Source organism: Dermochelys coriacea, chromosome 3 (genome assembly GCF_009764565.3).
Source record: "Dermochelys coriacea isolate rDerCor1 chromosome 3, rDerCor1.pri.v4, whole genome shotgun sequence".
In the NCBI taxonomy this organism is placed as follows: domain Eukaryota; kingdom Metazoa; phylum Chordata; order Testudines; family Dermochelyidae; genus Dermochelys; species Dermochelys coriacea.
In genome coordinates this window covers 156656494-156758714 of record NC_050070.1, presented here as the reverse complement: position 1 = coordinate 156758714, position 102221 = coordinate 156656494, and the positions used below count along the sequence as shown (strand labels likewise).

Genomic DNA, 102221 nt, shown 5'->3' with positions numbered 1-102221 from the left:
GTCTTTTTAGCGGGGCCCTTCCCCTTCTTCTTCCCCTGGCCCTTCCCGCCGGCTGGGAGGACTCCCCCAAACTCTGAGGGGGTGAATAGACGTGGCAGCAGTGGAGGTCACCCCGGTGCCCGTCGCGGCTGGTGCCCCAGCGGGGGCGATGGCAGATGGTTTGGCAGCGGACGTAGAAGCTTGGGGGGGTGACAGAGGGGCAGGCGGGGGAGGGAGAGCTCGGGCTACTGGAGAGGTCTCGCCCGTCTCATCCCCCGCCATCATGAGCAAGGAGGAAAGGGGGACACCAAAAGGAGGAGGGGAGAGGGGAAGCAGGTCGACCACTCCTCCCCGCTAGGCTGCAGGCAGGGGAGGAGGGCGCCAAAAGGGGTGGGCTGGACGGGGGGCAATCAGGGGTTGGGGTCAGTCACCGACACAAGGTGTAAATTCCGGCTCCTCTTGGTGCACTACGGGGGGGGGGGGGGATTCAACAACATTTGAGGGTGCAGTGAAGAGGGTTGCAACTAAAAAGGGGAATTGCACAAGCGCATGGGAGGGGGCATGGGCACACGGAGCGAGGGGCTAAGCGGTCTGGGGGTAGAACAGGGAAACCAAGGGGCTAGCCTCAGAGGCTGGGGCGGGGCAAACAAACAAAGGCTGCAGAAGGAAATGGGCGGGGCAGGCAAACAAACTGAAGCTAGTAAGGGGGGCTGGAGCAAAAGAGGAGGCAAAGCAAGTGGCAAATGGGGCAGGTAGTAAAGGGCAAAGCTGGGGGTTAGGCAGTCTGGGGGGGGGGCACATGTGCCCATGTGCACTTGCACAAGTCTTTTTTAGCTGGCTGCTGCTTCTGGCCCAAAGGGTGGAAATAGGGCGTGGCAAGCCAAGCAAGCAGCTGAGTCCAGAGGCAGGAGCTGAGGCAGATGGTATACAGCCAGTGGGGGTGGTGGAGGGGGTAGCGGTGGTGGTAGTAGTGGTGGGGGTTGGGGGGGACACACAGATGGATCGGGGGGCAGCTCCACGCCACACCCCCTGTGTCCCTACAAACACAGTCAAAACCCCCACCACAAGAGCACAGTTTGAAAATTACTCAGGCTTAGGGCCCCCTCCACGGTGGTCTGCAAAGTCTCTAGGTGCTGCCCCATTGGCAGATGATCCTCTTCTTCTCCTCCTTGGGCTTCAGCAGCTCCAGGCAGCGGCCTCTGCAGCAGCAGGAGCTCCAGGAACTCCAGGTGGTCGTCCAGGCAGGCAGAAAGGACCCCTCTCAGGTGATGGTGGTGGTGGTATCCACAACAGCAGTGGCTGGGGTCCCCACTCCTCCTCTCTGGGGAGTGGGCTAGCAGCCCCCTCCCCACCCCAGGGCTGCAGTTGCAGCAGTAGCAGCACCCAAGAGTGGGGGGTCCAGCCGTCAAGTAGCAGAGAATGGGAGGTGTCTGGCCCAGCCAGAGGAGCAGCTGGAGCAGCAGGGAGAGCTCAGGGCCCAGCAGCAGGAAGAATAGCAGCTTCCCACCTCCCTCCAAGCTAGAAGGCTATGGGAGAGCAGTGGGAGGGAGAGAGAGAGATTCACTCCAGGCTAAACAAATCCCTGCTACCAGGGTAAGTGAAATGGAAGCTGCTCCAGGTCAATTAAGACACCTAGGGCCAATTAAGAACTTTCCAGAACACAGAGAGAATGCTATGTTGATTGGGACACCTGAAGCCAATCAGGGGCTGGCTGAAACTAGTTAAAAGCCTCCCAGTTAGTCAGGTGGGTGTGCATGTCAGGAGCTGTGGGAGGAAGTTGCGCTGTTGGAGAGGCTGAGTAGTACACACCATATCAGGCACAAGGAAGGAGGCCCTGAGGTAAGGGTGAAGTGGAGCTTGAGGAAGTGAGGGCTGCTGTGGGGGAAGTAGCCCAGGGAATTGGACATGTCATGTTTCTAAAAGGTCAGCTACCATAGCTGATACTATTAGGGTCCCTGGGCTGGAGCCCGGAGTAGAGGGTGGGCCCGGGCTCCCCCCCACCCCCACCTTTGCCCCCTGTTTAATCACTGAGACTGAGAGACAACAGAGACTGCTAGGAAGGATAACTTCTCCTCACCTCCCTCGCTGGCTTATGATGAAAATGGCTCAGACTGTGACCCTTGTCTCTAGAGAAAGAAGGGTTACGTGGAGGGTCCCAGTGAGCCTCTGAGGCTAGCGAAATCCGCCAGGAAACGCTGGACCCACAGAGGCAAGGACAGAGCTTTGTCACAACTGGGGTCAGGAGTGGGACTTTGTTCACAGCGTGCAGAAGAAAAACGAAGAAAGTGCACTGGGGTTTTGGATTTTTTTTTTGTTTTGGTTTTTGTTTGCTTTATACCACAATGGAGGAAGTGGTAAGAGCTCTGGCACAAGCCATGGCAGCCCAGCAGGAGGCCACCTGGGTTCAGGCAATGGCACAACAGGAGTCTATGTGGCTACATAGGAAACCAAATCAATTTTTGCTGAGCCAGGCGACCCAAGTTCGTGCCCTCTTGAGAGAGGTCATGGACCAGCTGAAGATCCTCACCACCCAGGCCCGGGGGTCTGACGGGACGCGAACCCTGAGGACCACTGATTGTCTGCCAAAGATGACATCAGGAGATGACGTAGAGGCATGTCTCCTCTCATTCGAAAGGACTGCTCAGCGTGAGGCGTGGCCCCAGGAGCAGTGGGACAGCATTCTCGCCCCTTTGTGTGGAGAGGCCCAGAAGGCCTACTTTGACTTGCCTGCCACGGATGCCACTGACTATACCCGTCTGAAGGCAGCGATCCTAGCATGATCGGGGTAACGGCAGCAGTAAGGGCCCAGAGGTTCTATGAGTGGAAATACCAGGAGAACAAACCGCCGAGGTCCCAGCTATTTGACCTCATACACCTCACACGGAAGTGGTTACAGCCCGAGGTGTGTAGGTCGGAGAAGATTTTGGAGACCCTGGTCATAGACCATTACATGCAGGGACTGCTGCCAGATCTCTACAAATGGGTAGGCCAGACCGATCTGTCCACGTATGACGAGATGATCACACTGGTAGAAAGATGGATGACAGCCAGGGAACTGACCCGACTACCCAAGGAAGGCCCCTTTCGAAGCAAGCACCCGACCCCAACCCTGGAAGGTTGGGCAGCCAAACCCCTGGGGAGTCCTAAGTGGAAGAAGGCGGGGGGGCCGAAAACCAGCAGGGACCCCAGAAGGAAGGGATTGGCCTGAGTGGGGGGGAACCCTGGGACTAAACCCCCTAACCCCGAGGATAGGGGAGTGATTAAAAGCAATTATAGATGTTATGCATGTGGGGAGTGGGGACACATATCAGCAGTGTCCCAGCACTGAGGAGCCTATGCCATGTAACTTGGGGGATTGGGAGGTCCCATGCTCCCTTATCCACCTCGCGGGGGTTGCATTAGCCCCACCTAATTACACCAGGCCAGTGAGGATAAATGGAGCAGAGACTACAGTGCTTGTGGACTCTGGGAGTGCTATCACCCTCATATCGGGTAAGCTGGTAAAGAATAGTCAGCTGCTACAAGCCAAATGCATAGCAATGACGTGCATGCATGGGACCATGAGCCATTACCCCACCATCCCAGTGGAGATAGAGGTTCAGGGAAACCCCATTGAGGTGACCATGGACATAGTTCTAAACTCCCATATCCTGTAGTCATTGGGAGGGACTATCCAGGGTTTGATAATTTATTCCCCCCGGAGAGGCTGGTGGGAGGTGGGGACCCTGAGGACAGTGACTCGTCACCGGGGGAATGTCAACCCCCGATGTTCGCTGAGATTTCTCAGGATCTGTTCTCAGCCCCCCAAAAGACCCGGAACACAAAAAAAGAGAGGAAGGCTGCGAAGGCCTTGGGAACCCGGATCCTGACCCAGGGCCAGAAGACCTCCCTAGTAGGCAGATGGACGCAAGCAGCCAACAGAGAAACTTCCACCACAGAAGGTGAGCCAGAAGCTGCCCTCAGCCATGATGGCGGCGAGCCATTGGAAGAAGCAGAAGCCGGCCCCTGGGAGCTTGGGCAGGTTAGTCCCTGAGAGAGACTTTTGGGCAGGACCAGGCGGAGGACCCTAGAAATGATAACGCCAGGAAAGAGGTGGCCGAGATCGATGGGATACCCATGGGTGGGAAGGTCTGGGGTCCCAGACCTTACTTTATAGTGAAGAAAGATCTCCTGTACTGCGTGGTGCAAATGCAGGAGCAAGAGATGCAACAACTTCTGGTGCCACGAAAACATCAAAAAGCCATATTGAGTCTTGCCCACGGTCACCTGTTTGGAGGACACCTAGGGGTAGAGAAAACCCAGACATGGATCCTGCGGAGGTTCGTCTGGTCAGGAGTACATGAAGATGTCCGGCGATACTGCACCTCTTGTCCGGAGTGTCAGTTACATAGCCCTCGCCCGCACTTGTGGGCTCCTTTGATACCTCTTCCAATAATAGAGGTTCCTTTCGAATGGATAGCCATGGATCTGGTAGGGCCCCTAGAGAAGACAGCTCAGGGCCACCAACATGTGCTTGTTGTACTGGACTATGGAACCTGGTACCTGGAAGCTGTTCCCCTGCTCAACACAGCTTCCAAGACCATAGCTAAGGAGCTAGTACAGATCTTTGCCCGGGTTGGGCTACCCAAGGAGATATTGACTGATCAAGGGACACCTTTCATGTCCCAGTTGATGAAAGATCTCCATTCATTGCTCCATGTACAAGCCCTATGGACCTCTGTATACCACCCACAAACAGATGGCCTTATGGAAAGGTTCAATAGGACCCTCAAGACCATGATCAGGAAAGTGGTGAGCCGGGATGGGAAAGATTGGGATACCCTATTGCCTTACCTCATGTTCGCCATCCAGGAGGTTCCGCAAGCCTCCACGGGTTTCTCTCCATTCAAACTACTATATGGGCACCACCCTCGGGGCATATTGGATATAGCCAGAGAAGCCTGGGAAGAGGAGCCAAATCCCGGAAGGAACATAGTTGAGCATGTACTGCAGATAAGAGATCAGATAGCCCGAGTTACGCCCATTGTATGGGAACACTTGGAGAGAGCACAGGAGACCCAACGAACCCATTATAACCACCAAGCAAAGCTTCTACGGTTCCAACCAGGGGATCGGTGATGGTACTGGTGCCCACAGCAGAAAGTAAACTGTTGGCCCAGTGGCAGGGACCCTACAAAATAATCGAAGCTGTGGGAGAGGTGAACTATAAGGTGCGGCAGCCAGGCTGCTGGAAATCGGAGCAAATTTACCACATCAATCTTCCAAAACCTTGGCACGATCGAGAAGCATGCTTAGTCATGCAGGAGACCCTTCCCCCAGGAGAATAACTTACACGAGCAAGTGAGGATATCATCCGACTTGACGCCGGTCCAAAAGATCGAGGCAGCAGACATGATTAATCGCAACAGAGATGTGTTCTCTACAAAACCAGGGCGGATGACTGAGACCTATCACCATATCTGCACGATCCCCGGAGCCAAGGTAACATTGAGACCCTACCGAATCCCAGCAGCCAAAAGAGAGGAAATCAAGGCTGAAGAAAAGAAAATGTTAGAATTAGGGGTTACTGAAGAATCTTACAGTCAGCGATCCAGTCCAATTGTTCTAGTGCCTAAACCTGATGGTACCATGAGATTCTGTAATGACTTTCACCAACTGAATGAAATATCCCAGTTTGATGCATACCCCATACCACACATCGATGAACTGGTTGACCGACTGGGTAGCGCCCCATTCTTGACTACACTGGATCTGACAAAAGGGTACTGGCAGATTCCTCTGACCAAAGAAGCTAAAGGAAAGACAGCATTCTCCACCCGGATGGGCTATTCCAGTACACCATCCTCCCTTTTGGGTTACATGGGGCCCCAGCCACATTCCAGCACCTCATGGATAAGCTGCTGCGCCCCCATACTAGTTATGCAGTTGCATCCCTAGATGATGTCATCATCCATACGCCAGACTGGGGAACCCACTTGGAGAAAGTTGAGGCAGTACTGCGCACCTTAAGGCAGGCTGGCCTCACTGCTGATCCCACTAAATGCGCCATAAGGCTAGCAGAGGCTAGATACCTGGGATATATTGTGGGAAGGGGCATAGTGAAGCCCCAAACAAATAAGCTAGAGGCAATTCAAAACTGGCCCCGGCTAACCCGAAAGAAGCAGGTCCATGTGTTCCTAGGCGTGGTAGGCTACTACCGACATTTTATTCCCCATTTCGCCACTAGGGCAAGTCCCCTAACAGACCTGGTGAAGGCCCAAGGTCCAGACATGGTAAAGTGGACCAATGAAGCAGAGGGGGCACCTTTGGACGGCCCTCTGTAATGACCCCGTACTCATAGCCCCAGACTTTAACAGGGAATTTATTTTACAAACAGATGCTTCCGAGGTGGGGTTGGGAGCAGTTCTGTCTCAAATGGTGGGAGAAGAGGAACACCCGATCCTCTACCTAAGCAGAAAGCTTCTCTCAAGAGAACAAAAATACGCAGTAGTTGAGAGAGAATGCCTTGCTGTCAAATGGGCTATGGAGACACTGCGTTATTACCTCTTAGGCCGGCGATTTACTCTTGTGATGGACCATGCACCCCTCCAGTGGATGCAGCGGAATAAGGAAAAGAATGCAAGGGACACCAGGTGGTTCTTATCCCTCCAACCATTCCAGTTCCGCATAAGGCACAGGGCTGGATGCCACCATGGCAACGCTGTTGGTCTGTCACGAGCATACTGCCTCGCATCCCAAGTTGCCCAAGTCTATGGTGTTGAGCAGAGGCAGGGGATATGTGACGGGGCAAGGCCAGATGGCTATAGAAAAGTAGTAGGAGATGGATATATTAGCTCCAGGCTAAACAAATTCCTGGTACCGGGTTAAGTGAAATGCAAGCTGCTCCAGGTTAATTAAGCCACCTGGGGCCAATTAAGAACTTTCCAGAAGGCAGGGAGAATGCTATGTTGATTGGGACACCTGAAGCTAATCAGGGGCTGGCTGAAACTAGTTAAAAGCCTCCTAGTCAGTCAGGTGGGTGTGCATGTCAGGAGCTGTGGGAGGAAGTTGCGCTGTTGGAGAGGCTGAGTAGTACACATCATATCAGGCACAAGGAAGGAGGCCCTGAGGTAAGGGTGAAGTGGAGCTTGAGGAAGCGAATGCTGCTGTGGGGGAAGTAGCCCAGGGAATTGGACATGTCATGTTTCTAAAAGGTCAGCTACCATAGCTAATACTATTAGGGTCCCTGGGCTGGAGCCCGGAGTAGAGGGTGGGCCCGGGCTCCCCCCCGCCCCCACCTTTGCCCCCTATTTAATCACTGAGACTGAGAGACAACAGAGATTGTGCTAGGAAGGATAACTTCTCCTCACCTCCCTCGCTGGCTTATGATGAAAATGGCTCAGTAGACTGTGACCCTTGTCTCTAGAGAAAGAAGGGTTACGTGGAGGGTCCCAGTGAGCCTCTGAGGCTGGTGAAATCCGCCAGGAAATGCGGGACCCACAGAGGCAAGGACAGAGCTTTATCACATTTCATAGTAAAATCTTTATGGGTCATCATTGCATTTAACACAGAGAATCCTTTAAATAAAGTGGAAATAACACAGACTTTTACAAAAGCATGGAGGGAATGTTAAACTTCAACCACCCACACACAATAACCCCAGCTTTCACAATGTCTGCATACCAATACACCCCCACAGGCTAACCTGTTCAGGCATGTGACTCAAAATACGAACAGTAGGCAGCCCTGACAGGATGCCCATGGGTGTTTGTGTTCTCTGTATAATGCCTTACTGGATGACTGAACCTTTGAGCAAGTCCCCTCTCCTCAGCTTCCCACCCACCGGTAAGGCTTTTCCCCTTGCTCTCAAAAATATTATGCAAAACACAACATGCTGCTATAATAGTTGGAACTTTTTTCCTGCTGCTTGCAACCTATTCCATAAACAGCACCACCTGCTTTCCAAAGGCTAAATGCACACTCAACCACCATTCTGCAACTATTCAGGTGATAGTTAAAATGTTCCTTCCTTCTGTTCAAGCAGCAGCCTGCATATGGCTTCACTAGCCCGGGCATCAGGGGATAAGCTGAGTGTCCCAGAATAACCAGACAAACCTCCACACCAGTAACGTCCACAGTGCTCATTAGAACGTAAGAGTGGCCATACTGGGTCAGATGTCCCAGAGGGAATGAACAGGTAATCATCAAGTGATCCATCCCGTTTCCCATTCCCAGCTTCTGGCAAACAGAGGCTAGGGACACCATCCCTGCCCATCCTGGCTAATAGTCATTGATTAATCTATCCTCCATGAACTTATCTAATTCTTTTTTGAACCCTGTTATAGTCTTGGCCTTCACAACATCCTCTGGCAAAGAGTTCCACAGACCGACTGCGCGTTGTGTGAAAAAATACTTCCTTTTGTTTCAGAGTAGCAGCCGTGTTAGTCTGTATTCGCAAAAAGAAAAGGAGTACTTGTGGCACCTTAGAGACTAACAAATTTATTAGAGCATAAGCTTTCGTGAGCTACAGCAGTAGCTCACGAAAGCTTATGCTCTAATAAATTTGTTAGTCTCTAAGGTGCCACAAGTACTCCTTTTCTTTTTCCTTTTGTTTGTTTCAAACCTAATGCCTATTAATTGAATTTGGTGAACTCTAGTTCTTGCATTATGAGAAGGAGTAAATAACACTTCCTTATTTACTTTCTCCACACCAGTCATGATTTTATAGACCTTTATCATATCCCTCCTTAGTCATCTCTTTTCCAAGCTGAAAAGTCCCAGTTTTATTACCCTCTCCTCATACAGAAGCCATTCTATACCCCTAATCATTTTTGTTGCCCTTTTCTGAATCTTTTCCAATTCCAATATATCTTTTTTGAGATGGGGCAACCACATCTGCACTCAGTATTCAAGGTGTGGGCATATCATGGATTTATATAGAAGCAATATGATATTTTCTGTCTTATTATCTATCCCTTTCTTAATGATTCCCAACATTCTGTTCACTTTTTTGACTGCCACTGCACATTTGGTGGATTTTTTTTTTCAGAGAACTATCCACAATGACTCCAAGATCTCTTTCTTGAGTGGCAACAGCTAGTTTAGACTCCATCATTTTATATGTATAGTTGGAATTTTGTTTTCCAATGTGCATTTCTTTGCATTTATCAACATTGAATTTCATCTGCCATTTTGTTGTCCAGTCACTCAGTTTTGTGAGCTCCTTTTGTAGGTCTTCGCAGTCTGCTTGGGACTTAACTATCTCTTTGTATCATCTGCAAATTTTTCCATCTCACTGTTTACCTCTTTTTCCAGGTCATTTATGAATATGTTGAATAGGACTGGTCCCAGTACAGACCCCCAGGGGCAAACAGTCCTTTCTTAATTCATTTAAATAGCACTGAGTTCCGAACAATCGTAGCATCATGGACCCTCCCAAACCATCCTGCATTTATGTCTGTTAGCCTGCTGCAGTGATCCATCAGTCCTTGGAGCACCATGGAGAGATAACCCTTTCTGTTTATAAGTTCTGCACCCTGGTGAAAGGCTTGAGGGAGGGAAGAGCAAATGAAGGCACATGAGTTCCATCAACTGCCCCATATAGTCTGGTAACCCCATGTATACAAAGCCATCAATAGCCTCCTGGGCATTATCCAGCTTCATCACCCCATTAGACAGCACCTTATCAAAGGCATAGCAGACCTGCATGAGAGTTGCCCCAGCAGTTGATCTCCCCATGCTGAATTGGTTGGCTAAAGAATGGAAACATTCTGGGTTGTCCAGCTTCCAGATGGCAATGGCGACCTGTTTCTCCATGGGTATGGGGCATGCACATTGGTCTGCTATTGCTGAATCTCCAGGGGGTCACTTCTCCACAGATCTCCAAAAAGGTAGCCCTTCCCAACATGAAGTTCTTTCACACTGCTGGTCATCCCCACTCTGCAGGATGATCTTCTCCCACAAACCCATGCTGGTTTCCTGGGCCCAGAAATAGCACTGCACGCTCTGCTAGTGAGCCAGGAACCCATCTTCTTGTTCCAACAACTCAGTGGCCTCCTGTTCTTCTGCCTCATCGTGCTGCCACTGCTTCAGAGTAACCTCCTGCTGCTGGAGGAGCTGCTGCTATAGAATATTCTCCTGCTCCCGCATCATCTGTTTGTTGATGCAACAGTCAAATGCCAGTGCAGAAGTCATTGGTTTCAAATGTACTAATACAGCCGAAGATGCCTGTGAGTATTCACGCTTGTCACCATAGCATTGTGAAGCATTGTTGGGTCAATGCTGGCCAACAGCAACTTGAAAATGGTGTGACCCACCCAGAAAAAGTATGGGGCAGACAGCAGAATCATGGGATTTTAAAAAAAATATTTAACTGGCTTCCCACAATTCACAGTGAAAACAGTCCCAAGATGGACACTGCTCGGCAACAAAGCAAAGGACCATTGGATACCCCAGGAGAATGTTATGCTCTCAGATTTTAGAAAACTGCTATTGTGTGTCCACACAAGGTGAATTGAAAATGGAAATTGTTGGTATGACTTGTGTGATATGAGTTACCTGATGTGCATCAAAAAGATTTGTATTAAAACCCCCATATAGATACACCCTAACAAAAGAGATCCCATAGATGCTGAATTTAAGTTCCACATGGAAGGTGCTGTGTCCATAGCCCTTTGGCATATCGAGGGAAGGAAAATGGATGAGAGCTACTCACGAGTCTGTCCTGTGGTATCTGCAGCCACAGAAAGGGTTCATAATAAGATGAACAAACAGTGTTAGGAGATCAAAAGTAATCTCAAATCTGTCCACCTAGCTCTACCACTTGTACAGCCTCCATCGACCTCAGTCCAACCCGACAGAAAAACCAAACTGAACATCCCTTGGCTGTTTAAGGAGTTCCGCTACATTTACATTCCCTGATCCAGATTCCATTGATGGATGAACACTGCTTCCCCCTCATGGTGGACAATGTGGACAAGTTCCACCAAATATTTGAATGTTATCAGGTAGTCCCTGAGCTGCATTTTCACAGGCAGAAGGGGGAGCAGTTAGGAAACAGGTCTGCTCTGGGTCAGAGGCACTGTGTGAGGGGTCTTTTCCAGTTGTAAAGGAGAACAGACCATCTTCTCCACACCCACTTCCATGGCTGTAACCTGACACCTGCTCAGCTACTGCTGTACTATATTGTTTGTATTTGCATTTGTATTGTTTGCATCCTATACACATACACAAAAGGCACATTTGGCAGCAGAACCATTCTCTGCTGCAGCAGCCACCTCCTGGCACTCCAACAGGCACCTTTTGTTCACAAGAACCTCTGCTGAATTGGGAGCCCTAGGGCTTTCCCCATAGCAACTTCTGCCATGCATTGGACAGGCGCCTGGGTGATCAACATGCTGCTGCAACTGAGTCCATGAGGAACGGGAGCATGCATAACATCTGCATTAATTAGAGCCCAGTGGACACATTCAGAGCCGGTTAGCTTATGCAGACATCCCTTCCCCCTCCCCCCAGTTATATAATAAAGAGTAACAGAATTATATTATTAATTCAGCTCCGTAGGTGTGAATGGGCTTTGCAGACATTAGGAAAGAGCTCACAATCTCTGTAATAAGGAGGAGCAGAGGTCCAAAGCAGCCTCCAGTGCTAAAACAGAATAAGAGTGAGAAAAAATATTGATGGAAATAATAATAAAAGGAAAACTGATTAAAGAAACCTTATATTATTTTTAAAATATTTCCACTATTATCATCCTAGTGATCACTTCTATGCAATGAGAGGGAATTTGGCAGTGATTGGAGAGAGTGAGCAAAAGGCTGCTGGGTCACAACTCTGTCCACGTCTACCCTGTGCTCTGCTCCCCAGCTTAGCCCTGCCCTGAAGGTTTACAGCTGAATTCCACCATCTATTTATTCCCTCTCTGAACCCTGCCCTCAAGAACAAACCAAAATAATCCAACAATTTGTAAAACTGGCTTTCAGTAATCCTAAAGCAGGGCTTAAATTCAGTCAGAGCTGTCCAGAGTGGCACTCTGGTAAATATTTTAAAACCTATGGGGCAGAAACCCCAAACCCCAGCACCTCCTTTGGGGCTGAAGAACTTTACAAACATTATCATGAAGCACTTCACAAACATCATAATTAGCACTCACCATACCTGCATGAGACATCACACACTGTATGCATTTTACGGATGGGGAAACTGAGGCATGGAGCAGTTAAGAGATCTGCCTTAGGTCACAAAGCAAGTTAGTTTTAATAGAGCCTAGGCATCCTGCACCCTATTCCTCCTCGTCCAACCACTAGACAACACTCCCTCCCTGTGGAATGTCCACAAACTGACAGACTGGGAGGGTGAGAAGCTGCAGAGATGCTAACATGCTATGATTAAGGTAAAACAGATTTTATAGATACTGCTCTTATTTAAAAGAGTACTGGGATAAAAGGCCCAGAGTCTGCACTATCACTATTCTATGCTACAAAGATTGGGACAATTGTAGGAGCATCTCATTCAGTATCCTCAGTGGAGCTGATTGATATTGTCCATCAGGAAAATTTCAATTTCAGAAAATTGTCATCTTCTGCACACAGTGTTGGCTTATTTGAATTTTTTGATGAAAAATACTGAAATGATTCATTGTGATAAGGTCAAAATATTCAATTTGGATTTTTATGTTTAATAAAAATTTATTATAATTATATAATATTGTATTATAGTTGAAATGTTTCAATAAGGTTGAAATGAAATGTCATTTTGATTTTTTTCCTAAACAAAATCTCAGTTCATTCTGCAGGAAGTTTCAGTTTTTCATTCTGATTTAGAATGAAAAAGATCCAAAATTGTGTAATTTCCTGTAGAATGGGAATTCTGGGTTCTGACCAGCTTTAACCCTGAATGGTGAACAATGTAAAAGACTGATTTGGCCACATCAAGCAATAGTGCCTAGCACCTGTGATACTGAGGGCTGGTTTAGCAGCTGCAAAGAACATGGTGGCATGCACCTAATTTGTCTCATAAAGCTACACCATTTTTCTCGCTGCCAAAATAAGGGTCTGATCCTGAGAAAGGCTGAGGGCCCCTAATGCCCTCTGAAGCCAATGGGCGCTGCAGGCCCAAGGCACTCTGCAAGATCAGGCACTGAAGGCACATAAGCCTATTTCCTTGTGCTTCTCTCCTCTTCATGCAGCAGATGAACAGAAAATGGCGCTTGTTTGAGTTCCTGAAGTTAATGAGCTTTGCCTGATCTTATAGGGCAGCCATGGGACACATTTTAAAATGCTCCTTTGGGCTGTAATAGGCTTTCGGGCCATAATTTGGACACCATGGTGTAAAGGGGAAGGGAAGTTAAGTAGGAATACAGCTTTGAGCTGTGTATGTGTTTCAAATGGCAACCATGTGAGCATCCATCACACCCAGGGAGAGGTCACTCACCACTAAACAGACCAGATGCAATAGTGAGGCAGCGAGATGAGAGTGAATTCCAGGATAGATGTGAGCCTCGCTGAACGTGGCCATCCATCACAGACTTAGTGGTACAGTGCACTTTATCTACCTGCTCAGTGCTTTGCTACCTAATCCACTTACATGCATGAAAATCACATGGTCTTGAGCAAACCTCATTTGGTTGCCTGGGCTGCTAATCCAGTTAATTGCATATTAGCTAATTGTATACTTCAGCTCTCTGCCAACTGCATGGATATCCAAATGCTGCTACTCATGGTTTATTCACTCTGGATAACAGAATAGTTATATTCCACATGAGATTTTGTGTTTATCTGGTTTGGGGAACACAGGAATGCTGGTTAGCATAAGTGTGAAATATCAGTGGGTCTCAAAGTAACTGGTTTTCACTTGAAAACCATCCTAGTGGGGGTGATTTTAATGGACGTATAGAACAAATCCCAGGACATCTTATACAAGGGTCTGAGGTCTGATCACAGTTGGAACATGTGGCCGTCTAGAAGCAAAAGCAGAGGAGACCTTCATAAGTGGAGGAACATTGGCATGTCCAGAGCCAGGGCCGGCTCTACATTTTTTGCAGTCCCAAGCAGCCAAAAAAAAAAAAAACCTGCCAAATATGCCGCCGCTGGAGAGAGGGACCATTGGAGAGGAGCTGCAGCCCAATTGCAGCCATGGCTGCTGCCGGAGTGCTGCCCCAAGAACAGCCGGAGTGCCGCCCCTTCAGCAGCACTGCCCCAGACACCAGCTTGCTTAGCTGGTGCCCAGAGCCGGCCCTATCCAGAGCCTTGCCAGTGCTTGTATACACAGCACAGATCCAATAGGCCAACACCTCATGCGGAAGGGAGGAACAGTAGTCTCTCACACACACACTCTCTCTCACTTCCCTCTGGTAGCCACAGCTCATTCTGAGGACTATGGAGGCCAAAGTCCTTTAGCCCAAGCTTGGCTCTGTTTCCCAAGATTTGGTTCCAAATAATTTCTAAAACAGAATTTAGTTCTTTTGGTTTTCATTTGATGCATATGAATGTTCATTCCCCTAAATGCCAAGCTTTGGTTGATTGCATACTCTTCTGACAGGCAGATTCAGGGGTGGTGCCATAGCTACAAACACAGTACTAACCAAGGCACTGCCTATGTGCATAGGCCTATTTAGCCTGGTTATGGAACACTGTTATAGTGCAATGTACCCTACAAATTGTAATTGTCTTGTACCCAGCTCCCCTGCCTAGGCAGCTCTGTAGTGTAGATGGGCCCTTGGAGACTTTCCTTTGAGGCAGCTGGGCAAGCTGCTGTCCAGCAATACAAGTGCTGAATACAGAAGAACTTGCTCAGAGTGAAGTCAGTTATTTTCCCATAGAACTGCGCTGAAGCCCAGGTGAGAGTCACCAGTGAGCATTAACAATATGAATTACAGTCCTGGGGCTTTAAAATCCCATCTCTCCTACACAAAGTGAGGTTTTGTTGTTTTGCAAGAGCCCATGTTCTTCAGTTGCATTTACCCTTCAGAGCAGGAAATCCTCATGTAGGACTCTGGAGGTGCTCCAGAAATATATTAATGCTTTGAAGAGGCCATGTAGATTAACAACAATTGCATCATAAGTAGCTGGCAAGGAAAAGGCAGTATGCAATGGGAATGGCTCATTCAACAGTGTGCTATTTTACTAAACTATCTGTCTGGTGTGGCTTAGATAGATTAGGTTTGCTTCAGAAAAAAGGCAAAGGATAAACAGGTAGGGGCTGCTGTCTACCCTGGCTAATTTATCTAGTCCATTTTAACTTCACCTATTCTGGGATGAATCAACATAACCATGTATGAAATCTACCCCCTTTAAAGAACAAGTCCATCTAATCAGGTAGAAATGTGTTGTAAAGTTCAAGTTAAACTCAAATGTTAAAAGGCAAAAAAAAAAAAAATTAAAAAACAAAAAACCACACCCATATACAAGAGGACAAATGGTCTTATAATGATGGGACTAAACTGAGATGCAAGAAAGCTGGGTTCTGTTTCCAGCTCTTCCAGTGACTTTTTATATAACCTTGGGAATGTCACTGAGGCTCTCTGTGCCTCAGTTTCCCATCTGTAAAATAGTATAATAATATATACTTCCTTTCTCTCCAACCTGCTGCTCCTGCACCCAGCTATCCCCAATAAATCTGTGGCTCAGCCAGAAGTTGAAGTCAGAAGTTCAGTTTGTATTTGTAAATGATTGTTCTATAAGCTTTGCTCTTTATAACTCTTAATATTGTTATCTCCCACAAATACTAAGAGGTACCTTTGCAGCAACGCCAGCAAAACAAAAACATTGGAGTTCACGGATCAGATTATTTGGGAGTGATGATGAGCTAAGAAGAATTAGAAAAATATTCAAAATTCAACTAGAGGTGAATTTTCAACACCCCATGGATGAAATCCCAGACCCATTCAAGTCAACAGGAGTTTTGCCATTGACTTCAATAGAGCCAGGATTTAACCACATAACTTTAAAAGCTTTGTCTAGTAGTTACCAAACTTCCCTGACAAGATCTAGCAAACTTTCAGGAAAATCAGTTTTGTCTGAGTCAAGTCAGGGATCATAATGGAGAAGCTGCTGTTCTGTAGCACTGAGTGTTTTTCAGCACACCCCTGACTACGTCCATCCGCAGTCAAATCAAGTAGATCCAGGCCAGTCAGTGAGACATGGTTGAGGTTAGCATAGGTCCGCAATTTTATGTCTAGGAGCAATAGCTAGTTCATCCAAACAAAGAACAGAATTTTTATCTAGGAATCCCAAAAAGTATGACAACAAGCTAACTATGGCAGCACTGGCTCTCACAATAGCTCATGCACAGCCTCAGATATTAGAGCCAGAGGAGGAAATATTGGCCAAGACATCATGATCAGACTCAGTGCTCTGCATGGGCACTGAAATCAATGGCAAAGCTTCCACTACCATCAATGGTGGATGATGGTGGCCTTTACCATTTTGTCTGAAAGACAGTGAACAAAATTAATCCCTGATGCAGTTCCATTGACAGTGAAGTGACAACAGGGAGGAATTTAGCCCTAGAGGTTTTAGAAAACTTATTGTCAAAACTTTTTTGATGACAAAGGGTCTTTCAATCAAAATGAAAACATTTTCTATCAACATTTTCATTTTGGAGTAAGTTTTAAATTTTTTCTATAAAAACAGAAATTGAAAACCAAACAATATTTGGTAAACATAATTCAAGATTGGGTTTTTGAAAAGTTGCACTGCAAATTTAATTTTGTAAAGAAAAGCTGTTTTTGAAAACGAAACATTTTTCAGTTTCAGATTCAGATCAGAAAATAAAAATATTTGCAGGAGATATAGAAAAAAAATCCCCACTAAAAATAATTGCCATTTTCCAACAGTGTCTCTAACACTGCAGTTATAAGTGCTCGTAGTCAAGGCTAAGATTTTGTCACAAATGTCATGGAAGTCACTGAATCCACTTCAGCCCTGGGACAATGGGGCTGGAGCTGTCAGCCAGTGGGCCCCCCCTGCAACTCCTAGCTGTTGCTGGAGGCAGGAGCCCCTCCGTAGCCCCCAGCTGGCACTGCGGGCAGCAGGGGGATCTCCACAGCTCTGAGCCACTGCCAGGGGTGGTGGAGCGGGGCGGGGGGGACCCTGCAGCTCCCAACTGCCAGGGCAGACCTCACAGCTCCAAGCTGCTGCTGGCAGATGGGGGGACCCCGTGCTTTCAGTCACCATGGGTGGGGGGAAGCCTGGAGCCCCAGTAGTGGTGGGTGCTGGATCCTCCTCCTTCCCCATTTTGTCATAGTTATTTTTAATAAAAGTCAGAGACAGGTCAGAGGCAGGGGCTTCGGTGAATTTTTGGTTATTGCCCGTGACCTGTCGGTGACTTTTACTAAAGATAACCGTGAATAAATCTTAGCCTTACTTATAGTTTTAAAACATACCCTGAGACCTTGACTATACAGTAGAGATGAAGGGCATGGCAAATTAATTTTTTTTAAATAAAGCTCTTTTTGCCTATTGGAATATAAAAAAGCTCTAAAAGAAACCCCTAGCACTTTTAGCAGGTTTTACCCTACAAGTCTTACATAAGTGTCTGCAATCCATGTTTGCACAGCATCCAACAGGTAAGCCCTGCTTATAGTACATTTCAATCCATCCTAGGTTCAGTCAAGCTAGCAGAAATGAAATCAGTATTACTTCCTGAACCAATCTATCCTTACCACTGCCAACAGAACCACAAAAGGATCCATTGATATGCCAAAACCTGGCCATATGGCAACTGCTTCTGTTCCAGATTCCAACAACATGGCCCTCTCCTAGTGACAGAGAGCCATAGCAAATTAGTTCACACAGGATCAGTGTTATTGCTTAGCGCTCGCTTTGTTCAGGGATGCAGTCGCACCTTCCAATCTTTGATCACACAAAACCTAATCTGCTACAAAGTCAGCACGGAAATAAGTACCTCTAATTAAGGCATTTCTAATGCACCGTCCCCATAGTATTTAGGCACCACCATAGCACATAGTGAATTGCTGTGATTCAAGTGCACTCTGCGTGAAGAAACAGTTTATTACAGCTCCTACCTCCTGAAAGGATCTCTTTATAAATGGTTGAAACCACAGTTCAATAAAGCCCAGTAGTAAATAAAACCTTTTCAAGTTCAGCTTGACAAACAGTTCCAGGCCATCTGGCAAAATGCATGAACCACAAAGAAAATAACTTTGCTGCAACTATCACAAGGGAAACCTACCTTTATCCTTATTTACATGGTTCCATTAACACTTGGAGAAGGTTTTCACAGGGCTTGGTTATAGCTTTTACTGTAGCATAGTAATGATTCCAGGTTTCTGCGGTCCCTTAGCCATCGATCACCCCCTCTGCAGTCATTGCCCAGGTGTTAAACTGTCACAGCTCGCTAAGAAATTAGACCTGATGGCACCTAAGGAGATTCATAAATCCATTAGGCAAATGTGATCTGATTGGTTCCTTTTTTTAGGCATTTGGCAAACAGAAGGCAAACAGATCTGCGGGACCAGGGGAGACCAGGCAACCTGCCAATGTACTTGCTTAAAAGGGTAGAAAGAAAGTACCAGTTCCCTAAGGCTGAGCCAAAAGAATTTACAACCCATTCATTGTTTCAATACAGTAAAGCCAGAAGCTGCCTTTGCCATATGGAAAAATTATGTTTTTTCCACATGTTACGTTTCACAAGGTGTAGAAGGTTTATACTATAAAGGGAAAGTGTCATCATTAACAGGCCCAAAATCTGACCTCCTTCTGGCAATTTGCTTCTAGCACTTCTGCTTTGGGCTGTGGCTTCACAAATGAAGCAAGGGCAAGCTGGGTCAATACTTGGCTGGGAATCCTCCAAGGAAAAAACAGAGTACTGCAGAAAGCAGTGCTGGTGATTCAGTAGGCAGCACTCTTCTGGGAGTCAACACTTAATCAATAAGCCCAGCAGAATGTTGAGGGGCCTGTGGTGTTGAAAGTGTCTCCTTTTAGGTGAGAAAGTAGAACTAAGGTACTAACTTGCTGTGACTATTAAAGAGCCCATGGCCTTTCCCCAAATATAAAGATGTTAGCCCCAGAATCTGGTCAAACAGAAATGTGTTTATTTACATTCTGCTGGCCTACATACCCCCAACAGTTTCCACTGGACGCACTATTGTATTATCCTTCGTTTTCTGTTCCTGTGCTGAACAGTTGTGATATGTTGCTGGATAATGATATACAACTGCCATGTTCCCCCTAAAAAGTGGCCACATTTATGTGGAATGTGCAGCAATTTTCCATATAGCACAGATCATTTGTGAAGCTCTGTCTTCAAAATGACAAGCTTTTATATATAAATCATAACTATTTTGTATTTTTTTATTTATATTTTGTACAAAACTCATTTCTTTATGTTAGGGCTTTGGTTTTGTTTAAATGCTCAAAATAACCCCCCATCAATGCCAATCACACAGTTCCACGAAACCCAACAACAAACCAGTGTGCACACCCCTTAGCTGACATTTAACTTTCCAATACAAAATAAGTGTGCACAGTTTAATACATGAGCAATCTCACCACAAATAATAAATGTGCCTAGTTCTCACACGACACGAGATCAATATTGTATCCTTATTGGATTGGGGAAACTGAGTCAGAGGGAAGGGAGTGACTTTCCCCAAGATCACCCAGCAAAGCAGTGGCAGACACAGGAATAAAACCCAGGTCCTCCTGCATGCTAATCCAGTGCTTTAGCCACTAGCCCACACTGCCTCACAAACAACCCTAATTAAACCTAGTTGACACTGCCCATCTCTCATAAGCAACTCTACAACGATAAACCAGTATACAAGACCTTATACTTACTAACAACCAAACCATAACAAGCCAGCAGAGCCGGTTGAACAGTAGCAAGAGAGGTCAATTTATATTTTGTGAATAAACAGGGTTAGCTCACTTTGATGTCATTGCTGGAGAAGGGCTGTGTTCTGTCATTCCTTGTTTGCAAGTATTTGGATAACCATTGGTATGTTCATGAAAATGCTGGCAAAGCCTAAAGTTTCAAGAAGTTTAGCACAAAATAGAGGATGAAAGCCCATGCTGTTACACAGGCGTGGTAGCTGGGCCAAGTAATCCATCATCTGTGCGCTGTATTTATTTTTCCTTAATGTTGTTCTTCTTGTAACCTCTCTCTGGCCAGTGTGGGGAGCTTTCTTTCTTGGCATGGTGGGTGGTCAAAGCTTAGAGTTTGGTAATGGTGCCACCCTATACCAGTCGCTATGGGAAGGGTTTTCACTTGTGCCCATTTTGGTACGGCATGGAGTCAGATGATTTTGTGGCAGGCCTTCACCCCAGTGTGCCTGTGTACTATTTCATCAAACGCCGTCACAAAGCACCGCAGCAGTAACCACGCTAACACAATAACAAAGTGGTGTGTGCTAGTGACCAGGAAATGATAGAAGCAGTATAGCCACATAGGTAGGTAGCATTTCGGGGCTCATTTCCATGTGCTGCGTTGCACTGACCCATGTTGCTGTGTTAACATGATCCCCATGTCTGTGACAGAGCTGCCCCCTGGCTGCAGGCACCCACCACCTCTTTGTCCCTCCCCCCCTTTCCCTCCCCCATAGCTGTTACTCCCACCTCCTCTGATCAACTGTCACATTCCAACTGCCACAGAACCGTTGTGTGCCAACATTCCATGTGGTTCCATAGGGCCCAGCTGGCGATGTTCTGAACAGAGAGAGCTCTCAGCCATGCTCCCCGCTATTTCTGTTGTGATGAAGTGAGCTGTAGCTCACGAAAGCTTATGCTCTAATAAATTTGTTAGTCTCTAAGGTGCCACAAGTACTCCTTTTCTTTTTGCGAATACAGACTAACACGGCTGCTACTCTGAAAACTGGAAGAGTTGTGTTGGTTTGTTCAGGTGGTGAATGAAGGGCATGCGCTACAGTGAATGGCTCTGTGCGTTTTGGGGTTGTTTGTGCTGGCTGTGTTGTGTGGGTGCTTTTGAAGAACTGTGGCAAACGGGCTAAGTAATCCACTACTCTCCCTCATTTAACCACTGTAATTGTTGCACACAACTTAGCTGTAGAGTAAGGGTGGCAATTGGTTGAGTTACCTCTGATGTCACTATAACCTAGAACCCTTTGCATGGCTCAGATATATGCCTTACTGTAATTATACACCACATGGGTATAATTCATAAAGTCAAACTATCTGGGAACTTACAAACTGGAGAGTAACAGACTGTGAATCCCAGTGATAATTCAACCTGGTAATATTCTTAACAAAAAGAGCTCTTAATCATGCTCATAGCAGTTTCTGTCACTTCAAACTGACTGTACAGACAGTCTAGGCTTCAGGGTTACACAGTGTGACAATACTGGAATCTTATTCTATAGATAATTACTTGCTCAAAAAATTCTACCCACAAGTATGATATTTAATTGTTTGTTATTCTTCCATGCAGAAGTTTCAGTCAGTCGGGAAGCAGAAACATCATTCATGGGACCAATCATACACCATGAATAACAAACAACAGGCAGTTGTAGTGAACCGGAGAATAATCCACAGGCTGAAAATCATTTATCTGAAATATCAGGTGCCTATTTGTGAATAATCACAAACCAATTCCAACTTTAGTGAATGGATTGGACAGCAAAATGAGCTACATTTGTCAGATAACTTATTCACAAATAAGCCAATCAACTCCCCAAACCAGCAGGTACTCCACAGCATCCAAGAGGAGCCCCGAAAGGGTAGTGAAATGTTCACATGCTAGTCAGTTCATACAAGAGGGTGTAATTAAACTGAATTATCATTCTTTGTTGCTTTGATTGGCTTTCATACAATACAAGAGTTGCACGGAGACTAAATGGATGCTGAATGGGGTGGCACCATCAGATCACTTGTATTTTTCCTTCTTTGGGATTTGGCTTCAGAGGCAGTTTGATCAGTATAGAACCCTTGGAGAAACCTAACTCACACTTTGTGTCCTTCTCTCAGATGTTCATGAAACTTCCAGATTTTTGCTTGGAACCCAGTCATTCAATACATGCGTTTACATTTTCATATACAATCTCCTTCTACCTCTCCTTGAGCTGAGCCCAGCAGCTAGCTCTGTTCTCACACCTGGCCATTTCTTCATTTTTATAAGCTTTGTAATTAAAAGCTTATATAGTTGATTTTTTAAAAGCCTGCCCTTTGGATGACCCAACCGAGAATAAGGTAAAGGGGCAGCATCTGGTCAGGATTTGGGTTTGTTTGTTTGTTTCCTTTAAGCATCTGACAGTCCAAGCAGGAGTTCTAAAAAGCATAAAAAGACTTGAACCAAGGCATCAACTGGACACCAAATTTCGTGGGGATTTCTCCCCCCATGTATACGTACATGATTTTCCTAGGACTGGGCAAGTGGGCTTGGATGAAAAGAACAGAATCTTCTCCTCTTGTGCCCCCACCCCACACACACCAAAAAAGTCTCAAACCTGAACCTTTTAGAGGTTTGGAAAATACCTTGGTTAACTAGAAAAAAAGGCACACCTCTGCCCTTCTTGATTTCCACAAAATACCACAAAAAGGCCAATACCTGCTATTTTCAGTTTTGTACCTGAGGCAGATGGAATAGAACTGGAGAGAGAAGGTGCAGCATATGCTTCAGAACAGTAGAGACACCTTCCATGAGGAAAAGGAGCAAAGGACTGTGGTAAAAGCTGTTAAAATGTGTGAGTTAGCATAAATGAAGAATCTAGTGTCAGACTTCTTACTGACCACAGTCAAATTCAGCATTCAGAACCACCATAACTGGGAGATACAACCTGTTGTATTTCATGTACAAAGGGTGAAACATATACTCTCTTATCTAAAATCATTATTTTAGAAAGCCAACAAGCAAAACTACTGTCATCTTGAGGAGAGATAGCACAGTGTGATGGGCTCCTTGCAGAGAACAAAAGAGCCACTGTCTGTGCAGACAGAGTTCTTCAAACTATAAAGATACAGTACTCAGAGAACAAAGGCATCAGAGCCTCCAGCTACTATACAACAAAACTAGACCCACTCCTAGTGGGGTGCCTTAATCACATGACTAATTTTCCTCTAGCCAGTTTCTATGGTGAAAACAAGCCCTTGTTTGACTCTCAAAAATTATAATAGCTAATACTCCTTTAATAATTATTCCTTTGAGGATGAGGACGGATAGGTCAGATATAGTGATCACTTTGAAAAAGACAAAAACACTATCACCGGGGGGTGAACACTTTTCACGTTTTCCTGAGAGAGTTCATTCCAGAGCATAGTGATTGTCTGGTTTCACCCACAGTTGTTGTTAAGGTATCTGGTGCAAGGGATGAGATACATGTTGTGATAGGCATGTGTAGGACCCATGGATCTTGAAAGGTGTGTTGTGGGGGCAGGGGGTTGTTGATCATTGTAGCAGTGGAGATATGCCTGAAGGCTTTGCATATGTTGTTCTGGCAAGGTCTGGTGCTGCTTTGAGTTGGTGTGTCCTGGTCTGTGGGGAGCTTGCTTCTGGTGATGAGCTCAGAGGGGTTGGGGGGTTGTTTGAAGGCCAGAAGAGGGGGGTCAGGAAAGACTTTTCAGGATTGGGGTTCCCATCAAGTATGGGTTCTAGTTTGATGATACCCTGTCGGGGTATCAGTGTGGGGTAGTAGGTGACAACTAGGGGTGTGTGGCCAGAGCAATCACTCTATATCTGACCTCATCCTCAAAGGAAACCTGCACAAAACTTCCAAAAGACGAGCTGGGAGCTTAAATTCATTATTCTGCTACACACTAAAAATCAGAGTCTTCAAAAAGACACTGGATTTATGGCTTAGTACAACAATCTGAACCCCACTAACCCCCTCTTTTTGTCCTACGACTACAGAGGTGTTAATGGGCCACTTCACCTGGTTCCTTAGAATATGTGCTAACTACTTCTGCTAAACTATTTGATCTTGTATTTAACTGTGATACCCTGTGTACCTTTCCCATACCTAAAGAAGAGTTCTGTGTAGGTCAAAAGCTCGTCTCTCTCACTAACAGAAGTTGGTCCAATAAAAGGTATTACCTCACCCACTTTTGTCTCCCTAATATCCTGGGACCGACATGGCTACAACAACACTGCCTACAATAGTTAATACTAACAGGTCTTGGAAGGGATTTTAAACTTCATGCTTCAGGGCTTAAGCCAGTCTCAGAGGTCAGGATGAGATGTAATATGGGAGCAGATTATCCCATATCTGCCTACTGCAGTGTTCTTACACTTTCCTCTGAAGTATCTGGTGCTGGCCACTGTCAGAAATGAGATACTGGACTAAATGGACCTCAGGTCTGATCCGGATTGGCAATTCCTATGATCCTAATTCAGCACACCTAATGCCTGGTCTTTGTGGGACAGATCCATCACCTACCCAATTAAGTGCAACTTTAGCTGCACTTCATTCCTTTGAAGAATTTTTATCTAAAAGTCAACTTGCTGATTTCACATTCACTCATGGCCTTGTAAACAATAAGGTGTTTAATTCCTTCAGGCTTCATAAACAATACTGACATGTAATAGCAGTGACTCCAAGATCAGATAAACACCCCAAATACAGAGATGGATAGATATACATTCCAGCCTGTGCTGCAATCAGTAATACACAGCATGTTACAACAAGCTCAACAGTATATTACCAGGAATTAGACAGGGGTGTTTCAGTGTGGTCAACAAATCACTACGGGCCCAGAGTGTAAAACACCAGGTGTCAGGCAGAGACTATTCAAGGACTAATTGGAAGGGAAGGAGTGAGAGGGGAACCACAAATACTGGAGTATTATAAATGACAATATGCTATGGACTTACAATTGAATATTTTTTGTCCGGAGGATTGGATGGCTCAGGGGGTTAATGGTAGGATGCAGAGCCTTCCTTCTCCAGATTGCTAAATCCCAGGACAGTAGTGAAGAAAAGTCATCATCATCTGATGGCTGTTCAGTGGCCTGCATGAAAAGAGTTTTTAGCCTCAGTCAAACTGCTGGTGAACCAGTATCCCTATCATAAAATCACCAGCATCACTGGGTCTCTTGTTGTCAGGCAAATTAAGCTCAGATGGGCCATGGAGTCTGAATTCTCCTCTTGCTCCTAGCAGTTGTTCCTCCCAGTCACAGATCGTGCATCTGAGCAGGGACACATGGATGAATCTTTCACTGCCTTCCCTGTTCTGCAGCTCTTCAGTGGATAGAGGACTTCAGACTCCAAAATTGTCAAACCTGACACCTTTCACTAGCATTTATGGTCACTTACAAAAGTCAAAGGAGGAGATACCTTCTGTTCTACATCTATCCCTGTCACTTTGGATCTGGTAACCAGCTTTATGGCATATCTCTTGCCACTGTAGCATGGATTCAGTTGCTGCTGGGAGTGAGATCTTCCAAGTGTTCCTTTTAATACTGGAAATGGGGGCACTATGGAAGCATTACACCACAGGAAGCAGGAAACTAGTCTGAAATAAATTTAGCCTGTAAACTACTTTTACATTTAGAGATGGGGCTGAGCTGCCGAGTTCAGATCTGGAAAGGAAAGGTTACTAACTTGTACAGTAACTGGAGTTCTGGGATGTTTTATCCCTATGGGGGCTCCACTCCAGGTGTGCACACACACCACTGTCTTCAATTAGAGACTTTTGATAGTGTCTCCAGTCCATGCTGGCACGTTACACATTGTCCAATACTAGAGCATACAGAGAAGTGCGGACCCACTGTGAAATCCAGCCATTAGTGGAATTTCTTCTATTTTTGCAAAGTAGTCTTTCTTGTGGACTGTTTCATACTATTCAGCAGTATGTTCAGTACCTTGGATAAGCAGTCCATCACTAAACTTGAGAGCCATCCAGGAGTCAGACTTTGAGGTTTAGCTGGGAAAGATTGGGATGCTGGAGTTTCCCCAGTTCCTGTGTCAGAGGATCCAGAGTTAGAGGCAGGTGAAGAGCTGGCTTCAGGGACAGGCAAATCAGGTCTGGGAACCATATCTTCCTCAGTCAAGGATGAGGATTATTTTGACTCTCTCATTTTACTCTACTCAGGAACTTGAAAAATTACGTTGTCAGTGTAGAGCAGCGCTCATGGTTGAGGGGTGGTCAGAGCATCTCCCAGTGAATCAGCCATCAAATACTCTCAAACAAAATTTGTAGCATTTCATGTTAGATGGGGTTGTGAAAAGGTCTATGCCAGGGAAGCCCCAGCTACCCTAAGCTGAAGAGTAACTTTTGTGTCCAAGGTAGTACAACTGTTTGAGCTTCTTCTCATGTGGCATAGACGTGGAGTGATGTTGTCTGTGTTTCTTGTTTACTTCATCCACCATGTGAGAATTCGGTGGGGGATGGGAGAAAACTTAGGAGGGACACAGTATTTTGTGTCAGCCCTTTTGTAGGTGGGAGGAATAATGGCTGGTGTTTGCCATGGTGTCTTGGCTGGTGTCAATAGGGCTTCATTTATCAGTAAGGCAACCCTGCCTTGAGAAGAAGTATGGAGGATACCCACCAAGCTGTGTTGTATTTCATCTACTTCTTCCAAGGGATTTGTAAGGACTCAGCTATCCTCTTCATAGGATGTGGGAGAGGGCATCACAACCTTACCCAGGGAGGAAAAGGACTTATTGGAAGTTGACATCTCTTCCTCAATTCCCAGATGATGTTCCTCCAGAGGGTCGTAGTGGTGGGGCTGGCAGGATATTGGTGTGTTGGAAGATGCCCCTTCATGCAGATCTTCTTACTAGAAGGTGCTCAGTAAAACTGGCATCTATACAGGCTCCAAGGATTCCAGAGGGCCCTTGTTCTTGTCAAGGCTGTTGGTGGATTCATCTCCAACTGGTTCCTGGAAGCTCCTCCTCCACATAGATTTCAGGGGAGGGAGGTCTAAACAGGAGGGTGAAGAAACCTTGGATGGAGACCTCAGAATCTGAGGATGTCTCCCCCTGTTTCTAGTGGGGGGGCCTAGCGGTGAAAGTTCCCTCCATATGGAATGTGCTTAGATTATAAACTCTTCAGGGCAGGGAGTAGATCTTCCTGTCTGGCTATACTGTGTCTGGCACAATGGAGCCCCACTCCTGACTGGAGCCTCTGAGCGCTATGGCGATTCAAATATGAAATTCTCCCAGCAGGAAGCATAAATGTTTGTCTGGTACAGAGGTTCATGGGCACAGCAGTCTTTCCCTCATGGCTACTCAGTGTTAAAGACACCCTTCTTCTGGTCAGCGAACTTGCAGTCCTGCAAAGTGAGGCATCTTCATTCTTAATTAAAAGAGAAGGCAGAGCTAGGACTGCACACAGGAAGTTATCGGTGATTGCCCATTCATTACATAAGTAACAATCAAGACACCGTTTGCTAAGAGTACACAATATGTTTGGTCCATTAAAAAGCAACAGCCTCTGCCCTGAGGAGTTTACAATCAGAGAGACAACTGTCCCCTCTGTTTCTTACCAAGTACAAAAACACAGGGATGTCTTCCCCATCCTTGGGCAGGATAATTGTAGTGTCCACTTCGTGCAATGAACCAGAGCTGTCCTGGGGATTTACTGACTGGCAGCTGCCATATCTAAACACCAACACAATCTCCAGGTGCAAAGCCATAAAGGTGAATAAAACTCTAGGAGTCAGGATTAAGCACTGGCTGAAAGGACTAATGAATTACCCCAAGGGCATGGAGTTCCCCAAAGGCCAGACAGGTAAAGAAAATGTTACAAGTGGGCACTCCACTTGGGACAGTAACGGAAATCCCAGCATGGGTGAAATTGCTGGGAGCTATCTGTACTGTAATCTACAAAGGGAGAAGAGCAAGACTCCAGGAAATCTGCTAGGAACTTCTGCTATTGCCAAACTAGTTGCCATGAGATATGCTCCTCTAGGGTGATGGGTGGCAGCACAAGACGCTTAGCTAGACAGTTATAATTCCTTAGACTGCCCAGAAGTGGGCCAGGTGACTCTCAGTGCAGATCCCAAGATCCCTGACCTAAGAATGTACAATCGACATTTCACACCTGCCATAAACCAAGGAGCAACCAAAACAACAGAGAGGTGTCAGGGCAAAAAAAAGAGGAGAAGGGTCCTACGGTCACACTCTGAAGAAAGAAGTGGGAGGGGCAGCATGCTTCTCCAGGCTTCAGGGGGCTGCTGCTGCCATCACAGGGCCACTGAGCCAATTGTTAGCTTCACTCTGTGGTCTCTAACTGGGGGGAGGAGGAGGAAGTCACAGGGTAACTAGAGCAGAATATGGCCCATACTCTATGCACTTGGTAGTGGGAAAGAAAAAAAAAGAGTAGGTGAGGGGCCAGAGTCAGAACTTTAATTGCTGCCGAGGGGAACCAGCCTGCCCTGCACAGAGCATGTCACCAGAATCCTACTAGGGCTGGTATAGATGAACTAGGGTGCATGAGGAAGTCCTAGCAAATAAATAATCATGCTCACAGGCAGCTGTCCCTACACCAAAGTGAAATAAGGTGCTGTTTGACAAGAGCTTGAAATTATGGGCAGGTAGCTGCAGCTGCTTAAGACTTCTCATCAGCTCCAGCAATATTTACAGTCCTGCTGAAAGGAAGGGAAGAACAGGGCTACGTGTGGGGAGCACGTCCTCTGCGGCATTCAGCAGAGCTGGAGCTAAGCTATTTCTCATCTCTGCTTTCCCCACCATCCAAGGGAATTTGTCTCATACAGCTTACATCTCCCCTTCACTCTGCCAGCCAGCTCTGCTCTCAGGCATTGAGCTGCAATGGTTCCCAACAAAACCACAGAGCTAACCTCCACTCAGCACCAACTCTGGAAATCTGGATTTAGATCTGAATTTCATGGATATGACACTTGGAACTGAGCAGAATCCAAATCTCTTCCCCCCTTCCCAATATATTAGCTCTTAAGTTACTACTTTGTAAAGCACCTTAGAGTACAAAGTGCTGCTAAAAGCTAGCTTCTAGTCTGTGCCATTTATCTGCCGCCCCAAGCCAGCAGCTTGGCTCCTGGCACTGAAGCCATAAACAAAGCAAGGACTGACAAAGGAAGTGACGCCAAGAGAAATGAGAGCATCCTTAAGAGAGGCTAATCTGGCAACAGAGAGTCAAGCTAATTGGGGAAGTTAATGGAAGGAAGATTTGTACAGGTGGATCTACTCTAATCTAACCCTTCAATGGGTATAATGTGACAACACTTGGAACCCAAGTCAATGAGCCCTATTTCTGATAAGTGCATCTCTCATCAACTGTAATTAGGGCTCTAATCTTAAATCCTTGAGAGAAAAAAAACCTTAGCCTCAAAGTTAAATGAGTTCACTGCCTAATCTGCCATTTCCCCCTCTTTACTATGTCACTCGCTCATGATTGTTTCTGTCTCTGGGCAGATCCTCAGCTTTTGTGAATCAGCACCCCTCCAGTGACTCCATTGCCTTCAATGAGTACGGCTGATTTCCAGCAGCCATTGATCATGCAAATCAATTGGATTTCATTTTTTTTTTCTGCCTCTGTTTCCTCTCTCTGCTACTTGCAGTGGAATTAAGATCAGCCATGGAAGTCACAGGAGCACCCTACAGCAGGAGTGTCAAACTCATTTGAAGGGCAGGCTGAATTCCATATTTAATTAGTAGACCAGGGTATAAGCTCTGTGATACACACTCCTCCCAGTGCACAGCAGAATGCTCACTGATGGCAGTGGTAGACTTGTGCAGAGATTGGGGGATGGGGAAATATTGCATTTATGTAATAACTAGATGTAGTTATTTGTCCCATGCTTTACTGATACTTTCACTCATTGAGAAAACACGCCCTTTTTTAGGTCCACTGCTGTTCCTGCCCCTTGTTTGTTTCTTCCTCATCCTCCTTTCACTGTTTCGTTCCCCCAGCCCTATTTAACATCTGTTCTTTCCTCTGCATTGCCTTCACTGCAGCAACTCCCAGTTCCCAAGAGCTTCACCCCCCTGCTAAAACACACTTACCTAGTTCATTGCTGTTTGTGTCATCACTGGGCTTTAGAGATGACACTCCGCATCCCCTCCAAGGCTGATTGAAGTCCACTCCCTGAGTCTCTGTTTCAGGCTTTCTGCAGACTCAGGCAAAACTTGGTTCATGTGTGGAAAGTGCTCTCTGCAGCCAGGAAGAGGAGTTTGTTTTAAAATGAAAACAGCAAGATTCTGCTCAGTCTGGATATGTCCTGTGGACCACAAATATGATTTATGGTCTGGATCCAGCTACCTGTCCATACATTTGTCACCCCTGCCCTGCCCCACTGCACCTACTCTTGTGGGAAGTTGATTAGCTTCCTCCAGGGCTCCAGACTGCGCGTAAATATCCACAAACTGCTTTCATTTTTGAACATCTTTGTTATGTTCCCTTTTTTGTTTTTCTAACATTCAGGCTTCTGAGAAGATAGCAACATCCTCCCCCCAGAGGAGAAAGATTTATGTTGCACGAGAGTGGAAGCCAAAGCCCCACTGGAAGGGGTTCAACTGTGCAGAGCACCCTGAAATTGTGGGGGCAGATCCTCAGCTTGTGTAACTGACATGGAGGTATGGCAATTTACATCACCTAAGGATCTTTGAAAGCCTGAGGACTGCGGAGCTTGGCTCAAAATCTACAGAATAGACTTTGATGGTTATTTTGGCACTTTTCCTTCCAGCCCCTGGTGGAACCAGAAAACAAAGAGCCCGTGAGGAGAGAGCTGAAAACATCAACTGAACTTCCAACTTAAAAACTGGTTCAATTCCACTTTTGGGTGGCAGAGGGAAACCAGATGCCAATTCCTGCTGCTGAAGAACAATTTCTGAATGTCGGTCTCTTCTCCTTAAGCTGTAGGGTGGGAAGAAGTCATCATAGGTCATCAGCATTTGGACTTTATACTACTTACCTTTTGGCTTCTGGGTGCATGTGGAGGGAAACAGCTCTGCTAGGCTTTGTTCAGATCTCACTGCCAGTCAGACTTTTTTTGCTGGGCAAGAATTACATAGGGGGTCCCAGGGCCCACTCCAAACATGTGTGGAACCCCTGCTCTGCCCCTTCTCCACAGTCCCTCCTCAGCCCCAAGACATAGATTATCCAGCCACTTTACCACGCCATCTTCCAGCTCTCACTGTGTCACCCCACTCCTGGGGTCCCTTCCACTCTGAAGCAAAAAGGTGAAAGGGAAGATGGACACTGTCTGCTAAGACATGCCAGGATCTTCATTTCCTGCTCCCTACAGGTGAGGCAGCAGCACCAAGGACCTTCTGTTCCCTGTGGGAGTGGGCTGCTGGGCCACCACTGCTAGTGCTGATGGTATATCCAAGTCTTGCTGCAAAGCCTTGCACACACTGTATTGCAGTGGTTCTCAACCTGTTTATCATTGGGGCCTGCATATGCAGTCCACCATGTGTTATGTGGGCTGCAGGTTGAGAACCACTGTGCCCCCTCCTCAAAACCACCCACAGTCCCCTATGCCTAACACCCCCACCCAAAGCAGGGCCAGGAGCAGAGCCCTGGGCATGGGCCGGGCAGCCGGGACCCAGACCCACTGCGGGGGCTGGACCGTGGGACCCCGCCAGACAGGGTCGGGCAGCAGCCTGCAGTCGGACCATGGAACCCCACTGCATGGGGCCGGGCAGCAGCCGGCAGCCAGATCTGGACCCCGAGCACTGCAGCGTGGGGATGGGAAACCGGGAGCACCAGGCCAGAAGCAGAGTGCCCAGCATGGGCCGGCAGCCAGGACCTGAGAAGCGGGCCCCACCTAAATCCTGGGGGTGCTGCAGCACTCTGGCAAACCCCTAGTTCCCAGTGCCCCCCACCCCCTCATTGCACAGAGCCCTCCCACCCCCAAACCTAACCACAGACCCACTCTCCCGCCCCCTGCTGGCAAGAGCGCTGGGGCAGGCTGTAAGACGTTGTCTCCCCCACAGCCAGCCCCAACCCCCTGCCAGACCAGAGGGGCAAAATTTTGAATTTATTTTTTTAACATACAGCTGTGCTGCAGGTTGAGTGCTGCTGCTGTATTAGCAACATCCAGCTCCCTAGCTGTGGTCCAGTGAATGGGGTGTCTGGACTGAAAGTTGCAGGCCTGGGTTCTATTCCTAGCTCAGCCACTGGCTCACCATTCATCCCAAGACAAAGCACAACCTGTCTGTGCCTCAGTTTCTCCAGTTGTAAGATGGAAATAACAGTGCTTGTGCATCTTAGTAAAGTAGGTAGATGAAGTGCTACTATTGCCTCCCTTTTGAAATGGTGATACCATGACAGAAACATTACTTATTCCAGGACCAGTTCTGCACAGTGAGAAAGATTCGAAGGGTCACTCAAGTGACAGAAGAGGAGTCCGGGAGCAGGATTATACACCTTAATAATGGCTTCTAGCTGGCTCCCTCCCTCTAAGCACCTTCTCTCACCAGCTCCCGAGGAGTCACTTTAAATAACAACACCCAGCTCTTATGCAGCACTTTACATCAGTAGATCTCAAAGCTCTTGGAGATCAGTATATAGTTATCCTCATGATACAGATGGGAAACCGAGGCACAGAAACATGAAGTGACTTGCCCAAAGTCACCCAGAAGGCCAGTAGCAGAGGTGGGTTCCGAAAGGGAGGAATTTTCAAGCCAGAACCAGTGAGCAGGGATTAACCCCATGCCCATGGCAATTTATCAGCCCACAAACACATTCAGATAAAAACTAAGAATAAGCTGGCACTGGAGGTAGTCATGGTTCTGCCAGAGACCCATCCATGAAGAATGGGTTAGAGATGATGAGATCAGCCCTGCCATTACACAAGAGAATGGTATAAATCAGCCCCCTTTGTTAGCAGGGCAATCTCCCAGCATTAAGAAAAACCTAGGAGCCACCTAGTCCTTTCCATAAACATCAAGGCTCTTAATTGCATAGAAGTGCAAGCAGTGCAGTTTTCCTGATCTTTTTTGTTTCAATGAATCACTTATCAAGGCTGGCCTCCTATTTCTGTAGCAAAATCCCCCTAAAAAAGCCACAAGAATTTGGCACAAAAACCTGTTCTTCCTCCTGACTGTGTTTGCTCATGAGCACATAGCACCTGGAGGAAAAGCCAGCTGATGGACTTGAACAGCTCTTGCCTGTCATTTTCATTTATGTTCTCTAGAACAGGGGTTCTCAACCCTTTTTCTTTATGAGGCTCCCCCCAACATGCTATAAAACCTCCATGGCCCACCTGTGTCACAATAACTGGTTTTCTGCATATAAAAGTCGGGACCAGCATTAGCGAGCAGGAAGCAGGGCAATTGCCTGGAGCCCCTGTGAAGCTACATTGCTCAGGCATCAGCTTCACCCCCGGGTGGTGGGGCTCAAAGCCCCAGGCTTCAGCCCCATTCGGTGGAGCTTCGGCTTTCTGCCCTTGATCCGAGCGAGTCTATCACCCTAGTGGCCCCCCTGAAACCTGCTCGTGACCCCCTAGGGGGCCCCAAACCACTGGTTGAGAACCACTGCTGTAGAAGAAAGTATCAGGATGCAGAATCTATGTTCCAATCCATAAGGACAGTTTGACCAAGCAGACAAGTGGACACAACCAGGTCGGAATGAACAGATCTGTGTGAGCAAAATCACCACCCCAGCACTCAGGGTTGAGCATCAGCTGTGCTATGGAACCCCCATTTCCACAGAAAACTCCTTCCAGAAGCTGCAGCACCCTCCAGCTTTCAGCTCCTTACACAGGGAAACCAGTTTCATTAATTCTTTCCAAACTGGCCTCCCCTCACTCCTTGCAGTTCTCTTTTTCAAACTTTTGATCTGTCTTTCCAATGCCTTTCATCCAATGTATAAAATTCCCCACTGATTCTCTAATTGTAATCATTAACCATACATTGCTCTGAGAAACTTGTATGTAAGACAATTATAAAACTTCACATATGCACAAGTTTGGATGATCACCGAACTTTTTTTTTTTAAACCCCCAAACACTGGAAACAGCTACCCAAATACCAACCAAGTTCATACAGCTTGTATTCAAGAGTTCAATCAAAAGCATTTTGTGTTACAGAAATCACTGAACAAACACACACACAAATTGAGTAGAACAAGGAACAGCAGAATCCTACCAGTTCTAGTTGACATCATCCATCAGACACATTCACTTTGGGGTAGGAAGGTTGGGGAGGGAAGGGGGGTTAGGTTCTGATAACAAGTAGCTCCATTTCAGGAAAACTCAGGGTGCCATCAGTCCCAGATCTAGACATTTTGCTTGATATGATTTCAATTTCACTTACCTCTATAAAAAAATTTTTGTAAAGTGTCACAAATGGTCTTGTTTGACTCAGAGTGGGAGGATTTTTAATACACTCATTGACATGGACATGAAAGATTCTTGTTGATCCCAGTTTCTACAGCAACTGTTGCCATGGTTATAAATAATTTCTTATTGCCCCCAATGGGTCAGCAGCTGAATATAACCGGTGAGTTTACTATGCGAGAGAGTGTGACACACACACACACACACACACACACAAATACTCCTCCAGAAATGTGCCACTGGTTGCTGAGGTACTGTAGACAACTTTATTGCCAAGACTTTGGAAAGTCAATAAAATAACGAAGGGAAAAAAGTGCTCTCTACTGTTGATGCCAGTAAACAATTCCTGCTTTCATGAGTGCATGCATTAAAGAAAGAGGGAAAGACTGAGTGTGCGTATTCACACAGGAGCCAAAGTGCAGAGAAAACAAGAAGGACATGTACAGACACGTGAAAATATATCAAGCCTATAGGGACCAATGTATCTCTAATTCCTAAGAACTTTAGAAGGCACCACTAAGGCTGCTTAAGGCGAGCTAATTAATTCCATATCCATGATTACGAGAGCCATGGAAAGTTTGAGTCTGACCATGACTTCCTTTCCACTCCCAGGTTCTATGAGAGTCATGTACACGTGCAAATGTTAGCACTGTAGTGAGAAGCACTAAATCACTGTCAATGCAGATGGGGGCACATGGACCTCTTATTACACAGCCTCAGGTGCCGTTCTAAATAGAGAGTTTTTTTGGCTTTGGGAATTCTAGATGTTGTGGCAAAAAGTGGGTGCAACCAGACAGGCTGCTCCAGGGGTGGACCAGGTGTTCCAAATAATTCAGAGGATTATGCTTTGGACAGCAGCTGAGCCATTAAAACCCATCAGCAAGGTGAAAAGGACAAACTTTGGTGGCTATATGCTCTGTTTGAGAGAGAGGGGCTGTTTTTCATATTTTCCATTATTTCTGGAACTAACCCACCCTAAATTGGAAGCCGGTTTCTCTCTCTGGCTTAAAAACTCTTGATCTTTAAAGTAAGCTGCCAAAACCTGAGCACATGGGTCTGGTATCTCTGCTGCAGTAAAACAGTAGAGATACCATTATTTGTATTATGGCAGTGCCCAGAGGCAGTGGTTTTGAAAATCAGAACTATATAACATGCTGTATGTACACAGACAGTCAAGATAGTTCCTGTCCTAGAGAGCTTAAGGTCTATACAGGAGCTTTCAATCTATATAATGGTCGGAGAGCTGGCACTAGGCATAAGCAGACTAAGCAATTGCTTAGGGCTCCAAGCAGCTCAAAAGGGGCTCCCTACTTGCTTTTTATTGTGTTGTTGGGGGGGGGGAGGGGAATGGGCTAGCACTGCCTCTGGTCAACTACATCATTAACAGAACAGGAAGCTGCCTTCTTCACACTGTTCTGGGGTTATCAACTGTTGCAGGGGATGCACAAGGCCCCTGAACTCAGGACCCGGCAAGAGGAACTAATTTTCAACTGATTCTACAGCAGAATATTCGTTTTTCTACAGTACTTAATATTTGTAACATGCTGTGAACATATACATTAACCTGCATGCTGCCAATAAGGCGATTATTGCCCTATTTGGCTGATTGGGGCGGTAGGAAGAAATTATTTCCCTGCCAACACTATACAATCTGGTTCATCGTGGAGAACTGTAGATTCACAATACACCCACTGCACATTCATTCACAAAATGTTTAACTGTGACACACAACAATGAACAAAATCTCCAAGTCAACCAGCTTCTAGGCAGCTTTCGAGCCACTGATCCAGGTTTTCTGCATAGTTTCTCCAAACTCACATGGGCAAGCTAGAACATCCATTACGAAAGCCTCTCTCTGCGCCCCCTTCCTTCCCGTTGCTCCTAGAGAATAGGGAAACCACTAACACATCGGCTACAGATGAGTCTGTATGCATAACCCAACACCAACATAGAACTATGCAGAGACAAGGAGAGCGGTTTTCTCTGACATCACAAATCTGTGCCATCCTAAGGAAAATGTAATGAAAGAAATGAAGGTAAAAAGATGGAGATTGCACAATGCCAGCATTCCCTCACACCCCATCACAACCTAGAGCTCGGGTGCTGGGACACACGCCATACCTCAACATTGTTCATATTCAGTTTTCAAACATTTTACTGAGAACAGCAGCAATAATAGGTTTGCTACACTGTTTTTTCAGGGCTAACAAGCATGTGTACAAAGAAAAGGATTATTTGTGGCACCTTAGAGATTAACAAATTTATTTGAGCATAAATTTGTTAGTCTCTAAGGTGCCACAAGTACTCCTTTTCTTTCTGCGAATAGAGACTAACACGGCTGCTACTCTGAAACCAAGCACCCGTACAGACACTTCTCCCAAACTTTTCCCACTCCACTTTTGCTCTCCCCCTCCCCAACGCCCCCATCAGGCATTTTTTTCTCCCCCATCCCTTATCTGCACATTCTGCTAACGATTTTGGGTCTTTGTGTTTAATGTTGGCTGAAAATAAGCCCTGAACAGGGAAATGTAAAGATGAACTGAAAAGCTTTATAAAAAACATCTCAGATCTGTCACTTCACAGAGCACAGGGGGGTTAAGAATGAAGCTTCAATGCTCCCAGTACTTGAAGAGCGGCTGGACCGCAAATGCAGACTGTAATCAGCGAGAGGCCTGCTTAAGAAGTAATTCCCCAGCAGAGCTTTCCAAGGTCACAATGCATTTGAAAGGCCTGGCAGCACACAGCGGAAGAAATGACGCGCACTGAGATTTGCGTACCTGGCAAAACTAAGCGTAAGCACAGCCATGACAGCCGACATGAATTGCAGAGCCACACCGCCCAACAGCACGCCTCAGCGGCAGCAGGGTTACACCCGCCTGAAGTTCATCAGCTCCCCTCATAGCTTTGTGCCTGCCTAACCCAGGATATTTTCATAGAGCAATTTTGACACCTACTGGTCATCTTTGGTACTGACTGTTACAGCATTCAAAGATCACACGGAGGATAGGGGTGCACACAAAGCTGATGGCATGGGAGAATGAGCACAAGGAGACCCTGGTAGGGAAGAGATTTGGGGAGAATTGCAGGGCGTCCCTGAAAGAGGGGGATGGGAAGGAGGTACACAAGGCGATTGTGGAATAGGGGAGGGAAAGTGGAGGGATGCAAACAACTCCTGGTGTGTGCAATAAACAGCCTACACAAGCTATGAAGCATCCGACCCTCTAGCAAGCCCTCATCTTGGCAGTTCTATCAGATACCTGCACAAACTGTCAGTCAAATCCCCCATTCAGATAAGGCCTATTTTAGAATTAGCATTTGATCTCCTCCCCCCCCCCCAAAACAAATTTGTGCCAGTACTTAGGAGGGAATAGGAGTCCAGACACTGCAGCAACAGTAAGTGGGGAGATCTGAGTCAGCTGGATACATTCAGTTTGATATTTCCCCCACCCCTTCCCTGGAATGTCATAGCTCCTCCTCCAGAAACGGGGACAGCTTATAAATTCAGCAGCAAAACAGGAGTCTGAGGCTTTTGAGGCAGATTCAAGTAGCGCCTGGTTACGTTTTATAAAACTAGCTGCTCTTTGTTCTGGATGCCAGGTGGGTCATGCTGAGAGCACCTTTTCACATTTGAAAACAAAAGCAGGTGCAGGCTCTATGATTTTTCCTGCTGAAGTCAGCAATCCCAAATACAAGTTAGGTGACCCCTGCATTTTTAAAATCAGGCTATTCTGATTAGTCCCATACTCTCCACAACTTCAATTCTAGCATTATAAAAGTCAATTAAATAGGTTTTTTTTTTTTTTTGAAAAGTAATGTATCCTAGTGGACAGAGCCCTGGAATGGAATTCAGCCCCCCTCAGATCTATTCAAGGCTCTGACACTAGTATGGTGGGTGACCATGGGCAAGTCACTTCACCTCTGTGCCTCAGTTTCCCCAATGAGAACTGACCTTCTTTGGAAAGCACTTTGAGATGTATTGATGAAGAATAATGTGTAAGAGCTAAGCATTATTGGTGGTTGAAACAGGGAATCGGAAAGTTGAGGCTCTATTCCAGTGCCCTGCTCAATCATGGCAAATCTGGGGCAGTCACTTAAAACCACTTTGTGCGCCTTGGTTTCCTCAGGGTTTTTTATGGTGGACAGTACAACGTCAGGATATGAGGCTTAATTAATGTTTGTAAAGCACTGAGATCGTCAAATGGTGGGTGTTCTAAAAACACAAAGTATTAGTTCTGTAAAAAGAAAAGGAGTACTTGTGGCACCTTAGAGACTAACAAATTTATTAGAGCATAAGCTTTCGTGAGCTACAGCTCACTTCATCGGAATGCATCCGATGAAGTGAGCTGTAGCTCACGAAAGCTTATGCTCTAATAAATTTGTTAGTCTCTAAGGTGCCACAAGTACTCCTTTTCTTTTTGCGAATACAGACTAACACGGCTGCTACTCTGAAACCTGTTATTAGTTCTGTGTGTTTCAGGAAAGCTTGGAACCATAGGATAGGTCTACACTAGAGAGTGTTTTTGTTTTGATTTGGTTTGGTTTGTTTTTTTGCCAGCATAGCTATGTCAGTTAAGGATATGATTTTTTAGGACGCAGGTTGGTCCATAATAGTCCAAATCTGGAGACTTTCTGGGAAAGCTGCAAAAGGCATCTCTTTGACCGGGTCTCTGAAGAATGCTCAGGGTGCACCACTTCCTAGAGGCTGAAGTGGGTAGGTGGAGGGTGATGGAATCCTTGTAGAACTGATTTAAATGCTGCTGAGGTTTAATTTAATTATGTAAGGCACCTAGAGCCTGGAACAGATGTTTATTTTTATAGCTAAGTAAATAGCTGTATCAGTAAAACACTCTAGTGTAGATAATTGCCCTGGCATAAAACGTGTTTTGGCAGTATAGCTTATTTTGTTCCCTGAACCAGTATAATCTACACTGCCAAAAACAAACAAACATTCTCGTGTCAGTATAACTATGTCTACACTAGAGGGTTTGCTGGCATAGGTATAGCAGTTAATCTTTTCCAGTGTAGACCAGGCCTTACTTTTAGTTGTTTACAGCAGTGTTCTCAGCCTTTTCCATACCAGGACCCCTTTTTCTGTTCAGGACCCTCCTTCCATCTAGAAAGGGATGGTCATCCCTCTGGATCTGTGTCCCCCCCAAAGTTGAGACTCTATGGTTTACAGCCTTTGTTTCTAGCTGTGGCAGATCGCAAGGCATTAGCCCTTTAATTATTTGGGCAAGCAATTTTTTTTGGCACTCATTCAAAAATTATAGCAAGGTACTGCAGACAAGCAGAGTTTTCCTGTCCCTGTATCAAACTCAGGACTCCCACAAAGGGTCCCTAAAGCTACATAAGCAAGAGCAAAACCAGAGAGACATATATCACGATGCAGGAAAACCAATTACATGCAATCCAACTTTGCAAAGCTAAAATATGGGGTGCTAGTGAAGGCACCCAGCCAATGAACTCATTAAGACTGAACTCCTATGATATATGTCATAGGTCCAATCTGAGACAACAGTACATCTTAGGAAAATTATCTTTCATGTAAGTTATGGCAGCACATTCAGTTCCTAAGAGCCTGGACAGGGTTCATACATTCAGAATCCCGTATTACACAAAGAGCATAAATCAGATACGATCACGGAGCCAGTCAAGTTGCTCAGTTGGCAGATCACCACCAGCTGAGTTACTGCCAGCACCACAAACAGCAGCAATAGTGAAATGGTCCCATTATTGGGGGGTAGGAAAGGGAAGGAGGGAGAGACTTCATATTTAGTTTTAAAAGCCACCTGTGGGAAGTTGTCATGTATTAAGCATGCACCACTCTTGGAAGTGTCTCTCCATAAGCATTCTGCTACTACCTTTTTTGCTTTAAATACAAATTGCTCATTCAATGTAACAGATATGAAAAAAAGCTAACAGTAAAAGTGCCATTATGCTCTGAAATGAGACTGGATTTTCTGAGTTTGGATTTACCAACCCTCAAAAGTTGCAATGGTTTCACTAAAATCTGTTTTAAATTGATTTAAAATGGCACAGACTTCTCCATAGGAACACATATTGCTTAACAATGGTCATATCAATTTAGCTTAGTTTGGTAATGGAGTGTGTGGAGGCAAGGCCTCGGGGCTTCTGTATTTACCCTCTCTCCATGGCACAGGTATAACATGCGCCTAGTTTACACTACCAAAGAGATTTTTCCAATTGACAATACTTGCAAACTCCACCTAGGATTGGGAAAACCAAGCCATGCTTCTCGTGCTTTCCATCTTCACCTATAAGATTTTGAAGTGAACTTGGCGGACAATGCCATGCAGCACACGAGAGAATCCAACCTGCCCTCCCTCTGAGCACCTGGAAGCCAAGCATAGTGAAAGCCTGTTTGTGTCAGTGAAGCTAGCAGACACAGTTAAAGACAGAGGGAGTTGAGATTCTGAGTTACCACTGCATGTGCTTCAAGCCCAGAACATGGTCATCATTTTCCCCTGGATACCTACTTATGAGACAACTCCCTCAGGCACACAACCTCTTCTATTCCCACATATATTACAGAACAAGTACTTGGTAAAGGAGATGTATATTTATTCACTTTACAAAGAGGGCAGTATTTAGTTGCAACAGCTCCATTTATAGACAAATATACTGTACATTATATTGGTGAATGGCTCAAACCTTTACCATATTTTGCTCTTAAAAATGTGTTTATACCACTTCAGCTTCCATTAGCTGAGCAAATAGCAATCCTTGTTCTGCCACTGAGAGGTTAAAAATCAGTAATAAATGTATACACTTTGCGTTACATATTCACAAGCATTCCCCCTCCCTCTCCCCTAATTTTTTTCCATTCCCCCTCCCCTTCAAGATGAAGTCTCTCCATGGGTCAGTGTTAAACTTATATACAGGATCAATTAAAACAAATTAGAAACCACTGATAGTTCTAATGTCCTTCTGAAGCACAAAAAAAGCCATAGATTTATACATACATATAAAAGTCGAGTCCAATATTGTTTAAAAAAGAAAAAGCTGTTTTAAACCAGGTTGGCATTCAGACATTGCCAAGGCATGGGTGAACCTATGAGAAGAAAAATGAAGAAATTCAATAGTGAATTTAAATATTACAAAAATATTTTTTATTTTTTATTTTTTTTTTTGAAAAAATGCAGCAGGATGCCACTTGCTATCGCTAACTGAAGTGAGAAGAGAAGGTATAGCCTAACAAATTCAATGTAAAGCTGCAACAACTTTACCACACAAATGGCGGTGGCAGGTTTATTTCTCTTGAATACAAACACGCTTGTCCATGAGATGGGTGCAATCTGACCATGAGATGGCAGAAATGTAATATATAAGCTCGGGGATATGGGGCAAGAGAAGACTGGCATGGTTAAACATTCTGGATTCGGTAATGCACAGTGCCCAGAAGTGCCTCTGCACGTGGCAAGTGCAGACTCATGCCTGGCTATGTGACTACAGCAACTTTTAGCAAGGTGATCCAGAATTTTAGAGTTCTGGCAGCCCACTTCTTTTAATAGGTGTTTCACTTTTGTTTAAAACCATCTGTTATTCTTCTTCACTTTCATTTTCTGGGTCCAAATCAGATTCCCCATTGATTTCTTTTTCAACAGCCATTTCTTGTTCATCTGAGTGCTCCCCTTTCTCTTCATCTGAGTGCTCCCCTTTCTCTTCATCTGAGTGCTCCCCTTTCTCTTCATCTGAGTGCTCCCCTTTCTCTTCATCTTCATCCCAGTTCTCCTGGAACCAAAAAAAAAAAAAACCCCCAGGAACAGCTTAATATTTGGTGCAAGCATTTCTACAATCCTATTCTCCTGCAATCAGTCAAGTGAAGGACAGAAGTCCTGGACAGAGAATTTTACTTACATCAGAACCTTTATCTGCAATCATCTCATCTTCAGAACCATCCTCAGAAGATTCTGTAAATGGAAAATGCTGCATAAATCAGGAGAACACAACAGGTTTGATGCAGTCTTTGCTCAAATGAAATCCAAGATCATGTGCCACTACATATTAACTGGCTTTGACATTTAAGACAATCTACCAGAACTGAACTTTAGGTTCTTTTGATCAGTACAAATCAAGCACTGTTCCTCAATCACCATCGTATGCACAATATTTCAGAGTTTACATAAGACCCAAACCTCAGGTATACAGATACTTTAAATCCTCTGGATTCTGGACAGATTTGGAAGTTTCTTTTAGTGACTTCATCTTCAGGAAAGGTGCATTCTGCACTAGAGACATGGGCCAACAAATCTGAATTGCTGGCACTAGAGTTAAGCGGTATGCTGCACTTGCAGTTACCACCAGGGTTTTCATAACTGGAGAGGAAAAAAATCCAACCAACCAAAATGCTACTTGACAACTCCTTACCACCTTCTCCCCTCCACTGACTTCAAGTAAATCCTCCATGGCAGATCACACAGCAACAGGCATAGAATTGGAACGTGGATGGCTGGCAAACGTTAGGTGTAACCTTAGTGAAGGAGCTGAGCTACACCAAGTGTACAATGGTTTGATCAGTTCCCAAGGTAACCCCACAGGAAGTCTTCTGCTTACCTTCCTCATACACTAGTTTTGCAGTCTGATTAATATCAGTTGCATCCTGAATTTTTTCCAGTGCTGCAACCTGAAAGAGATTTGCAAATCACAATAAACTGCAGTCATGTAATGCAACCTTAAAACCTACCAAGTGTTTACAAAACTCATCACAATTTAAGTGAAATCTCCATTAGGCCTGGATTTTATTCTTCCATCCATATCAATAGTTTTAAAATAGCTGAGTATTTAGGATGGGCAGAAAAGTTAAAATACTAAAAAGAAGAGAGATGCACCTTAAGTGGTTTAAAATTCTCCTGCTTATTTCCAGTCTAAAAAGATTGAGGGTCAGCATATAAATCAAAAGGAAAAATGTGACTGACCTTCAATGAAAACACATCCCCAATTAATATTAAGTCAGTTTAGAAAAATGTGGTCAGTAGCAAGATGCTTGTTAATCAACTGTGTTGTCTTCAGCATTATCAATGTGACCATCCAGCAACTGTACTGAGCTGTCGATAGCAGGTTTGGTCACATCAAATTTGAAGACAACCATTTCCAACAACATTTCCATCTTATACCCCAATGTTTATAGCTTGAACTCACCTGGGTGATGATAAGATAGAGTTTGCCATGGAGGCGAGAGAGCTTCTGCAATGTTTTTACTCTGCTCTCCATTAACTGATATAGCATACCCAACTGGGGAACCAGGTCTGGCAACTTGAGAGAAAAAGCACAAGAATGAGGCTTTTTTTTTGTCGTCCTCCATTTTATAAGAAGTTTCTAAACTGCATTTTAGGTGCTGCCTAGAGGGTCCTTGCTCACATTGCTTGAAGTAATAATCGTTCATACATAGTGAAATCTCAGTTCTAATTTTGTCCGAGGCGCAATCTGTTAAACCAATGCCTGTCTAGGCCTCTCATCCACTTTCAACTCACGCAGATCTAGTTTTACTTCTTCACTTGATTGTGGTTTACAGCATTAAGAGTACTAATGGGAAGGGCCAGTTTGAATTGGAACTGCGCAAGTATCAGCCAAGAGTCTGGGAATGTAAATGCACATCAATCCTAACCCACAAACTCCCATACTGTAGACCTGGTCCTTTCTGGAACAGAAGGCCAATTGTGCCAAACTAGTGGTTTCTATCACTAGGTCAAGACTAAATTCATCCTTCACTTGTGAATGATGGTAGGCTTTGAAGTCAGAAGCCAAGAGGCTAAAATGCTCCTGCATTAGCGTATCCATGACACTCAGCTAATACTCCTCTTCCAGCATACTTTTATGCAGTAAAGCTAGCCGCACTCAAGATAATCTCAGGTCAGTCTGCAGTAGGAAAGTACTTGGGCAATTTCTGTTTAGGAAGTTCACCCAACAAGGCTAGATCATCATATATTCAGCCAGCTCTGTGTATGGGTCCATAACTAACAGAGGCATGCTAATCAACTTCAGTTTGAACTCGTACTCATGGTTGTACTAGATAATGTCAGCTACCAGGAAATTTATAGCATGTTGTGGCAAAAAAAGTGTTGCACAGGACATGAAACATTCTTTCGGGGGAGATTCATTTAGACAATAGTAGCACCAGATTAGGATGTTAGGAGGGTTGACTTTTAATGGAAGAGCAACAGCAAAACAAGAACAGAGGTAAATTTTAGTTAGCTACAAGCATCAACTGCTGAGCAAGATACTTACTGTGGAAAGGTAGGATGCATGTATAGTGAAAACAGACTTTAACCACCGGACCATGTGTGAAGCACTAAAGGAGAGAACACCACAGTAAATCAAAGATGAGTGTAGCCAAGAGAACACCTTGTGTTTTTACCACTAAAATGGTTTAAATCAAAATGCTTCAGTGTTTTGTTTTAGAAAGAGAAGCCAAGATAGAAATAAGAACAATTCATCTACACAGATAGGAGACAAACAGTTCCATTAGAACTGGAATAGTCATTTAAGTGTCTGAGTTAGACTAAATTTGTTTTGTGGTTGCTTCCAATATCTTCCCTGCCAAGTTTAGATTGATCAAAGATCTAATAGCAGGGGTCTCAAACACGCGGTCCGCATATTGCTGTGGCCCGCCAAGCTCCTTGCACCTCCCAACTCCCCCCCCCCCCCCCGAGTTATTTCCTGCATTCACCAAGCTCCCCTCCCCCCTGCCCCACCAGCACGCCTCAGCAGTTTCCAGAAGGGAGGGGGGAGGAGCGGGGAGCTGCTTGCTCAGGGGAGGAGTTGGAGAAGAGGTGGGGCAGGGGCAGGGATTTGGGGAAGAGGTTGGAATAGGGGCAGGGAGGGGGGCGGAGTTGGGGTGGAGACTTTGGGAAAAGGGGTGGGGAAGGGTTGGGAAGAGGTGGGGCCTCATGGAAGGGGTGGAGTGGGGATGGGGCCAGGGGCAGCTTGGGGAGGTGAGCAGTGTAAGTGTTGCGGCCCTCAGGCCAACGTATTAGTCTTCATGCGGCCCTCCTGATAATTTGAGTTTGAAATCCCTGATCTAAAGCATTCTCTCTCTTTTCTTTTTTTTCCCCCTCCAATTATTGAGTAAACTTTGCCTCCCAACATAAGAACAGGGCAGATAACCCTGGGAGTTCTAAAACGGCCCCAGTACTGATATAACAGGTTCTACACATGCTGAGAAGACTAATCTAGTAAATATTTAACAATTCTTTTCTCAATATAAACAAGTTTTACTATTTTGTGATTTATGGGTTAATATACAATTCAGATTATATTATCCTCTGTGATATTTATCTTTGTAAACCATACATAGTAATTTCCAATATGACAACTATACAAATATTCACACTGCATATATGATTTTAATTCTGAAATCAGAAACTAAATCTGAGATAATTTAACCCCCCCCACACACACACACACTTCTGTCCCCCTCTCCACCCCCACTCCAGGTTACAAGTGGAAGTTCTATTTGGGAAAGCCAGTGAACAAGTATATTCTAACTGCAACTTGTTTAACCCAACTATTAAGAGCGGCTTTATAATTCAGATATATATATATATATATATATAAATAAAAAGACATCTTTCTTAATGGCTGACCTATTCATTTAAGGATTTTAACTGAGTCTCTGAAACATTAAAAGGCCACTGGGTTACAAACCTTTTTCGTCAACTCAACTGAGATTTTTAGAACCCCTCCACTGGGCAAAATGTCTCTTCTATTAACACAATAAAAGTGCACAATCAAAAAAATTTCAGTATAAAAGTTTATTCAGAGATACTACTCTATTATATTCATTCAAAAATCTCACTGTGTTTACCATATATTTTACTTCTTTAGCAAAAATGAGAGTGCCTACGTTTTAGCCATTTCTCTCTAAGGCAATAAAGGCACCTATTTAAGTTGTTTTAATTATAAACTGCTGATACAGGCGGCCAGAGGTCCAGTGGGTAATGAGTTAAGGGAATATTGTTTCCATACGCAGATGTCCTTTTCCGTTTCTCTTACATTTTGATGTATGCAATGATTTCTCAACAGAATAAGTTCAGACAGAAACAACCCCAAACAGCTGGAACCTCCATCAGTCAAGTCAGATATTTCCTTTCATGAAGCTAGTTTTTTTAACCACTACCGTGGGCCTCCTCCAAACAAATGAAAAAACACCATTCCTTTAAAAAAGTCAGCGAAGCTTGCTTGTGAATCATTTCCCTTACCTGTATGGGTGGCCTTGCAACCGCTTTGTAATCTGAAGAAAGAAAGAAAGATGAGGTCACTTAGAAGTATGGTATACATGATAGTTCTCATCCTAACATAACATCTGTGTATCAGCCCAGAAATCAAGGCACAAAAATCTTCAGGTATTTAAAGTCTGCTAAAATCACCAGCAATAAATAAAATGTACACTGTGAAGTCATATTGGTTGCACTATGTCCTTGTTCAGCGCCCTGACTGCTTTTGGGGAAGCAGAGCTTCATTACAGTAACACTACTGAAGCTAATATGAGTCAAACTATGTGTTACAAGTGCACATGGAAACCAGGTCATAGATGGCAGCAGGAACCAGAACTGAATCCCTCAGACTGTGCATGCAAAATCTCACTATATTTAATACCTATTACAGCACCTGCTGCACAGGTGATACGTTGATAAGACGAGCTACTGTTGCAGGAAAAGGGTGCTGAGCACCAAGTAAAAAGTCTCAAGTACTGGAAAGGATATACTTGTTAAGTATACTTGTTAAGGTCTTTTCCTCTCCCCGATTAATACAGTCAAAGGAACATGCACATATCAAAGTGTGATCACTCAAATAAAGAGGAGTCTATATTAGAAACACTGCATCTCCCTACCTACTTAGAATCAACGTATCAGCCTGTATGCTTGCTGCAAGTTTAACATTCAAAACAAGGCAGTTAGCATTCCTCATTCACGGTTACCATCAAACCAAAGCCATTCGTATTAAAAAGCAGACAACATGCCTTAATTTTAAACAAAATGGACTTATTTCACATTCAGGTAACTCAAGTGATTGAATGGGGTATCAGTTCAAAACAGAAATCCACTTCTGGGTAAAGCTACACACGAGACGTTTCAGTCCAAATACAAGTGGTGTGTTTTTTTCAAATCTAATTGAATACATGTAGAGAATTAAGCACTGTTACATTTTTTATCCTAACTGATTTAGGCTCTAAGACCCATTTTCAAAAGTGACTCAAGGTACTTAGGAACCCAAGTATCATTGGAACTCAATGGGACTTGGACTCCTAAGTCACTTCTGACAATGGGACTTAAGCACTGCAAACAAAATTTTCACCCTCATCTGGAAGTACAAGTTCAATGTAACACTGTTACTACCCTGCCAGCTAGGTACATATAAGGTCCTCATCATTGTAGTATCGCTGAGTGCCTCTGAAGTAAGTTATTCTCACACCACCCTCTTAGGTAGATCATTATCCCCATTTTATACATGAGGATCTGAGGCGCAGATATTCATTAAGTCACCCATAGTCTCAAAGGAAGTCACAGAAGGGGATAGGAGATCAGAGTTCAGTTCCTGGTTGTGCTGAGTTCTAGGCCAGTGTCTTCACAAAACCATCTTCCCAGTTTTTATTGTGAAAAAACACCACAGTTAATCCCTAGCAGGACTGACAGTGAGACAAGTCCAATGAATGTGCAGTTATTTTGCATGGTTTCAGAGTAACGCAGAACCTGACTCAGCTCTCCTGAATTAAACGTTTCAGTGACAAGTCAGACTACTCAAAGCTGGCCTCTGATGAGTTAATACCTCGTTAACACAACCAGGAGGCTAAGCCCAACTCTGGGAATGACATGGTTTCCATATGTTTGCCTCAGGAGACAACTGTCAGAGTCAAGACAAAAACTGCTTCAATACTGGATAACCTCCACACCGATTCTATGGAGTAAAAGCAGGTGTATATTTGGACTTCCCAAGTAAGGGGAAAAGCCCAGAGTTAAACTTGTTCTACAACAGCGGAAGTTCTACAGCAGTAATTCTCCTACCTCATGCAGCAATGGAATGACAGCATGTACAGGTATTTTAGCTATTGTGTTCTTTATTAAAGCTTCCTTCCTTGTTTGAAGCACTTTCTGTGAAGGGGGGAAAAATATGAGATCAGAGAAAGATTCATCAATAAATATATATGTATACAATCAAGGACACCAAAGACATATCTACAGGGCACAGAACAACAGGAGACAGAAAAAGATGAGGTTTGTAGCTCTGACACTCAGATCTCAACCTTGTATGTAAAAAGTCTGAGGACATGTGTGCTAGAGAGGAGATGAGCACAGAGTCATCTTTAATGGGGCACTTCCTAAAGAGACAAGCAAGTTCTTTGAGGGATATGCAAAAAAGCTGCTAGCATGTTTGCCCATTACAGAGGTGTTCTGTTTTTTCAGTAAATTTAGTGTTCATGAAAAAAAAAATACTGGAATGATTGGGTCATGGACAAAACTTCATTTCATCCATCATGGAGCCACTCCATGTTAAGGTTGAGGCACGGAACTTTTCCTTGCTACTGTCGGTGGTCCACCTGTCCTGTGGATAAAGGACTTCAGATTCAGGCCTCCCAGGACTGCTAATGCAGCACCAAGTTCTCTTAAATATTTAACCCCTCCTATTCCTACACACCCGCAACAGCAAGTTTATTACATCAGCTGAGTTGTGGGCCCTCCAATACTTATTTATCCAAAGCATATCCACTCAGAAGATCTCAAGTTGGGTCTAAGTAGAAACCATGCTCTAATCAAACCCAAAAGGAAAAAGTTACACATTATTAATATTAATGGAAGAACAGGTGAACTGTGACACTACAGAATTTATAGTTAGATAACCATTTTTAACCTGACCTGTGCAGAAAGTTTGTTTAGTTTTGAGAAAAGAAGACAGATGGGGACCTGGTAACAGTCTTGAAATATGTTACAAAGAGGATGGTGATCAATTGTTCTCCATGCTCACTGAAGGTAGGACAAGAAGCAATCAATCAGCTTAATCCGTAGCAAAGGAAAGTTAAGTTACATATTAGGAAAAACTATTTTTATATAGTTAGAAAGTTAAGTACTGAAACTTGTTACCTAGAGAGGTTGTGGAATACACATCACTGGAGGTTTTTAAATATAATTTAGACAAACACCTGCCGGGGATGGTCTAGATATACTGTATGTGGTCCTGCCTCAATGTGAGGTGAAGAACTAAAAAGACCTTCCAAAGTCCCTTCCAGCCCTACATTTCTATGTTGTATATAACAAACCAATTAGCTTTGAAATCCAGGGGTTCAGTTGGGGGGAGGATCCAGAAGACATCTTGCAAAACAGATCAAATAGAAAAAAACATAGCAAATGTCATCAATTAAAGCAATATATATGACAGATAAACATAATGGAACTACTGTTTCTATGCTGCAAGGCAGTGGGATAATGCAAAAAAACAGAAGAGAGGAAGTGGCAAATTTAAACACTAGTCATACAGCCTAGTATGTACAAGAAGCCACTTCACAAGTCTAAGCAGAATAACTTGAGCATCACGTGGTTCTCTTATAACACTTACATTTAAAATATCGGGATCATTGCTTTCCAAGCCCTGAACCAAAAGCACTGCAAAGCTGTCAGTTTGTGGAAGGCCACCTTTTGTTTTTATTTTCACAGTGTCAATATCCATTGCACCAAGACGGTCTTCAATGCTATCCTGCAAAAGAAATAAATATGGGCAGTGGTCACTTCAACCAAATATATAAGGCTTGGACTCTATCAGTTATGTTTTCTCAGAAGTGTTTTTTGAGCCACCAGCTGAAGCAGGGTACTGAACCCTCTGCAACAGTTCTCGATGTCAAGTCCTATCTTGCTATATTTTTTAAGCAGGACAAGTTCTTATCTCTCATGGCATAGCAGACACATTCAGGAAGGAAGGAGCAAGCAGAGCTGGAGAAGGGGAATATGGCATCTGTGTTGAGAAGTGGGGGTTCAAAGCCCAGCAACATGCTCTAGAAGAGAGAAGGCAAGAATACAAAGTTCTTCAACCTGGTAGATTTGTGGGCGTCTAGTACTTGGATACAAGACTGCCGTGATTCACAGCTGCAGGAGAGCTCATCCCAGATGAAGCCAATTCATATCAAGTGATAGTACAACAGTTAGCTCTGGATGATTATTTTGGCCAAAAAGGGAAACAGTCCAATCTGGCATGCTTATTACTGTTTGGTAAGAGCACTTTGATTACCTCTTTGTCTCCAGGTTTTCTTTTGCTTTCCATTTTCTGCATTCCAGAGGACTGAGATTTGATGGTTGCACTATGTCCAGGAATTCCAGGCACTAAAACTTTGGCGTCTTTGTTCACAATTGGCGTTTTTACCTAGTGACAAATAGACATCCACATACACACAAATAGGAAACATGTTCATGTTTGTTTTCTGTAGTCCAAAACACTGGTTTATTGTTTCAGACCCACACACATGGTAAAACCATTCCCTGCTATGTATGAATATCTCTTCTCAGAATCCATGTCTGGTATTAAGACAGGAAAGTCCTATAATGAAGTTTAAGGTTGATCTCAGTGAACCATTTGCTGAACTAACTCAATTAATATTTGTAATTGGGCTAATTACACACCAAGTGAGAATCGTTTATTTATATTCCAGGGTGTTCAACTAGAGGAAGTGTTTCCTAATTACACTTAACAGAAACACTTGCATCTTTGCTGGAAATATACATAGTAAGTGTAGAAAATCTAACACCTTCAAAAAGGATTGCCTTATCTATCACTGAAAGATAGCAACCATTTAACAGCATCACCATACAACAGTTTAGGGAAATTAGTGGATCACTAGGGCAGAGATTCTCCAACTGGGGGGCAGGACCCCTTGGGGAGGTGCATGTATTCTGGGGGGAAGGAGTGCAGGGGGGCTGATAAACTTTAGAGGAAAAAAATTTTAAAGATTTCCTGCACACAGATTACCCACAGCAATGCATAATTAGCGACCCGGATTCCTCCAGACACATCAGGGCCTGGATGGCGCTGTGCATTTGACTCTAGAGGGTAGTGTGCATTTTGATGGGTTTCTGTTAAGCTTGCAAAGCATTATACAAAGTAGTTGCCATCTGTACTTTAATATGTTTGCTACGATGTGGTTCGTACATTTAATTGTAAGCATCAACCACAATTGCAGTTTTGCTTTTGCTCTTATTACAATGGATCATTCGCTGGCTCTGTTTGAATCAATGATTTACTGTTTTTAATATTTAGTGAGTTGCATGTTGATTTATTTTTATTGGTACATTAATTCCTCACTTAACGAAACAACGTTAACCGGGACAACATTGTTACATTGCTGATCTATTAGAGAACATGCTTGTTTAAAGTCGCACAATGCTCCCTTATAACATAGTTTGGCAACTACTTGCTTTGTCCACTGCTTGCAGGAAGAGCAGCCTACTGGAGCTAGCTGGTGGGGGCTTGGAACCAGGGTTAGTCAGCAGCTACCCATCAGCTCCCTTATATTCCCTGTGCGGCACCCTTCCAGCAGGCTATCAGTTCAGATGTCCCTCCCCCCACTGCCGTGTGCTGCTCCTATCCTCTACCTTGGAGCTGCTCCCAGGAGCCGCCTGCTTGCTGTGCATGCGGTGGGGGGAAGAGGGGTGCTGATGTCAGGGTGTCCCCCTCCCCCAGCTTATGTACCCCATCTCCACAAAGCAGGGTGGGTACATGACGGCGCTCAGGACTAGGATGGAGGGAGCTTGCTGGCAGCAGCTGCTGTCTCAATTTGCTGATCTACTTAAAAAGGCAGTGTACTTAAGAGTGGGGTCATACTTAAATGGGCAATGTGCGTCTCTCTCTCACACATACACACACACACACACACAGTGTGACTGTCACACACACCCCCACCCCCCAGCACTTTGTAAAGTGGAGGGAGTGGTGCGTTCCAGAGGGATAGTGTGGGTTCATTATTGTGTTCAGTTTCTGCAGGGAATGTTTGCAGCCACTGCCATGCGTCTATTATGTCTCCTCCCTTCATTCAGGCTGCCTTGTAGAGCGTCAGGCAGCATTAACAACAACGTGTTAACCCTTGAGGGCTCAGTCAAGTGCTAGTTCATCATTTAGCAGCAAGGCATTCCCTGGGAAATATCACACCCTCTGACTCCACCACCTCAACCAAGCTTCACAATCAACACTGCTGTGTACAGTATTAAATTGTTTGTTTAAAACTTATACTGTGTGTGTGTAGTATAGGTTTATATATGTACACACACACACACACACACACACACACACACGTACGTCTTTTGTCCAGTGAAAAAAATTCCCCTGGAACCTAACCCTCCCCTCCCTCCCCATTTACATTAATGCTTATGGGGAAACTGGATTAGCTTAAAGTCGCGTTTTTCAGGAACATAATTACAACGTTAAGCGAGGTGTTACTGTATATGTACTTGTGCAGCAGGAGAGAGGGCATAAATTATAACAGACAAAAAGGGCGGGGGGGGGGGGAGAGAAGAGTGTGTGCAATCAAGTAAATTTGCACCCTAGAGCAGTGGTTCTCATTTAGGGAGGCAGAATACAAGTAATTAAATCAGACCAGGATGCTTGAATAAGCAACCCTTTATCACAAAAAGAAAAGCCATGGGATCTTTAATGAACACAAGGAAGTTGAGTTGTAAGTCTTAACTTGAAGTCAGCACCTCCAGCAGCACCGTGATCACACTGGATCAGTGGAGATGCGGGGAAGCGTGACACGTACAAAACTCCAATAATCACTTATTGCAGAAACCTATTTACTTCCAGATCATCCATTCCAGCACTGACCCAACCTAATCCTTCTTGCTTCGAGATATGACCGGTTCCCAATAAGCAGCAGCACTAGCTGTCAGTACACCAGTGCAGACTACTATAATGACTGTAGCAAATTCCATTTATCACTTCACTTCTAGTAAGATTTAGATGTAGTAGGCAAAAAGTGATACTCCAATTTTACGTTGTTACAGTACAGCAGATGTAGTTTTGAAACCTACTCTAGCTACAGATATTTGTAGGACAGTGTCAAGTGCATGACACATGGAACTCTTCTCCAGAAGGCATGCTCAGACAGCCAAGAGAAATGTGTCTTCATGGAATTCAGCAATAAGCGAAACCAAGACGAAGGTCATCATGGCAAGCCCAAGATTCCCTATAGCTTTCACTTTAGTGCATCTATCATTGGCTTCATGACTACAAAAGAACACAAGCCCACATCTGGCTCACAGAAACCCAGAGATGTAGTAGTAGTCCGAAACCCAATAAGCCAACTCGTACACTAAAATTAAGTGTGCCACAGATTCTTGGTGGGTCAACTCAAGAGTTATCAGTAAGTGTAGTCTGAGAAAATGCCGCCTCTATACATTTACACTTGTGGGATAAGTGCACTGAGTCTACAAGCCAGGAATCTTCTGAGCAGAGTGTCCATTGGGCCAACTCATACCATAATTCAGGGTTCCCAGGGTACAAAAGGGGGAGCAGCCTCAACTGCCTTTTTGTTCTTTCCACTAATTCAGAAATTCTTAACCTGAAGAAAGCTGAGATTCCCAAGTTGCAAAGGCAGGGGCAGGGATTATACAGCGACAACACCCTTCACCAAAAGCCACTTACTGATAAGTATCTTCAAGGTAGCCTCCCCTTTTAATACCCTGGGCCAGAGGTGGAAAATGGTCTCAACAGACATTGCTGTGTAAGATTTCAAGTTCACATTCCCAGGTGCTGTATCCCTGGGAATTGGAACATATGAAGGCCACTTCACAGAAAAGCCAGGATACCCGATTTAAGAATCTACAAAAAAGGCAGGATTAATTTTACAGAAATACTAAAACAAGAGCACCCAAACCTTGCCCAACTGAAAGCTGCAAGGGCAACTTCTCATGACCCAAGGATCTGCACCTAACTGGCAAAAATGGAGATGGCTCATCTTAAATACAGAGATGAAGGCAGTAGTAGTCCTAGTCCGCAATACCCTATCTCCATCTAAGCACTGTGCGCTAGGACCAGTAAAAGCCAATGAGATGCATTTTGTTCAAGGAATGCTATTTGTTATTGAACTTCTCAGAAGTAACCAATGTAGAACCCTATCTTCCCTGCTAAAATGCAAGGTTTAGTATTGATAAATATAAACCCGGAATAGGATCTAGGATGATATTTCATACACCACTCACCTTTGTTACAGACATTTCTGTTTGAAGTGCCATGGTCTTTTGAACGTCCCTTATCAAGCATATGTGAGATTCAGCGCTGTTCAAGGACTAACATGGTAAGAAAAGAAAAACAGTCCACATCATTTTAACATGCCACTGTGACTCATGAAACTACTTCAACAAGTTAGAAATAACTCAGCAGGCATTGGAAGGAAAGTGAAATTTCGGTTACTTCAGGAAAGCTTTGCTTTTCCTCAAGTCACCAGATTCCTATGCCTTTCAAGGGAACTTGTTCAGGTAATGGAGGATCTTCAACTGAAGCTTAATTGATAAACACCAGTTTTAAAGTTGCTCAAATGGAGTGCTCAACAATGCCTGTTGGAACAATAGCAGGAAATACCCCCAACATTAGCTATATTGTATTTAATAAAAGAAAGCAGAATCAAATTTTCTTTCAGACAGCTGTACTGAGGGCACTGAACACACCACAGAAAAGAGTGGCTTTACCTCGCTATGCAAGTCCAAATTAAAAATTCCTCCATTCAGAGAGTAGTTGGGAGTTTGTGTTACATGCTTACAAAACATTAGGTTCCAAATCAAATAGGCTTTACATACCACTCTCTCAATGATGGGTTGTAAGGTGTTTCCATACACAAGCAGTAACGACTGCTTGTCAGAGCAAAATGCAGCTGCTAGAATAGGGACTGGTTTTGGTGTGACATCACTGTCCTTTTCAGACGTTGCTATCTGGATAGTACAATTTGATGTTAAGGGCTTTTTGCAGTATCTGAAAAGAAATGATTTAATCAAAACAGATTTAGCTAAAAACAATAATACTTTGCACTTCTAGAGCACCTTCTATCAGCTCTCCAATCAACTCAATCTCAGTTTATAATTTTAAAGGTGGGTTAAGAGAGGCTCAAGGAGGTTAAGCAACTTGTCTAATGTGACAGTCAATAGCAGAGATGAGTGTAGAATACAAGAAACTAATTTTCACAGTCCTCTGCTCTAGCCACTAGATAACAGTCTCCCACAGTTACATATGCAAGGTACCAACTTTATAGAACACAAGTTCTGAGAAACAAGCGTCGTGTCCAAGAAGCAACTGGGTCCTATCTTATGACCAGGATGTAACAGTTTAAGACCTGAACAGGACCATATTTGGAAATGACTATGAACTGCCTTGCAGTATCCCCACGTTCTTAAATACAAGGTCAACATAAAGAACTTAGAATTTTTTTAAATACCAACTTACCCATTTAAGATGTGTTCAAATAAATGCAACTGTCCATCTCTGCATACAACTGCTAACTTCACTGGCTGAAAGAAAGTCACAACATATGGTTTTTATTAGATCAGAGAACAAACTTCCAGTCATTGATACATCATGAGAAAACAACATATGCTACTATGGTAGGAACTTAAATTAAACCTACTGAAGTACCACTGATATGGGCAATCCTACTAAAATGGCTTGGGCTCAAGTGGAGAGGCATAGGTTTGGTAACTGTTTAATAAAGCAGGATTTTCAGCATATATACATGGAGGCTGTTTCTATAGAAGAACATATATGCGAGGCAGCAAGTCAGCCATACATACCTCTTTGGCTAATTAACGGGTATACATATAATATATCATATTCTGTCTGAGATCTCTACAGTAATGGCTGAAAAAGTAGAAAACTTGGCTTGACAGTGCATTTTAAGAAGGAAAGTAAAGGATGTAGGAAAGAGCATTGTGGCTTAAATAGAGACTGAAATGTTATTGAACATGCTTCAGATGTATCATCTGAAGATGTGCTTCAATTCCCCAATTCTTTTATGTAGAAGTTTCCTGCAGAACATCGTAACGTGCTAAAAATCTGACTTATGGAATGCATATCTGATACAACATATTAAATTGTAATTCATTCAAAATTCAGTGGGATTGTCCTTGCCTCCTCATTTCAGGAAAACCATGGCAATACCTGACCCCTATTTCAGAAAGAAACATGCTTATTTTGTGCTACAAGATGTGGCAAGTAACTGATTGATAATAACTTGTTTCAATTTTATAAGTCAGTTAACATTTTCACATTATTAACAAGAATGCTGAAAAACATTTAAGATAGGGAAGTCTGAATGCTGTTACTATGTAGCTCCCTAGTCTAAGTTCAGTTCTCAAACAAATCCATTAATTCGCATTCAACATTCATCCTTGCTTATCACACACCAAAGTGTTTTCTTCCAACATTAACAAGAAATCAGCACTGAAAACTTGAAACCGAAATGTACAAGTGCAAACTACTTCTCTTACCTCCTCTTTGCTTTCTGACACTGTTAGGTCAATAAAGACTGGCTCATCTGTAACAGTAAAAGACATCACAGCATTCTTGTCTTTCCTATCTGATCTGATCTGCCTGGAGACACAAATAGCACATATTTAGCATAGTAAGAAAAAACATTCGTTACTCTGCTACCCTCTGCATCATCACTGAAGGAGAGCACAATATTATAAATTCCCTAAACAGTGACCATCTACAACCCAGCTCTATGTGGATTAAAGACTTAACTATTAAAAAGTGCTTTAACTATTCAAAGCTGACCATGCCAATCATATTAAGTTCTCAAACTCCTAAGAGTATTCTAGCCCCAAACCGTAAATTACTTTAAAAAAATAAAAAAAACACCAAACACTTAGTCAAGATTCTTGTACAAAACAATCCCCAAGTGCAAAGAAAATGTGAATTTTTAAACACACACTTTTTTAAAAATAAGACACTAAGAGCAAAGAAGTCAGTCATGTAACATGCTCATAGCATGTATTATAGTCTTGAGTAGGGTCTACAGGTAGCATGCTCAGACACAGCCAAGGAAATTCACATCCTCATTTGATTGTCAGTGAATTGAAACCACAGTTGAATCATCATTGCATCAAACCAGAATAACCCTTCTGTTTATCTATGAGCAACAGAATTCAATTAATACTTTTGTGAAAAGTCTATGCTCAAACTGAGTATCAACAGATTGTCACAAGAAAAGCCTACATACCATACACTGAGTAACCGGTCACGTGCTGCTCCAGACAAGAAATAGAGCCCTGTAATTCCATCAAAGGGCTGACTTTCATTCGGAGGTCGTACCGTGGTGAACATTAGTGATGAAACTGCTGTTGCATGGCCTGTGAAATTCTAGAGAAAATGAAATTTTACTTGTGATGGGATGGCGAGGAGCAGTCATATAGTAAAATTTTGATGTTTAAGCTGTGACAAGGAACATTATACAAGCTGCACAGGTCAAATCCAAGTATTACAGAATAAGTCAAGACATTTCTGCAGTGTTTTCAGTTAGAAATAGAATCCAGCTGCCTTGAGTTTATAAATCTCCAAGAAGGGTTTCTTGAACCTCATGATATTCATCAAGAGAGAAATGAAAGAGGTTACACAAGGAAAAGAGACAGACTAATAGGTGGAATTTCAGGTTGGGAAAAAACATTGAGAGAAAAAAGTCATCCTCCCCAACAACCTTCTGTATTTTACAAAGTCCCCTGTGGGACTACCCAATGAGGCAGTGCTACACAGGTAGTGCTGTTACTGCCCAAAGTTACTTCCCCGTCTATTCATCTTCTCATGAAGATTTGCTACTATGCCTCCCAACCTGTTTAGGTAACAGATTAATAATGTAGCCGGTTACATTAAGATTGGAAAGATGCTGTCTGAAGTCTAATAGCACTGGGTCTCTGCTGAATGCTGCTGGCAGAGTCCATTGTCACATCTGAAAGGAGCTGGTTTGGTCTATTTTTACATCTCTATAGTCAGAATTAGGAGAACACGCAAAAAATGCATCCAGTGAAAAGGAGCCATATGAAGCTTACGTTAATATTGGCTTACAAAGGGGCTACTGACAGCACACTAAGACACAGCCAAGGAATTTAGTGTCCTCATTCAACTGTTAGCAAGTCAAACCACAGTGTGAAGGTATCATCATAGCAGCAACTTCCAGCAGCCCCTGGACTGACAATTATTTCTTTATACGCAACACAACTGGGACATGCTGCATCAGGAAATACTAGCCACACGAAGTCAGTTTAATCAGGGAAGGGTTTTTTTAGATCCAGTACTAAAAAAATTCACTTACTCTGTAGACTTCTTTGGTCTCCAGGTCCCACAATTTGATAGTTCGACCAGCTGAAAGTAACATCTTTCCATCTGGGCTGATGCACAGGCAGCTTACGCTGCTGTTGTCACCTTTCCATTTGCTAGATTTTTGTTTGCAAGGGAATAGAAGAAGGTAGGAAAGGAGAAAGGAAAGGGGCACCAGTTAATACATCTCAAACTCAGAGCAGCAATGTTGAAGAGGCTAAGAAAAATGCAACAGATTTAAGAAGCTACAAGTTGTATCACAGCAATTAGTTTTTTGTCCTCCCACAACCAAAGCCATTTACACACAAAAATATTAATGTGCATCAACTGACTGCCCCAAAATCCTCTACACCCAAAATAGATGTAGCATGGGGCACAGTAGTATACGATTCCTACTGCACCAGACCCCAGAAAGTGTGCTCAACTTGTTCTGGACAGACTCTCCCAACAGTGTAATTCTGCTGTGTGCCATTATTGAGGCTTAGTTCATTAAAAGACTTTTGAGGTCCTTGAATAAAGGTGTTATAAAAGTGTCAAATGTTGCCATGTACACTTGTCTCCACTAGGAACTAGTTAGTGACCAACACGCTTCACACAGGCCACTAAACTGCAAGAGGAGTTCATTCAGTGTAAGAAGTGATCCATGCAACCCATCATAAACATCTGGTTCATTGTTAAAATTTTAAGACAGTTTTTTCTGAAATGCTTCAATGCAATATTCACAAGATTGAATATCTTCAAAACCAAGCTAATTTATTCCACACCATCCTTGACAATCCAACAGAAGAGTCTAAATGGAAAAGGTTTCATTGCCTGTATACTTCACAGGAATATGATATGTTCAATAGAGTTCTTTGGTTTCATATGCTCTTCCAAAGAGGAAAAGACAAGACTAAGCAAACAGCATCCAAATTGACACTTATTTAAATATTCTGCTCCGGGCCCACGTAAAAAATTTTTAAACCAATAAATATAAAATACAACTAAAAATCATAAGTTACTATTTAAAAATTCCTTCCATATAAAATATTTAGATATGAAACTATACAGCAAGGAAGAGCTATATTGTGATACTGATGACACATAGCAAGGATGCAGTCAGACAATAAGCAGCTACAGCAGGTGAGAGAGAAGAGCAGAGGTTTTCCACTGCTCTTTGGGTAGGTTTGGTATTTAACCCCCTTCTCTAACACTGATTCCCCCCCCCCCAAAAAAAGCATTTCAGTATATATACCCATTCAATGCTTTAATTTCTTACCAAAAGAAGTGTGGAAGTTTCCGGCTGTTCTCTGTGTCTGATCTTACTGCTTTTGAAACGTGTTATTGGGCAGTGTTTCCCCTTGGAATTAGTAAAATGGATGCCCACCGGGATCACAGATTCAATATTCATATCAGTGGAGATTTCAAAACATATTTCAAGTGGTTTGTTTTAATACAGTTTCACAATCTTTGTTTAAAGGGATGCAATTTGAACTCCTTTTTAAAAAGTTTAAAGTAGTTTCAAGTGCCATACCTATCTCTAGATCATTCTAGGAGGACCCTTGACAGTTTGACAATCACCTTTTTCTAGGTCTTGAAAAAAAATGTTTCTCTGCCCTGTTACTGTGTGAAATACTCCAAAAAACCAGGGGAAACAGGGAAAATTCTTGTACCTTAGAGCTATCAACTACACAAAGTAAATATGACAGGATAAAGAAAAATAGTTTTTTCCAGTTTTCAGTCACAGTAACATTGTGACTTGTAACAACTGCAGGTAAGGGATTTTCAGACAGAAGTGTGATTTTTATGTTGTTGGTGTGCCTTCAGTTTATATATTCTAATTAAGTACATTTCTTCTGTAGTTATCAACAACAGCAGACAACTGCAGTGAATATGGTTTCTTTCAAACGTTAAAGGCAACCATTGTTAAATGCTTTGAGCAGCTACTGAGACACACTGAATACAGGTCACATGATAAACCCCACCTATGAACAATCCGGCCCCTAGCAGTGATTTTTCAAGGCATCTTCAAATCCACAGGTTGCATTGATCAAAGTACTGTGTTGGTTCCAGCGATGGAGCTACAGAAACAAGACTTTACCTAATATTGCTTCCAATGCAAGTCACCTAATCAAACATCCTGTGGTAATTCTGGCTTTGTGAGCTACTGAGAACTCAGTGACAAACAGACTCAGGGCAATCCACTGAGATCAATGCTACCATAAGGAAATTCTTTAAGGAACAAATACACGAATACAGATCAGTTCCCACTGAGCATGAGGATTAGCTCCGCCAGGAAGACCCAGCCCCTTATGGGGGAGCCAAAAAGTCATCCAGGGAAGAGACACAACTTCCTCCTCTTCTGACAAGATATTTTTAAATTTAGCATTAAACCAAGCAGAGACCTATCTGCACAGTACTAATCAATCATTAGATGGTGGTGCTTTCACAGATTCCTAAAAACAGTTCTGGATTCCAGTGAAAGAATTAGGAGAAACACAGGCTTACTGCTGCATTAACAACTGAACTATCTGAGAAGAGATGGGCTGAGACAGACGTACTGAGAAAAAAAATCTTCTATAACCACCTAGTTTTACTTATAACTGTTAACTTCTTTCACCACAACACTGATGGTTTTTTAATAATGTCTACTTAGAACTCTCTTTTAATGCTTTTGTAAGAAGTCAACTATTCTGTTTAAATTATTAAAGAATTATTTCAGGGAAATAGCACAGAAGAATAAAATTTACAGGTCACCATATTTGAATGTACATCTATACTGCAGTGAGGGATGTGAATGGCAGCTTATGTTGATATACCCACACTAGCTGTACTCTAGCTAGCTCGCTAAAAATAGAAGAGAGGACACAGTGGTGAGAGCTTCAATGCAAGCTGCAGAGGCAAATACGTACTCAGGGGAATCAAGCAGGCTTGTGAAGCCCACACCACGGCATCCTCCCTTCTAGTTTTAGTGAGCTAGCTCGAATACAGCTAGCGCCAGTAGATCTACAGAAGCTGGCGCTCACTGTCCTGGCTCCAATGCAGATATACCCTGAGAATTTCCTTTCAAAACACACCTGGCTAGATTCTGTGCAGTAACACCCAAGAGGCGCACACCAGGGAAAAGGATGGCAAAGGTTGCTTTATGCTACCTTTGTCTCTTTCAGATTCTGGGCTGCTGCAGGACTGAAATGGCTCAAGCGGCCCTGTGTGCTTCTGTAACTTATGGCAGCCTCCCCAGTGCTAAATAAGGGCTATGCAGCAGCTTAGAATCCGTGCAGCACCTAGCACTATGGGAACACCTCCTCCTCCCACCCCTATGCACTGGGATATGTAGTGCAGAGCTACCTGCACCAATGCCATGTGGTCAGAGCAGCATATAGGAGCAAAAGCAGAGAGGCCAAATCAGTCCCACCCTCTCTTACTAAGATCGCTTCAGAGACTCACTCCCCATTCCAGATACGTTTCATAATTTCCAACACACACCAGCACATTGGCAAAGCCTTTATATCATTTTCTGTACTCTAAACACATTGTGAGCTAGATATTGAAAGAATGATTGTACCAGCTGACAAGACGACAACAGTGGTCAAACAAAGGAATTAAAGCGATTTTAAAGACAATACAGTACTACACTGATTGAGATACAGAATCTGAGACATCCTGTCATGACCTAAGGCTGTGTCCACACTAGCATTTTTCTTCCAATTCCCACTGGTGATAGCGCTAGAATAGTCTGCTGCTGGCAAGTCTGCACTAGCACTTCCACTCTTGCCACCACCAGTGGAGCTACACCAATGACAATGCAATGTTACAAGGGTTAAGTGTCCTACTGAGTGATAGCTTTATCAAAGACGGCACTTAGAAGTCAAGAGGATATGGTTTGTGTTTTAATTTTCAAAGCAGATTTTGCAAAATTAAAAAAAACAAAAACAAAAAACAAATGGCTACTCTGGCCCTCTAGCAATTGCTGCCTTCAGCTTTTCTGTTTTACAGTATTACAGTCAGCACCAGCCTGCTCAGACAGCCAAGAGGAAGTTGTCCCCACTGCACATCAGTAGCGAGCGAAACCAAGTGGGTATCATCACAGCAAGGCATTCTGCTTAATGAACGGGCAAAGACTACTGATTTAACGAACATTACAGTGTCAGGATAAATATTAGTTCCTGACTTTACACCATGGTGCGAGAACGTCCTTTGGATTCCTAAGGTAAAATTCTCAAAAGTGCGCAAGTGACATAGCAGTTTAAACGTCACACTCACTTTTCCAAAGATTCCAGACTTAGCATGTCAAAAAAGCAAGTAGTAAAAGAGTGCTTGGGGGGGGAAAAAAAAAATCCACAGGCCATGCCCATGAAACACAACAAACCAACAGTGGTGAGGACTGCATAGCTGTCGGTATCATTTGCACATTCTTGTCCCTGATAAGATTTTCAGATCAGCCAGCCACAAACAGCAGCGGTAGGAAAGACATGGACAATGATGAACCCAGCACAACAATGGCAGGAGCCCACTCATCTGTAGCTGAGCATGGTTCCAGTGGTCACATACCTCCTGTGCTGTAACAGGAGGATAGATGTGGTCCTTAGAAGATAGAGACTGATGTTGAACAAAATAAAATACAAACACGACAATAGGCATGGTTGATCCAGTAGATAAGTACCTGGGATGTGCTGGAGTGCATGTGATGATGTTGTGATTCATACGCCGTCTTATTGTGCTACTTTTGGTCAATGTGAACTACCACTTCAACCAGAAAATGCCATCTGCAGAACGAAAAAGACCTTCCGAAAAGACCTTCACTTGGAGAGAATTCATGAGATGGCCAGCTCACCACTCCCTCCCTGCTGTGCACTGAATCGCAGCAGCGATAGTGGAATGGGGGGGGAAAGAAGTGGTGCCTGAGAAACTACAGGAGGGCAAATGAGGATGTCTTAAGCATATAAGTAATTGGATACCATGTCATGTTAAATAGGTCATTTTTCCCCAGCCATACAACCACTCATCCCTGTCAGGATGGGTCTGGAATGGCAGGGTGTTTGTGGATAGCTCAGCATCTAAGAACACAATAGCCTCCAAGTAATATCACCTGCAGCAGAGGACTGCACAATACAGCTCAGGAAGGAATTGCAAATGTGGATTTAAAACACCTTTGCATTCCCTGATCTGCTCTGGCTGTGCAAAAGGCTTGGTCAGTCCCCTTGGTGTAAGGTTAGAACTGTCTGAAGGCTTCTCTAATCTTTAATGACTGCTAACATCCGCAAGAGGCTCATGAAGCTGCTCAGGTTCATGTATCTATTCTACCTTACCCAAACACATATCCCACTATGCTGGCTCTAGAGGATTCCCATAAACTGATGTGACCCTCCCGTGGCTAGTCAGTCATTTTCAGACTGCTTTCTTCTAGTGCAGATGTGCAAAGCTGCTTCACCACAAAAGAAAATGTGGCCCAAATATGGGCTTTAGCCAATGCCCACTGAAGTGAACAGAACTCTTTCCATTCACTTCAGTGGGACGTGCATCAGCGTACAACCATAGCACAAGAATATCATCTTGATTGTCTCATGATCACATGAGCCTGAAACTCAATGAGTTTTGCATATTAGGTTTTACTGCAAATAATTTATTGCAAACAGGACTATTGTGTGTTTCAAAGAGTATCAGGTGTGTTTGGGGTTAAGAGTAAGACACCTTCTTAATTTAGGAGTTCAAGTCCTATTTTCAAAAATGAGGTAGCAGCCTAAGTGCCCAAGTCACTTTTGAAAACAGTATTTGAGCTCCTATCATTTAGGGCACTTGAACATTTTACCCTAAATATCTATTGTAGAGACATCTCACAAGAGTCTACTATTCTGCAGCTGAAAGCCAACAGACATTTCTATGGACTCAGAAAAATTATGTGAACTCCATCTGTTTTGTAGCAGCAATAAACCGAGGGGCTGTGTACACACAATTGAGATGTTTGGTCAAATCTGTGCAATCACCTTTGATGAACACTTGTTAATCCATTTAAGAGTGACTGATGTTGATTTAGTATAAGTCAATTCCTTACTGATGTATCAATTTAAGTTTATATTGGTGAGGAATATTGTTAAGCTAAATTAATATAATTCACTCAAACCAATTTAAGAGTATACACTCAAGGGGATTTATCAGTACAACTTTCACAATTAGACAAGGCCTGAGATAGACAACGCAAGACAGATGAAAACAAGAGTTTTAACAATGGTCAAGCTTTTATACAGAAAGTTTCAGCAGCAGATAAAAAGTCTTCTCATGCACCTGCACTCACCCTCTCAATCCTGCATTGTGTGGTGGCTGAGTCACAACAGTGCAACAGGAATCAGAAACAAACACACATGAGGCTATTAAACCAAGAGGATTCTGGAGTATAGAAAGTAGTTGTCCCATGGACTGAGGAATTCCGTCAAATTTAGTTCTGCTGAAAACATTCTCAGTAGTCAGGCTAAAAGGGCATTTTTGTGCATTACTTAAAAGAAAGGCTTACACAACCTTTCACATTTTGTGATGTGTGTCTGCCACAACCAGATTCCACACCAATGTAGCAATCCTACCATACATACTGCTGAAGTCAGAGCAACAAATGAACTATTGAACACTATGTCAATAGTGAAGCCCCATGACGTTCTGTAAAACTGTGTAATATACTTACTGTTGCATCAGAGAGGAAAAAGCCTCCTTTTAAGATTTCCTACTTTTTAAAGCTGGTTCTGTTTCAAAGGTTTCAGTTCTTGCAAGAAATGAGGTTAACTTGTCCTGTCTATATTACCTGGGGTGACCACTAGCTGCAATGTAAGCCATTTTACAAATCTGCCATGGATTGCCACAGTTGCATATAGCGTACACTAGCTAGAACAGACATGCTAGCATAATTTCCCTCACTAGCGTGAACAAAAGCACCAACTCCTTATGTATACTACAGACAGATTATGCACTGGCATGGTTGCCTGACACAGTTAGTGATATCCATAATCTAACAGACAATCTTAACTGTGGGATGCAACTGTACAAGCACATGGTTGTGTATAATGCAGACAGACAATCTGACAGGCTGCCAGCCACTGTACCTTACTGGAAATGGATCTGTGACAATATTGCTACCTCAGCTGCTTTCCGCACAGCATACAACAGAACAAGAGCCAATTAAGATTGTTGTCATGGGCATATTTCAGAGATGTTTAAATATTTAGCCCTTTTATACTAGAACGTATGTGTGTTTTGTTGTGGCTACATATTAGCAATTTAATCTATGAATTTTCTGCCTTTTTGCAATGGTCTTACCACTTCAATAGTTTTCAGTTCATACCTTCAAAATAATGGGTGCCTGAGGTTATGATCTGAATCTGTATTTAAACATCCAAATAAGTGGTCTGATTTTCAGAAGCAATGAGCACACACCCAATGAAGTCAGCAGGAGATGCTGGGTATTCAACATTTTTGAAAATCGTGGCCTGCATTTCAATAGGCTGACACGGATTTACATAACTACGTGACTGTGAAATGCTAGATGAAGACAGTGTACTGCACAGCACATTTTTAGAGTTTCAACAGACCTACTTTATAATACAAAGAACATGTTCTAAATTAAATGCTTGTGAAATCTGGTTTTGTGAAGACAACCTAAAAACAGTTCTGAATAAAAGAGTTACCTTTTCCGTAACTGGTGTTCTCCTAATGTGGAATGGAAACGAGCAAGCACTCGAAAAATTCAAATTTATATTTTTGCCGAGACTTGTGATGAGAATGTCTGATATTTTTTATAATTGATTTTGCAGAAATGTCAGATCCAATTATTTTCTAGGCATAGTGCATCCTTTATGCCCTTCACAGGGCCACAACAGTCCCCCTCCAAAGCCCAGCAGAGTGACAGTTTTCCCTTCAGCACAGAAGACTGGCTACCAGCCCTTACTGGCATGAAGCTCAGTGTCCAAACGCCTTCCATAGCCAAATATGACACCTCCAACTAGACCTGACCAAAATGCTTTGATGAGGGGAAAAAGGGCGTGTGTAAAAGAAATGCTGACACTACTGACTGCAGACCAGTCTCACTCACCACTTCACTTTGCAGGTCTGTGTGTTCCATTCCACAATGTGTTTGTCTTCTGAACAACTATATAAGCAACCATTGTCCTGGTGCCACCGTACACAGTTTATTCTATTGTCATGACCACCATCCTACAAGAGAAAAAAAGGTTTAACTGTTAATGGGCAAATGCAGCTGGCCTTGGCTAACGAGTTTTTGTTCAATCAGCATACAGAACAGGCCACTTTTGGGGAGCTAAATCAGGTTATGGAAAATATGAAAAGGGTTATTCACTCAAACAGAGAGACGGGACTATACTGCAGTTTTAAGCTGGTCTCACAAACTTACATCTAGATGCTAGAAATATAAGTGGTTACATCTTTAAAATTCTTTGAGAATTCAAGCCGGCTCTAGCACTTTAAAGTCACAGATAAAGAAAACCATCCCCCTCCTCATTACATCAACATAAATGCAGCCCAAACAGCCTTCTGAATAAACTATGCATCTTGCTTGCCTTCTTCCCTGACCATAAATACATCTCTCAGATGGACACTTCAGAGCCTGCCTGTCCAAACAAGCTGCTAAATAAGTGCCATTTCCTTGTATTCAGCACTTCAGAAGGAACCATCACCAGACCAGACCCAAGGACTCAGCAAGAAACATCAGCCACTTCTGTCCATCAAGTGTTCAAAATGGCTGCAAGCTCACAGGCCTAGAAAAAAAACTGGACGGGCATAACTAAACACTCTACGGAATATCTCAAGATTAAATAGAGTCTAGACCAAACAAGGAAGAAAATGGGGACTGTCACGATGTAATCTCTAAAGGCAGCTAAATCTGATACCCTACACAAGGAGTTTTTTTGATAAGGGGCAGAGATGAAAGAGAAAAGGCAGGAGGAGGAAAACCAGAGGCACTAGCAGAAGGGTTTCCAGCTCTGAAATTTTAGAGAAGGTTGGGGTTGTAACATTCTATACCTCAGGAGAGCGTCCTATAACCCCCCATATTCATTTTTATATAATTGTGATTTTACATATAAAGCTTGTATTGTAAGGTATCAGGGGAAAGGTTATGATCAGTTGAAGGTCATATCATTAATGCGTATGAAATTATGAGAATTGTATTGTATGGTTGTCACTGAAACCTGGTTGTTTCAGTGACAACCATACAACACAATTCTCATAACTTCGTATGTAAGAGAATGTAAGTTGGGGAATCAGCCAGATATTAGCTTCCCAGAGACAACAGTAAGGAAAGTAGCCAACGCCCAGGCAGGAGTCAATCAACCCATCAACAACCATTGTCCAGCAAGGGAGCTATGATGCAATGACTCACTTGCATGAGGCCACACCAGGGGAATTGCTCAGACCCTTGCCTGGAGACTCAGGCACACAGGACTTAGGGTATAAAACAGACCCAGGCCAAGCATGTGGCCCCTTTCTCCTTCACCCACCCATGCTGCAAGCAACAAGGACACTCTGAAGACTCCAACTGAGGAGACTTGCCCAGATTTCAAGGGTGAAATCTGTGTACTATGAACTGCAATATCCAGTGGGGGTGAGAAATACTACTTAGTCTAGTTGTTGCCCAGTCTAATAGGGTTGAGAGTTTAGACTGTTTGCTTATATTTTATTTCTTTTGGTAACTAAATCTAATTTTTTGCCTATGACTTAAAATCAATCTTTTGTAGTCAATAAATCTATTTTACTGTTTATCTTTACCAGTGAATTTGTATGAAGTGTGTGGCAAATCTGCTCAGGTTTGCAAATGCACATTCCATTGATGAAGTAGTGAACCGATTAATAAATTTGCACTGCTCATCTTGAGCAGTGCAAGACAGTATATTCCTGAGATGCAGTGCTGGGAGCTGAGGGAATTTGGCTCTGGTGCCTCTCTCTCTGTGATTCGTGAGTGGCTCTGGGAGCATTCATGCAATATAGCTGGGTGTGGGGCTCCACATGCTGTTGTGCTGAACGCTAACAGCAACCAGAGGGCTTCGCTGCTGGTCACTAGCAAGGCATTGTGAGAGACAGCCCAGGCTGGAGAGAGTTCAGGGGGCACAGTGGTCCCACAGTCCCAAGCTGCACCCCAGGGATCCCATCACAGGGCTCATTAGTCGAGTCATTGAATAATCCTGGCATCATGTGTCCCAAACATGGGAGTTTATCAGTGTGGGGAAAAAAATGCACTGGATTATACTTAATCTGAGACCTGTATTAGAACTCAAGTGGCTACCAAAAAGCACCAGCATTTTACTAAGACTGTTCTACCCAGAATGAGGGGATGAAACACGTGCTTAGAAAAGTTATTGGATCTCTTCCAAAAGATTAAAGCAGTTTTGTAAGAGCATTGCTAACCCACTTGTAGTCATAATTTGAGTTTCTTTTTTTTAGTTAGTTTTTTTAGTTTCTGAATTTTACTATTTAATTCAGCACCAGCCTGCTCAGACAGCCAAGAGGAAAATGTCTTCACTGCAAGTCAGCAGTGAGTGAAACCAAGTAAGTATCATCACAGCAAGGCATTATGCTTGAATATGGGCAGAGAAAAATTTTAATTTGATATATTTCAAAACCAAAAATAACTTTTCAGTTATGAAAGAGTGAGGAATGTTCTTGCAATTCTAAATATATTTTTTTTTAATAATGACACCCCCAATACAAGCCACTACTCTGTTACTAACAAAAGAAAACTGGTGAACATTTCTGTGAACCCATCAAAAACATGAACTTTGTGGATAAAATAAAGATGCGTCACCAGCAAAGTTTCAGCACTGACCCTATCAATTTTAAGCTAATGTTGCTAAACCAGTACCCAACTTAACAAGGCACACAGATGCTTTCCCATATGTAATACATACACACAGTGCATCAATGCCACATGACTAATAGTCTAGAACCAGGTGGAAGAAATCAGTATTATATATCTATTCCAAAATATTATCACTGATATCAACCATTATATTCCTTTCTTTTGTTACAAATCAAGACTAAATGAAAAGGAAGAGAAGAGGTGATGTTAATGAGAAGGAAAAATGACAGCAGGATGGAACCACCTCCTGATGGGTTTGAGAAAACCATATGCTGAGACTATAAGGACTCACATAAGACTTTATATGGAAATCCAAGTCTGTGATTCACACTTTTATACAAAAGCCAACATGCCAGTGCAAGTAGCATCTCCATGCTAGCCAAAGAATTTTTTTTTTAATTTTCAGACACAGAATATTGTCTAATTGTTGAAGACGCAGTACACCCAAGACGAATTTCATGGTGTCTAAATCCTTACTATTCTCTTGAGTTAAAAGGAACTCAAGAATTACAAATGTACATGTAATCGTATGATGTTGCGCTAGCCTAGAAAAAAAGTAATTCCTCAGCCTATACATACTAGCAACACTAGAAGTAGAGTCATTCTGACATTCTTGTGGATACTATGTGCCCATTTATATGTGTAACTACATAACCATTCAGAATTTAAGACTTTGTTAAATTAGCTTAGCCCTCCCCTTTCAGCAACAGATACGACATTACAAATAGGCAGAAAGATTGATATGATGCTTACTAGTTTGCTCTGTAATTCTCCTTTAACTGTGCTGTATAATAAAATACTGCCAACCGCTGTACCAATAGCCAACAGATCAAACTGTTCGCCTGCTTCTGCAGCTTCAGATTTCCTTTTTTTCCTCTGAGGACCCTCCTGAAAAAGAGATTGGGAGTGGGGTTAAAAAAAAAGAAAAAAGAAAAGTAACAAGTTAGTCTGGTCAGCTTCCCCAAATAAGGGTTCCGTAACCCTAGAGTTCAAACAATTGGGAACAAACGTGTGTAAATTCTAGTGTAGACAGGACACGATCATGTTTTAACATGTCAACTAAAAGGATTACAAATCTTAGTGTAGACAAACCCAAAGACAGTGTGCTGCTCCATGAAGAAAACCTCAAGTGATTTTCTAGTCTTTGCTTTATTCCCAGAGCCAGGCTAAAACGTAGAACACGGAGTATGCTTCATCCCCAAAGGGGAAGATCAAAACCTTAACAGAATTTAGCACTTCTATAGTACTTTTCATTTTTCAAAGCACTTTACAAACAATAAATAAATCTTCAACTCCCCTGAGAGGAAAGTGCTATTTCCATTTTACAGATGGGAAAAATTAGGACAACACAGTGATTTGCCCAAGGCCACAAAGGAAGACAGTATCTGAACGAGCACCATATCTCATAGTTCCTGGCTCCCACGCTCAGACCATTTTTTAATCCCTTGCCCTCTCAGTTTGAGAGCCACTGACCATCTCTACACAGAGTTTCAGCCTGTCCTCGTTGGCCAGAAGTGTGGTGGGATGGCCAGGTTAGGTAAATGAAAGAGACTAGAATCAGTTTTTCAGGATGCCAAACCATAAAGAATGGAGGAAGAAAAGCCACCACCACACTTCTGCTCACAAGGGTTTAATGTCAGACTGTGTTCATACTCACCTTTTTAAGAGCTTCAGAAGAACGAAGCAGTCCCAACCCCAGGCAAAAGGAAAACATTTTTCTGCCGAGTTTGTTGTACCTTATGTAGACACTAGGTCATCTCAGATTTCATTTTTAAAAACTTTCTACCCACAGACACAAAATGAGGTTTCCTCTACAGAACAGGATATCTGCACTAATGCACTGCCAGGAAGCCCAAAAAGGACTCCTTGTGGGCTTAAAACAAGAGCAGCCAACTCTATGAGAGCCTTGCTGCTCCACCTACATAGGTGTCTATCTTACATTACAATAGGTGACATGTAGCATGTAATTAGTTTGTGCCCAAGCCCAAAGATAAGAGAGCTGCAGGGCATCTGGAAGCTTACACATTTAAGTTTAGAATTTTAAACAATGCAACCAAAAAAAAAAAGAGACACAGACTTTGGATCCTTGAAGATCCAGTACTTTAAAAACTTTTGACGCAGGGCTAAATGTAGGATATTTGGCAAGCAAAAGTAGAATCATTTTAGCTGAAGTTAACTCTATGCCAGTTTAATAAAAATCAGAATAACTGACATTTGAATAAAAAGTAACTCCATTCCAAAAGCTTTCAAATAAAGCCAAACATAAGTAGAAAGCTGAGGTCTTTGCTTTTCAGGAACATACTTTCAGGCTTCATTTTCAGAGACAAAGGAAGAAGTTTAAAAAAAAAACCGCACCAAAAACATGAGTGCAGCAAAAACTATAACACATTCCAAAGCACGTTCATATCTGGAATTAAACATTTCAAACTAGGTCTAATGCATGTTAATCTGGGTTTAAAGTCATGATCAATACTAGGTCCGAACATTAAACCAACTAACTAAACTTGTTTGGAGGTAGTCACATTAAAGCTGTGTTTAAACACAGTTCTTTGGTCAGTGAAGATCAGGCCTATGTTCGCACTGAATGGCCAGATAGTACCAGAAGACCCTAAACACTATCTGCATTTACTAATACTCTTCCATACTAAAGATGAACTGCAAAGGAAAAATTAAACCAGTTAAACACAGATGGGTGCTGAAAACCCTTTCCCCTTGAAATAGCAAGCAACCATCCATCAGCACAGAAGAACCTACTAATCTATCTAAAATTCTTCCATCCTCCCTCCAATCACCTCTTCCCCTCTCCCCCACCAATTCTTAGTCCACTAGAGATATTCCAGAACACATTACAAATACAAACAAGTCTTACCGAAGTCCATCCAACTCATAGCATTTCTGATGTCACAGAATGAGCAAGCCAGGTAGTAGCAAAGATTATCCAAAGGGAACTTGGTTTTAAGTTACCTTATATCTTTGCTGAAATGCTCCCAAAAGCCTGGCTAATGAGGGTATTTGGGTATGGCGACTTTGGAATAAAAGGTGCTAAACAAACATGAGGATTAGATATTGATCTAGAAAGTGCCTGGCTCACACCCTTCCAAAAAAAAAACCATAGAACTAAAATGCAAACCAGTCTTAGGTCCTGGTCCTGCAATGATCGCCACATGGCAATATCTCCTATTAACTTCACTGCAACCCAACACGAAGCTCACTGCAGGATCAGGGCCTTAAGATACCAGGCAACATCTAGGCTTTCACGTGCAAAACACAGAACTTGATCCTGCCACATACGAGTGCCTTACTATTTTTTCAGATGCTAGGGATTGAAGAAATATTTAGAATTAATTTATAATTTTGACTGAGGAATATTAGTATTTTAATTAAAGCAATTATGGTAAAATAATTAGATTTTTTTCTTTTAAGAGGGCATGCTTTTCCCTAATAGTCTCACATGAAAAGTAGATTTTTATAAGGGTCTGTTTCAGGGAGACTTTCTACCGACCAGCACTTTAAGAAAATAGCGTCATCATAACAAAAGCTAAAATACCTCCCACACTACAAGCACATATACAGAGATTAGGGAGATGCGTGCTCCAAGCAGCTAACACAGAGCTAGGAATTCCCAGGATTAGAGTTCAAGATCCCACCAATTTCTATAACTCATCCCCATACTGGCCAAAAAACGTGTGGTCATCATTGAAGTGGCAAGAGTCCAGAACATACTCTGCCTTTGTGTAAGTGGAACCTGGCCAAACACCACCTAGAGGCATCTACCGGCATATGATTGTTCTTAAAACATATGACACATGAGCAGAAAACAGCAAGCTTTCCAGCGCAAAAGGAAACAAAACTTACGTTACAAGCATCCTTTAGTTGGTTCAGCTATCAGAGCTTTAAGCTCCCCCCCCCCCCCGCTCATTCAATCTGAGCACATACCAACAGGTTGCAAAGCTACACAGAATAAATACTGCAAGATATGAAAAGTTACCAATTCCACAAGAGAACATGCTGAAATCCAGGTAATGCTCAAAGTTTAACATGTTAAGAGATAATTAGCACTAAGATGTGACCCAGTGTTCGACAAAGTTCCTCACACAAGACAAAAAGCCCTGTCTACACCTAGATTTTAAAAGCGTTAGCCCTCTTCTGGAGAACCATTTTCAAACACAGATCTTGCTAGAATGCTGCTTAAGGAGCTCATGTGCACATTGTATCATGCCAGGACACCATGTTATAACAATGTTTGAAAGCTATGTTTGAAAGCTACATTACAGGTTAAACATACTTTGGGTCCATCCACACAAGCAAAATTAAATCAATGCTATGAAATGGTGTCCCAACATACAATACACTAAGTGAGAGAGCCCCGCAGTTTCTTCAGTCAGCATAGATACCGAATTATAAATATGGTTTTCAAAAGTGTGTTATAATTGAGCAAATTAAAGTACAGGACAATAAATTAGGAGATCTGAACTACTTCTTTCTGCCACAGAAATCCTTTGTCCTTGGGCAGTTCACAATCTCTCCAATTTCTCAATCAGTAATATGGGATAATACTCAGGAGCACTCTCAGAATAAATTAAACAAGTACATAAAGCACTCTGAAATCCTTGTACAGATGTTATAGAAATACAAAATATTATAATATGGTTAAGCCCTATCTATACTACTAGCCAGGGAAAAACAGCACTTTCTGAACAAGAACAAGGTTCAAATACTGTTTTTATCCTTTAAAAAAAAAAAAAAAAAAAAAAGGCTGAGGTGGTGCCTTCAAATCTCAGTATAGACAGGACCTAACTGAAATAGTGCCTTGTTGTTTGAATTCTGAGCCACATCTTTGGTTTGGTAATGAACCGTAAAAAATAGATAAATGCTCTGAAATTCAACACTGGAATTTCCAATTTCCAGAATGATTGCTCTGAGTGAAATCACTGAATGTTACTCATACCTATTTAAAGCATCCCTGAATCATGGAACAATTTCCCCCTCCACAAATAACTTGCAAAGAGCAAAAATGGTGAGGCAGATATTATCCAAAAAGGAAAGACTGAATTCTACATAAATTAATAGTGGTTGAATTCCTAATGCCATTACTCTCTCCTTAAGAGTATCTTACCAATAGAGCTGATACAAAGGACAGCATATTGCAAATATGATTCATTCTTTGAGCAAGGCATACTTACAGCTATTACACATATACACAGTTCAATTAATTTACATGGCTAATACAAACCTATTTCAGAAGAACTACCTGTCAGCCAAATCATTCTGTCACAGCCATAGGTGAGAATGGCTTACCCAAGTGCTTCCCTCCACCCCCAATTATCTGGATCCCCAGATATTTTTGATTACACAAGCATTTTGGATAAATGGGTCTGTACAAGGTATATGTCAAAAGTGTCCCATAGATTCAATAAATCATTGTTCCCGAGTTCTTTTCCTATCTTTGGACACTGGGTGACCTTGGGCAAGACACATACTCCCTTCATCAGTTTTCCCAACCTGTAAAAGTAGAAAATGCTTACCTACATCACAAAGGGGCTGAGAGTCTTAGTGCAATAACACCTCTAAAGTGCTTAGAGGCTCCCTAATGAAAGACACCACAGGTGTTATTGTGGCATAGATAAAGTACACACAGGCACAGATGAAGCACCATACACGTAGCGACTGTAAACTCTGTGTTACTACTGCTCCAGAAAGAAAAGGAGGACTTGTGGCACCTTAGAGACTAACAAATTTATTTGAGCATAAGCTTTCGTGAGCTACAGCTCACTTCATCGGATGCTGTAGCTCGCGAAAGCTTACGCTCAAATAAATGTGTTGTGGCACCTTAGAGACTAACACATTTATTTGAGCGTAAGCTTTCGTGAGCTACAGCTCACTTCATCGGATGCTGTAGCTCGCGAAAGCTTACGCTCAAATAAATGTGTTAGTCTCTAAGGTGCCACAAGTCCTCCTTTTCTTTTTGCGAATACAGACTAACACGGCTGCTACTCTGAATACTGCTCCAGAGGAGACGACACCAGCTTGGGCCACCCAAGGACTACCTCACCACTAGATGCACCCACGATGGGAGGTAAGATTCCCCCATCCCACGCTCTCCCCACCCGCAAGCCTAGGACTTGGCTCATCTAATTCTTCCCTTCCCCCAGGGGCTTGCCCGCACTGGAGCGGCTCCCCCGGGAGGGGACCCTGTCGGCCCCACCACGGGTGGGTGCCCCACGTGCGCTGCCGGGGGCCCGTCTGTAGTCGCGTTGCCCGGCAGGGTGGTGCGGGCAGGAGGCGGGAGGCCTGCAGGAAATGGGGAGGGGGGCTGTGACCGTGTACCCGTCACACGGGGGCTCTTCCCGGCTGTCGGGGCGGCTCCTCCCCCCCGCACTCGGGGCCTGCTGGCTGCTCTCCCCGGGGAAGCCACATGGTGCCGGGAGCTGGGGCGGCGCAGGCCCGGCCCCGCACGGGGCGAGCGGGCGGCGGCGGCGGCGGCTCCCCGGCCCGGCCCCGCGTTCCCTCCCGCCCCCGTACCTTGCTCGGGGGCTGGCGGTCCCCCGGCGGGGCCCAGGCCAGGCAGGTGCAGGCGGCGCTGAGGTGGGCGGAGGGCACGTACTCGTGCTGCAGGCGGCTGCTCGGTGTGTCCCACACCCGCAGGCGCCCGTCGGGGCCGCACAGCGCCAGGGAGCGGCGGCCGCGCGGGGAGAAGGCGCAGGGGGCCCGCGGGGCGTCCCCGCCACACGCTGCTCCGGCCGCCGCCATGGCGCTCTCGGCCCGGCCTCTGCTCCAGGCCAGCGGCGCAGCGGCCACGTGTTTCCGCCCCGCGCAGGCGCACTGGGCGGGGACGGGCTGCGCCGCTCCGCCCCTCCGCTGCACGGCCCGCGGTGGGATGGAGGGCTGAGTGTGGCAGGAGGGGGTGGCAGGAGAGGGGTCTAGGGAGGGGCTGAGTGTGGCAGGAGAAGGAGTCGGGGGGGAGGTGAGGGTGGCAGGAGGGGCTGAGTGTGGCAGGAGAGGGGGTGTGATGTGTGTTCAAATAGTATTTTCAGGCTGGTGGGGGGAGGGTTATGAGAGTATCAAGGGTGAAAGATGGGGTCCTGTGGGCTGAATATATGACAGCTTTGGGAAATACTTTCGGTGTGCTGGGGTTTTTTTTTGGGGGGGGGGTGGGTGTCAAGAGATGTATGACAAGCTTTTTTTTAAAAGTTTTTTTAAGGCTTCTAATTTTGCAGGCCTGTCAAATGTAGGATATAATGTGACTGTACCAAGGGATGCCTGGGACATGGTTGCATATTAATTTTATTAAGATTCATCTCGTTGTTAGATACTCGGAAAGAGTAAACACTGCAGAAACATCTGCTTTCTCTCTGCCAGAACTGATCAAAGGATTCATAGATTCCCAGGCCAGAAGGTATCCATGTGATCATCTAGTACAGGGATCGGCAACCTTTGGCATGCGGCCCACCAGGGAAAGGCCCTGGCGGGCCAGGCTGGTTTGTTTGGCCGATCGTGGCTCCCATTGGTATCCCAGGCCAATGGGGGCTGTGGGAAGGGCGGCCAGCACATCCCTCAACCCGCGCCGCTTCCTGCAGCCCCCATCGACCTGGAGCGGTGAATCGCAGCCAGTGGGAGTCATGATCAGCCAAACCTGCAGACACTGCAGGTAAACAAACTGGCCGGGCCCGGCAGCACACTAGGGGCTTTTCCTGGTGGGCCACATGCCAAAGGTTGCCGATCCCTGATCTAGTGCGACTTCTTGTGTAACATAGGTCATAGAAAGTCTCCAAAGTAATTCTTAGAGCAGAGCTTTTAGAAAAATATCCAATCTTGATTTAAAAATGGTCAGTGATGGAGAATCCACCATGGCTGTTCCAATGGTTAATTACTTTCAATGTTAAAAATGTACACTTTATTTCCAGTCTGAATTTGTCCAACTTCAACTTCCAGCCATTGGATTGTGTTATACTTTTCTCTGATAGATTGAAGAGCCAAGTATTAAATATTTGTTCCTAGACATATACATTCCCATTTAGTTAAATCAAAACACATATTGTTTTCCTGCGCATAGCTTACCAAGCAATCCAGTGACCTATCCTCTTCGTTATTTAACACTCCCCCAACTTTTGTGTCATCACCACAATTTTGGTGATATTTTTATGTTTGTCCAGGTCATTAGTAAAAATGTTAAGTAGCATAAGGCAAAGAACTGATCCCTGTGGGAGCCCCCTAGAAACACATCTGTCTATGATGTTTCCCTGTTTTTAATTACATTTTGAGACCAATCTGCCATTTTTAATCCATTTAATGTGTGCCATGCTAATTTTATATTGTTCTAGTTTTTTAATCAAAATGTCATGCAGTACCAAGTCAAATGCCTTACAGAAGTTGAGAGAGACAATGTCTTTTATTTTGGATCAATTTGTGTTGGTGGAAGGTACAAAGCTTTTGAGCTTCAGGTCTGGGGAAGGTACAGAAGTCTAAGTATATTACGTCAACACCAAACTTGTAATCTTATCAAAAAAAAAAAAGATACCAAGTTCGTTTGACAAAAAGAAAAGGATTACTTGTGGCACCCTAGAGACTAACAAATTTGAGTATAAGCTTTTGTGAGCTACAGTTTGACAGGATCTGTTTTTCATAAACCCATGTAGACTGGCATTAATTATATTACTCTCCTGCATTAATTGAGTTCTGTATTAGCTGCTCCATTATCCTGTAGGAGTGATAGGAAATAGAAAAAAGAAAAGGAGTACTTGTGGCACCTTAGAGACTAACAAATTTATTAGAGCATAAGCTTTCGTGAGCTACAGAGCTCACGAAAGCTTATGCTCTAATAAATTTGTTAGTCTCTAAGGTGCCACAAGTACTCCTTTTCTTTTTGCGAATACAGACTAACACGGCTGCTACTCTGAAACAGGAAATAGAAAATACAGCCTAGATATCAGAAAAAAAGTCTTGGTCAGTGGGGTCTATTAAAATGCAACATAGTTTCCCATGGGTAGTGGTGGAAGTCCCCGTGGGTAAGATATTTTAAGCAAGAATGGAAAAAGCACTAGAAAGTGTAATCTAGAGGGGTAATCTAGATGCATCCGATGAAGTGAGCTATAGCTCACGAAAGCTTATGCTCAAATAAATTTGTTAGTCTCTAAGGTGCCACAAGTATTCCTTTTCTTTTTTTCCTTGCAAATGTAAATTTTTTCATACCCTCTCATTTAATAATTCCTGTCTACTTCCTTTAACATGGGGAAAATTAATACGATGAAAAAAAATGAAAATATTGCTAATGACCAATGTGTCTCTATCATAAATAGTTTTCCACAGAAGAGGAGAGCAGGCAAAGCCCAGAAACCTGTTCTGAATGTAAACATATTTATAGACTGTTAGTATAAATGTATAATGACTTATGTTCAGCATTAAAACCATGCATATCTCACAGCCAGAAGATCTTCAAGAGCTATTAACATGATTATCTATTTGATTTACAGCGCCTGGAAATATGGTAGTCACTTTACAGAAACATGAGAAAAGACAACCAGTAACATTTTTAAAAGTGCCTTTAAAAACAGGACTTGGGCTCATAAGTCATATAGGTGCTTTTGAAAATTTTACTCAAGGTCTGTGTCCCACAGGGATGATGGCAAGGGATGAGAAAGTACATAATAGTTTACAGTAACAATATAAGAATTCACTCTGGGTCTGTGTATATCTTATGGTTCTGATGCAAATAATGAAGCTTTGAATTTTTTTCCTCAGTGAAGGAACTGACTTCTAAACAACACAGCAGAAATTAATTTTATGGAAGGATTTAAAGGAAGGTTAGGAAGAGGGAAGATGGATTGTTAAATTAGTTTCTCTTAGTTTTAGGTTTTCAGCTATTGTTTTTTGAAATAGACACATGCCATCAGATTCCCATTTTCTTCCCTCTTTTAAGGTTCCAGTCTTGCAGTGAGCTCCCTGTGGTCCCACGGTCCATCCACACTGAGTTCATTCCAGATGGGGGCCTTATAATTCATTCTGAAAAATAAAGACAATGTTCCAGCATAAACAGAAACCTTAAATCTTCAGAAAATGTAGTCAATCCCTGACCTCCAGCCTAGTGGTTTTCCAGTTGTTCCCTCTTCACCATTAGGCATTGTAAATGAAAACAAGCTTCTAGACAAACTTCTAGACAAAGTTATATTCAAATTTACAACATATTGTAATTCTTTTGATTGTATGTTTTTGAAAAACATTAAATTGCAGCAGCATATTTGCATTACTTATGTTTTGTGCCAAACTGTTTTGCTAAAATAAAGTTAAATTACAGTATAATTCATTTAAATTAAAATGTTATGTTTCATGTTTTTGTCTGGCTGAACAAGAAGCCAGATTTTAATTTTATTCATTCAAATTAGTTGTTACTTCCAAGGTATGTTTTTGTTTTCTTGTTTTGGGGGGGAGGGATGTGTGGCAGCAACTATAAGAGGGTAAAATAAATAATAATCTTAGCATTCATATAGCAATTTTTTTTGTTCAAAATACTTTAACTGGATTTTGATTAATGTTTGTCATCTTCAGGACAGATTTGAGAGTCAGTTATTCCCCTTTTTTATAGATGGGAATGTTTATGGGATTGTATTTCAAATCCTTCCAAATCTCGTTTACTTAAGAACATATGAACTGACATACTGGGTCAGACCAAAGGTCCATCTAGCCCAGTGTCCTCCTGTCTTCAGACAAAAAGAAAAGGAGGACTTGTGGCACCTTACAGATTAACGAATTGATTTGATCATAAGCTTTCGTGAGCTACAGCTCACTTCACTGGATGCGCATCCGATGAAGTGAGCTGTAGCTCACGAAAGCTTATGCTCTAATCAATTTGTTAGTCTCTAAGGTGCCACAAGTCCTCCTGTTCTTTTTGCGGATACAGACTAACAGGGCTGCTCCTCTGAAACCAGTCTTCAGACAGTGGCCAGTGCCAGGTGCCCCAGAGGGAATGACTAGAACAGGTAATCATCAGGTGATCCGCTCCTTGTCGCCCATTTGTTCCTACTTGGAAGGACCCAGCTTTGCAGTCTGTATTCATTTTAAAGCCGTTTTCAAATCTTTCCCCTGCACGGTGACGGGTTTTCATGCATCCTTTTCAAAAGCTCAGGCTATTAGGGTGCGGGGGTCGAAGGAACGCAGGGCTGCCTGTGAAGGGAACAGCAGCTGCTGGACGCCAATCTGATCGGCGCTGCCTGGGCCACGTGGGCAAACACGTGGATCCGGGCGGTCGCAGGCTTAATACAGACGGGAGTCGCCGTGTTGGGCCTCGCGGTTCCTGCAGGGGGAAGGCAAAGGCGAGTCCGCCTGCGCGTGAGCGAGGCCTTAGTCCAGCCCCGGGGTGGCGGGCGGGCGGCGGGACAGGCTGGGCCGGCAAGCAGCGCCCGGACCCGGACCCGGACCCGGACCCGGGCCCGGCCGCTCTGCGTGCAGCGCCCCCGGCGGGAGGGCGCGGCCATGCTGCAGTGCGCCGGGCGGCGGCTGAGCCTGCGCGCGCTGGGAAGGCAGAGTCGGGCGCCGCAGCCCGCGCGTGCGGGGCCGCAGAAGAGCGCGTGGGTGCCGCCGGGCGGGAGGAGGCGGGCGCTGCTGGGCGGGGGCGTGTCCGTGCCTTGCAGGTGTGGGGCTAGCGATCGCGCCGGGGCAGCGGCTGCCGCTCCCCTGCCTTCAGCCCCTCGGCCCCGGGCGGCCAGAGCGCTGTGTTCCGGCGCGCCCCGGCAGGGAGATGGCGCCCAGTCGGAAGAGCAGGTCGCTGTCGCGGCCTCCCCCCCGGCGCAGGGGCTGGGGAGCCGGAGGAGGCGAGCTTGGGAAAGGGCCCTGTCTCCCCTGGAAAGAGTGAGCCGACTGCTGCCGGAGGAGTTGCTCTCGGGCGAGATCGGGGACATACGGCGCGCAGACCAGGGGGAATCAAGGCAGGAGGACGGCCGTGGAAACAGCGACTCTCAGCCGCCCGCTGCCAGTCGGGCTGCCGCAGCACGGCCGCAGAGGGATGAAGACCATGCGCCTGTTGACACCCCTAACACGGCGGCGAAAGATGGGACTTTCCAAGTCGGGGACTTGATCGTAGCAGAGTTTCGCAGAAAAACCTACCTGGAGTTTAAACATATGCGTAACCTGACAGCTGTCGGGAAATTGAATAGCAACTGGGGGGCTATTAGCCACCTGGAGATCATAGGCAAGCTACCGGGCCAAATGTTTAGGACTTCTAGTGGGTTTCAGTTCCTGATAAGGAGACCAGCCTTAGAAGATTTTGTGCTGTTGATGAAGAGAGGACCTACTATTTCATATCCAAAGGTAAGTCACGGTTGCGTGGGTTGTCAGTTGTTGCAATGGATGTTTCCAGAACTGAACAATTTTAACTTAAAAACCTGTTTTAAACAGCAGCCGGTGACGATGATTGGTTTTAAAAAGGCAGGACCGCCCGGGCCCGGGCCCGGTTCACCCAGCGACAAGATGGGCACCCAAGCCTTTGCGTTAAGGTGGTGAAGGGCCCGCTGAGCCATGGGTTTAGGGAACTTTGATTAGATGTACAGTTCCAATCTCCAGGTTCTGGAGATGCTTTGGATGTCTGTTAAGCAGCCCTTCACATATAAAAGTGTGGGTAGCCCTAATTTAAAACCTTGTTAGAGATGCAGGTCTCCAATGGAGAGTCTTTTGATGTTAATTTGCATATACAAGCATTTTCAGTTTAGGGAAACAGCCATACAATTTATTTTTAGACAGCTTCCTTACTACTAAAAAGTCAGTGTTTTACAGTGGGATATTTTAGCTTTCACAATCATAATTTGCCACTTTTGTGTTTTTAATATATTAAGGAGTCCTATCATTCCTGTATTAGTGAATTACTTCTTCCTATTTAATATTTGCTCTGTTGATCTGAATAGCTGCAGGATATTCAGGTGGCTTATGCGATTGCATAGTGATTTTCAGAGACACAGCATACCCACACCTCCTATTGATTTCAATGGAACCCAAGAGTACTCAGCACCACTGAAAATCAAGCCATCCATTTAAGCTGTATTCTAACATATTACTGTTTGAATATACAGTATAGAAAGTATTGGGTTTTTACTTCTCTTTTAACCCTTAGGATATTAATGCAATGCTGATGATGATGGATATCAACCAAGGAGACACTGTGGTGGAAACTGGTACTGGGTCTGGTGGTATGAGCTTGTTTCTGTCAAGAGCAGGTAATTTAGATTTAACTAATTTAGGAGTTTATTTGGGAAGGAACACAGATAATACTCGTATAATAAGTGCTACTTTTCCATTAATAAAAAAAAAACTTGAAGTCACTCTCTATGTCCACTTTCAGGATTTGCTGTGACTTTTCAGATTTATACGTACTGTTTACCTAGGGTGAAATTTAGCACTGTGCAAAGGGCCAGCACATAGCCCATAAGCCATTTAAGCTGCATTTTGATGTCATAAGGTGTACAGGCCTTGTGCTGATGCTTGTATGGGTCCAAATTTCACTCTATATTTTTATCATTGCTTCATTGGTATCCTTGTATTGCCTTTCTAGCCCCTTTCTTGCTATTCTTGGGTTACTCTTTCCTCACCCCTCTTTGACTGTGTGTAGGTAAGTAGACTGCATCGCTGAAGTTGTGATCATAGGAGAGGAGCAGCTCTGCTCTTGAGGTTGAGGTTTGCTTAGGCCATGTCTACACTGCAGTGGACAGCTATTGTACTGCAGCCATAGTGCTGTAGCGTAGATGCTTCTTGCATTGATGAGAAGGGATTTTTCTATTGACGTAGTTATTCTACCTCTTCGAGAGGCACTAGCTAGGTCCATGGAAGAATTTCTCCATCAACCAAGCTGCATCGACAGTGGGGGTTAGATTGACCGAACTATGTCACGCAGGGCAGGACCATGAAGCCGAAATAGAAGTGGTGGGGCCAAGATGATATGGGAGGAACTAGTTGCCACATTGCAAATGGAATCAGAGCCAGCACAAGAGTCCCAGACAGAACAGATCATTTATTTTCTGTGATAGGCTTGATGAATTCTCCTGCATTAGAAATGATAAACAGAGTCTGCGCCAGGCACTGAGAACAGGTATGCGTGGCACAGAAACTCATTGAGATTAGGGTGAGGCATAGTCAGTGCATGGCATGGCATGGCACGGTACACACTGCTGAGACTGTACTGGGGAGCTGAGAACAGGAATGCTTGGTGCTTACAATGCTGAGGCCAGGGCGAGGAGCTGAGAACCAGCAAGCTTGACATAGGCCCACAGGAGCTGACAGATAAGGAGGGCAGGATGAGAACAAGCTTTGAGAGGAATGGACCAATAAACACCCATTGTTTCAGGTTGTATCATCTCCACCATGGGGTGTTCTCATTCTGCTGAGAACATTTCTTTGAGATGAATGGGCTACTTCACGCCTCCATGAGCTTCCTGTGAGGAAGAGGGAAATGTAGAACCTCTTCCCTATACACTGGACCTAGATGTGAGGTACAGATTCTGGACCTCCACTCTCCTCTCACTTCTGTCTGCATTCTTCACAGCCTTTTGTCCTCCCTTGGGCCTCAAAATTTACCAGGGACATGTAATTTTTTTTCCCTACAATTTCAATGAAAAAGGGATCATCTTCAAAGTGGTCTTTGCTCTTTGGGAATTCAGACACCCTGACAGAACAAAACCATAAGAGGGGGAAGGTTGGGCACCTTCCTGTCCAGTGACATAACTGGTAACGGCCAGAGAGTGGAACCGTCGATGCCTTCTGCCCTTCCTGCCCCCTTCCCTACAAATATCCCCATATTCATCCCAAATTCTTCTCTATGGCTGCTCCACCAGGCTGGGAGAAAGAGCTCCTTCACTCCCCTTTCTTCACTTGAGGAAGGAACCTAGAACTCCCCACCTCCCCTGTTCTGCTTCCAATAGTAGAAAATGGGCTCCCCAGGTTTTCCTTCACCCACAGTTGCTGCTGCTCCTACGGAAAAGGGGATGTCAGAGTTGTGCAGAGGAGTAGGGAGAGAAGGGGATCAGAGTGGTGCAATGTTGACACAAGGCTTAAGTGGTCCATAGACACCTTGTGTTGACCTTCTGCACAGAAGTGAATTTCAGCAAGAGAGCCATGCTTCTGTTACTGTGAATGTAAAACCTACCCTGACTTAGACACCTTCATTTCCAGTGCCTATGTTTATCTTTCCTGAACTCCTGTATCCGCTACAGAGCGAGTTAACTGAAGGACAGAGTGTCTGGGTGAGGCTGCTGTTTCACTCCTGGAGACTTGCCCTCTGATGTGGGTTACAAGTGAAAATAAGTGCATTGGGTTTCAGTGTAGTCTCTGTTTGACCACTGCTTTAATCTTGCCCCAATATTAGGCATAACTGAGGCTATGCCCTGCAGTTGCTGCGCTGTAACTCCCGCGTGTGGCTGGTGCAGGCATAAACTAAAAGGTTCCTAGTTCTCATTAATGTTATCCTCTCTGAACAGGGCTACATTAATGTGCATTAGAAACCTTTTAGTTTGTGCCTGCAGCATCTGCCCTGGAGAGAGACAGCACATAACTTTATTGCAGCAGTGTAGATTAGCTCATACCATTGTTGGCAGAGAGATCAGAGATAGAAAGGACCATAGATATTGAGTTCTTCTCTTGTCACTAGAGATGCTCTCTAGAGGTCAGAGTTGAGACAAATGGTTCTGCCAGCCTCTGCTGTATCTGTTCATAGAGTAACATCTTGGAGGCTGAGATTTGGCACTTTTTACCTGCACAGGAGCACTTAAATTTAAACCAAAATAAATTGTAGTTGATTCTTTTATATAATAATTTGCTAGGGTAAGGAAAGGGAGACATTTTAGACTAACCCATGCTGTTGTTTACTTTGATGTTTTTAACTTGTTAACTTGAATCAGGAAAAAGTAAATTTAGTGTGTTTCATTTGCTTTAAGTTGGGCCTCGAGGACGTGTCATAAGTTATGAAATCAGAAAAGATCACCATGCGGTAGCTAAGAAGAATTACAGGCGCTGGCGTGATGCATGGGAAATAGGACATGCAGAAGAGTGGCCAGATAACGTGGATTTCATTAATAAAGATATTTTAACAGCTGCTGAGGATATGAAATCTATAACATTTGATGCAGTAAGTCTTTAGTAGAAAACTCCCTACCTTAAAGAGATTGGCATCTGATTTTTTATTTTCTGATTAAATAAAAAGCAATTTTCTTATCCGCTCCATTGTGGGATTTCCCACATCTAGCCTAAGCATAAAGAAACAACCAAGCCTCTGTTAGCGGGGATGGATAAATCCCGTTGTCAGCAAGTGTCTGAAAATCTGATGGTGCATCACCCTCAAAAGAAACCCTGATAGTCTATACATTTACTCCTTTCTGTCTTATAGGAGAAAGCACACTGTTAGTCTCCATTGGCAGTAGTACAGTTGTGAGGGAAAATAGATTTTTCCACTGCTGAACTAGGCACATGCTATGTATGTATTAAGTTCAAGAAAAATTGGAGACTTGTTGTTTAAAAAATAACCCTTTTATATCACCTGTGCTCCTGAATAAAATGTTACTAGTCTAAATTGAAGTAATGAAGGGTATTGTCAATTCCTCTGTTTTAAGGCTGTAACTCTTAACATTTTCATTCAAAGTATGTAAACAAAATACATTTTTGGTTTTTATATCCTTATTCTTTTAAATTGATGTGTTTTACAAGAATTGGTTGAATGCATATTGTTCCAACATAAACAGTGGGAAGCTAGTTAATGCAGTATTTTATTATCAGTCTTACTGACTCAACATAAATCTTTAGATTAAACAAATTAAATGAAATTTTGTTGACGAGTTTATGTGCACAGATTCAAAATGGCCAGCACCTAAAAATATAATCTGACTCAGAATCTTGGATAAAACAGTTTTAGTCCACAAAATAGGTATTCTTACATACTCATTCTTTGTTTGCAGCTTAAATAGTTTCTTGAAGAGGGGTTTTCAGAGAGTTTGCTGAGATAGAAGTCTGAGTTAAACATCTGAATTTTAATATTTAATAGTATGATGTGATTATTTCATTGCAAAATATGGTTTGAATATTAACTTTTTAAAGCAGATAAAAAAATCAATTACATGCAATCTGTTTCAGGCATTAGTTTTTTTTTTTTTATTCTGCCAGCATGATATAGTTTAATTGCTGGACAGTTTGACATTAACCCAACACTACTGTATTTTGGTTAAATATGAACAGCTCATTTAGTAAAAACTACCAGATCTCATCAATGCTTCATTTGGAATGCAGTAACACTGAAAGGTCTAAGAGTTCAGGATTTATTTTTTTTTTTTTAAATGCATGGATTTTAGGCCTACATAATCTGTTCAGAGGATGGAATAAAATTAATTTTCCATGAACTAACTCATTGTTTTCTGCTTTTGTTCACTTGGAGAAACTGATTTGTCTATTCAGTTTGGTTAATAATTATCTTGTTCTTCTATAGGTTGCTTTGGACATGCTTAACCCTCAGATAGCTTTGCCTGTTTTGTATCCACATCTTAAGCAGGGTGGTGTATGTGCTGTATACCTAGCAAAGTAAGTATTAAAACCTGGCATTTATAAACTTGTCCGATACAGACATCGGATAACTGTAGTTTTGTTAAGCATGTCTTTATGCATAATAGATTTTAAATAGAAAATGTTTTTTTGTCAAGTTTTCTATATTTGTTTTTTCTGTAATACTTTGAGATGCACTCAGTACAAGTCCTGCAGTCTTTACCTTAGGCAAAATTCCCATTGGTGTCAGGGGGAGTTTTACCTGAATGTCTGCAGGATAATTGCCTATGTTCTTCAATGCAGTAGTCAGATTTGTTGCTGGGTTATACTAAAGCTGATGGCTTTGTCTTCATCAAGAAGTGAAGACCACAGTGCAGTGCCCAGGTCCAGGACTAGCAGTTGTATAAAAGGATCTCAAAGAAAAATGTAACACTATCTCTCCTGCATTTCTCAAAGTATCACACAGGTTATTGATCTGTTGGAAGGAATACGGACCTGCAATCTCTCTCTCTTATGTGAAAGGATCATTGAGGTGACTCACAAAGATTGGTTGGTACTCCCTGCTAAGCGGAAGGATGGCAGGTTAGCCCCAAGAGTGGAACCTCCACAAATTATAGATGAGGAACCTCAACGAAAAGGTGAAGAACTTCCTATTCAGGATCAAGCAGTAGTTGGAGAAAATGATATTGGTAAGGAGCTACCCTGAATTAGATATGTATTGGACTAGAAGACTAATGTAAATCCCACCCCCCCCCCCCTTGAAGAGAGATTTTCCCTCACCACATCTGCTGGTTTTCTAACACCTTTCCAGAAGCATTGCTGTTGCATGATGCAAAAGTACTAGCCCATGCTTAACAGACAGAGACTTGCTGTTGGTGTGGTTGGCTTGCAGTATAATTTTTTTGTAGTCTGAAAGCTGCAAATCTGGGTCTCTATGCATGAAATATAAACAGACACTTTTTACTTTATCATATAAACGAGGGGTTTTTTAGAGCTAAAATCTAATCCTGTAAAATACCATTTTCTGTTTTTCAGACACTTCCTGATCTACTCACCCCTAGCTCTTGTACTTCTTCCTATGAAAAGTACTAGGAGTAGTGAAGCTGAAAGTCTGGGTTGTGGAGAACAGGTTTAGCACCCAAGTCCTCTCCTCCTACAAATTTTTTCTGGCTACAATCAATATTTCTTGGGAAGCTCTTTCCTAAATTTTGATTGGCAGCTATATTAATGGTAAATATAAATGAGATGACCTTTTAATAAATCCAGTTGCAAATTAAATACATACAAAATAAATTCTAATTGGCAGCTCAATCATGCTAGTCAGTGAAACTTTTTAAACTTGAATTCAGAAACTGTTGTCTTAGGGTAGCTCCCATGTTCAGACTATTGCTGCTTTCTGATCCATTATGATTATGGTCTGTGTTAGGACTGCGTATAGCAGACATTAACCAAAACAGGATATTTTGTCTGCAAGCTGCAGCTCTGACAAATTCAGATAGTACAGCTCATTCTAGCTATAGATTTGTGAATATAGAAAAAGAGGCTGTCTGTACTGATGGATGGCTGCAGAGCAGCCTGATAGGAGTAGATTAACAAAAGAGAGAGGCAAGATATTAGGGATATTAGTATTTAGACCTAAAATACACTCATCTGATGTATGTAAATCTATTTATTTTTTACCTGTCAGGAAATAAATATATTTTTATTTTGATTCAGCAGAATCACTTTCTGATTATGTCGAACCATATGGTTCAGTGCCTTACATTGCTAGACCTTACCCTTGGCAAGCTGGTCACACAGGTAAGAAATGTTTGGGAAATGTTTTTATAATATTTGTTAAATGGTATTGTATTTTTCACAAACACTCGCTCTTTCTAAACTAGTATTTTATCATTGACATAATGAAATGATATAACTTATAGCAGTTATCTATTAAATGCACACTGAGGTTGCTGTGGCAATAATATATATTTTTTTCCCCTCCAACTAGCATTTCTCATCAAGATGAGGAAATATAAAGTGGCATATCCAGACACTGCTCCAGATGGCAGCTGCTAATTTGAGTACTGTACTTTGCCAGAATAAAATTAAATGTTGTAAATGGCTGTTGAATTTTGTAGACTTGTGAATTTTTTTAAATTACTACTTTGATTTATAGTGAATGTACATTTTTATATTCTATGTACAAACTAAAGAAGGGATGCTAATGAAATAGTGAACTATGGTACAGCTATGCAATATTGTTGGAAACAATTTTCTAATTGATCTTGCACTGAGTTTGATATTCTGAGCTATGTCTAACTCCGGTCAAACATTTCATTCTTCATTTCCTATAAACCAGTCCATGGATTTGTCTTGATTCATGCAGCTATTCGTTCTCCCTTTGGGGGATAGGCTGTTGCAATCTACCAGAAATTTAGGAAAAAAAAGAAAAGGAATTTGTTTACATAAGGTAAGAATACAGTAGACCAAATTCTGCCCTCTGCTACATGTGCAATTCCTATTTGCATTGTTATGTACCAATAAATACTGATAGCCTTTTTGGAGCAAAATATGTTTGCACAGTTCTACATTGAGTCAATAGAAATGCAATTCATGGAATTTTGGCCCTATTATATATACTTATTTACTACAAGGCACTGTTTACATACAGAAAAAGACCAGTTATTGACAAGATTTTCCTTGCTATACCTCTGTCAATCAGGGCTGAAGATTGATTGTTTGGCTGAGAGTGGTCAGATCATTTTCAGCATCATTACAGATTCATAGATACTAAGGTCAGAAGGGACCATTCTGATCATCTAGTCTGACCTCCTGCACAGCGCAGGCCACAGAATCTCACCCACCCTCTTCTACGAAAAACCTCACAGACAGAAAGCGTGTCTATTTGTTAGAGGAAGAAGTGGAGGGATGGTACTGTGGACAAAGCATAGGACAGAAGAGTCAGGAGTACTAGTTTTAATCCCACCCCTGAAATGGATTTCTTATGTAGTTCTGGAAAAAAAATCTGTGCCTGAATTTCTCCCTATTTAAAATGGATATGCTAAAACTTTTCTACCCTATGGGGTATTGTGCGGTTGAAAGGGAAACCATCCACTGGGTCTGGACCACTTAAAATACATTAGAAATAATTTCAAGTATTACCACCTTCCTCAGTTCTTCTGTCAGTTGTGGGTATATAAATTTCTTTTAAAACGTTTTTCTCATCTGAAGCTGTGCGAAAAACCCACACAAGCAGAGCAAAAGGACTACTTGTTCCAGGGACACCATGAACCTAACTATATACAAAGTGCTATCAAATGCATGAAGTAAATAAACTAAATTTTTCCTAATCTCTTTCAGATATAGTAATCTTAACTCTTATCTGTAACAATAGTAAGTTTAAAAAAATTAGGACAAGTGTGATTATAGTCTCAGATTGAAGGCTCTGTGTAAGTGCAAAGTATTTAAATAGTGAGCTGAACCTGTGATGTGTTCTATTGGACTCGTCTGCCTAATTCCTTTTCTGTTATAAATATCACACAATTGAAAAATTTTCCAGGTTTAAAAAGCCCCTTAGAATTGGAGCAGTTTACAGACAATATCAAAACAGTAAGTATAAAACTCTGTAGGAGTCCTAATGCCAACATTTCAATCCTATTTGCACTAATGGAAAAATGGATATTAAAGAGAATTTATGTCTCCAATTTTTATTTAGACAAATTAATTCCACTGCTTCAAAGATTTATGCATGTATTTAATGTTTCACACTGAGTAGTGCCCAGTGGTTAAGCACATGTGTAAATCTTGGTAGATTTGGGCCTTATACATTTTTATAAAATGAATCTACCAAAAGATAACCATCTAAAGCATGATCCAGTCTTAATACTTAATTTAAAAATGAACAAATACCTACTTTATATGTTAGACATCTCAGATACAATAAAAGCTATCCAATATTTTGGGGTGGGTTAGAAAAACCACCACCACAATTGATTTAATGAGTGATCAAATTCAGAATATATATAATATAGAGAGAGCGAGAGAGAGAGAGCGAGCGCAAGCTGCACTGGTGTTTTTTTTTTAAACCCTGAACTTGTGTTGCTCACAACAGTAATTTTGAAACTCAGATAAGCATAATTTATTCTTATTGCTGCTTCTAACAAACAGGAAATGTTAGAAAGGAATTTTCAGAATTAATTTGAGAAATTAATAGTGGACAGCTTCTTGCTCATAGTAGTATATATTCATCAACAGTATGCTGAAGTTAGTGAGTAGTTATGAATAAAAGTTAACAGGATTTGTCAACTCCCAGAAGAGTTAGAATTGAGAACCGTTCAACATCTAGTTAAGTAGACAAGGATAATTTCAATAAACCTAGAACATCTTTAGTTCATTCAGCCACAGAGTGTTTAGATTAGTACTAACAGGAAAGGGTAATTTGCAATAAAAATAGTCTGTTATTGTGATAGTAAATTTAGTCTAACACGACTTCAGAATAATTTGGTAAAACAAAACATACTGCTCTTTATTGCAAGTATGTAAAGAACCATGGAAGGAACTCAATACTTTTGCAAAAGATGCCTTAAGATAAAACATTAGTTGTTCAAACAGACAGATGTGCTTTCTGATGGTAAAACATCTGAGAGCTGTATCCTAACAAGGGTTTACTCAAAATACTTATTTATTTTACTAAGAATAGCACACAATCTGGATAGAGTTCTGGTTACAAATGGGATTGTTCACTGGCTGCACAACACTGCTAAACCCTTGGAGGTCAAGAAAATTGATTTAATAAATGTTCAGAATACAAAACTAAAACATGCTTGGCACTAATTAGCACATTTGTTGGCAGTCTGGCTAGATGCCTGTATAGCCCCCATTCCCATAAATTTGAGTCTTAATAGAGTCTCCAAGGATTTAATAGGCATGAAGACTACACTGTGGTCTTATTACTAGAAAAGCTTCACCACACTGCTCCACCAGTGTTTCTCCAGGTTAGAGATAAGCAACCTTGGCAGGGCAGATAAGAGATTCTAGTCTCTTTTCACAAGCACTACATTCATCCTTTCCAAAATTGACATGCAAGTAGAATATGAAGTGGTTTGTTTCTGACTTTATGTCAAGCTGTTGGTTAAGTGATAGATCTTTTACATACAGAAGAAGGGAAAAAAGCAGAGGAATTTAGTCCCACTTTGTACAGAACTCAGTCCTGCAGCAGAGGTGTGTGCTTTATAAATGCTGATATATTAAATGTGCTATACCAGTGGTTCTTAAACTTTTGTATGGTGACCCCTTTCAAACAGCAAGCCCCTGAGTGCAACCCCCCCTTATAAATTAAAAACACTTTTAAATATATTTAACACCATTATAAATGCTGGAGGCAAAGCAGGGTTTGGGGTAGAGGCTGACAGCTTGCGACCCCCCCATGTAATAACCTTGGGACCCCCTGAGAGGTCACAACCCCTAGTTTAAGACCCCCTGTGTTATACAGATAAGCAGCTTCCAAGGTAATAAATATATACTTAAACCAACTAAATGAAAGTGACTTACAATACTAAACTGTACCTTGGGAATAACAGCAAGGAGAAGGATCAATTAGCATTTTTTCAACTGGGAAAATGTCCTTCAATTCCTGAGATACATGTTGCTCCATCATCTCCAAAGTCCCAGTGGACGAAGATGAGGATGATAATCCCAGTCCTACAAATCTTCTTTTCTTACCACAAAGCGAACAATCTGCTGGTGTGGCGCTTGGTCCGCGGGGCAGCTGCACTTCATCTCTGCTGTAGTTTCTGACAGCCCCACTGTGATGCATGGAACGTTCTCGCTGCCATATATAATGTGATGGAGCAATAGCCATTACCTAGATTAGAAAATCTTACTTACGTATGGAACCAGTGTTAGAAAAATCAACAAATACTATAAAACTGAAACTGAGAGAAACCTATTTCTGTTTCTAAGTACATGCTTATCCTGGAAGATGGTACCTTTGTATGAAACTGAACATTACAGTGGAAAGAACAAGTTTGAAAATAGCTCCTCTGTGCAAAAAAATTTTTGGTGATTGAATAAGCACTAATTTCTAATTGATGTAGGGATTCAGGGAAGAAAAGCCACATTCAGTTTCCATCATATCTGTGACTGAGAAATACACATCATTGGTTTACAGTGATAGGGAAGTTAGAAGTGCACTTTGCTGGCTGAACCGCTCTGGATGACTTAATTAAAATTCCCTTAACTTTACAGTTTCACAGTCTTGTGCTGTTCCACTTATCCAGTGTAAAACCCCAGTGTGAACTGTATCATGCTTTCCAACAATTGATGATGCCATAGTTTCAACATGGAGCCTCCTAACAGAAAAAATAGTTAGTTTGGGGAATTGTTTTGTTTCCTCAAAGTCTTAAATCTGGTATCAGTTCTCGCTGTGCTAGGGTGTAACTGTGCAGTTTCACAATATTTAAGGGAAATAGATAAGCTCCCATCTTTTCCAGATCCAAACAAAATGTATTTCACTACTTTCTACAGTTCAATCCCCCATGTCATAACAGGGCCCTTCCTGGCAGTAGGAATAAATCCAAACAGAATACTAAGGAACAATATTTTTCAGGGTGACTTTTTTTTTTTCCTGTTAAACTCAGGTTTGGAAAACAGGATGAAATAATGCAAAAGCAATTAAGCGGTTGTTAAAACACCTTTAATTTTTAGAAATCCTGGCCCTACTGAAGTCAAATGGAGTTTTGCTGTTGAGTTCACTTGGGCCAGGATTTCACCCAAAGTATTGGATTTTTATCGAAAAATGAAAATTGACAATTTTCCAAGTAGTCTGAAAAATGAAATAATTCTAAACTGAATGAGGTGACTTCCATAATCAGTTTCCTCTTTGCTGCAAATTCCTTCATTCAGGACCAATAGTAAATAGGGTATTTATATAAGACACAAGCACTCTGGTCAGCAAAAACTCATGCAGCAACTTTGGTAGTGAATGCTCAGTGGCACAATGTAAAACTTTACAAGTGCAAGGTGGACTGGCTATGTGGGCAAATTTTTAAAAATTTGGATATGGAGTTTGAAACAGTTCTGTTGAGTTTATCCTAAAAACAGAGGCCTAGATCCACAAAGGTAGTTAGACACAAAACCCCAGACTTAGGCACCTAATGGCTTCAGTCCCAGTTTTTGGCTCTACTGCGATCCACAAAACTCCCACCAAGCACTGTAGGAGCCTAAACTCATTCAGCATCTAAGTTTTCAGGGTATAAGTTCCCAAGGTGCCTAAGTTTCTGTCTCTGGGCATGCACACTGCTGTCTCACTCTAGATATCCAGGCACTTGTTTCCTACCTAAATGCCAGAGCAATTCACAAGCTAGGGGAAAATATGCATTCATCCCCCTAAATCATGTGAGGAGCCCAATCTAGAAGGTGTGCTCATAGGCCACCTACCAGAGGAGGTGGTAGTAGTGCCTGGCTTATAACATTTATCTCAGTGGCAAGAGCACCCAGTGGGAGACTCAGGTTCAATTCTTCCCTCTGCCAGAGTGGGAGAAAAGAAGTGGGAGAGCCCTGTTCAAATCCTGTCTTCCCTTCTTGCTGTGGGCGGGGGGAGGATTGAACCTGGGTTTCCCACATCCCAGGCAAGTGATGTAACCACTGCAATAAAAGTTTAGGGGAGTAGCACCATCTCTGTTCCTTTTGTGTAGAGTGAGGCAGGTGCCCTAACTCATTTCTCCAAAAACCTATTTAGGCACCTAAGCCACCTGACTCCTAGGAGACAGGTTCCTATATATGGATTGCTAGGAAGAGATAGGCGCTTCTCTGAAGCCCAGATTTAGGCATTTATCTCCATGACACCATTTTGCATACCCCTCTCATTGGCTAGCTTAGGCAGCTCCCCATCTAACATGTTGCCTTAAAATACAATCCGTCTCTTCCTACTCATTATATAGGGACCCTGGGCACCTAATTTAGGTTTTGTGGATTATGATGTTATCCCTGTGATTTTACAGGCACCTAGAAGTTAGGTGCCATGATGTTCATAGTTGCAAGCCTAAGTCCCTTTCTGAATTCAGGCCAGAGTTCCTAAGAATGCATATTAAATGCAAAGGAAAATAATCAGTTTCAAAACAGAATAGGCAAATCATTAAATTTCAGCTGCTTTTTTCTCCTTAATCCCTGGTTTATCAATACATTTCTGGTAAAGAAAATGTATTTAATATACATCAGACCAGATCCTCAACTGGCATAAATAGCTCAAGAATCGAATGCATGAAAAGTCTACCTACCTCTTCACAGCAACGTCTGCTTACAATAGCTCTGTAGTCAATTCTACCCCAGAGCTGGTCTCTTAACTTTAAGAAATTAGGGAAAAGCTTCCGCCAGGTTTTTCCCAAAGCCCATGGAAAAATTTCATACTTTGACTCTTCATCATCTTCTTCAACTGTATTTGCGAGATACCTACAAAAATATATATTAAGGATCTCCAACCTTGAGTCATCACATCACATGATTTTAACTTTATACACCTTTAAAATAATTCCTTACTTCCACTAGTTTGGGGAAATTTGCTACCAAAGTTTAGACTTCTCCCAGGATGAGAGGAGTTTTCTGGTTTACTTCAATCTATTTAATACAAACACATATGAAAGTCATAAAAATTGGCTTTGTACTAACATCCACTGGATGGGCACATACATGAAATATAATTCAGTTTCACTGCTTTTGCCAGATCAACGGCATTCTAACATTAAAATGAATAGTTTTTGATTGACTCCTTAGGATATGAGGCACAAATACATTGTCTGAGGTTTAAAAGTTTAAAGAAAATGTAAGTGATAGATCTGCTTCAAAACTAAGGCCTTACAGGCCTTGTTTACATGTAAAAGTTATACTTCCTAAACCACATCTGTTTAGAAACCAGGCAGCAAAAAATATTAAACATTAATAAAGCAGCAAAATAAATAAAAGCATACAATAGGTACACCACCATTTTTAAGAAGAACCCACTTTTTTTAACATCCACATTTCTCCATTCTTTCAAAAAATTATATTTCTTGTTCCTCTGTTTTCTCCCTCCTATTCCCTCCAGACCATAGGCAAATATTGTTACCTCCTATCTAGAGCCACAAAACCATCACAATCAGCTATCAGTACAGCTTGCTAAAGGGTCATGAATGTTTAGCAGCCCAGACATAGAAGTCCAGGTCTACAAAAGGACCGAAGCACTTAACTCCCCACTTTAGGTGCTTAAGTTGAAAATTTAGGCACCAACGAGGTCCTCAAAACTCCTGGTTCAGCAGCCGCTTAACCCAATAAGCACCTAAATTCACTCAGCGTGTAAATTTTCACTGTAAAAGTCCTCTACCTGCCTACGTTTCTGCCTCTGGACATGCGCACTGCTGCCTCACTCTAGGTGTCCGGACACCTATCTCATGCCTAAGCCCCAGTTACATCCTCTAACCAGGTGAAGATAAGTGTTCCCCTGCCTATTTCACCTGCAGGGCCCGATCTGGCAGATGTGATCAGATCATGCCTTTTGGATTGGGGCCCATACAAAACTGAGGAGGTGGCAGAGATGGCCCCACCTCCTTTCAACCCAGTGGGATTAGAGCACTCACTCTAGATGTGGGAGACTTGGGTTCAATTCTCCCTTCTGCCTGATTGGGTGAAAGGATTTAAATAGGAATTTCCCATCTCTTAGAACAGTATCTTAGTACTATCTATATCTTAGTATCTAACTAGCCTAGGGGATATTCTGATGAGGGTTGCTTGCAGTTTCTCCTGTTGAAGCTGTCCATTTTGGATAAATATTTAAATAGTCATTAGGCCAGAAAGAGAGAGTGAGGATGATTCTATATCCTGGAGGATAAGGCACTATTGTGGGAGACCCAGAATTGAGTCCCCCTGCTCCAGTAACTAACTGTTGCCATCTTTGCCACTTGGTTTCACCCATTTGCTGACAGCAGAGGTATGGAGAGACACAGGAATCATGGGTTCTATTCCAGACTCTGGAAGGGAGTGTGCTCCAGAAGATACAGACTGTTCTGCCCATTTCCCTGAAATTTGACCCCTTCTGCTCTTTCTGTCTCTTCCCCACCACTCGATCCTTGTTGCAGTGCTATTCACCCTGTCTACCCAATCCAGTCTCCACTCCTCAGGCTTCTTACCCTAGTCTCCTTACCCAGACAGTCCCAGCTCTTCCCCATCCAGCCCCAACTCCTTATCCTCAACCCCCATGCCCTGGCAATACAAGTTCCCCCTTCCAGCTCCTCATCCAATCAGTCTGTCCCTCCTCCGCACTGTATCCAAGTTATAGTCTCCCTCCCAAGGATCCTCATCTAATCTCAGTCTCCCTCTCCACCTGTCCCTGATTCCTTTTCCCAGTTTCTTTGCCCAGCAAGTCCTAATTCTCCTTCCACACCCCAACTCCTTGTTAGATCTGTCTCTCTTCCACCTTCTGCTCCCACTCCTCCAACTAGTTCCTAGTCTCCTTGTCCAGCCAGTCTCAGTCTCCTGCTTTCCCTAGTTCCTCATCTGATCTCAGTGTTTTCTCCGGCTTCAAGTCCCTCTCCATTTCCCTCAAAGGCTCCTGTTCCCAATCCGCTTGCCCAATCCACCCCAGCCTCCTAGTTCAACCAATCCTAGCCTGCTCCTTCGTCTTCGGTTCCCAATCTCCTTGCCCAGACAGTCCTCACCTCCCACCTTCAACTCTCAGTCACAGTTTCTCTCCCCATTCCAATCCCAGTCTCACGAGACTCCCTTGTCCCAATCTATTCCTTTCCCTCTCCCAGGTCTGGTTTGTCTCTTCTGCATTTGAATCAGACATCTTTCTCCATGCTGCCTAGGTCCCAACAGGTTGAATGGCACTGTGATAAAGACGCAGTGGTGGGGAACAGGTTTCAGAGTAGCAGCCGTGTTAGTCTGTATTCTCAAAAAGAAAAGGAGTACTTGTGGCACCTTAGAGACTAACAAATTTATTAGAGCATAAGCTTTCGTGAGCTACAGCTCACTTCATCGGAAGAGCATGCTAAGAGCACAGGAGCGAGACAGACTCCCTTCCTCTCAGTTCCAGCGCCCAGTCCTGCTCCCAAGCCAGGAGGAGCCATTATAGGGAAAGGTTTCAGAGTAGCAGCCGTGTTAGTCTGTATTCGCAAAAAGAAAAGGAGTACTTGTGGCACCTTAGAGACTAACAAATTTATCTGAGCATAAGCTTTCGTGAGCTACAGTAGTGAGTGAAGTGAAGTACTGAAGTGAGCTGTAGCTCACGAAAGCTTATGCTCAAATAAATTTGTTAGTCTCTAAGGTGCCACAAGTACTCCTTTTCATTATAGGGAAAGTTGTTCTGAGGCTCTGTAGCCCTATGGTGCACCATGCTCAGTTGCTCTGTGGGGAAGGTGCAGGTGCAGTCTTGTCAGCTAGGAGCTGTGAGAATCTTGCGCTTGCTTCATGAGAGCAGAATTTTTGGAGATTACAGCTGCTAACATTGAAGTGTCTACTGAACAACATGTATGAACTCTAATTTTTAATGGCTTATAATTTGGCCATATTCGGGCAGATTTTCAGAAAGATGGCAAAAGGCACTCCCTTAATACAAAGGCAATCCCCCTGCCAAATTTCAAGTCCCTGCTCCAAAGCCTGGGGGTGCTGTTCAAAGAAAAGATTTCAAGAAGTTTTTAACCTGGGCAAATTAATGTATTTTTCTCTAGCCCGCTCATATGGGGAGGGGTTGTGATGTGAAACCTCTCCCCTAAAGAACCCTAATTTATAAATCAAAATTATTAATGGAATAAACACAGAACTAAATAAATGAAAAAAATATTTAAAGAATACTTACAGAGCAATAAAGAAATTAAGTCTGGTGTGCTCATTTAAACTGAAGCTAGCCCTCTTGAAATAAACAAAAGTCATTGCCAAAAGATACTGTTAGAAAAACAAAATATTTAAATAGAACATTAGTATTCTTTTGTTTTCTATATAAAATTTCCTAAAAGGACGTAGCATCTTTTAAATCTGTTTCTGACATCACCATATGTCATAAATATAAAGGGAAGGGAAACACCTTTAAAATCCCTCCTGGCCAGAGGAAAAACCCTTTCACCTGTAAAGGGTTAAGAAGCTAGGATAACCTCGCTGGCACCTGACCAAAATGACCAATGAGGAGACAAGATACTTTCAAAGCTAGAGGGGGTAAGAAACAAAGGCTCTCTCTGTCTGCGTGATGCTTTTGCCGGGAACAGAAAAGGAATGGAGTCTTAGAAATTAGTAAATAATCTAGCTAGATATGTGTTAGGTTCTGTTTTGTTTAAATGGCTGATAAAAAGCTGTACTGAATGGAATGAATTTCTGTTTTTGTGTCTTTTTGTAACTTAAGGTTTTGCCTAGAGGGATTCTGTATGTTTTGAATCCAATTACCCTGTAAGGTATTTACCATCCTGATTTTACAGAGGTGATTCTTTTACTTTTTTTCTTCAATTAAAATTCTTCTTTTAAAAACCTGATTGCTTTTTCATTGTTCTTAAGATCCAAGGGTTTGGGTCTGTGTTCACCTATGCAAATTGGTGAGGATTTTTATCAAACCTTCCCCAGGAAAGGGGGTGTAGGGTTTGGGGAGGATTTTGGGGGGAAAGACGTTTCCAAGCGGGCTCTTTCCCTGTTATATATTTGTTAGACGCTTGGTGGTGGCAGCAATAAAGTCCAAGGGCAAAAGGTAAAATAGTTTGTACCTTGGGGAAGTTTTAACCTAAGCTGGTAAAAATAAGCTTAGGGGGTTTTCATGCAGGTCCCCACATCTGTACCCTAGAGTTCAGAGTGGGGAAGGAACCTTGACACCATAAGATTTTATTAATTTCCCACCCTCAGAAAAGTGTAAATAGTTTCCTGTATTACTTTGCCAGAAGCTAGGTGAATACATGAGAAAGCAGAATATGGTTTATGTTCATATTACAATACCAAGTGATTAAAAGTAAAAGACGCAAAAAGTGGCCTACGAACCAAAACAATACCAAATTTACCTTATCTGCAATTTTATAGCAGCAGTCCATCCACAGGAAATCTTGAATTAGATCATCATCTACAACAAAAAACAGCGGTGATATTTCAATTGAAAAAATGATTTTTTTTATTGGGGGGGAGGGGAGGAAGCATTTGTTTCTATAGATATAGATGCAGATGGGCATTTTATCAAGCCAAAGAAAAGCATATCAGCTGGACTGATCAGTAGGGAGCAGAGCAGCTGACAGAAGAGATACCTTAGGCTTAGAAAAAAATCTGAACAAAAGAAAAAAGAGAAGCCATAACAAAAGCAAAGTGGAGAACACAAAGAACCAAATTCTCTGTTAACATTAGTGAGTGCAACTCAACTGAAAGCCATTGTACAGTGTTTTTCTCCTTTATTTTATTCCCTGCACTCTTAATGGGTTGTAAATAACTTACATTATAAATTTACAATTATTTCTGATTAACCATACAGTTTTGAGAATCTCTGCACTCTGACAACCATTAGTAAGCAAAACAAGTTTGATTGTTTGCCCTATCAGTGTACCACTTTTAATAACCATTCTACAAATATGAAAATTTACTGTAATTGGCTACTATAAATTCTCTGCTTTGATTGACTCCTATACTCAACATTTTCAAGTCAGCAACAAAACAGCTTTCCTCTGTTTCTCACTCTTTTCAGCTGAAGCAGAAAAAAACAACAAAAATTATATGGAAGAGAGAAAAATACTAACTTCTCCAAACTCCTTTCTTCCTTCTACCTTCCTTCCACTTTCCACCATACATAACTACAAGGCTTTTCTTCCCACAATAATGTATTTGTTTACATTGGTGGGAAATCTAGCCTCTTTCAAATCTGTTCTGAAACATAATGTAAAACAAATGTATATTGGCAAAAAGAGCTTTGTTGACCTGCAGGGTGGGATCAGGATGAAGGAAGAAATAAAAGGGAAAGGAAGGAGATGTATAGGAAGGGTCAAATTATTTTTGTTTTATCTTTAAACAACCTATTTTTCAGCAGTTTGACAATCCTTTTGTAGTTATTTTTTATTTAAAATGTAAATATTTATACATTGAAATATAACAGTTGTGGTGGAGGAATGGAAGTGTTTTCAGTTAATTGAGGAATAATATTCAGCCATTTCAGTTTAGTGGTCTGAGTACTCACTCTGGCCTCAGATTTTATTCAGACCAAGATGTGGCTGTTAACGTATGCATGAGAAGCACTCTCAAGTTATTATATTTAGAAAACATAGTTCCTTATAAAAAGTATTTTAGTGTTCAATCAACATATTTTACCCAAAATGTATAACTGTTAACCTACCAAATAGTTTAAAGAAAGCAGTCATTTCCTGACGCTGAATAACCAGACATGCACCTTTTGTACGTTTAGACTTGTTACTGTGCACATCTTTTTCACAATTTTCCTGACTGTCTTTAAAAATAGGACGTTTTAGACTAATAGATTTTTTTTGCTGGTGTGATCTAGATGCACTCGACTTTATATGAACAGTGACAGTGCGAGGTGTCTGACAGACCAGATTATGTCTCATTTTTGTAATTGAAGATTCCTGTTAAAATAAAAAAAAGACAATGTTAATAATACAGATGATATAGAATAGTTGCAAAATAAAAGGCATCAATAAATCTTTTTTCTATATCCATTTTGGTGTCATAAGAAACCATAGATCTAACAAAAAATTCATACACAGTTGCTTTGCAGACTCCCTCTCTGTAACTGTATTATTTAGCCTAAGCATTTTCATGTATAGTTTGTATGGAAGATGAAATACAAAATAAGTTGTATTGTAATAACATAAGTCCCAATCCTGCAAACACTAATGTAAACAGCTTTACATATGAGTAGTCCCACTGATCTAAGTGTGGCAATTCACATGCATAATGTTACTCGGGTGTAAGCGTTCGCATGATTGGGGCCACAATGTGGCATAGTGAGCAATATAATGCACATTCTATTTTTGCTTTTCTGTACCACTCAGATTGTGTGGTCATCTTGTGAAAATAAAATAATAGTTGGCATTAAAGTGCCCATAGTCAAAGATTCTCTCGACATTATATGAAGTTTTATAATAAATATTTTCCCTGTAAGTCATCTGTATTAAACTGTGCAATACGTGATTTTACTAGATAAGTATTGTGTGTATTAAAGATTGGAATTGGAAACTTGAATTTTTATGTGCAAGTATAAATATGTGCTCATGAATGCTGGAGATATATTAAGTTGTATACAGATTTGTCAATACATTTTGCAACTAGAATTTGGACTGAGATCAGCAATTTAACTTGTATAGGCTAACAAACATTTCAGCTGGATGCTATCTACCTGTACCAATTCAAATTAATGATGTAGAGGTGAAATTCTAACATAACCCATTACTAACCTTCTGAGCCATCTAGCACCTCATATTTAATAAAAAAAAAAAAACTGTCAGAACATCATCATCCCCAAAATGGTACAAGTCCTTATAAGCCACCCAAGGACC

The 102221-nt window shown here is 42.9% G+C and overlaps 3 protein-coding genes and 4 non-coding genes across 7 annotated transcripts; 1 reads left to right on the top strand and 6 right to left on the bottom strand.

Moving 5' to 3' along the window:
* Positions 1-40688: 40688 nt before the first annotated feature.
* WDR43 (WD repeat domain 43) lies at positions 40689-76078 on the bottom strand. The gene is made up of 18 exons (XM_038397016.2): positions 75772-76078; positions 70003-70137; positions 66472-66593; positions 58414-58534; positions 57328-57467; positions 56594-56696; positions 55554-55618; positions 54914-55085; positions 54320-54406; positions 50361-50492; positions 49695-49832; positions 48149-48235; positions 46346-46377; positions 44373-44436; positions 43287-43400; positions 42702-42771; positions 42006-42058; positions 40689-41879 (listed from the first exon to the last, which is right to left on the bottom strand). The coding sequence occupies exons 1-18, from the start codon at positions 75997-75999 to the stop codon at positions 41688-41690; spliced, it is 2055 nt and encodes a 684-aa protein (XP_038252944.1). The 5' UTR covers positions 76000-76078; the 3' UTR covers positions 40689-41687.
* LOC119854126 lies at positions 53215-53292 on the bottom strand. The gene has a single exon (XR_005292366.1). It is a non-coding gene; the product is annotated as a small nucleolar RNA SNORD53/SNORD92 (small nucleolar RNA).
* On the bottom strand, positions 57132-57211 carry LOC119854127. The gene has a single exon (XR_005292367.1). It is a non-coding gene; the product is annotated as a small nucleolar RNA SNORD53/SNORD92 (small nucleolar RNA).
* LOC119854124 lies at positions 62413-62490 on the bottom strand. The gene has a single exon (XR_005292364.1). It is a non-coding gene; the product is annotated as a small nucleolar RNA SNORD53/SNORD92 (small nucleolar RNA).
* On the bottom strand, positions 68881-68958 carry LOC119854125. Its single transcript, XR_005292365.1, has one exon. It is a non-coding gene; the product is annotated as a small nucleolar RNA SNORD53/SNORD92 (small nucleolar RNA).
* A 4453-nt stretch (positions 76079-80531) lies between the features above and the next one.
* On the top strand, positions 80532-88860 carry TRMT61B (tRNA methyltransferase 61B). Its single transcript, XM_038397260.2, has 7 exons — positions 80532-81549; positions 82346-82448; positions 85158-85348; positions 86696-86787; positions 87205-87437; positions 88465-88548; positions 88739-88860. The coding sequence occupies exons 1-7, from the start codon at positions 80716-80718 to the stop codon at positions 88804-88806; spliced, it is 1605 nt and encodes a 534-aa protein (XP_038253188.1). The 5' UTR covers positions 80532-80715; the 3' UTR covers positions 88807-88860.
* A 79-nt stretch (positions 88861-88939) lies between these two features.
* Positions 88940-101283, bottom strand: SPDYA (speedy/RINGO cell cycle regulator family member A). The gene is made up of 6 exons (XM_038395215.2): positions 101042-101283; positions 99732-99790; positions 98555-98640; positions 95007-95178; positions 92296-92593; positions 88940-89153 (listed from the first exon to the last, which is right to left on the bottom strand). Exons 1-6 carry the CDS (start codon positions 101268-101270, stop codon positions 89065-89067), a joined length of 933 nt encoding a protein of 310 aa, XP_038251143.1. The 5' UTR covers positions 101271-101283; the 3' UTR covers positions 88940-89064.
* Between the last annotated feature and the right edge of the window lie 938 nt (positions 101284-102221).

Excerpts from the sequence above, each read along its gene's own strand:
- TRMT61B (XM_038397260.2), top strand. The coding sequence starts at position 80,716 with ATGCTGCAGTGCGCCGGGCGGCGGCTGAGCCTGCGCGCGCTGGGAAGG. Across the intron at positions 85,349-86,695 it reads AATCTATAACATTTGATGCA|GTTGCTTTGGACATGCTTAA; the intron begins GTAAGTCTTTAG and ends GTTCTTCTATAG. Across the intron at positions 86,788-87,204 it reads TGTGCTGTATACCTAGCAAA|TATCACACAGGTTATTGATC; the intron begins GTAAGTATTAAA and ends CATTTCTCAAAG.
- WDR43 (XM_038397016.2), bottom strand. The coding sequence starts at position 75,999 with ATGGCGGCGGCCGGAGCAGCGTGTGGCGGGGACGCCCCGCGGGCCCCC. Across the intron at positions 56,697-57,327 it reads GACCGGTTACTCAGTGTATG|GCAGATCAGATCAGATAGGA; the intron begins GTATGTAGGCTT and ends TTGTGTCTCCAG. Across the intron at positions 55,086-55,553 it reads TTTGAACACATCTTAAATGG|ATACTGCAAAAAGCCCTTAA; the intron begins GTAAGTTGGTAT and ends ATTTCTTTTCAG.
- SPDYA (XM_038395215.2), bottom strand. The coding sequence starts at position 101,270 with ATGAGACATAATCTGGTCTGTCAGACACCTCGCACTGTCACTGTTCAT. Across the intron at positions 98,641-99,731 it reads GCTATAAAATTGCAGATAAG|TATCTTTTGGCAATGACTTT; the intron begins GTAAATTTGGTA and ends TTTTTCTAACAG. Across the intron at positions 92,594-95,006 it reads GCAGACGTTGCTGTGAAGAG|GTAATGGCTATTGCTCCATC; the intron begins GTAGGTAGACTT and ends TTTCTAATCTAG.